Here is a 144,179-nt window from a genome sequence, read left to right on the forward strand (position 1 = left end):
GAAATTTGAATAGGATTTAGCAGATGAATGGGAGAAGTAAAAGCATTCCAATTGAAATAACAGCATGTGTGAATGCATGAAGGCTAAAATAATGGAACATGTTTTGGTAGCTAAAAAAAAGGTAAACAGATGTTACAAAGCAACACATAGAGGAATAAGTCTGTTAACAAAAGACCTTCACTTCTAAGCTAAGGTTTTTGACTTTTATCTTCAAAGAGAGGAAGTTCAAATATTTCTTGGCAAAATGAGAGTATCAGTTTAGTTTTACTAAAAAATTATTCTCTATTGGTGGAATAAAAATGGTTTAAAATATGAATTTGTATATGTATATATATATATATATATATATATATGACCAACATTTTAAGGTAATCACTTGTAGGATAAATATAAGACATAAAATTACCAAGTCACTATAGAACAAAAGACTAAAGAAAGTTTGAGTAATATAGTAAAAGCAGTGAACCTGGGGTAGAAGAATAGTGTGAAATCTTAAAAGCATAAAATATAAAGTAGAATAATACAAGTAAGCCCAACTGAAGATAAATGTGTTAATCTCACTGCTTAAAAACTCTAGATCACAAAACAAGCAACTAAAATATATGAGGGCCTAAAACTAAATAGCACAAACAAAATTAAAATAATGTGATATGAAAAAATTTAAAAGCAATAGTGGCAATATTAGTATTATTCAAATGATCAAGATAATCAACATCATTATAATCATCATAGCAGTTTTTATCTACTATGTTGTCAGACACTATGCAAAGATTAAAGGCATAATTATGCATGAACATTTAACCATCAAAAACATTTATGAGTCTAGAAATTCCCATCATGGCTCAGCAGTTAACAAATCCGACTAGTATCCATGAGGATGCGGGTTCAATCCCTTGCCTCACTCAGTGGGTTAAGGATCTGGCATTGCTGTGAGCTGTGATGTAGGTCATAGATGCAGCTCACATCCCATATTGCTGTGGCTGTGGTGTAGGGAGGCAGCTTCAGCTCTGATTCAACCCCTAGCCTGGGAAACTCCATATGCCACAGGTGCAGCCCTAAAAAAGAGACAAAAACAAAAAAACCCATTTATGAGTCACATAATATATCACTATTTTATGACCTAACATATGATCCATCCTAGAGATTATTTCATACACATTTGGGAAGAATGTTTGGTTTGCTCCTGTTGGATGGAATATTCTGTAAATGTCAATTAAGTCCATCTGGCCTAATATATATGTTAAGTACAATGAATAGTTATTTATTTTCTAATTGGATGATCTATTTATTGTTGAAAGTGGGATATTGAAGTCCCCTATTATTATCATCATAGTGCTGTATATTTTAACTTTAATTCTATTAATATTTGCTTTATATATTTAGGTCCGCCTCTGTTGGATTCATAGATATTTGTAAATGTTTTAACCTCCTATTGGATTGATCTCTTTACTATCATATGATGATCATCTTTTTCTTTGTCTTTTCTACAGTCTTCATCTTAAAATTTATTAAGTTTAGCTATCTGGGCTTTCTTCTGATTTCTATTTGCAAGGAATCTATTTTTCATCCCTTCATTTTTAGTCTTTGCATATCCCTATAGCTGAAGTGAGTCTCTTGTGAATAGAATATAAGTAGATCTTGTTTTTTATCCATTCAGCAACTCTATGTCTTTTGATTTGAGAATTTAGACCATTTACATTAAAGTTATTATTGATAGTTATAGCTTTCTGTTGCCATTTTGTTATTTTTTTTTTCTAGCTGTTTTGTAATTCATTTTTTCCTCTCTTTTCTTCATCTTTTCCTTTGTGATTTGATGATTTTTCTACAGTGGTATGCTTAGATTGCTTTCCCTTTATTCTTTTTTTTGTTGTTGTCTTTTTGCCATTTCTTGGGCCGCTCCCACGGCATATGGAGGTTCCCAGGCTAGGGGTCCAATCGGAGCTGTAGCTGCCAGCCTACGCCAGAGCCAGAGCAACACAGGATCTGAGCCACGTCTGCGACCTACACCACAGCTCACGACAACGCCAGATTGTTAACCCACTGAGCAAGGCCAGGGATCAAACCTGCAACCTCATGGTTCCTAGTCGGATTCGTTAACCACTGCGCCACGATGGGAACTCCCTTTCCCTTTTTTCTTTGTGTATCTGCTATAGGCTTTTGCTTTGTGATTTTCTTGAGTATTAAATAAAACACCTTATATTTTTAACAGTCCATTTTAAATTGACAACAATTTAAGACTGAGTACATTCTAAAACTTGATATTTTTCTCTTCCTGCCCATGTTTTATGTTTTTGATGTCACAATTTACACTTTTTATCTTTACATATTTTTTCTACAGTTTGCATTTTTTTAACCCTCTGTATCCATTAACAGACTATAATAGTTGTAATTATTTTTGTTACTTTTGTCTTTTAACCTTAATGCTATATTTATAAGTGTTTTACCCACCATCATTACAAAATTATTCTGAATTTAATGGCATAGTTACTTTTACCAGTGAGATTTTTACATTCTTGTGGTTTCTTCCTTTTTCATCCTTTCCTTTCAGCGTGAAGAAGTCCATTAATATTTCTTATATGGCCAGTCTAGTGGTGATGAACTCCTTCAACTTTGCTAAAATAAATAAACAGCTTTACCAAGTAGAGCATTCTTGGTTAGCATTTTCTTTCAACACTTTGAATATGTCATGCCACTCTCTTCCAACCTCCATAGTTTCTACTGAAAGATCTGCTGATGGGGGCTTCTCTTAACATAGCAAGCTGTTTCTCTCTTGTTTTTTGTTTGTTTGTCTGTCTTTGTTTCTTTAAAATGCTCTTGTTTAAATTTTGAGGATATAACCATAAAGTGTCTTGGTATGCTTCTTTTTAGATTCATCTTATTTAGAACTCTATGCGCTCCCTGCATCTGGATATCTCTTTCTTTTCCCCAGTTTAGAGACGTTTTCAGCCATTATTTATTCAAATAAACCTTATGTAACTTTCTTCCTCTCTTTTTTATAATGCCCTTATTATTCTCCTGTGAAGCCCCCTTTGACATTTTAAATTCATTTTAACCTTCTTACTATATGAATTCTAGGGTCTTGCCTCATGTCTGCTGATCCTTTCTACTGTATCATCTAGGCTGTTGCTGAAATATTGAATGAATTTTTCAGTTCAGTGATTGTATTCTTGAGCTCTGTAATTTCCATTTGATACTTTACTCTATTTTCTGTCAATGCATTGAAATTATGACTTTGTTCATCTTTGTTCTCCTGACCTCTGTTAACATCTTCATTTTGAACTCTTGACACTTATCTTCATTCGATTAGGTCTGTTTCTGGAGTTTCATCTTGTCCTTTAATTTGGAATATATTCAACTGTTTCTTCATTTTCCTTGACTCTCTTTGTGTTGACTTATGTTCCTTGGATAAAATAACCACCTTTCCCAGTCTTGAAGAAGTGGTTTTGTGTTGGAGATGAAATTGATTGTTTAGCAAGGTCCTAATTCTTGGTTGTATCTCAAAACTTTGTGAGTGTCCAAGTCTCATTCTTTGTTCTTAGTGGCACCCAGTATTTGAGAGTGTGCCAAGATCTGTCAGTAAACCATAGGGGAGGATATATGGTGGAAGGCTGACCCTCAGGCAGCAGCAACTTTTAAAGTATTATGTAAGTAGACCTCTTTGATTGAAATACTTGGAGTTGGACATTTCTACTTACTCTGCACTGAGATCTGGAGTGATATCCAGTTACAACCTGTTTCTTTGCTTGCTATTGTCCTTTGAGACCCAAACCCTGCTGACCACCAAAGGCAGAAGTTGGATCAGGCCACCCAAGATAGTGGTTCTCTTTCTCTCTGTATATCTTCTGTTCAACCAGTCCCTACTTCATTTACACCCTACCCATGTGACTGACCTTCCCTCTTTACCATAGAGCATAATCTTGAAATGCCTGAATACTTGCCCTTGGGCCCAGCCAGTGATTGTCCTAATATTTAGATTGGAACATCTCCACTATGAAATGACAGTTTAGAGTGGTAGCACATGCTTTCTGATGATTTCCCAAGTAATTAATCACCCAACCTGACATTATTTCCCTCTATAACTGGTAACCTCCCTCTCCCCAGGTAGCAGAGACTACCACCATGTTCTTCTCACCATCTTCTTCACGTGGTAGGGTATCTCTCTAAGACTTTGCTTCAGAGATATAAGATCCCCCATCCATTAAACCATTGATGTCTCTGTCACTGACTCTGGGCTCTATACACTCAAATCTATACACTCAAATTTATATGACATTATAAAAGGACCTGATGAAGACACAAATAGAAATATATTCCATGCTCAAGGATCAAAAGAATTAATTTTGTTAAGGTATTAGTACTATCCAAAGCAATCTATAGACCAATGTAATCCCTGTAAAAATTCTAACAGCATTTTTTCACTAAATAGAAAAATATCCTAAAATTTGTATGGAACTTAAAACACCCTGAATTTCCAAAGCAATCTGAAAAAACAAAAAATGAGGGTGGAGATATTACACTTTATGTTTTTGAACTATATTAGACAGCCTTAATAAACAAAACAGTATAATATTGGCATAAAACCAGATACATAGACCATCAGAACAGACTGAGAATGAAGAAACAAATCCTTGCATTTGTGGTAAATAATTTAAGGCAAAGGAGCATAGAGTATACAGTGGAAAGAAAGATAGTCTCTTCAATAAGCAGTGTTAGGAAAACTGGGCCAGCAACATGCAGAAGAATGAAACTGAACCCCTACCTTACATCAACTTTTATCTTATAAAAATCAACTCAAAATGGATTAAATACTTCATTCTAAGACAAGAAACCATAAAACTTCTAAAAAAAAAATTGGCATTAAACTCCTTGACATCAGCCTTGCCAATTTTATTTTTGTTCTTGTTTTTTGCACTTTTGATTTAACAGCAAAAACGCAAATAACAAAATCAAACATGAACAAGTGGGACTAATCAGACTAAAGATTTCTGCATAGCAAAGAAAACCATTAACAAACTGTAAAGGCAATCTATGTAATGGAAGAAAATATTTGCAAATTATGTATCTGATAAGTTGTTAATAATATATACATATATAGTAGTACTCAATAGCAAAAAGACAAAAAAAAAAAAATCGAGTAAAAAACAGATAGAGCAACTGAGTAGACATTTTTCCAAAGAAGACACCCATATGGCCAACAGGTACAGAAAATGTGCTTAATATCAGTAATTATCAGAAAAATGTAAATTGAAGCCACAATACTATATCAAAAGGATAATAAAAAACATTGTGCATTGCTGATGGGAATGTAAATTGGTATAACCACTATGGAAAACAGTATGGTAGTCCCTCAAAAATTAAAAATAGAACCACCATATGATACATCAATTGTTCTTCTTGATATGTAGCCAAAAAAACCAAAATCACTATCTCGGAGATATATCTACACTCTCATGTTCACTGAACCATTGTTTACACAGCAAAGACACAAGAACAGTTTGTATCTATTACCAGATGAATGGATTAAAAAGATATGGCATGTGTCTTCAACAGAGTATTTTTGAGCTATAAAATAAAGGAAATTCTCCCATTTATGACAATATAGATGGACTTTAAAGGAACTGTGTTAAGAGAAATAAGTTGTACAGAGAAAAATATTCTATGATCTCATTTATATGTAGAATTTTAAAAAAATAACAAAAAGCAAAAAAACAAAGTTTGAGAAATAGAGAATAGATTGGTGGTTGCCAGAAGCAGAAGACTAAAGTGGTGAGGGAAATGAGTAAAAGTGGTTAAATGTACAAACTTCCACTTATAAGATAAATAAGTTTTGGCATGTAATGTAAAGCATGATTACTCTAATTAAATAAAAATAAAACAAGTAATATATCACTCAATTATAATAAGCAAAAACATTCAAAACAAAAAAGATAAATGGAAGAATATAATTATTTTTAAACTTTCTTTATGATAATCTAATAATCCAAAGGCAAATAAGGAAATTGGGAAATTGAATAATATAATGAATACTGTAGCTCCTAGGCAGAAAGCATATACATTTTTAAAATATTCATAAGGCATTTATAAATATTGATCAAATCTTGAATCTTAAAAAATTCCCACAAGAAATAGAATAAACTATAGCAATTCTCTTTATCTTATTTCAGCAAAATAAAAATTAACTTTAATTACAAAAGCATTACTTAAGGAACCACATAGGAACGATAATAGTAACGGGCTACATTCTTTAGTCAAAGAGCATATTAACTTCTCAAGTCAAGTGTGCCAAAAAGTAGAGACACAGACAAATATGTACTCTGGAAAATTTATACCTGCAAAATAGAAAAAAAAAATTGCAAATGATTTAAAGTTTCTATTAGCAGAGATTTGTGAGACAAAATTCTGTGTGACCTTGTGGTATACACATGCCCTTTTCCAGTTATTCAGTTGAATAAATTTTAGATGCTACTGTGAAGGATTTTGAAGATGAAACTGCAGTCTCAAACCAATTGACTTTAATACAGGAAAATATCCTACATGCCTGGCCAAATCTCATAATATCTTTAAATATGATTTAGAGGGAGAGATGAGAGTTTAGGGGTTCAGAGCATGAGAAAGATTTAACACACTGTTGCAGCTCTGATGTTGGAAGACCACATGGCAGGGAATGTAGATGGTCTCTAGAAGTGGAAGCAGATGACAGCAAAAAGGACACAGGGACCTAAGTCCTATGACAACAAAACAATTAATTCTGTAGATAATGATGATAAACTTGTGAGCAGATTTCTCCTCAGAGCCTCCAGGAGACTTGACCTGACCAGCCTAGTGATTTCAGTCTCATGATTCCTTAAGCAGAGAACCCAATAATGTTTTGCCGGACTTCTGACCTGCAGTGAGCTAACAAATGAGTATTGTCTTATTTTAATATTTGTTGTCTTTTGCTTTGCAGTAATAAATACTAATGCAGAAATGATAAAAGAACACTAAAATAACCCCTAAGAATCAGTAGAAAAAAGGTTATAAAAATGACAACTGACTTAATAAATAAGGAAAGTTAGAAAAGAGAACATACCTAAAGGTCATTGTTTGAAAGCTAAAATCAAATAGATAAACCACTAAGAGATACTCATGAAAAAGTATATAAGAATAGTAATTCACAACTTTAGTCATGTGAAAAGAGATACTTCAAACACAGAAAAATTGTTTTTTAGATTAATTATGTACATGAAATCATGCTCATGAAATTTAAACACTCAATGAAATACTTATATATATATATATTTCTATGGCTGCATCCACAGCATATAGAAGTTCCCAGGCCAGGAACTGTATCCAAGCCACAGCTATGACCTACACTGCAGCTGTGGCAATATCGGATCTTTAACCCACTGTGCCAGGCTGGGGATCAAATCCACACCTCTGCAGAAACCTAAGCTACTGCAGTCAGATTCTTAATCCACTGGGCCACAATGGGAACTCTGTAAAATTTTGATATAAAATTAAATTGTTAGGCTTTCCTGTTGTGGCGCCGCGGCAACAAATCCGACTAGAAACGATGAGGTTGTGGGTTTGATCCTGCACCTTGCTCAGTGGGTTAAGGATCCGGCATTGCCGTGAGCTGTGGTGTGGGTCACGGAGGCAGCTCAGATCTGGTGTTGCTGTGGCTGTGGCGTAGGCCGGCAGCAACAGCTCCGAGTGGACCCCTAGCCTGGGAACCTCCATATGCCGTGGGTGCGGCCCTAAAAATACAAAAGGAAAAAAAAAATTAAATTGTTATATCGACTGAAGAAATTCCTCAAGTCATTTCCTGACCCAGACAGTTTCACAGATGAATTTGTACATATTTTTTAAAAGACAAAATTTAGATGCTTTTCAATCTCTTCCAAGAAGTGAGCAAAAAAGAAAATTCAAAAGATATAAACACCTACATTTTAAACACGAAGTAACTGATACATAGAAAATATTTCACCAAGAACAACAGAATATATATTTTTAAGAAACCATGTATAAAATTTAGCCATATGCTAGGCTGAAAAGTAAACCTCAACATAATCCAAATGTTGAAACTATCCAGTTATGGTTTTGATGAGAATGGAATTAACCTAGAAATCCATAATGAAAATAGAATCAGAAAAATCTCAGTGGCAGGATATGAAATAATACATTTCTAAATAATCCAAGGTGCAAACAGGACATGAAAGCAGAAATTAGAAAATAGTCTGAAGCAACTAATAATAAATATATTACATAAAAAAACATGCAATGCTTTCCATTTCCAGCCAAGATAGTACAATAGGACCAAATCTACACTCTCTCCAACAACACTGGAAACAGGAGAAAATATGAAACAAACATCATCAGACACTGAACAACAGTACAGAAATGTGAATCATGAGTCATGGATAGGACAGAAGGTGACCTGTACATTCAAAGGAACTAACTCCTGGAAGCACAGTCCAGCCCGCAGCACCAGATAGAGAGCCCAGACTTAAGGGCTTGCAGAATTAAGGTGCCAGAGAAGGAAGTTGGGAAGACCTTCTTAATTTATAGAGAAGATATATTTACCTACTACATTTTAACTGTTTGTTATGGTCTGTGATAAAATAAGAACAAATATAAAGATTAAAATTTAGAAATGTATTCATGCAATTTGCATGAAATAAGTAAAAAGCAAACTCATTTGTCACATTAAGAACTTTAAATATTGATTTGCATGGTGCTGCTTCAAAATGTGTAAAAATATATTTATAAGAATTTTTACACATAAATATTTATTTTAGTTACAGCTGAAGAAAGGAAAAATAATAAATACCATAGCGATTGTCTATAGTAATCATTCATATTAAGTGAACAATTTACAGAGATTTTGTAGTTACTTTTCTCTGTAGTATTTCTTGTGGTTATATTTATTGAAATTCCATTTATGTCAATTAATATAAAAATAAATAATTGGGGCCTGCATTTTGGATATCTATGACATTTTATTTTTGTGATTATTCATTTTTTAACAAAAATATATTTGCACCTGAGGTTCTGAGGGGACAAAAAACCAAATGAAAAGCTGGTTTTTCACCACAGATACTTTGAAATATATTGTTCTGGAGAGGGAATATATTTATCTTGTTCACACTTTCTTAGTATTATTTTATATATAAAAATTGTTCACTTTTGTATACATATGGTAATCAATATATATTTGTGGTTTGAGGCATTAGGGCAAACTTCCCAAATTAATTGAAGAAGAACATATGCCAGTGATGGTCTCAATATAACATCATTTAAACCAAAATTGCTTAATAAAAATTTTACCTAAAGTATTTAAAAAAAAAAAAACTCTCCCACTTGACTGGTAAAATAATTGATTGCTTTGAATTATGAACAGAGCCACTATTATGAAAAAGTAATTTTTGTATTTGATTTTCCAGATTTTCCAGGTGTTTAACTGAATTATTCCCCTCCCATGTTAGTGGGCATAAATGATGTATATTGAAAAGAATAAACATACAAAACTCTGTTAGAATACTGCTAGCATTGGAGTATCTGGTTCATATAACCAGAAAGTGAGGCTGCACTTCACCTTGGCTTTCCCTAAACTAGGTTAGTTCAGCCAATAATTCTCTTTATCAGAGCTGATCTGAGATACATCTCTGACATACAAAGGTCTTGAGAAATACAATAGACATGTTTTCCCTTTAGTTGTCCAGACACATAGAGCCGATTTTTGCCTGTTCACATATTCGTGTATTCACACAAAGTGGTGCTTCTATCTCCACAGCATAATGTTAGGGTCAGAGAGGCCAAAGCTTTGAAAAGAAATTTATAACACAGGTCTGGAGTTCATTAGTAAAATTAGGTTGTATTTCATCTATATCTTCATAAACAATTACCAAAAAAAATTACCAGTATGAAATGAGAATTTATCTCTCTTTCCCAAAAGGTCTTAGTGATATTTTATGTCTATATTTCAAAGAATATTCCTGGAATTCTTCTGCTCATATGAATGTTTTAAAATGTTTATAGATTGAAGGGATGCATGGTTAATATATATTCTGAAAACTTTCATGATAATAGGCTTATCTGTTCCTCAGGTAAACTATAGGTTCCTCATTGTTCTCATAGATCAGAATAAAGCAGTTCTGACAGTCTGACAAAAATTCATTTGTTTTGATTTTAGATTGTATGAGTTCATTGGTTGCTGTCTAAGTATAGATAATTCTTCATTCATTCACTCCTTTATTACCATTGTGTTTGTGCTGTGTTGAAGCAAACATGCCTTTTCCCCAGGAGAACTCACAGTATAGTGACATTAATATGAAAAAAAAACTATTGCAAAATACTATGATGATTTCCCTAAGAGAGATAGGGTAGTATAATGGTTTTGGAGGCCAGTTGTGCAGCCAGACTACCTAGGGTTGATTCTTGACTCTGCCATTTGCTTTGGCTAGGGATAATAATAATAAGTTACTGCAATAGAGTAGTTGTGGCCTGGCACACAGTAACTACGCAATAAATGTTAACTTTTGGGCCAAATTAAGATAAAGAAAGGGATGACTACATCTGTTTAACTGATGTATGTTGAAGGTGGGAGGTTGTTGGATGAGGTTTCATGGTATAAGAGACATTTGATTTACTTCTTCTTTTCATCCAGGAACTATAAACTGGGGACTTAATATGTGCCACATGCTTTCTTAAGCACTGGGGATAAAACAGCAGATAGATGAATAAAGTTGTTACACTCTGAGAATATATTTCAGTCCAGGAGATAGATTATAAAAAGTTTTAAAATTATATGAATAATATAATTTCAATAAGTAGTAAGTGCTATGAAGAAAATAAAGCAAGCTAAAGGAATGGACAGTGATGCGGTTGTTTACTGTTTTAGACAGAATTTTAAGGAAGACCTCTCAGAGAAAATGATATTAAGCAGGAATTTAACAATCTGATTAAAGCTTGTTCTACTAATTATTCCAAGAACTCTAGAGTTTGGCAGGTTCGAGGAATAGCAAGAAGGCAGATTTGAAAGGATAGTGAAGAGCTAGATTAAAGACCATTGTATGCTGGTGAAATGAAGACTATGGGTTTCATTCTAAGCATTAGGAGAAGCTCTGGGGGCAGGGAGGGATGCAGGGGTGGTGTGGGGATTTAAAAAATTACATGTGATCATTAAAAGATCCTTGTTGTTACTGTGTGGAAAAAGATGGTGAGAAAGAAAGAGCAGAAGCAGAGAAACCTCTGAGGTGGTACTGCAATAGCCCAGGACAGAGATGATGATTTGCACTCAAGTGTGAATATGGATTCTCAAGGTGTGAAATGAAAAAAAAAAAATCTTCCAGAATGGAAATAATAAGTACAAATGCAGGGACACTAGGAATGACAGAGTTATTTTGGAAAATTATAAGTTAAAACCTTACACAGTTTAAATAATTATCTTCTACATATTTTACAATATAGTCCCTAAAAGAAAATGAGGTTTGTTAGTGTTTTTAATGTATGGAGAAATGGTTAGAATTTTTCTTATAGCTCTCTATGTCCAGACCAAATCCATAGTCTCTTAATAGAAACACTGACCAGTTGTGAGATTTGCAAGGATTTTCTAATAATGCTCAACCGCAAGGTATAAAATTGGAGGGAATTTTCACTTGATTTAGGGAGGATAGGAAGGTTCTTCTCTTTGCCTTGCATAATATTTGTGTAAAAAGCATGCATCTTCTAAAAAGTTTGCCCAATAATTTCTTTCTAGGAATGGGAATATAGGAATTAGAAGTAGCCAGGAATAGGGTGTTTGTTATCAAAAAAGATACCTGATTGTAGCACAAAAGCACATTTTTGTAGGATTATTGGCTGTACATCAAAGACCGATGTTTTGGAATTTTTATTTTTCTAAGTTTTGAAGTTCTATTTTAAAATAAAACAGAAAAGTCATCAATATAGGCAACATTAGCAATAAAGATGTGCATTTTACATTAGTCTTTATGCAAATCAATTTAACACCTCCTTTGATATAAAACATAAATATTTTCCCAATGTGAAGAAAAATTAAATGTTTTTTTAAATATGTTACAATATGTGACCTTCTGATCATTAGCAGAACTGATTATTAGCAAGATCTCTTTCTACATTTATAAACGTTACCTGCTCTCATTAAATAATTTATATTTTTATGTTAAACCACCCCTAACAAGAATAACTCATTTCCTTTCATTGAATATCTACCTATACATATTCTCCGTTTAAAATACTTTATTTATAAAACATTCTTTCTTAAGAGAAATATTTTTGTGATGCCCTTTTCGAAAATAACATTTAGAAACTATGTGTTTTTTTTTTTCAAAAAATAAAAACCCTTGATCATTCTTAAGCAATTTGTTGAAAAAGGAACAACTTTTAATATTTGGTTTAAAAAATACCATTCTCACATTGATTACCTACATCTATGTAGATTAGTCTTGAGTAGAATGTAAGCCACTCACACATATTCTGAGGGTTGACTCCCATATTTAGACCCAGATGGGATAATTTAGATACTGACATAATAAGTACAGTTTATAAACAATGTCACATGATTTAAGAGAGTTTTAAGTTTTTCAACATACTAAGTCAATTATGGTAAAGTCAGTTCTTCAATTTCTTCTTGTTTTATAATAGAGACAAATTGATATAAATCAAATATGGAAAGATATTTAATTATTTAAAAAATTTTTTCAGGTTATATCCATTCAATTCAATCTAGTCTATCCTCTAAATTTATATCTATATTTCCCACAGTGAGTCTTGATTATCAAAGTGGCTAACTGTGAGGCATCATAATATTCTTAATCATCAGCAAAAAACTTACATATTCACCATTATTGTGCTTATAAAGGTAGAAAAGAATACTAAGACTTTTGCAAAATATATTTTGCAAAAATTACTGAAATCTACAGAAGTTTTTGGTTAACCATACTGTTCATTTTTTAGAATGTATATTACCTAAGGATCATAATTAATACAGAATTTTATTAACCTTTTCTGTAATGTACTTGAGAGAAAATATACTGTCAAAATTATAATTTATTTCTTACCTTTCATTTCTGATCTTGGAAGAGAATTCCCATGAGAATCCCTGCTAATATGACATTTTATCATCCCTTATTCTTTAACCTAAGAGATTGGCATCAGATTTTATATTTTTCTCCAAATGCTAAAGACTACAACATTTTGAAAGAAATTTGTGCCTTCCTACACTTCCCCTGGCAAAACATCTTGGCCTTTATTTTTAGTATTTAAACAACTTGGCAGGCACACCTGTTCATTAGGGTGTCATCATCACTGTTCTACAATATTAATTTATTCAACCAATACTCATCAAATTATTCTACCTGCTTGACACTTCAGTAGCTAACAGTGACAAGACAAGCTTAAACAGAAACATAGACAGTCTCTTCTCTTATGGAACATACATTCCACTAAGGAAAACAGACATCTATCAATGAATCATGCATAAACAATCATACAATTTTAAATTCTGACCGTATCTACAAAGGAGAGGTACTCAGTGGTACAAAACCACATTATAGTAGGATGTGACCTAGCCAAGGATTATGGAAAGACTTTCTAAAAATGTGGTATATAAGATGTAGCTGAGGAAAAAAAAATAAGAGGATACTATGAACAATCATATGTTAACAAATTTGGCAATCTAGAAGAAATGGACAACTTTCCAGAGACATAAAACCCACCAAAACTGAATCAAGAAGAAATAGATCAATTGAACAGACTGATCACTAGAAATGAAAGTGAATATGCAATAAAAACACTCCCTACAAACAAAAGTCCAGGACCAGGTGGCTTCACAGGCAAATTCTAACAAACATACAAAGAACTTATACCCATCCTTCTTAAATTTTTCCAAAATGTTGAAGAAGAAAGAACACTCCCAAAGACATTCCATGAAGCCACAATCACCCTAATACCAAAACCAGACAAAGATACTACCAAAAAAGAAAATTATAGGCCAATATCTTTGATGAACATAGACACAAAAATTTTCAACAAAAATTTAGCCAACTGAATCCAACAACACACAGAAAAAAGATCATATACCATGACCAAATGGGATACATCCTGAGTTCACAAGGATGATTTAACATACACATATCAATCAATATCATACACCACATTAACAGAAGAAAAGTCAAAAAGCACACAATTATCTCAATAGATGAAGATAAAGTATTTGACAAAAGCCAACATCCATTCATGATTAAAAAAAAAAAAGCCCTTATCAAAGTGGGTATAAATGGAACATAACATAATAAAACCCATTTATGACAAACCCAATAGCCAATATTACACTCAATGGAGAGAAGCTGAAAGCCTTCTGGCTAAAATCTGGAACAAGACAAGGATGCCCACTCCCACCACTTTTATTCGACATATTGTTAGAAGCAACTGGACAAACACAAGAAATAAAATGTACCCAAATGGGAAGAGAATAGATAAAATTGTCACTCTATGCAGATGACATGATACTATATATAGAAAACCCTAAGGACTCCACACAAAAACTACTCGAACTGATCAAGTTCAGCAAAGAAACAGGTTACAAGATTAACATTCAGAAATTGATTACATTTCTGTATATTAAAAATGAAATATTAGAAAAGGAATATAAAAATATCATACTTTAAAATTGCACCCCCAAAAATTAAATACCTGGGAATAAACCTGACCAAGGAGGTGAAAGACTTATGTATTGAGAACTATAAAGCATTAATCAAAGAAATTAAACAGCATTCAAAGAAATGGAAAGATATTCCATGCTACTGGATTGGAAGAATTAATATCATTAAATTGGCCATACTACCCAAAGAACTCTACAGATTTAGTGCAATCCCTTAAAATTACCCATGACATTTTTTAACAGAACTAGAATGAACAGTCCAAAAATTTATATGGAATCATAAAAGACCCAGAACTGCCAAAATAATCCTGAGGAAACCCCCCCCAAAAAAAAAAAATAAGCAGGAGGCAAAACTCTCTCAGACTTCAGACAACATTACAAATCTACAGTAATAAAGACAGTGTGGTACCAGTACCAAAACAGACATACAGACCAATGGAAGAGAATAGAGAATCCAGAAATAAACCCAGACACCTATGGTCAATTAATCTTTGACAAAGGAAGCAAGAATATAAAATGGGAAAAATTCTCTTCAGCAGGTGGTGCTGGGAAAACTGGACAGCTGAATGTAAATCAATCAAACTAGAACACACCCTCACACATGCACAAAAATAAATTCAAAATGATTCGCAGACTTAAAGATCTTAGAGATCATACACCATAAAACTCCTAGAAGAGAACATAGGCAAAACACTCTGATATCAACCATACAAATGTTTTCTTAGGTCATTCTCCCGAAGCAATAGAAATGAAAACAAAAATAAATCAATGGGACCTAATCGAATTTACAAGGTTTTGCACAACAAAGAAAACCATAAAAAAATTACAAAAAGAAAACCTATGGAATGGGAGAGAATGTTTTCAAATGATGCCCTGACAAGGGCTTAAGCTCCAAAATATACAAACATCTCATACAAGTCAACAACAAAAAAACCAAACAGCCTAACTGAAAAATGGGCAGAAAACCTCAACAGACATTTCTCCAATGCAGACAAACGGATGATCAACAGGCACATGCAAAAAAGGTTCAGCATCACTAATTATTAGAGAAATGCACATCAAAACTATAATGAGGTATCACATCACACCACTCAGAATGGCCATCATTAGTAAGTCTACAAATAACAAGTGCTGGAGAGGGGGTGGAGAAAAGAAAACCCTCCTACACTGTTGGTGGGAGTGTAGATTGATACAACCACTATGGAAAACAGTGTGGAGGTGCTTCAGAAAACTAAATATAGAACCACCACATGATATAGCAATCCTACTGCTGGGCACATATCTCAGACAAAACCTGCACTGAAAATGATACATGCACCCCTATGTTCATAGTAGCATTATTCACACTAGCCAAGACATGGAAACAACTTAAATGTCCATCAACAGATGAATGGATTAAGAAGATGTGGAAAATATATACAATGGTATACTAATCAGCCATAAATAGGACAAAATAATGCCATTTACAGCAACATGGATGGAACTAGAGACTCTCATACTAAGTGAAATAAGTCAGAAAGAGAAAGACAAATATCATATGATATCACTTATATGTAGAATCTAAAAAAAAAAAGATACAAATGAACTTATTTGTAGAACAGAAACAGATTCACAGACTCTGAAAAACTTATGTTTACCAAAGGGGACAGGTGGGTTCTGGGGTAGTGATGGACTGGGATTTGACATTTGAGATTGGCATGTGCACACTGAGGTATATGGAATGATTGTCCAACAAGGACCTACTGTATAGCACAGAGAACTTTACCTAATATTCTCCGATAATCTACATGGGAAAAGAATCTGAAAGAGAATGGATGTGTGTATATATACAACTGAATCACTTTGTTTACAGAAGAAATTATCGTAACTTTGTAAATCAATCATACTTCAACAAAATTTAAACATTTTTTTAAAAAGATTACAAAAAAAGAAAAAGATAAAGGGGTTCAATTTTAAGGTGATGGATAGTACCTAGATTTATTGTATTTAATAGTGTATACAAATATCAAACTATTGTGTCCTACATCTGAAGCTAACATAATATATATATTTTTTATAGTGTTCACTCTTATATTTAGGTCTTTAATCCATTTTAAGTTTATTTTTGTATCCGGTGTTAGAGAATGTTCTGATTTCATTCTTTTACATGTATCTGTCCAGTTTTCTCAGCACCACTTATTTATTTATTTATTATTTATTTATTTTGGGTCTTTTTGCCATTTCTTGGGCCACTCCCGTGGCATATGGGATGTTCCCAGGCTAGGGGTCCAATCGGAGCTGTAGCCGCTGGCCTACACCAGAGCCACAGCAACACGGGATCCGAGCCGCGTCTGCGACCTACACCACAGCTCACGACAACGCTGGATCGTTAACCCACTGAGCAAGGGCAGAGATCGAACCCGCAACCTCATGGTTCCTAGTCGGATTCGTTAACCACTGCGCCACGACGGGAACTCCCTAACATAATATTATATATCAATTTACCTCAATAATAAAAAAGGCCTTTCATATAAGATGTGTTCTATATGACTAGATAGTTATATATACTTATGCTATAATTTTCTAAGAAAAGCTTCTTTAGTATAGTAATACTTTAGTATCAGGTAATTATAACTGAAAAAAGAATTTGGCAACCAGAAACTCCATTATAATCTGCACTGCTTTTGAAATAATCAAATAGATAGTATTAAACCATTATTCTCACCTGACAATGTAATTCACTGAGTCTTTTGATATTAAATTAATATTGTCTTTCACATTTAATGAGTTCATTACAATTGTCATTAATGTAAAACTGAAATTCATAGTGAAATACAAATTGATTTAAATAAGATATCTAAATTGTACAATTAACCAATTATTAAGGTACATTCATACAGAAAGTGTCTGTTGTCATTTCTTCTGTTACAATCAGTAGTTCTCAGCTCTACTTAAATAAAAAAGCACATATCATTTCAAAGTTCAATCTATTTCTGCCACAGACTTCTTCTGTCCTAGCCCTATATTCTTATGCATTCAAATATCCATATCTTCTTTCTCCACAAATACCTTTCACTCTCATATTCATAGAGCATTCAGGTCTATATAATTTTATAGCTTTCACTACTCTCTAGCTGCTGGCCTGCACCCCAGCCACAGCAACACCAGATCCGACCTACACCAGAACTTTAACCCACTGAGAGAGGCCAGGAATTGAACCTGAAACCTCATGGTTCCTAGTCAGATTTGTTTCTGCTGTACCATGATGGGAACTCCCGTAGTTTTCACTACCAAATATGCCTTTTATCTTGCCTTTCACCATATCTAGGATTGGGATATATCGAACAGAATTTATTTGCTGTATGGTTATGTTTATGCTACATTGTTGTTCTTGAACTATAAACTCCTAGAGAGAAGGGAACATGAAACATGGAAGGTGTTTTCTGTGGCGTAAAATTAAAAGTTTAGAGACGATTTTTTTAAACAATCAAAAGATTTCAAATGATTTAATATGTGTAACCTCAAGAACGCCATTGCCTATATTTTCATTAGAAGGATATAATTATGTCACTATTATATATATCAACTTTACTATTTTCTTTTTGATTTATCATGTCTGTTCAGCCCTAGAGAAAATATTAACTTCTAGTTTGTGATGGACAACTTTATAGCTTGGATCAGTTGATATAGTTTAAACTATGTTGCAGCAAAAAGTAACTCCCAAATCTTGGTTCTTTTTCATGTTTAATGCTATTGCGTTAGAGGTCTTTGGTTCAAATAACCAGATTAATTAATATTAAAATGACTTAACTATTCCATCTCAATACCAGTCTTAGAGATTTGCCACAATGGGAGAAGAAGAGAATTGAATAATTGAGCACAAGCACCTAAATGCTTTATTCTGAGGGATACCACTCACATTGTATTCACCAGAACTAATCATGTGGTCTCATCTAACTTCAAGTGGGCAGGAAAGCACAAATATCTGTGTGCTAAGCAATGGAATGAAACAATTATTGGTCAATCACAATATCCTTAATTTATCATTTAGTATATTCTGATAATATCATTAGCTCAAAAGTTGGAATACAATAATTTCAATTTTTATTCTTTTTAAAAAATTTTTCACAGAAAAATATATGTTCAATTTTTAAAGCTAGAAATTCCTTCTCTATATAACCTCTAATCACTGTCCTTTCGAAGATTAACATGCTAATGTTTCACTTCAAACAATCATAGGGCGAAAGCTTTTATTTATTTATGTATTTATTTTTTGACTGCACCCATGGCATGTGGAGGTTCCTGGACCAGAGATTGAATCCACACCACACAGAAACCCAAATCCAAATCCTTAACCCACTGAGCCACTAGGGAACTCCAGGGGACAAGCTTTTAAAATAGTGACATTTTTTCATTCATATATTACAGTTGAGAACATTTACTTTTCAAAAAATTAATGAATTTGTAGGCTAAAAACTAAGGCTTACAGCTTAGACTTTGAACCCAAGCCTATTAAATGTTCAATTGGAAAATAATATATTTTCTCTAGTTTAAATTTTAACCCAGCTTCTAAAGTTTAGACCAAGTTTTATCTCCTCTTTAAGGCTTCCTGAACTTTTAATCCTCAATGATCAATCTTTTCCCTTGGCTTTTCAAATGCTTGTCTACATATACATTTTAATTTTGTTGATGTCGGCATTTTTGCACTAAATTTTATTAAATTGAATTCAACCCAATAATGGGGTGAATGTGTTAATTAAACTACTAGTAAATTAAATCTATGTCTATGGTTTGACGCTTAACTCCCTTCGCTAATTTATTGTGGGAAGGGCTGTCATTCTTTTTTTTTTCAATAAGTATACAATTCTTTTCATGATTCACTGCAGCAAAATCACTAGCCTGTGACTTTTATATATGATGCCATGTGTGTATGGGCACAAACATTAGGATACAGATATTAATCAATATAATTCTGTACCCTAAGAGCATCTGAGTTCCAAGCAAAATCTCAACATATGTACTGGGATAATGAAATCATAACACTGAGTTGAGCTGCTTAAGGACTCTCACATCAACTCCACTTTGGCCCGCAGCTACCCATGCATCTAACATGAGGAATTTTCCACTTCTGAATTCATAAATTTAGATATATTACTCTCTGAGTACAAGCTCCAACTGATCTGTATCTCTAGCAGTTAATCGCCACAGGTTTGCCCATGTAACTTATTAAGATTTCCAAATCTTGACCCCTGTCCTTTCCTCCTATCTAACACTATTTTCCTCCTTTCATTTCCCTCCTGTCTGGCTTGTATTCCATGTTTTACTATTTCAACCTTTATTAATTATATGTATATCTCATAAGAAATGTTAACTCACAGGTTCACAGCTGCAATCATCTTTATTACCATGATCCACTCTTCTTCCTATGAGCCAGTAAACGGCATTACTCTCTGTTCTGTTGTCCTGACCAGAAATCTATGTGCCACCCCTGAATATTCCCTCTCCCTCACTGCACACAGCTAGTCATTAACCCAGCTGATTTTATCCCCTACATATCTTTCAAATCTCCTATCTTTCCCTTCCTCCTGTTACTCCCCCAGCTGAGCCCTACGTGGATTGCTGCAACAACTTTCTAAGTGGTTTTCCTATTTTCAGTCTTGTCTCCCTCCAGGCAATTCCCCAGATTTCTGCAAGACTGACCTTTCAAAAACTCAAATCTGGTCATGTTAAATTCCTATGCAAAACCCTATGTGACTTCCCATTGCCCTTCCATAAATTTGAGATTCTTCAGCATGGCTTACCAGAACTTTCAAAATTTTGCAAAGCTTACTTCATAGGCTAATGTACTTCTAATCCAAACAACCCACTTAATTTTCAGACTTGAGTCCTACTAAACTTTCAATCTCTCTAAATTGCCATCATTAAAAAAAAAAAATCCAAGACCACACTATGTATATTTTTTTCTAAAATGAGAGCACTTCCTTTTTCCTTTTATTCTTCCTCCACTCTGCCCTTTCCAACTCCATGTCCCTAATTAGTTTGTCTCCTTAAAATCTTATCACAGTCATAGGTTTGTTTTCTCTTCTTTATATACTTAAGTTTGATTTAGATGCCCTTCTCATGTGTTTTAGTGAACACTAAATCTCCCTAAGGACTTTTCATGGAATTATATTTGCTGATTTTTCTAATCCCCTCCTCTACATTTCACCCTGGGAATGGTCCCAGCTGACTCTCTAGGTATGTATTCCAATACATTTCTATTAAACCATCTAAATAGATGACTACTTTAGTATTTCTAGATGAAATTCCTTGTGCCAAACCCATTTTCTGAAATAATATTTAAAAGGTACTTTAAATATTTTAGATCTCATAGGAAATATACTGCATAAATTTAGAAAGTATATATAAAGCTCATCTTTGAAGAATACTTCCCCTGCAAAAAATCCTCAAATGACAGAATCACAAAATAAGATACAATTCTCTATTTCTCCAATTAAAGATATCCAATCATGTTGTAAAATGAAAAGTGCTATGAAGGTACAAAACATACATTTTGATAAGAAGGGGTTAATGGGATATTTTTATACTAAGTTATAAAGTCACCTAGAAGGACAACATTTTAAGTATCTATTTTACTGTCAGTGACATTCATTTCAATTTTGCTTGGCTTACAAATTGAAACAAAAAGGAAAGGTTTTTTTTTTTTTTTCTAATTGCTCACATTGCAAAGTTTGGAATATGAAAAATCAAGCTGTGTTCTCTCTGGTTCAATATCACCTCAAGTAATAAAGTTTCTGCAATTAGCACTTTACTGACAGTTGAGTTGATGATGCATGAGGCAGAAGGGAAGCCAATTCACTCTTCCATAGCTGTAATATTGTGGCATAGCTAAGGGAAGTATAAATTTTGAAAGAAAAGCCAGTGGATATGTCTTGAAGACACCCAGGGAGCTAATATGCAGAATAAGAAGGTGACATTTTTTACATAGTTAACTTTTCTGAGTATAGCTAAACCACAACTGCAACTCATGTCTATCAACATTTTATTCTTAGCAAATGGAGCTTGAATCTTTTGGGTTCTTAAAACTGTGCCAATTTTTATAGTATATGCTTCATGATTTGTGGTTTGTATATGCTTCATAACTGTTTTCAAATTAACCTGGATAAATTTAACTAACATTAAAATATCTCTAAAAGTCTGTACCACTTCTATGAAACTGGGCAATTGTCAAATGAAACTTTTCCATGCCTTTATACAAACAAAGAAAATGATTCTATATTTACAAAATCAGTGCTGCAGAATATGTGCTTAAATGTAAGCTGAAAAGGTTTGTGAAATATTTGGAAAATTATTACTTTTGCTGATGCTTTCCTGACCTAATTTTAATTTGCATACATTATCATAAGTACTCTATGTAGGGAGTTCCCGTCATGTCTCAGTGGAAATGAATCTGACTAGCATCCATAAGTACTCTATGTAGAATTCACACCAAGACATATGACACAATCCCTTAAACTTTCCCGAATGTATTCTTACCCTAGATTAATTGTCCTTTATCTGTCTATCCATAGCATTTTATAATAATACTCACTTGACTGATATACCAAGGATCCTAGAATTTCATTTGACTTTCATATTAGCTTCTCTTGGTAGATGACATCTATAAAAGTGGCTTTTACAATCCAAAGAGGACCTTTGTGAATGCGGAGTCATGATAGATTGCAAATATCTCATGGAGGCATTGCTGGCTGATCAATGGCTTCCTTGGCTCTTTTTGACACTCATGGTAAAGCACAAGTCTTCACTGTTGTATAGTATTCCAGGGGCACATATAACATTAATACACTTTATTTATTTAAATGTCGCATAAAATTTTGAATAATACACCCACTAGGAAAAATGAATTCTCCAAAATTAAGCAGACTCTTTCAGAGAAGTGTGGAAATATTACACTCAAGAACGTAGTGCAGGAGTTCCTGTTGTGGCTCAGCAGAAATGAATCTGACTAGCATCTATGAGGACACAGGATCAAACCCTGGCCTTGTTCAGTGGGTTAAGGATCCAGCATTGATTGCTGTGAGCTGTGGTGTAGGTCACAGACATGGCTCGGATCTGGTGTTGCTGTGGCTGTGGTGTAGGCCAGCAGCTCCAGCTCCAATTCAAGCCCTTGCCTGGGAACCTCCATATGTTTCTGCATGGGCCTTAAAAAGACAAAAACAAAACAAAACAAAACAAAACAAAAACCCAGAAAGAAAAAGAACACAGTGCAGTGTGGAGCACACCAGAGTCACAAGAAACCTTTAAGCTTTAAGTTGGTTTGGCAAGATTTAGCACTTTGGTATTTTAAAGTCTTTCCAATACAAGTGCTGATATGTTTCTTCCTTTTAGCTAGAGAAATAAGTCAAGCTTAGAAAGCTGTGAAAAGTATTTGAAAATTGACTATTCTTACTCATTCCCTGCTGATCTATTTTTAATTTATATATATTATCATCAGAAATCTGTTTTATAATTCACTCCAAAATATTCACTCCAAGAATTCAGCTCACATCTCTCTCTTTGTCTAGTTATTTTCAATGTCTAAGAAAGCCTACTAATCCCACCTTTGGGCATATATCCGGACAAAACTCTACTTAAAAGAGACACATGCACCCGCATGTTCATTGCAGCACTATTCACAATAGCCAGGACATGGAAACAACCCAAATGTCCATCAACAGATGATTGGATTCGGAAGATGTGATATATATACGCAATGGAATACTACTCAGCCATAACAAAGAATGACATAATGCCATTTGCAGCAACATGGATGGAACTAGAGAATCTCATCCTGAGTGAAATGAGCCAGAAAGACAAAGACAAATACCATATGATATCACTTATAACTGGGATCTAATATCCAGCACAAATGAACATCTCCTCAGAAAAGAAAAGCATGGACTTGGAGAAAAGACTTGTGGCTGCCTGATGGGAGGGGGAGGGAGTGGGAGGGATTGGGAGCTTGGGCTTATCAGACACAACTTAGAATAGATTTACAAGGAGATCCTGCTGAATAGCATTGAGAACTTTGTCTAGATACTCATGTTGCAACAGAACCAAAGGTGGGGAAAAAAATGTAATTGTAATGTATACATGTAAGGATAACTTGATCCCCTTGCTGTACAGTGGGAAAATAAAAAAAAAAAGAAAGCCTGCTAAATCACTTACCAATATTATATCCTACTGTCCAACACATATATCATAATAGGAAAACACCTGAATCTTCTTTGTAAAATAAATGTGTTCTGCTTTATCAATTTTTGAAAGCTCAAATTGCAAATAATATCTTTGACTTAGAAGGAGCTTAGCTGTGTTTTTTTTTTTCTGTTCTCTAATAAATTTTTCATGTAGAGATCTCAGAAAGAATTATAAATAGAAGCCTAATTTTGATTAAATTTTCCAAGACTTAGGTTTGGCGATCTTTTTATATCATTTATTTATACAGGTATAATATGCTTTAATATAATATAATTTTTTGAAAAACTTTCATGTAAGCGAGGGAGGTTCTTTATAGCCATACCCAACATTCTGAAGAGTAAGGAAGCTAAGGTTTGGAGAAAGAGAGGTTTCCTATCTTTTATAGCTTTTATTTAAAAAGTATCCTGGAGTTCCCGTCTTGGTGCAGTGGAAATGAATCCGACTAGGAACCATGAGGTTGCGGGTTTGATACCTGGCCTCACTCAGTGGGTTAAGGATCGGGCGTTGCTGTGAGCTGTGGTTTAGGTCGCAGATGCAGCTTGGATCTGGCATTGCTGTGGTTGTGGTGTAGGCCGGCAGCAACAGCTCCCAATAGACCCCTAGCCTGGGAACCTTCATATGCCGCAGGTATGGCCCTATAAAGACAAAAGCCAAAAAAAAAAAAAAGTCCTTATAATACTTATATTTTTTAAGTTATTTAAAAATTGCTTTGTAGTGGTGTTGCATATTACCTGCGCTTCTTAAATTTTATATGTTTGTTGCAGTCCTCAATTACATTATGGAGGCTGGGTTATGCACAGATCTTTCTAATAGTTATATATAAAGCACTCAAAGCCTCTATTATTTTATAATAGGCAATACCTAGATGAATAATGAATTGGACTCATCTTTTTTATGTGACTTTAAAGGTCAAACCACACCACCTGAATATTTTTATCATCTATGAATATTTCCATTTAAGAGTTTATTTAAAAGAATTTTTAAATCTTCTCATTATGTCTTAACAGCATGATATCATACTCTATTTTTTGACTTCCCCATTTGATATGGAATAAAATTGCATCATACGGCCAAAGCACCTTCACTTAAAGTCTTCAATTTAGAAATTTTCCAGAATCAAACTGAGTCAGTCTACACTTTAAAAGTCTCCCACAAAAGAATCCTACACAAATTACTGTGTGTTTAAAGGTTTCTGATTTTAATCTAAAAACTGAAATATCAAAACTGCATTTTAATTCAGGCATTTCAGTATCACTAACAGGTGTTCTTATCAGATTTAGGAACCCTGCAGTAAGATTTATCAGTGTCAAAATGCTAAAATCCTAAATTTAGTGCCAGAATCCCTTTCAAATAGCATTTATAGTTCAATATCTTAACCTACTTTGAATCCCCTGAGCACCTTGTCTATTTTTATTAGTAGATTTTTCTGATTTTTTTTAACTTTTCAAAGCCTCTTTAAATTATCCTAAAGTCATATATTTACTGTAAGAAAGCAGGTGCCTTTTTAGAGTGTAGATGCTTAAGTTGTTCATAAAATTAATTTCCTCAGGTTGGAAGAAGGTTTTTAAACTCTAATTTGAAAACTTTAATCTGGCATTCTGGAAACACTGTATCAGCATTCAGATATCATAAAAATGGAAACATAACAGCATAATAAATTTAATTTGTTCTAGGATCGCACAAGACTGGCATTTTTGCATAATCAACCAGAGAGTTTTTAGAGTCAGGCATAGAACACTGGTGCCTTTGTTTGGGGGGACCCATGGTTCCAGTAATGCCTTAAGGAGGCCACCATGCCTTCATTCCTTGCTGTTACTAGCTCTGCATATTGTGGCCTGTGTTCTGGACAGAGGTACTTGACATTTAACGATTAAACTCAATGGATGCTTTTATTTATGTTAAATAAACAGCTTATAAAAGAAATAAATTTAAAATTAAGACTGTTTCAGAAACTGGAATGTATTTATTCTCTACTCATAGCATTTGTGGTTTCCTTATTTTTATGTAATTAGAATGCAATAACATATTGAACAATAAAATTATACTGTACAAAATGTAATATTTGGTGATTCAGAAGACACTTTAAGCTTCTAGAGTTTTCAAAGTCAACATTAGGTACTTTATAATTTTTTATTGCAATGGCAAAACCTGGAGATATTGATGAATAGGCATTTACAGCAGACACAATGTTGTATAAATTGATTTTATTAACTCTTTTTTTTAACATAAAAATGGTCAGAAAACAGAGACTTCTGTATATACACATATATACTAGATAATTTTGAGCTAAACAGATTTCAGTCCTCTTCTTAAATGTCCCCAAGGCCGAACTGACCACTCTGTCCTGAAATCTTCTCACAACTTCTTCATTTTGATCCCAGTTTTTATTTCCAAACACCTAGTCTTCAAATGTCAATCAGTACCACCCTTATCAATGTTTCTTTTTACATTCTCTGAATCCAAATGGTTCTCAAAACCCATGCCTGTTACATCTTAAAAGACATTTGAATCTATCTCCTTGATCACATTGCCCACTATCTCTCATCAGTTTACTTTGACTAGTAATAAGAAGAGTTAATTACTAGTCTACTACTTTCCAGAAATTCATTATTTTTTTAAATCTTTGAAGCAAACCTTGATTTTTGTTCTTATTCAAGCGCTATTTACCAAGGATTGGATAAGTTTGATAATTGGCCTGATTTCAGAGAGCTAGATATTGACAGAGCCAAATTGGAAGCTGCTTTTAAAGTCTACACTCTACCACCACAACAGCCAAAGTGCCCCTTCTCACTGGGGACAAAATCCTGACCTTCAGGATGGCCTCCAAACCCTTTCACACAAAACTTCCTTTCTCACATCAAGGCCCACCCTCCACTCCTTGCACTTGATACACCTGTGACAACTACCTTTACTCCAGATCTGGAAAATATCACCTCTTTACAGTGCTGTATTATTACAACAGGCTCTTCCTTACACTTCTTTTGTCAAAATTCTATTCATTTCTCAAACCTCAACAGAAGTCTCAGTTCCAACATCACATCCTCCCAGATGGTCACAGGTGCATCAGGTACACAGGGTGGAGGGTGGGAATGGAGGTGAGAAGGCGGCTTGTGTTAAAGGCTATGGAGGCCATGCTAAATATTAGGATTTTCTTCCCAGTGAGAGGGGGAGAGTTTGACTGTTGTACATTAGAGTGTAAACTTTAAATGCAGCTTCCAATTCTGGCTCTGTCAATATCTAGCTCTCTGAAATCAGGCAAGTTACCAAACCTATCTAATTCTTGCTTAACCTATCTTGGTCATGCAAGTGACAGAACAAGATATTGTGTTTGCAACATGTACAATAATGGTTTAATAACGACATTAAGTAAGGAGCTCCTGCAATTCAGTTAATTGAAGAGAAAACTAATAAAATAATGAGTAAAAAATAGTCAAACATGAATGACATGCAAATATCCAATAAACATTTAACGTACCTATTTAGACAACTTGTGATAATATATCCTCTTAAATGGGGGTAAATTTATAAAGATCAGTAGTCATTTTTGTTTCATAAAGATTGTAGAAGTACATATCAGGTACCCGGTCAGGTGTCCTTGTCAAAAACTACAGCTCCTCCACAATTTCAGCTGCATGTGTCTCTCACCACCATCTTTCTAGTTTATGTTCTCAAGAACATTTGCCTTGTTAATGACAGTGTAAACTGGAATATCATTGTAGGATATATAGAGTCTATTAAATCTTTTTGGAAATGAATGTATCTTTTGATACACCCACAAACTTTATACATTTGAATCAGGATCCTGGCTACTGCTCCAAACTCATGTAATTTCCTACTATTATCCCTTTTCCTTACTGTGCATTTTGCAGACTGCCCTTCTTGCTGTCACTCAAACATACCAGATGCTTTCATTTCTCTGGGTCTTAATATTTTCTATTCCTTTGCCTGGAATTCTCTCCCCACCCCCACCCCTACAGTTATTTGCAAAACTCACTTCGTTTCATTCGGGTGACTTATTCAACTATCACCTTCTTAAAGAGGTCTCCCCTAGAGATGTTACATAAAATAACATCCCTGTTACTCTTTATCCTCCTCCTTTGGTTCATTTTATTAATAAATGAAATTATTATTATCCCACTATTTCTCCTCTGTTTCCTGTATTGGAATGTCAATTTTATAAGATAAGAACAGTGCTTTGGTCAGAGCAGAATCATTAGAACCTATAACGACATGTGATATGTAGTAGGTGCTCATGAATATTTGTTAATCAAATAAGCAAATCCCTTGGCTTTTTTGCTTCCACTGACTGAGATAAAGAGAGCACCAGATACCTATCTTCCCTACTAATGCATGCTTATAGACCTGACACAATCATATGTCTGGAATCCACCCAAATTAATTTCTTTTTGTCTTTTATCCTGACCTAGTTTCCAAGGCATCTCTCACTTCCCAAAACTAATCCTCATAATGCTCAAACAAGCCTGCATTCATTCCCTTTTTCATACCTTCCCATCTTCCAACACTTCCATTGTGTTCTCTGGAATTCACAGTTGATCTTCAGAAAAATTCCTTACCTCTGCAACCTCTTTTCTATTGTTTAATTTTCACTCTTTATCTAATGAAAACTTGACTTTCTCCCAAAGGCTCTGGTCTCTCTGCAAGCCTGTCTGATGGAGGCTGTTTTTATTCCATCATTAGAATACCTTTCTATTATTGGACCTTGGTTGGAGTAGGTGACTTTTACTGTTTTTTCAATGCCACTTTTAAACCATTTTCTCTCTTGTCCTCCTTAAAATTGTCTACTTTTGAATCTCTTGTCATACAGATGTACCATCCAATATCTCATATTATTACTGTTATCCTTATATTCTCAGACCTATCCTGTTGGTTTATTGACTTTTAGGTCTTGGCTCCCTTTCTCACTGACACAAGTTTTGTTTTTATTCTAGGCAATTTCAATATTTTAAGCATATAATCCTTCTGACTCCCTAAATTCTATGATCCTTGAATTCCATCTTCAGTGATCTTATTCTCCACTTGCCTTAGTACCCTGTTATATGTCATCATCAAAAATGACAACGTTCCACAATTTTAGTTCTATGTAGCTCTCTCTGACCACCGTCTTTCTAATTTACTTTCTCTAGTTCCAAGCATCAAAAATTCTTTGATTCCATTGGGAAATGGATTCAACCAACTTTTCACTGTCCCTCACACCTTTGATGTTCTCATTTCTCTCCTTACCCAACTTACACTCCATGAATAATCTTTAAAACCACCTCCTATTATATACCCTTAACTGCTTATCTGACCTTTATTGTTTCTCCCTGTTTGGCAAGACCCACAACTTGGTTAAATCCAGATCACCATTCTCTATGCATACAATTCTGCAGCTGAAAATAAATACAGAAAAATACACAACAATCCCTACTCATAACAACAGACCTCATAATATCTCTTCATGCTTGTCAGGCAGTCATACTATTCCATTAATTCCTCTACTCTTCTATTTCAATTCTGTATCTTCTTCTCCTTATTTGTACTTGAAATATCTCCTCCCCTGTCCTTACTCTCAATCAATGGCTGTACATACAATTTCATGAAGAAAATTGAAATAATAAAAAGATAACATCATGGGTTCCCACAACTACATCTGCCCACTTACCAAGTATGGACCCACAGTCTCTGGTGTCTGGCCCTCTCATTGTCAGATATGAACTGCTTATACTACTAGCTAAAGCCTATCCCTCTACATGCGTTGAAATTCCAGAAGCTCTTATTTACACAGAAACAGTTGTCAGCAATTCCTCTTCCTCTCCTGCAACACCATTTCTCCCTATTCATACTGGTTTGTTTTCATCAGCATACAGACAAGCATACAGCTACTTTTTTTTTTTTCTTTTTTATCTTCACCACTCTCATCTGGGTTCTATCACCGTTTTCCTGGATTTCCATAATATCCTCCTAACTGATCATCCTGCATCAGCTTCTTGTTCCCCATACATTCTGTCCTATCAGAGCAATCAGAGAGAACTTTTTAAAACAGAAGTCAAGTCATAATGAATGCCTCCTCTTCTAAAATCTATATCGAATCCCCATGTCACTCAGAATAAACCCTTAAATCCTCACATGTCCTATAAGGTCTTATGTCATTTATCCCCCTCCCCACCCAACAGCCTCTCTGACCTTGCCTACGTTTCTCCTCATGGACCATGCTGCTCCAGCCACAATCGTCTATTGCTCTTTCCTCAATGTATTTCCCACACTTCCTCATGAGGGATTTTGTACTTTTTATTCTCACACCAAAAGTGATCTTCCACCAAGTTAACTCCACCATCTCGTTCAAGTCTTTGCCCAAGTGTCATTTTTTCAATAAGTCCTGCTTTAATCATCTTATTTAGAATTGTAGCCATACTCTTGCTCATTATACTCTGCACCCCTTATCTTAATCTCCTTTTTCTTTTTCCATAGGACTTGACACTTTATAACAGACTATATGGTTTGCTTTTAACTATTTATATTTTTGAATTCTTGTCTCCTGAAGGGTGTGTATCTTAGACTCTTTTGTTCACTTGTGAATCACAACAACAAAAAACACTTGTAAAACATTAGGTATATAGTTGCCATCAATTAAAAGCTGTCTATTGAATAAATGTATTTTTTGAAAGATATATGTATGAAGACATTTGGTGCATCCTTATTTTAATAGGAAAAAGCTAGAAGTCTTGTTCATTACGTAGCAATTATGCTATTAAAAATATAACATTGGGAGTTCCTATTGCAGCTCAGTGGGTAAAGACCTGACATTGATTCTGTAAGGATGTGGGTTCGATCCTTGGCCTTACTCAATGAGCTACAGATCTGTCACTGCTGCAAGCTGTGGCATAGGTGGCAGATGTGGCTCAGATCAGCTGCCATAGCTGTGGTATAGGCCACAGCTGCAACTCCCATTTGACCCATGGCCCATTAACTTCCATATGCTCCAGTGTAGCCATAAAAATAAAATAATGTAACATTAAATTAAATTTAATTTAAAAAATTTAGACGATAAATATATGACATGGAAAAATTCCCAGACTACAAATAAATTTAAAAATAAAATTAAATATAGAATGGGATTCCACTAACACATCAAAATTATATATGTATATTTCTCTCAATATATAAGTACATTCTAAAAAGAAACACGACAGTGATTTGTAACAGTGAATACAGTTAGATAGGAGTCGAGGATTGATGAGGTAAAGAGGGAAGGACAAAATGTGAAATTTTCAATTGATTTTAAATTGTTTGAATTCTTAAACTCACACTTTTCAACAGTAGTGTTTATTAATTTTAATGATAAGAAAATTGGGGCAAAGGAAAATAAGGAAAGCAAGAAGAAATCAAGAGTAACCCTGAATATGCATATAAAATTCTCTACACTTTAAAAATGTGGGTTATAAATTTTGCACTGATATTTTCAGCCAACAATGACCAGTTAAATCGTGCTATCAACATGATTAAAAACAAACTAATTATTCAGGAGATACATACCATTCCTGGCTGAGATCAGCACCCTAAGAAAATATTCTATCCTGAGTCTCTCTTGAGTGATATGTGAGCAGAAACTTTATCATTATTTTATAGTAACTTCACTGCATTTTATAGAGATTTTCCTTTTTAAATGTTTTATGGAGACTGCCAAAGTGTAGCTTGGCAATACCAATTTTTTAGGACTTGAGGGCTTGGGGAGGAGGCTGGCAATAGGCCACCAAACAATGTGATCACAAACTTGACTCTGCTATCATCTTGTTAATTTGAAGTGCCATATTTAGGTGGAAGTAAGGGGGAAATTATAAAATGTTGGTCAAAGTGTACAAAGTTTCAGTTACGCAAGGTAAAAAAAATTCTGGAAATTTAATGTACAGCATGGTGACTACAGTTAATGATAGGTATTATATACTTAAAATGTGGTAAGAAGATAGATCTTAGGTTTCCACCACAAACACACACACACACACACACACACACACACGAGAGAGCTATGTTTAGAGCACCTTGATCTATGATTTATAATTTTGTTTTCTACAAAATTAGATTCCTTGGTCAAATATTTAAGAAAAGTCTATACCAAACTAAGTTAAGTATTTATATAAAGGGACTTTTTAGAGGCTTCGATTTGCAAATAAGCTTTATGAATCTTTTTTTGGAGGGGGTCTTTTAGGGCCACACCCATGGCATATGGAGGTTCCCAGGCTAGGGGTCAACCCAGAGCTACAGCTGCCAGCCTACACCACAGCAACATGGGATCCAAGACGCATCTGCGACCTACACCCACTGAGCGAGGCCAGGCATCGAACTTGCATCCTCATGGATACTAGTCAGGTTTGCCAACTGCTGAGCCACAGTGGGAACTCTGCATTAAAAAATCTTTAAGAATGATGTAGGAGCAAAGTTAAGCCTAGGGCTCTGGCTTAGCTTTGCTTAACTAAAGAGCATCTGCTTAACTAAAAGAGCATATCCCAGGCCTTTTGTTCCATGCAGCACACTTTGGATCAGTGACACATATGGATGGGCCCTCCTAAGTGAATCTCTATAAAGAGTGTTTTGTTGTCATCGTTCTTTGTTTGTTTGTTGTCTTTCAGTAAGGCTACTGAGTGATACGCCTTCTCTTGAGCCTGTATTTGATTTATAACCATATTTTTATATTTTTGTTGAATATGGCTTTTCTTTGATAAATTCTCTGCCACTTTGGAAATTTATCCAGAACTGCTTATGTTATTCAGTACCTTAGTTATACAGTGCTTAGCATGTGTTTTAGAATATTTGTTGAAAGAAAAACCTAAAAATTGTGTTCACAAGAAGAACAAAATTTCATGAAACATTATTTGTAGTCCTAAGGTATTTTTTTCATATTCCAAAGCTTTCTATGTACAGAAAGTCAAATGACATTTTTTTTCTTGCTGAAATTATACCAACCCCATGTGTCATGTTGGTCAGAAACTCTGATTAGTAGCTATAAATTTTTTCAATTATGATTAGAAATAAACTAACAAATATAGATTGTTTACTAGACAAAACATTTTAAAATATGAGATCTTACAAAGAAAATTAAAATATTCTTGGTCAAAAAAAAAAGATGAAAAACTAATTTAACTCTCTTACTTTACAGAAGAGGAAACTAGGGCTCATGGGGTAAAGCGGATTTGTCCACCTTTGCGGGAAACTGTTAGAGCAGAGTAGGTATTAAAAGTCACATTTCCTGACTTCCATGAAGCAGGGCATTTCCCCCTTCTTTTCTAGATCATTCCATTTGCAAGTTTCATTGTAGCATTTCTTGTTCTCCGTGTCTTATCCTTTTTATTTCATTTACATAGCATGTGACAGTCTTTTGCATGTATCAAGGACTCTGTCACTTCAGAGCCATGAGGTCCCATGAGCTGGTAGTTGGAGAAGCTGCATTTCCACTCCTTTATTGATTGCAAGCATGGATTCTGACAGAGCTGATTCACAGTGATGGGGCAGACTGGCTGAAAACTGGTAGGAGGACTTTGCAACAGCTCTGGGGCCAAACAGAGGCCACAGGCCATATGTCTGGCTTCTCTGTCATAAATAGACGACCAAGTGTACACATTCCCAGGTGTAATGTCACTGGGATCTTATTTGCAAACATATAAACTAATGACATTCAATTATGTTCAGAGGCAATGTTGTCAAAGCCACCAAGGAAACAATTTACTGCTCTTACACAGTATGTGATTCAGAGTGCATTAGCAAGTTTTCATTGCCTCATTGTTCAGTATGCTTCTGAAGAGTGCTTTTGCAGTCTGTTGTATAGGCATAATCCTTACACTTATATCATGTGCACAGATATGATGAAGATGAGGGTTATCACAGAATCAGCTTGGGTAAACATATTTTATATACATTAAAATCAGCTCATTTCTTATTAGGTATTGGCCAATTAGAGGAAGGAAAAGGCAGGTTTCTCACACCAGTGGAGTGAAATTATCTGCTAACACCAATTGGTGGAATATTGATGAAAGACTTACAATATTGGCTCCATGAAATTCCATTCTTGCTAAATGGTATCACATTTTCCCATGTAGAGAAAGTGACTCTGTGATTTATGTAAATTGTGGGTATAGAACGAGCAATAATATTTAACTTTGTAAGCGGCCACATAATACCCTTGGAACAAAGGCTGTAGAAGCTAAAAGGGCACATTTCCAGGTTTCCTTATTGACATTATTACTAGTGTTAATAGGAAACACCCAGGAAGTTGAGTCAGGAAGGTAAACCATAACTTCACCCAATACATAACAACGATGGCAATATTCTTTCACATTGGAATTTTGATTTACAATGTGCATAAACTTAAATTATGACCGTTAATTTTTGTATATTAAAATAAATACGGAGGGGGAGGAATCAAAGAGCCAGCAGATCATTTTTATTATTGTTTCTATCATTCTCATTTCATAGATTTCAAAACTGAGACTCAGAGAATTTAACTTTTCCAAAGTCACATGCCAATAGTAAATACATATTAGAATCAAAAGTAGGTAGCGTATGAGTTTTCTAGTTTCTAAGATAAAGTGAGTTCTCACATACAATATTTCCCCAGAAGGTCTAGGTGTCAGAAAAGCTAAAGATCAGGGGAGGCAGGAGGTAGCTAAATCATAGAATTCTAGGATCCTGAAAGATGCATACTGTTCAGATGATAGAAGGAAATGAAGGGAATTCTCAGCAAAGCAACATCTTGTATAAAAGGTTGGAAAATAAACATTTATTGGTTGATTTAATAAATGTTAAGCCCTAATATGCACAAACTAGTATTCTAAGTACAAAACTATCACTGTTTGCAGATGACATGATAATGTACCTAGAAAATCCTAAAAACACTACCAGAAAACTGTTCAAGCTCATCAATAGTTTGGTAAAGTTGCAGAATACAAAATTAACACACAGAAATAGACTGCATTTATATATACTAACCATGAAAGATCAGAAAGAGAAGTTAGGAAAATGATACTATTTACCATCACATTGAAAAGAGTAAAATACCTAGGAATAAACCTACCTACATTAGCAAGGCCTGTACTCTGAAAACTTGAAGACACTGATGAAAGAAATAAAAATAATACAAATAGATTGAAAAATACACCATGCTCTTGGATTGGAAGAATCAATATTGTCAAAACAACTCTACTTCCTAAGGCAATCTACAGATTCAATGCAATCCATATTAAAATACCAGTGACATTCTTCACATAACTAGATAAAAATATTTTAAAATTTGTATGGAAACACATAAGACCCCAAATATCCAAAGCAATATTGAAAAGAAAAAACAGAACTGGAGGAATCAGTCTCCCTGACTTCAGACTACACTACAAAGCCACAATATCAAAACAGTAAGGTACTAGAACTAAAACAGAAATATAGATCAATAGAACAGAATAGAAAGCCCAGAAATAAATCCAAACACCTATGGTCAACTAATCTATGACAAAGGATGTAAGAACATATGATGGTAGAAATATAGTGTCTTCAGTAAGTGGTACTGGGAAAATTAGAATGAAAGTAGAACATTCTCTAACACAATACACAAAAATAAACTTGAAATGGATTAAAGACCTAAATGTAAACCCAGATACTTATAAAACTCCTGGAGGAAAACATAGGCAGAATGCTTGTTGACATAAATCCCAGCAACATCTTGTTTGATCCACCTCCTAGAATGGCAATAATGACAAAAATAAACCAGTGATACCTAATAGAATTAACTGCTTTTGCACATCAAAGGAAACCATTTAAAAAATGAAAAGACAACTCACAGAATGGGAGAAAGCCTGGCAAATGATGTGGTCAACAAAGGTTTAATGTCCAAAATATATAAACACATCATACAACTCAACAATAAAAAAACAAACAAACAAACAACCTAATTGAAAAATGGGCTGAGGACCTCAATAGACATTTCTCCAAAGCAAACACACAGATGTCCAACCAGCACATGAAAAAATGCTCAACATCACTATTAGAGAGGTGCCAATCAAAACTACAATGAAGTACCTCCTAACACCAGTAAGAGTAGCCATTGTTAACAAGTCAAGAAAAAACAAATGCTGGTGAGGATGTGGAGAAAAGGGAAGCTTCCTTCACTGTTAGTGGGAATGTAAACTGATACAACCACTATGGAAAACAGTATGGTGGTTCCTCAGACAACTAAATATAGAACTGTCATATGATCCAGCAATCCCACTTCTCAGCATATATCAGAACAAAACCTTCATTCAAAAAGATACATGAACCCCTTTGTTAACTGCAGCACTATTCACAATAGCCAAGACATGGAAACAACCCAAATGTCCAGTTGCAGATGAATGGATTAAGAAGATGTGGTACATATATAAAACGGAATTCTATTCAGCCATAAAATTACAAATAATGCCATTTGCAGCAACATAGATGGAACTAGGGACTCTCATACTAAGTGAAATAAGTAAAGTAAGTCAGAAAGAGAAAGTGAAATCAAACAGTATGATATCACTTATTTCTGGAATCTAAAATATGGCACAGAGGGATCTATCTACAAAACAGAAATAGATCATAGACATGGAGATTAGGCTAGCATATGCCAAGGGGGAGGGGAGAGAGGTGACAGATGGGGAGTTTGGGATTGGTAGATGAAAACTATTACATTTAGAATGAATGACTAACGGAGTCTGACTGTACGGCACAGGGAACTGTGCCCAGTCTCTTGTGTTAGGACATGATGGAAGATAGTATGGGAAAAAAAGTAAGAAAAATAAACATACAATTTTTCACAAGTGTGACAAGAAACTACTAAGTGGTTTTGATTTTCTTTATTTATTTTTATTGGAATATAGTTTATTTAAACGTTTATTAATTTCAGGTGTACAGCACAAGAACCAAAAACTGTATGTAATATTCAACATTTCTGCACAGAGACTTAAGGACTCTTGGCCACTAAAGATTATCAAAGATGCCTCTGGTTTGATGCCAATCCTGTTGCGTCACAGTGGGTTACAAACCTCGCTAGTATCCATGAGGATGTGCGTTTGATTCCTAGCCTTGTTCAGTGGGTTAAGGATCCACATTTCCATGAGATGTAGGTCGCAGACACAGCTGGGATCTTGTATTGCTGTGGCTGTGGCTGGCAGCTGCAGCTCTGATTCAACCACTAGCTTGGAAACTTCCATATCTTGCATATGTGGTCCTAAAACAAAAAATTCCTCTAGTTTGAGATGTGCGATTCTATACAATATCAAAATAAGCTCCAAATGATATATGACCATTGTGGTGTGGCAAAGAGCTCTGAGAGTGAAATTTGCCCTGATATGTGGACTGGTGAAGGCTCTCATCTTTCTACCTACAACATTAGGAACATTCAGTGTACTTGTCCATGGCTTAGTGGGAGGAAGAATCAAGAATCACACATAAATTTTTCACTACCTCTGATTGGAGGTGATACCCATCCCAGAATATACTGTTTAGCTAGGTCTAATCATCCAGAACCTGCCCCTCAACTACAAATGGGATAAAAACTAGAGGAGAGCATGTTTGGCAAACATTGTATTCTCTTTTATACATGCCTTCTCTTTAAGCAGATATTTTCATAACTCATGCAGAAATGTTTGGTTAATTAAATGTAGGCTTATCTAAATAATGGAATACTATGAAGCTGTCAAAATATTTGTAAAGATCTCAGAAGACAAAATTATATGGAAAAGCAAAGTACAGAGTAATGTGTATAGTATGCTGTCACTTGTGTAAGAAAGACCAAAATAGGAGCTCCCACTGTGGCAGAGTGGGTTAAAAATCCTACTGCAGCAGCTCAAGTCAATGAAGAAGCACGGGTTTGATCCCCAGCCCAGGGCAGTGGGTTAAGGATCCAGTTTTGCTGCAGCAGCAGGATGGATTCAATCCATGGCCTGGGAATTTACATATTCCATGGGTCCGAGCATGAAAAAGTAAAGAAAAAAAAGAAAAGAAAAAAGAAAAATATGTGGATTTATGTTTGTATCTGTTTGAATTTGGATAGAAAATCTATGAAGCATAAACTTAGGAAACCCATAGAAATAATTACCTGATTATGGTGATGGAGATCATAGATGGGAAAAACAGGAGAAAGAGTATAAATAAGACTTCTTACTGTGTATCTTTTTGTATTATTTTCATTTTTAAACTATATGAATATTTTGCCAACTTATTAAAAATTGATAAAAGAGGAGTTCCCATCATGGCTAGGTGGTTAATGAACCAGGCTAATGACCATGAGGTTGGGGTTTCAATCCCTGGCCTAGCTCAGTGGGTTAAGGATCCAGCGTTGCCCTGAGCTGTGGTGTAGGTCACATATGAGGCTCAAATCCCACATTGCTGTGGCTGAGGCACAGGCCGACAGCTACAGCTCTGATTCGACTCCTAGCCTGGGAATCTCCATATGCCATGGCTGCGGCCCTAAAAAGATAAAAGACCAAAAAAAAATTGATAAAAGAATGGGGAATAGAATATATGCTTTTAACCTAGTCTGATCCTCTTTATCCTCAGTGATGTAGGGTATGGAGACATCAGTGGCAAATTCCAGAGCTCCCGTCATTAACAGATTACAACACCCAATGGAGGAGGATGTCCACACATCACCAAACAGTACAAGATGGCTTCATTACAGCATAACATGTATCATGTCCTGTGCTATTTCTTACTTAATATACCTCACTTCATCACATGAATTAACCAAGATAAAGTATCTAAATACTGCCTCAGATTTCCTGTATATAGATAAGATTTCCATTTGTTAGAATGAAAGGTAAAAATAAGCAACAGATTGGTGGGTTTTCTGCTTGCCTTATTGCAATGTTAATAGAGAAACCTATAGGCATTTGGGGGTCAGAGTTTGATATGACTTTAATATTACAAAATTACTTACCTGCATGAACAAATTTTCCAAAGGAAAATAGTTTCTCCTGATAATTTAATTTTGTATACTATGCCAACTTGATATACATGAAACAATAGTGTGGTGATATTTTTATTATTAATAGTTTGTAGGTTTCAAAGTAAGAAAAGTATAAAATGAACTTAAAGAGTATAAGATGTTGAACCAGGTAGATACCAATTCAATTTCTACCTATGCTTGTTGTGATGTTATGGACTTTTCGCTTAATTTTCCAGAATTTTCATTTCTCCACCATTTTTTTAATGTAAAGTGTGAATAGCATTAACAATTGTATTCAGTTTTTTTGAGAACTGAGGTTGTGTATTTAAAGTACTTAGCCCAGCACCTGAAATAATAAAGCATGCTCTGTAAATGGTTGCTGTTATTACTATTACACATTGGCTACCTAATCATAATTTAGCTAAATTTATTTGGAGTTAATCCTACAAAAAAATTCAGAAATGAGTCAGATATTATTTCCCTTACCCAAGGTTTTAGTGAGTTTTCAAGTTCCTTTTACTCCTTATTATAATCTGTAAAATTAGAGGAACTCTCAATTTATGCAAGGACATGCTGAAGCAGCATGAGTACAATAAAAAGTATGGGCTGGAGAGTCAAGAAAAACCCTGACATCTGGAAAACATAGACAGTTGTTCAGATTAATTGAGAAATTATTTAGAAATAAACTTATCACTTTGTAAGCATGTGCTACCTAAGAATTTGCCTTAGCAATTTTATCATGAAAATGGGAAGAAAGATAACTTCTATCCATCTACTGGTTTGGCCCCTAAGTCAAACCACAATTCCAAAAACAAAAAAACAAACAAACAAAAAAACACTGTCATTTAGGAAATGGTTGGAAGTGAGTTTCCTTGAGGCACAGAAGGATAAGGATTGGCCATAGTCACTGCAGCAGCTTAGGTTGCTGCCGTGGGGCAGGTTTGATCCCTGGCCCAGGAACTTCCACACACCCCAGGCATGGCCTAAAAAAAAAGAAAAAAATGGTCCATATTTGGAGGAAGTAAGGAGTAAGATGTGAATAATATGCCATTATAGTTTAATTTTATTATATTAAACTTTAGTATTTTGTTTTCTAATATCTTTCCTCAAGGTTTTGAGCTCTATATTATTTTAAACATGTTTCTTCTTTATTTTTAGCTCAGTGTCTCTCAAGGGAAACTTAATTTATATGTTTCTGATTCCTTTATACTTATCTCATCCGAAAGTTATTTTGTAAGAATTCTTTGATGTCTAGAAAGCCTTATCTTTTTTCTTATAATATATTCAAGATCTTTTCCTTTGGAAAATGGAAATCATATCTTGTTTAAAGTAAATGAAAACACCCAATTATAGAAGAGAATGTTATGAAACCTCTTTCTGTCTGTCTCTCTTTTTCTCTCTCCTTATAAGATTTCTCTGTTAGTAACTTGGTTTCCAGCAATGATCATTCTAATTCACAAAGCAACTGGAGAATTTCACTTTCTTCAAGTTGGTTCAACTTAATGAACATTTTTGTTACCTCTGATGTGTGGAGAAATATGCAAATTTCTTTAGATTATAGAAATACAAAAGACACAGAAAAATAAAGTTCATTGCATACCCTCAAGAAGTCTATATTCTATTGGTAGAAATAGATATATATTTAAGTTGTTATAATATGTGCCTGAATAAGATATTCTGAAAGAGGTAAAAGCAGGTGTGTGTAAGTAGTACAAGAAGGATTGTGAACTAAATCTGAGTAACTGAGAAAGGATTTTCACATAATAGGTGCAATTCAAGCCCACCTTATTAGAATTTCAGTGATTCTTAGAATTTCAATGAATAAAGAAGTTGGGGAAGGTGCCCCTGTCTCCACAAAACCACTTGGACATAACATCCAAGTTGAAGCCAAAATGTAGAGCACTTTAAAGGCCAAGCTTAGAGTCTGGATTTTATTCTCTGGGTAACAGGGAAATAATTTGAATATCCTTGAGGAGAATAAGTAATACAAATGCACCTTGGGCTTTAGCAAGATAAAGCTGATGGAAGTGTGAAGGATAAGGAAGACATGAGGGAGGTGGAAGGTTCAGAGACCAAGTCTGTGGCTACTTGGGTAGTTCAGGCCAGGGTCAGTGAGGACATGAACTATGTATGGCAGAAGAAATGGAAAGGTGAGGAACAAAGAAGGATAAATTGATTATGATGCCTAGGTGAAAACTGAAAAGTTAAGCTGTGCTTTAGTTAGAACACTGACCAAACTGGATATAACAAAGAGAACTAAAACCAGAGAAGTTCAAACAAGAAGCAATTTGTTTTGTTCTCTATTCAGAGTTAGGGGCATGGTCCAATGTGGAGAAATGACTCGACTCTACAAGGTCAGGCTCAATGTTGTTGAAATTACATACATGAATGTTATTTATGAATGTTCCACAAAAATAGATTCACTCTTAAGATCATTTAAGGAATTACTCTAAACCAGATGAATCTTAAAATTAAATTGTAAAAGTGTTTAAAAGGATGTATCTTCCCCAAAGAAGAGCTAAGCAAGAAAAAAATATGGAAAGAACCAAAACTTGGGTGAAGTAAAAATGTAGTGATAGAACTTTTCTTCACTTTGAGCTTTAGAGACAATTTTTCCTGGGTAATTTTGTTTTGAGAGGGGTAACTTAAAAATTCAGGTCCTTATAAGTAGAGGTAAGAAAATGATCATCTTCAGAAGGTTCAGAAAATCCTAGAAGATTTCTTTCTGCTAGAGGAATAAATTATCAGCATTCTGATGACATTCATAGATGGTCCTAGAAGTAATAAAATATCATTAAGCTCAAGACAATACTATAATTAGTATAATTAGACTAAGTTGGATATGGGACTTTAAAAAATGGAGCAAGGGACTTTGTGTTAGAAAACGAATCTAACACAAACATAGAAAGAAGCCAACTTAAAAGAATTGTTGTCATTCATAAAGGATGTACTAACGTCCCAGGGACCCGGATCTAGTAAATGTCGGTGTAGAGATAAAAGTTTAAAATTATCTGACTACAAAATAGATACTTTTTACTCTACCCTAACACAAAATTTCTCACTTACCAAAGCAAAGACTTAAAGGAAAGAAGGAAAAATTTTGTGTTAGTCAGGCTCATAAAGTCTCCCTTCAGTTTAGATGAAAACATTATATTGTATATGAATATTCAATATCAGAATTCTGGTCAGCAGATTTATCCAGGGAATGCTACAGTATAGACTTGTCTTATTACCATTAAGGACTTGGGAATTTTATACTTCAAGTACAAAATATGTGTATGAATTGCATATACATATTTTAGCTTTTTAGTTATTCTATATTACCCTCATGATTATATCTTTAATCTTGCAAAGGAAGTGGTGGAAATTCTAGCATTCCCATTTGAAGACAAGATCACTGAAGAACAGCAAGATTAAAAGATTTGTCCAGTGTCATACAAAGTGTTAATACTGCTGAGAAGACTATCTCTTGGTCCCCCTTTGTATTATGTAGTTTATTACCTAGGGATTCAGAACTTTCAAGATCCGTGATTAAGGAAGAGATTAAAAATTAAAATTACAGATGATTAATTAGATATATTGTTATTACGGAGTTGATATAATTTTCTTTGTTACATTAACTTTTTATAAATAAGACCCCTTAAGCTGAGATTACTACTGTCAGACCCACCCTTATAGCAGAGAATGGACCATGATGCCTTCTTTATCCACATGTGTGAGAAAGATATCAGGGCAGAATGGATGGGTCCCTACAGCCACTCAGGGTTACTTACAAAGATCTTAACTGTTATCAAGGGTGATATTTTTTAGTACTTTTAATGTCTCTTAAACATCTGACAAAATACATGGACTCTGCTCCATGTATTTTATGATAAAACCAACAAAGCAAATCTGAAAGAATATCAGGGGACAAAAAGTTGAGACAGGAATAGATGGGACAGTTTATTTGCTCACTAGAGATTAAGAAACCCTGGTCTGGGACTGTGGGATTGAATCAATGTACCAGCTTTAGAACATAGTAAGAACTGAAAGACTAATAGATGACAAAGTGTTACAGATGAATTCACAATGAGTCACTAAGGAAAAGAAGACCAATGGCAGGCATGGAGAGGAACGTGGGTTGGAAATATGATATTCCTTCAGTAGCATGACTTAGACAACGATCTGCATTGCTCCCTTGGCTCTCTATTTCTTGTGGAGATTATATGTGGGATATTTCATTCACCTGAATATCTAAAATAAACATTCAAGGGAAAAGCAATAAAAATAAATAACACAGTATACCAATAAATGAAGAAATCTTAAAAGTACTGTATCTCTCCCCAAATGAAAAAGAAAAATGTCCACAGAGATCTCTAAACTCTAAGTAGAAGAAACATGTTTTTAGGAAGTTTAATGGAGTTATAACTAGAAATAAATAGAAGTTATATCTCTGTACACATTTTTGTGAAAATGAATATATGTGCTCATACTCACAATTGTGTATGTGTGCGAGAGTTTGTAATATATCTTTTGTCTTTCTTTCTAGCTCTTAATATAATTTCTTTGACAATCTCATTGCTGATAGACTCAGGTACAACCTCTCAAGGGAAGCAATAGAAAATATTACTCTTCAGGTGAAATAATATAAAAGACCAGGAGTTCCCGTCGTGGCGCAGTGGTTAACAAATCCGACTAGGAACCATGAGGTTGCGGGATAGGTCCCTGCCCTTGCTCAGTGGGTTAACGATCCGGCGTTGCCGTGAGCTGTGGTGTAGGTTGCAGAGGCGGCTCGGATCCCACGTTGCTGTGGCTCTGGTGTAGGCCAGTAGCTACAGCTCCGATTAGACCCCTAGCCTGGGAACCTCCATATGCCGCGGGAGCGGCCCAAAGAAATAGCAAAAAAAGACAAAAAAAAAAAAAAAAAAAAAAAAAAAAAAAAAAAAAAAAAAGACCAGGTATTCTGTGAGCAAACTGGTGTTCACTTTTTCCAAGTAACCAAGACAGAAATCTATGGAGAGTTAAAAAAAAAAAAAAAAGTTGCTAAAAAGGTCATAGTATTCTGGAAACATGTCTACCTCATGGAACATTTCTGTTTAATGAATTTCTATATATATGCCTAAAATAGTCATTAAATTAGAACTATAAAATAAAAGGCTAGTCATTTTAGAATTTCGCTATTATCTTAGTAACATGAAGCAAGTTCTACCCCATCATGAGATGAAGAACAAACTGCCTAGCAACCATTGAAACTAGTTTCCCCAAGGTTCTCAAGAGAAAAACAGGTGTTTGAAGGTGAAATGTTTTTGTTTTTGTTTTTATATCATAGTTTTGGGATTATTACTAACTAGTTTCTCTAGTTATTTTTCTTCCTGTTTTTATCATCTGAAAGAAATAATTTAACAAAGGAAGGAGGGAGGGAGGGGTGGAGGGAGAGAGACACATAAGGATCAACATGAGGTATTTTTTGTATTCACTCAAGAATTCAAATACAAAAATGCAAATCAAAGTCATGTGCTTCTGTTTATTATATGTGGGCATAAGCACTTTTTTGGAATGCTCACAAATCAAATTCAAAGTAATGACATTGGCTTGACAAACTATAAGTTCATCGAAATGGGTGGCAGGAAAGAATAGATGTTGGTAGCATTTCTTAACCCAGGATTCAAGGGCAAATTTGAAACTCTACATCTACATCTACTCTACATCTACTACATGAAGCCATCGTTCACCATAAAGAAAGTTGTCACAATTTCATCGTTCTCATAAAGAAAATATAGCAGGTCAGATCGTTTTCCTCCTTTTGGACTTCCTGGCTAAGTAGAAGCACACTCATGATACACAGCATATTTTCATAGGATGTCCTAATATGTAGGTCCCTGTCATGGAAGAAGAGAGAAAGTGTTTGATGATGATTCCATAAATAATCATCTTAAGGGTTTCCAGAGAGAGAGGGAGACATGATTTTGCCTATATGTTAGTCGTATAGCCTTTATGAATCTTTTAGGGAGGAACAAAGGATGAATTTCAGGATAGATTTCAGAGTTGATGTGTTAATGAGAATGTAGGGAACAAAACAAGTTAAAAAGGATAGGAGCTCAAAGCAGAAGAGGTGGTGGATCTGGAGTATGATGGGTAATTTGTATAAATGAGATGCTTAGGAACATAAATTATCTATATTCTTACTTTATGCAATTGTATAGTTTTTGACACCATTTTAAAATTCTATTGCCAGTCGTGTTTAGGTAAACATAGTTTTGCAAACCTGCAATACAAAGGTGTTTCAACAATAAAAATTGTTCTACAGAGTCATTGTGAGTAATATAGAAACAATATTCCTTCTAAAATATATTCTGAGGCCTGGATGTAATTGCAGCTTCATTACCAGCCCAAATGAAACATATAATGTATTTGCTATTTAATACTTTCTTGAAAAATGGAAGAGAAAGTGGTTGTGTTGCTTTAAATTACCTGAGAAATTGCCATAATTTGCCACCTAACAATGTAACGTTGGCTTTCCGAAGTTAGACGCTGACTTTAAATGCCAAGACATTGAAGTGTGGAATATACCACCCCCAAAATATGCCACTTTGGCATATTGGTCATTTTAATTAAAGTGACTTAAGAAATAGCTGGTACAAGACCACTCTGACCCTCTTTTGTCCCCCTGAAAGCAGAAAACAAATCTCACATTTGAAGTTACCCTCCTTAAACCGGGATGGTATAGGACATCCCTATCACCAGAGATAAGGAATTCAGGGGTGAGAAGGATCTGTACATACATCTTATCACTTCTTCACTAATTTGCTACCCAAGTCCAAATCCTTTCATTTCGTCAATTCATAAATATATTGCTTCCTTGTCTAAAAGGATAAAAGATGCCAGTTTTGGCTACTTTAAGGAGTCTCATATTTTTGGGAGGATCCCCTACCTACAAAATTACATTTGTTTTTCTCCTATTAATCTGTCTTAATGTCAGTTTAATTATTAGAACAGCTGAAGAACCCAGAAGCAAGGAAAGGAAAGGATTACTATCCTTATAATATAACATGAAGCTTTATTTGTTTAGATTATAAAATTAAGATTTACTTTGACATATTCTTCCATGTATTTCGGCATCTCATCTTCTACTAGGACATTATCAAAACAAAACCTTTCTTGAGGTAGGAATACTTTTTCATAGTTTTTATATTCTAGTTCCTTGTGTTTCCTGAAGGTAAATACTGCATGAGAATAACTGCAGTACGTTGACTAGCATTTTTCTTTAAATATTAAATATTATTTTTGAAAATGTTTGAACTGTGCATAGTGGTGCACAATAATTTTCCTATTGGAAATAAAGCCTGATGCTTATCCATTTCCCTTTGATGTCCTAACATACTAATATTAGGCAGAGTAGTTGACTACTGAATTCTTCGTAAAAGTTATGAAACTTACAATTTCATGAAAAAAATGATACAGATACTCTTTGAAGAAGTGATTTACATGTTCAGAAGAAGGTTATTATTATTATTATTATTGCTGTGGCTTTAGTTTCTTATTGATGTAGTTTTTACAACCAAGGATATGTTAGATTTTATTTTTTTATAAATGGCATGACAACCCTAAATTAATTCCACTAATGTAAAATTGAAATGGTTCTATGACTAATATCAAAGAGCTCTTTATTTAAATAAATGCTGTAAACCTTCCAAAACAGTTCATATTGCTTTCACCTAAGGTGGGTGTCTAATTTGAATCTAATGCTTTATTCATCCAGGTTTCCTACAAAGATTGAGGATTTTATAATGAAACAAAAAAATTTACAGTTTTTTACAAGTAAAATAAGTGCGATGACAGATGCTGTTGAAGTAAGATATGAGTTGCATGTCAAGAACGTTCAGGACCACCTTACAGTACCAAAATTCAGTATGGTTTCATAGTTGGTTCCACATCCCTAATTCCTTCTTAAATCCTTCAGCACAAGCTAGGCTTGTGGAAACCCTGGCTACTTCACTCCTCCCTGACTATTTTGTCCTAGATAGTGTTTTCTCTGCTTTTTAAGTGGAACCATACTGTGAAGACATGGGGACAGTTCAGTAGTCAGGCTCCTTGGTAATCCTTGCTCTGTTGGTGAGATGAACTAAGTTAGTTGGGCTAGCGTAAGTCAGAAAGCAACACTAAGAAGCAGTTTCAGTGTTTCAGTGTCCTGCTGGATACATGGTTGCTGTTTCTTCTACAGAACCATCAGAGCTCCATGACAAACCCTGATGATTTACACCTTCTCAAGTTGGACATTTTTAGAAAAGACAGGACTGGGAGTTCCAACTGCGGTTTAGCAGTAAGGAACCCAGCTAGTAACCATGAGGACCCAGGTTCCATTCCTGGCCTCACTCAGTGGGTTAAGGATCCAGCATTGCCATGGACTGTGATGTAGGTCATAGATACAGCTTGGATCCCACATTGCGCTGGCTATGGCGTAGGCCAGCAGCTGTAGCTCTGATTCAACCCCTAGCCCGGGAACTTCCATATGTGGCAGGTACAGCCGTAAAAAGCAAAAAAAGAAAGAAAAGACAGGACTTAAAGGTATTAAAATGAGGGAAAGGACAAGGGGTGAGGGATCAGGTCAGAATTTGGATATTTTAGTCATTTTTGTAAATGTCTCACACTAGTTTGGCTGGTGAGATCAAGAGACATGAGGATTTTATGTCACCAGTGTGAGAAAAGAGTTGTAACAGAGAGGGCACAGTATTGGGGGTGATGGTGCTGGGAACATAAAACAGAAAAATTTTGGAAGAAGTGGAAATTTGATGGGCCCCATTAAAATAAATAATTAACTGATCAAATGGATAAACATGGAAGGTGTGGAGGGAATGAAGAAAGGGCAATGTGGCCCAGAAGAAAGAGTGTAAATTTTGAAGCATTGAGATCTAAGCATGTTCAAGACATTGAATTTCATAAAACCACATATGTGGGTGAGAATAAAAAGTGGATAGTGTTGAGTTCCCATAGCCTAGTGGTTAGAGACTCAGCATTGTCATTGCTATGGCTCCATTTTGATCCTTGGTCTGGGAACTTCTGTATGCCACTGGCATGGCCAAATAAATAAAGAAAGAAAGGAAGACTCCTGAATCCAGGAACTTTTCCTAAAAAAAAAAAAAAGTGGAAGTGACAGGGGTGGCTGGAGATAGAATTAGGTGAGGCTGATAAGTTATTCAATATCAATCTTTAACTTTTTAATTAATAGACTTTATTTTTTAGATCAGGTTTAGGTTGGCATTAAAATTGCAAGGAAGCTACTGAAACTTCCCACAAGTGCTCCAATCCTACATAGGCAAAGCCTCCCCCATTATCAAGACTCCTCACCAGAGCGGGGCACTTATTCCAACTGAGGAACCTACAATAACCCATCACAGTCACATGGAGTCCCTGTTAAGTTCACTCTTGGTGTTGTACATAATGTAGGTTTAAACAAGTGTATAATGACATGTATCTGCCATGGTAGTACTAAAGAATATGCCACCCCCAAATAATTCCTCTTTGGCATAAGGGTTATTTTAAGCTAAAGACACTCAGAAGGGAGAAGATGCCAACAAGACATTCTAATGTTCCTATTCTTCTTGAAAACATGAGATAAAAATTCTCATGTAAAAGATGGTCTTTCCTGTACCAGGAGGAGAGAAACATTCTTCAATAGGGAGACAAAGCCAAGAGAATTCTATATAAACATCCCTTGTTATAATAATTCTTGGAAGTTACCTTGTTGCTCAGTGGGTTAAGGATCCAGAATTGCTGCAGCTGTGGTACAGTCTGCAACTGTGACATGGATTTGATCCCTGGCCCAGGAACTTCTGCATGCCATGGATGTGCACCCCAAAAAAAAAACCAACAATTTTTTTTTTTTTTTACTTTCCATTAGCCTTTCCAGTTTTATAAAGTTAATATGGTTTAGTTATTATTCCATAATTGCCTCTTATTTTTAACTCTATGTAAAAGCAAATAGGTTTCACCATTTCTTTAGGCCCTCATGCCTTATGAAGACTCTCCAGGCCATGTAAAACTTCAATAAATGTGTATGCTTTTCTCCTGTTGATCTGTCAGTTTAAGTTTCAGGTCCAGCCACAAAGCATAAGAGGGTGGAGGAAAAATTGTGCTCCCCTACAGTAAGTAGGTTTGCTGCCCTAAAAATCTTCTGTTCTCTGGCTATTTATCCCTCCCTCCTTTCAGCTCTTGGTAATCACTAGTGTCTTTGCTGTCTCTATAGATTAACCTTCTTTAGAATGTCATATAGTTGGAAATATATTTTTTTAAAGATCAATCAATATACTTACTCTTTCTTCCAAAAAGTACATATCATGCAAATACTTTTCTAACTAAAGACTGTTAATCTGGCTGCCACTAGCAAAGTAAAACCAATTTGGAAGAAAATAAAAATATTACAGAAATGACAAACAGTTCAGCTCCATTTGCATAAGACAAACTTGCTAAATGACTTCTAAGAATATCTTCTTCATTGTCTACAGGGCCCAGAGGAAGCAGAGGCAAAAAGTTAATTATGTTTTAGGCCTCAATAGGGCTTGCAAGCTGTCTCCATTACATACTTACCATTTTTTAAATTCCAAATCCATTGCAAAGATAGATATTGCTATTTTTCTTATTTTACACATGAAGAAATGGATGGTCATTGGATATAAGATGTTTGTGCAGCAGCTAAAACTACAACAGTGAATCCAAGCCAGGTCTGTTTCTAATTTGATAATATATTATCTTTTAGTTTATCCTCATCTCTCACATTCACTTAATCACCAACTCCTACGGATTCTAGACTGTAAATACTGTTATTGCTCTGACACAGAGAAAACACATAAAACTTTGTTTATCCTGCCCCTTTTTCCAGCAACTGCTTCCTTTTTCTGTTATCCTTTACAGAAAAACACCCCCTAATATTTGCTCTTTCTGCTTCCTCACCTCCCATTCTCTGGTTTTCAAAAAGATCAGATTTTTAGTAACATGTTTATTTCAGTATAATTAACAAAGAGTAAATTGCACATATAGTGTACATTTTGATAAGTTTTGAACTAGGTATATACCTACCAAACCATCACTACTACTGTGATAATAAACATATCTGTCACCCACAAAAATTATCTCATGGCTCTTTGTTATCATTCTCTCCACTCTTAATTATGGGTTATACATTTCTACCTCTTTGCATTTTGGGTAACTGTGGGGGAGGATGACAGATATTTAGACTTTTACATTGCTAGGTACTAGATATTTACAGATTTCCACAAATAGTTTTGAGCTTCCTTCTGGAATGCATTAAAGTTACATGAGTCTTGCTTTTAAACTTTGTTATGTGAGAACAGAACAGCATTTAACTTAGGGCTAATTTTATTTTATTTTATTTTATTTTGTCTTTTTGCTATTTCTTGGGCCGCTCCTGCAGCATATGGAGGTTCCCAGGCTAGGGGTCCAATCGGAGCTGTAGCCACCGGCCTACACCAGAGCCACAGCAACGCAGGATCCGAGCCGCGTCTGCAACCTACACCACAGCTCATGGCAACGCCGGATCGTTAACCCACTGAGCAAGGGCAGGGACCGAACCCGCAACCTCATGGTTCCTAGTCGGATTCGTTAACCACTGCGCCACGACGGGAACTCCCAGGGCTAATTTTATACTAAGTTATTAGGCAAAACTCCTCTGAGAAATCTATTTGATGCTACATAAGTCATAAGGTTTCCTATTCTGACTAGTGGGAGCAGCATTATTGCTCTTCCTCTCTGAGGGGAAGACTTTTCCCTCCTGTCCTTTTAGGTGGTTCTGTCCCAAACTCAAGTAGCTTCCTCACATGCACTGAGGAGTCTGCAGCCGAATGCCCATGGGGGTGTCTCTGAAGACCTCTGAGTTTTCTCTCTGTGCAGACCCCTCTGCTGTATAGAGCACAGTATAAACAGAGTGCTGTATAAAGACCAGCTGCCTTGGTCTCCCTGGGAGTCCATCTCCTTCTCCTCAATTCAGGGAGAATTTTGTGCTCTGCCTGAGTTTTCCCTCTGTGATATAATAAGAAACATCTATTTGGTCTTTATCCTCACTTTCTGGCACAGAGATCCTAAAATTCTTAGAACTTATTAAGTAATGGGATCACCTTTTATTATTTATAACAAACCCCTCTCAATCATACCTGAGTTTATGTGAATAAGATGACTCTTGCTGGACTCCTAGAAAAGTTCACAATGGGAGTTAATGACCAGAGGAATCAACTATATGATTAGAGGGTTGGGACTTTCAGCCCTTCTAACCCCATCTCCATGGAGAAGAGGGAGGCTGGAGATTGAGTTTAGTCACCAATGGTCAATGACATAATCAATATGTCTATGTAGTTGAATCTCCATAAAAATGTTGAAATGAGGAGGTTCACCAGACTGGTGAACACATAAGATGTTGTGATGGTGACACACTTGGATAGGGCATTGAAGCTCTACATCCTTCCCTTTGTATCTTGCTTTATGCATCTCTGCCGTTAGACCGTTCCTGAGCTGTATCCTTTATTATACATCAATAATTATAAGTAAAGCACTTTCTTGAGTTCTGTGAATTGTTCTCATAAATTATTGAACCTGAGGGAGATTGTAGGATCCTTCAAATTTGTAGTCAGTGGGCCACAAATGTGTATAACTTTGTCACCCATGTGCAGCTTAGGTACGAAGTAGGGACAGTTTTACGAGACTGAATTCTTTTTTTTTTTTTTTCTTTTTTTTTTTTTTTAAGAGCCGCACCTGCAGCATATGGAAGTTCCCAGGCTCAGGGTCGAATCAGTGCTACAGCTGCCAGCCTGAACCACAGCCATAGGAATGCCAGATCTGAGCCACATCTGCCACCTACACCACAGTTCATAGCAATGCCACATCCTTAACCCACTGAGCAAGGCCAGGGATCAAACCCACAGCCTCATGATTCCTAGTCAGATTTGTTTCTGCTGAGCCATGACGGAAACTCCTGAGACTGAATTCTTAAACCTATGGAGTCTGATGATAACTCTGGTAGTTAATGCAGGACTGATTTGAACTGCTGAATATACAGTTGTGTGGAAGAATCAAATAACTGGTTATTGATATTGAAAACTTTCGCAGGTCTTCCTTGCACTGTGACATGAACGTTCTCTCCAGGCAGTAAGTAAGTTGGAGCAATTTAAGATTTATCCTTTTCACTGTCCTTCATTGTTTGATGGCCAATACATTGAAAACTTCATTTAAAAATATTTTGCCTGCCTGACCTTCTCCCTCTCTCTATCCCTCTCTCACTACTTCCATCCTGATATCATTATAGCATAATTTTTTCTGTCTTTGAATTTTGAGCACATCAGGAATTAACAGTGTTCTGTCAATTCTGAATCCCCAGCAACTGGCCCTAGATCTTTTACTAGTGAGGACTTAAACAGTTGCTAATGAAGTGGGCAAATATTGTTATATTTAAAATATTTGTAAAATTGAATTTTTGTACCTTCTGCTGACTAAACCACTAGGGGGGCAATGCAATAATCCGTCCTCTTTAAAAAGTCATACCATCGTATTCCAAACACAACTTTATCTCTTTCTCAAAGTTCTACATACTAAGTTAAATGATCATACAAAAATAAATAAATATAATAAAACAAAATTAGATAAGTACACTACTGAAGCATAACCTATTTTCCTATCTGATATATTTTTTACATTCTCATATGTACTGAGGCAGGGAAAAAAGGAGGAATTTGTGTGATAACCTGTTTTCATTCCTATGCTGCAAGAAATTATGAATAATCATTTTAATATTATTTTTACCTTAATTTTAATATTTCAAATAAATGTTACCAATTTTCCACATATGGCATATGTATATTTCCAGGCCTGAAAACCTTAAATAACAGATCAATGTCTTTTTAATTCAGTCTCTTCTACTGTACCTTTCATGGATTTGGACTAGACACTGTTCTAGACTTTATATTAGGCAATAAGCTAGATAATAAAAAAATTAGAAACGTCTTTTCCATTTAGTGGGAATAGAGAAAGTCACAAAAGAACAATTTCCCAGGTAATTGAAGTGGATATATTTTTTATTGTGAAATCGTTTTTATTTTTATCATTGGAAAGAAAGCATTTCCTAATTGTATTATCCATAGTCTGGCCTCCTGGACCAGAGTTTAAGATAATTTGAGTTTCTAAAATACATATCAGTTATTGCACAGTGGTGTGATATAACTATGCCTTTAAAGCTTGTTACAGGGAATCTGTGCTTCAGATTCAGTGGTATGATTCCCTAGCAACTATGATTTTCTAGCTTATAAGTGCTTTGTAAGTTTATTTTTAAAAGTTGCTTTCTGCCTCTCAATAAACCATCCTCTGGCATTGTCCCCATCCCACACATACCTTTTTAGGCATTTAGATATATGTACCATGAAGAGTAAAGATGACTTTGACACTGAAATAAATTTAACACTGATTTTTATATTATTGCTAATTATAGTGAACATTTATTGAGCTCTTCTTATGAATCAAATCATAGTTCTAGTACACTGTATGTATCAACTCATTTATCCTCTCAAAGACCATGGACTATGGTAAAAATGGTAGAGGAAGATAACCTACTGGCAGATGTGCTGCTTCATATGAAAGAACCTCTCAGCTAGAGAGTTAGTGTAGTTAGGCACAGAAACAAGTCCAAAGGACTGGAATAAAAGTTGTCTGGGAAGAAAGGGTTTAAACAGGAATGAAAAAGTAGACAGGAGCTATATCTTTTAAATACCCTGGTCAAATATTACATTCCAGAAACATACTCGTTAAAAATTGCATTGTTTTAAAACAATGCACTGCTCTATTGTTGTACCATGGTCAGTTATTTCTCTAATTTTTCTTTAGTAGCTTGGAATTTCCTCAAGGATTGAATATCTTTATTTCTTTCTTGAAAAACTACTCTTTAATATCAGTTTCAGTCTTTCATGTGATCAATGTGCAATAAGCGTGGCTGAATTTATGTCCGCATTGCTAAGGTTCAATTTGCTGGAAGTATAGCCTTTAGTATAAAAGGACTTCCTTGTTTCCTTGTTTCATTTAAATGTGATTATCTTACCTTTTTCCTGCATACATATTAACTTCTCCCTTCACTTCATGCACCAGCCTCCCAACATCACATGTGAATATTCAATTACAGTTTTCACCAGAAATTCTTGCTGTTTCCTTCAGTATAATAAAATCTACTTATGAAAATTGGTCAGTCCAAGAATGCACTAACATTGGATGCTTCCCCCAAAATGTCTCTTCATTTTTTTTCCTTTGGACATTAATGTATAGTTTTACTTTAAAAAAACGGAACACCCTGCAATTCTCTTTGATTTGGTTTCATATTTGCAAAATTAAGTGTAAAGCAAATGTAGCTCCGTAAAAAATTACTTCTCCCTTAAAACAAGATAATGTGAGAGAGGAGGAAATGATATAACAATTAGAAGCAACCTGTCTTAGCAAGATGATGAATTTTTCATACAGTAGAAATGTATAATCATCAAAGAATTTTATCTCCGTCTGAACACTGCATCAGATAGACATGTGTAAATGCCAACAGGGTGCCAACATACCTGCCTGAACATTGAGAAAAACACAAAGACTCCATCATTCATTCTTATACTGGGCTTAGTCTTTACCCTGAGGTGCTGTAGGCACTCATGTAGCGCCACATATTTTAAGACTTTCAACACCTTGCATGACTATCCCTGCGCCAGAGCAGATTATTCAAAATAATAGCCTGGAGTGGTGCCTGTGTATCTCAGAGGGCTGCCTCACCCACTGTTTGTTTTGAAAGGAGAGGCAAGTCCCTGAGAAGAGATATTGCCAATCACATTTCAGTGTTGGACCAGATCCTCTAAGGAAACCATAAGATTGAGAGAAAGGTAAGCATTTTCCCGCTAGAACTGCATTAAGCGTTCTAACCTAGACTATGGAAAAACAACAATGAATAAACAATGATCAAATAGAGAAAAAGAAGAGAAAGAAAAATTTACTCCAAAAAGTACAATAGAAAATCTCTACAAGAAATTTCCTTCTTCACATTGAGTTTTGTTTCAACCAAAAGCTATTGTTTAATATTCATTGTGTAAATGTGTGATCTAGTTTAAAGAACATAGTACATTATCTTTTTTGATGGCATAAGAATCTGATAGTAATTATTCAATTGAACTTATGCATCTTAGAGGTTTGACCCTTCATATCTAAAATACAAATATATATATATATATGACTATAGTATAAATTTTAATATGACTATAAATCAGCATTATTTCTCCTCTCCTTCTGGAAATTACATGAAAACAATAAGGAAAATATGTAAAATTTATTTTTAGAGAACCTAAGAAGCATATCATCTACTGACTTCAAAATATATGTAGAGTTCCCAAAAGCAGCTACAGAACTAAATGTGTGTGGGGATGTGTGAAATGAAGAAGCACAGAAAATGGAAAAAGGCTAGGTGGTGTCAGGTCTCAGAAGGTATAAAACTCTGTTTCAGAGGTTAAGCGATCACTCTGAAGACTTAAACATATTAATCACGATTATTTTAAATTCTGTTTGATAGTTCCAATATCATTATTGTATATAAGTCTGATTTTGTTGATTAATTTTTCTCTAAAGAGCGCATTGTGTGTCTGTTTTTTCTTGCTTGTTTTATGTTTCTCCTAACTTTTTTTTTCTTTTTTCATTTTTCTTCTTTTCAGGGCTGCACCTGAAGCATATGGAAGCTCCCAGGCTAGGGATCAAATAATAGCTACATCTGCTGGCCTATACTGAAGCCACAGCAATGCCAGATCCCTGACCCACTGATCGAGGCCAGGGATCAAACTCCATCCTCATAGATACTAGTCAGATTCATTTCCACTGTACCACAATGGGAACTCCTCTCCTGACTTCTTATTGAGAACTAGAAGGGCAGTAGATACTGTGACACATAATTTTTTTTTTTTTTTTTTTTTTTTTTTTGTCTGAGAAGTAGAACCACCTCATTTTTTACTGTGACGTGAACACACCTTTTTTTGTTGTTGTGAATTAACCACAGTTTAAGGCATGTATGTATCATTGATATTAGTGACTTAGGTGTTCTCACTGAGCTTGCCTTGTCCCTGAAGGAGATTGCCAATGGTTTGGATTCACTTACAATGTCCCCTTGGCTAGACTTTTTTTTCCTTTTCATTATCCCTAGATGCAGTGGATCCTTTCTTGGGTTTGATAGCCTACCCTCAGCAAGTTATAATTTGTTCTACAGATAAGATAGGAAAATGTGATATTGGCAGTGTTCACACCTTTTCTGCTATAGCTGCTCTTGTTTTCCTTCCAGCCTAAAACCCAGTGGAAGCTTTCTTGTGTATCTTACTCTGCCTCAAATATTTCTCATGGGTCCAATCCCACTACCCCACCCCCACTCCCAGTGCTATCCCCAGGGACCATGAAGAAAGACCTGTTGGTTGAAAATTTCCCTAGGTGCAGGCCCTGAAACTTGATCCTTTTTCTTTTTATTTATTTATTTATTTATTTTTAGTTTTATTTATTTTATTTTATTTTTATATTTTATTTTTTTATTACTCAAATGAATTCATCACATCTATAGTTGTATAATGATCATCACAGTCCAATTTCACAGGATTTCCATCCCACAACCCAAGCACATCCCCCCACCCTGCAAACTGTCTCCTCCGGAGACAGAAAGTTTTTCAATGTCTGTGAGTCATTATCTGTTCTGTAAAGTTCAGTCTGTCCTTTTTTCAAATTCCACATGTCAGTGAAAGCATTTGATGTTGGTGTCTCATTGTATGGCTGACTTCACTTAGCATGATAATTTCTAGGTCCATTCATGTTGCAAAGAATGCTGGTATTTTGCTCATTTTAATGGCTGAGTAATATTCCATCATGTATATGTACCACATCTGCTTGATCCACTCCTCTGTCGATGGACATTTAGGTGGTTTCCATGTCTTGGCTATTGCAAATAGTGCTGCAATGAACATCAGAGTACATGTGTCTTTGCAAGTTGTGGTTTTCTCTGGGTGGATGCCCAGGAGTGGGATTGCTGGATCCAATGGTAGTTCTATTTTTAGTTTTCTGAGGCATCTCCATACTGTTTTCCACAGTGGCTGCATCAATTTACAATCCCACCAACAATGTAACAAGGTTCCTTTTTCTCCACACCCTCTCCAGCACTTATTGTCTGTAGACTTTTTGATGATGGCCATTCTGGCTGGTGTATGGTGGTACCTCATAGTGGTTTTGATCTGCATTTCTCTAATAATGAGTGATGTTGAACATCTTTTCATGTGTTTTTTGGCCATCCGTATGTCTTCATTGGAGAATTGTCAGTTTAGATCTTCTGCCCATTTTTTGATGGGGTTGTTTGGTTTTTTGTTATGGAGCTGCAGAAGGTGTTTATAAATTTTGGAGATTAATCCCTTGTCAGTTGATTCACTTGCAAAGATTTTCTCCCATTCTGTGGGTTGTCTTTTCGTTTTGTTGAGGGTTTCCTTTGCTGTGCAGAAACTTTGAAGTTTGATTAGGTCCCATTTGTTTATTTTTGTTTTTAATGTCATTACTCTAAGAGGTGGATCTGAGAAGATGTTGCTGTCTTTTATGTCAGAGAGTGTTTGGCCTATGTTTTCCTCTAAGAGTTTGATAGTGTCTGGTCTTATATCTAGGTCTTTAATCCATTTGGAGTTTATTTTTGTGTATGGTGTTAGGGAGTGTTCTAATTTCATTCTTTTACATGTGGCCATACAGTTTTCCCAGCACTACTTATTGAACAGGCTGTCCTTTCTCCATTGTATGTTCTTGGCTCCTTTGTCATAGATTAGTTGGCTGTAGGTGCGTGGGTTGAATTCTGGGCTTTCTATCCTGTTCCACTGATCTATATTTCTGTCTTTGTGCCAGTACCATATGGTTTTGAAGATTGTTGCTTTGTAGTATAGTCTGAAGTGAGGGAGCCTGATTCCTCCAGCTCCATTTTTCTTTTTGAGGATGTCTTTGGCTATTCTGGGTCTTTTGTGCTTCCAAACAAACTTTAAAATATTTTTTTAAAGTTCTGTGAAAAATGTACTTGTTACTTTGATGGGAATTGCCTTGAATCTGTAGATTGCCTTAGGTAGTATAGTCATTTTGATACTATTAACTCTTCCAATTCACGAGCATGGATGTCTTCCCACCTATTTGTGTCATCTTTGATTTCTTTCATCAGTGTCTTATAGTTTTCTGAGTACAGGTCTTTTGTCTCTTTAGGTAGGTTTACTCCTAGGTATTTTATTCTTTTGGATGTGATGGTAAACGGGATTGCTGCCCTAATTTCTCTTTCTGATTTTTCATTGTTAGTATATAGAAGTGCTCTCAATTTCTGTGTATCTATTTTGTATCCCGTGACTTTGCCAAATTCGTGGATGAGCTCTAACAGTTTTCTGGTAGTCTTTAGGGCTCTCTAGGTATAGTATCATGTTATTTGCAAAGAGTGATAGTTTTACTTTTTCCTTTCCAATTTGGATTCTTTTTATTTCTTTTACTTCTCTGATTGCTTTGGCTAGGACTTCCAAAACTATGTTGAAGAGTAGTGGTGCGAGGGGACATCTTTGTCTTGTTCCTGATCTCAGTGGGAATTCTTTCAGCTTTTCACCATTGAGAATGATGTTAGCTGTGGGTTTGTCATATATGGCCTTTATTATGTTGAGGTAGGTTCCCACTAATCCTTTTTTTTTTTTTTTTTTTTTTTTTTTTTTTTTTTTTTTTTTTTTTGTCTTTTGTCTTTTTCGTTGTTGTTGTTGTTGTTATTGTTGCTATTTCTTGGGCCGCTTCCGCGGCATATGGAGGTTCCCAGGCTAGGGGTTGAATCAGAGCTGTAGCCACCGGCCTACACCAGAGCCACAGCAATGCGGGATCCGAGCCGCGTCTGCAATCTACACCACAGCTCACGGCAACGCCGGATCCTTAACCCACTGAGCAAGGGCAGGGATTGAACCCGCAATCTCATGGTTCCTAGTCGGATTCGTTAACCACTGCGCCACGACGGGAACTCCACTAATCCTTTTTTATTAGCCTATTTTTACATTAGCTTTTAGGAATTCTTTTTCAGAATTTTAGCTGAATTCCTCTTCCAGGCATGTAATCCATCCAGTGTCTATTTCAGGAAAACAATTGTAGCATTTCTCCCTGAAGTTTCAGTTTTATTTTGTGTGTGTGTGTGTGTGTGTGTGTGTGTGGTATAGCCTGGTACATAATCAATACATTTCCATGAATATATGTAAAACAGGCAACATTCTGTTGCCACAATGCAGAAAAAAAAATTAAAAATTATTAACAAAATATGAAAACAAAAAACATGCTAAACATATAAATTTTAAAAGTATCTTTATAACAATTATTGAGTTCAAAATAAATTTAAAATAAAATTAGATAATTTATATGGAAATGTGAATGTATTACATATTAAAGTGTGTCTGATATTGCTCAAAGTGCTTGCAGAGCAAAAACTGTTAGCCATAAAAATGAACTTGCATGGGAAAATTTAAAAAAAGCTGAAAACTGGCAAATTGAACATTCAACTAAAATTTTGAAAAAAACAATAAATCCAAACAAAGAAAAGTCTAAGGAAGTAATAAAATCATGGCAGGCCGAATTTGAAAATGACTTCCCAAGATTCCCTGCCCTAAACAGACAATGAATATGACAAGTATCACACTGTGATTGTGTTATTTTCTATACTTACCAAAGGATTTTTTGAAAATGTATTTAGGACTCAAATCAGTTAACTTTGAGTTAATTGAAAAGCAGTTTAGCTGAGTGTATCTTTCCTAATCAAAAGATTTTTATAAGTACATCGTTTTCTCCATTTGATAGCAGAAAGGAAATGTAGAAACTCAAAGCATAAGAAGGATTCTATGTTCTTCTGCTACCTTGAAAGATGTAAGGAATCACCTCAAATAGGTTTTATTGTCTTCTGGAAGCTGAGAATGACCTCTTGCCAATAGAAAATAAGTAAATAAAGACCTCAGTCCAGAAACCCTCAGGAACTGAATTTTGCTAACTCTCTGAATGAGCTTGAAAGGTGATATTTTTCTGAAAGCCTCCAGCAAAGAGTCCAGCACTGCACAGCTCATCCCTTGACTTCAGCCTGTGAAGACCTTAAACAAAGAACCCAGTTGAGTCTATCTGGATTTCTAACCTACAGAACTATGAGATAATAATTTAGTTTTGCTTTAAGCCACTGTATTTGTTACAATTTACTACATGGCTATATAAAATTAATAGAAAGATATAATAAAATTTAATGAGTTAGAGAACAGAGAAACAGTAGAATAAATAAATAAATAAGCTGGTTCTTGAAAATTTTACAACATAGATATACATAAGCAAAGTGAGGAAAAAAGGGAAGAAAGAACAAGTACAAATTATTTTTGCTTAGGGAAAATAATAGCAAATATTGAGGAAAACAAAAGAAACAGAATATATTACTTTGAAGAAAAGAGAAAGGATAGCATATGTTTAAGGAAACTCTGAAAGAATACAGAAGAAACTATTAACTACTAACTAATAGCCCAAGATGGAGTGAAAATGGGGGCTGAAAAGAGTTAATGACAGTTGCAGACGGGAGTATACATTTTTACATATCTGTGTATTTTGTTCCTGAACGATGAGAATTTATTTTCTTTTCAAAAATTATTTTTTTTAATTAATGCAGAAAAAAGTCCTAAATCATTACTAGATTACTTTTTAGACCTATGCTATTGTTAGGGTGATTTTATTACCAATATTTCAGTTGGTCTTATTTTAAAACAAATGTAATTATTTGTACATTACTTTCATTACATTAAGTATATGACAGACAGGTGATTGTCAAAGCCTACATACCTTCAAACACCTAGAGAATTTTTTTGACAAGACTTTTTTTTTTTTTTTTTTAATTAAACAAGGCGTCCTTTGGAACAGCTAAGATTGAGACATTTAGAAGTCTTTTTCACTCCTTTGTGGTAAGTGTGGGAAATGCATAATGGACATAGGTAATTAAAATGAGAGTTTTTGAATTACCTAAGATGACATTCAACAATACCAAGAGGGCATCCTTGGGAACATGCAGAAAAATCAAAAGTCTTCTTAATAGGTATGGGAAACAGGGCAAGAAAAAAGAACGACTCTCTTTTATTTAGGCATAATGATAGTGGTATTCCCTATAGATTTTATTCTTTGGTAAGAAAGAAGAGATTCTTGTTATGCGGGGCAGAAAATTATTCCAATAAGATTAGTATGTCAGGCTGATAAAAATAAGACAGTGATGTGATTGTCATTGTTTTGTAAATTTTCTCTTAAAATATATGATGGGGAGAAGATAAAGAAGAATGTAACTGTGCTAGTAATGAATATATGCAGAGACCATATGGTAAAATTGTAGCTCCCAAATGGCATCAATTTCTAGATAGTACTGTAATTTGTAATATTACTGATAACCTAATTTTGGATATGTTTCAAGCCCATCATTGTATTTATCTCTGAAAGAAACAAGGGAATGCATTTTCAGAAAACAGAAAAGAAAACAAATTTTAGTCTGTTGGTTATTGAATGTATTTAAGAAAAATAAACAAGTGATATAAGTTACATGGTGTGTAATGATACATGACAGGATAAAGAAATGATAGATGAGCTAACATACTGATACATGTTATTTTTTAATTTCTTTTTAAATGAGAAATCCCTTTGGGAAAATTATTAGATCAAGGGATAATCATAAGTAGTTCTTGCAGAGTACACACACACACACACACACACACACACACACACACACAATAAGATTTTTTTTTTAATTTTTATCATAGCCAAAGATGGACACAGGTAATAAAAAGCCAGCTCATCTCTACTTACAATAAAGCTCGAAAATAAAGGACAAACCTTATTATAAGGACATGAAATTTCAAATGAAAGTATAATTGGCTTGCTGCATTTTAAGACTGTATTACTGAGCTACATTATTGTTGTAACTTTATTACATACATTTAAAATTGAGCTTATTGCAAAGCTGTTCAGATTCTCTTTCTCTTTCTGTCTGCTTCGTCAATCAGCCTGCCTATTCACCCCAATTCCTCCTTGGTGGACAACTCCCTCTCCCAGGCAATATGGGTCAGAGTTCATGCTCAGGTCCCCACAAATGGTGTCACATGATCTCTACGTAATTTTCAGTCATAATTGTTGCAATTTATCATATTTGGAACATCACAGATTTGGAACTTTTTTTTAACTGTGCAAGCATCAATTCTCAGCTAATAACGTAATGAAGATAACATTCCCATGTCATGATTTTTCAGAAACATGAACATGTTAAAAAGCATAGCTGTTTAAAAGTTTCTCAGCTTTGTTTTGAAATAATCAGGATTAGTCAGGAAAAACAAGTTTTACAAAACTATTTTTAAGTATTTTATTTATTTTTAATTAAAGTATAGTTGATTTGAAGTGTCGTGTCAGTTTCTGCTGTACAGCATAGTGATCCAGTCACACATACATACACATTATTTTTCTCATACTACCTTCCAACACATTTTGTCCCAAGAGATTGTGTATGGTTCCCTGTGCTGTACAGCAGGATCTCATTGCTTATCCATTCTAACTGTAATAGTTTTCATCTATCAACCCCAAACTCCTCACTCCAGAAGGGGAAAACAAACTATTTTTAATATGTAGAAACCTTACTGTAGGAGTCCCTGTTGTGGCATAGTGGGAATGAATCCAATTATATTCATAAGGATACAGGTTCAATCCCTGGCCTTGTTCAATGAGTCAGGAATCCCATGTTACTGTGGCTGTGGTGTAGGCTGGCAGCTATAACTCCTATTCAACCCTAGCCTGGGAACTTACATATGTCTCAGGTGAGGCCCTAAAAATAAACTTTCCTGTAAAAATTTGTCACAATCATAGAACAGTTAATCATTTTTATTTTAGTTCCATCCTGATAAAAGGTGACCAAAGTAAAATAGGACTGTTCTAGCTTAAGGTAGAAATGCTTTCTATTCCTTTTGTTTTGTTTTGTTTTTTGCCTTTTTAGGGCCACACCATGGCACATGGAAGTTCCCAGTCTAGGGGTCGGAGCTGCAGCTGCACAGGCTATGCCACAGCCACAGCAAAGCAAGGCCGGATCTGAGCCAAGTCTTTGATCTACACCATGGCTCAACGTCCACTGAGAGAGGCCAGGGATCAAACCCTCGTGCGTATGGATACTAGTCTATTTCTTTACCCTTGAGCCATAACAGGAACTGCAAATGTTTTCTATTCTAAGTGTAAAAACTCTCCTTGAACAAAACTCAAACTTGAAGCCAACACAATACTTAGGAATTAATAATGCATGATTCCCTGCTATCCAAGTTTAGGGTAATCCAGATTTTGTATTCACACTGCCTGGGCTCAAATTTTGATCTATCATTTACTCATTTACTCAGTTGTGTGACCTTCAGGAATTTCTAAACTGTAAAATGAATTTAAAAAGACAAAACAAAACACAGGGAGTTCCCTTCATGGATCAGCAGTTAACAAACCCAACTAGGATTCACAAGGATGCGGGTTTGATCCCTGGCCACGCTTGGTGGGTTAAGGATCCAGCACTGCCGTGAGCTGCGGTGTGGGTCCTGTACATGACTCAGATCCTATGTTGCTGTGGCTGTGGTTTAGGCCAGCAGCTGCAGCTCCAATTTAACCCCTAGCCTGGGAACGTTCACCTGTTCAGGGTGCAGCTCTAAAAAGCAAAACAAACGAAAAACAATGAAAAAAAAAACACTTCATAGGATGGTTATAAAGATTTAAGGAGGTAATACTTGAAAAGTGTTAACTGGCAAATTAATTAGCACTCACTTAATGCTAGTATTATTATTTTATAAACATAAGAGTCATTTAGGGGAGACTTGAATCAATGTGTTACCTTCAGGAACAAATTTTCTTCCATTTTTATGTGAAATGGGAAAGGCAAAGAGTGGAGATGAAAAGAAAAATATTTAAAACAAAGGAAATGACATGCACAAGAGCTCAGAGACAGGTTATATGTTATATATATTAATATTATGGTATACACAGTTATATATATATATGTATATATATATATATATATACACACATACATATCAATACATACTTATGCCATGAAAGCTTCTCAAATTAAGCCTACACAATTAAAGAAAAAATTCATCACTATCTCCCTCTCTTGCTACTGTCCTATGTAACTCCTACTCTTTGCAGCCATACTTCTTTAAATATTTGAAGCTGGATGCCACACTGATTTCCTCAGCACCTCTTCAATGTTCGACCAGTGAGAGTATGGTTATAATAGTCTCTTATGTGCCAGTTAATTCCTTGGATGTATTTCAGTACTTATTCTCCTTGATTCTACTTGTTACCAATCCATCTTTAGTTGACTTGAGGACTACCTCTTGTAACAGCATTAGACATCATAATCTACTCTCTCTTACTTGATTTCCATGACCTTACCTGACTTTTCTCCTTCCTCTCTGGGCTCTGTCTCCTTCCCAATCTCCTTTGCTCTTTCCTTAAATGAAGATGTTCTTTTAAGAAAAACAGAGCTGTGTCTACACCCTCTCTTTCTGCCCAATATCCAAGGGAAATTTCATCCTCTTCCATGTCTCCAAGATCCACGTTTTCTAATTGGACCTATGTCCTGAGCTCCTGATCGCTCCACTAGAAAGCCTTCTGAAATAGCTAGTTAAATGTCTCAAAAGCAGTGTTTTAAAAATGAATTATTCTACCATCTCTTGCCTTTTTTTTTTATTTTTGTCTTTTTGCCATTTCTTGGGCCACTCCCGCGGCACATGGGAGGTTCCCAGGTTAGGGGTCCAATCGGAGCTGTAGCTGCCAACCTACGCCAGAGCCACAGCAACGCAGGACCGAGCCGCATCTGCGACATACACCACAGCTCACAGCAACGCCGGATCGTCAACCCACTGAGCAAGGGCAGGGATCAAACCCTCAACCTCATTGTTCCTAGTCGGATTAGTTAACCACTGAGCCACGACGGGAACTCCCCATCCCTTGCTTTTTAAAGTTGCTCCTCTTCCAAAGGTCTCCAGCTCATTAAATGATCACCACTGTGTGGTTGCTCAGGCAAGAGGTTGAGGCAGCATCCACGACTTCTTCATCACTAAACCCTGTATTCTATATCTCCTGTGGCCTATGTCCACTTAGTTCCATTTCTATGAATGTCACTACATTCTAGCCACAAACATTCTCTTTGGATTACTGCAAAGCCACCCGACTGCTGTCCTCAGCTCTAGCCAGGCTTTTCCCATTCATTTTCCACCCTTACTCAAAGGTCACCCTTTAAAAGTCAAAATCTCATGAATGTCTTCCTATGACAGGTTTTTTTCTGCCTCTATGTAGCTTCTAGAATGAAGACCAAAATCATTTTGCAATTTGACTTTTGCTTAATTGTTCAAAGTTATTCTTTGATACTATTGCTCCAGCAAAATACCCAATGCCAATCTTAATATTTGCTTTGTGTTCTTTAGTTGTCCTTTCTATTGTTTCAAGGTTTTCCAAGTTGTTTGTTCTGTCTAAAACACTCAAACTCCTTCAGTCTTTAACTGTTGGGCACTATTGTCCTTGTCCTTGTCACTTCTTTAAAGTAAGACAGGGATTTTTCTCTCACTCAGGTGTCACATCCCCCTACCCAACCCACTTACTGGATGTCCCCATTACACTTTTGGGGCAGCGACTTTTTTTTTCCGCCTATATTCATTATTAGTGGATATAACTGTATTAGTAGAATTCAATATTTTAGCTACAAACACAGCAATCTAGTTGAAGACTGTATTCCCAATCTCCCATTCAACTCAGTGAGGTCATATAATTAAGTTCCTTCTAAGGGTTGTGAACAGAATGGAAGTATGCCACTTCTCAACTGTATCCCTAAAATGGAAAATGGACATATATTTCTGCCCCTTTCCATCCTTCCTTCTGCTGTGAAGATAATGAGAACTAGTGCAGCACCACAGACCTAGCAATGGAAGCCACATATTATTCCACCAACTCCAGATAACTTATTTTCAGATATCGTATGTAGTTTATATCACTGCATTTTCGAGACTCTCAAAGCAGCTCAGTCTGCACTTAATGAAGACTCTATTTCTCTTATTGTAAACCTACATTACTCTGTATCACAATTTCTTTTTTAATATCTGTTTAATCTGTCACACTCCATATTTTAATCACCATTGTGTTCTTAGCACCTAAGGTAGAATCTGAATGAAAGAGAATGAATGAATGAATGAATGAAAGTCTACAAGGTAAAGTTGAGGAGCGGTCTCCTACTCTTTGCCCACATCTCTTTGCATTCCATGGCATCATTTACTGCAAATAAGTGCCCCGGCTCTAGCTTGAACTCATTACATCATTAATCCCACCACCAATACTGATACCTAAGCACCTTGTACTGAGTGAAACTCCCCAGTATTCCCCTATAGAGACTGGATGATCTGAGCGGTAGAGCCCCTTAAATCAAGGTTTGGAATGGACCGTTTCTTGCTGACATGCTACATTTCCTTTTTGCTTTAAGTGAGACTATGCAGCACACTGAAATGATACCTTTAGTACTGAATGATTTGGCATTCAAGAAAATTAAAAAAGCCTTTCCTTTATGGTTAAAAGTAAATTACAAAAAAGGGATACTGGCAGGCAATTACTCTACAATCTATACGAATGAAAGGGATTTCACAATGTGAGTAGTTTAGATTTATAAAATGGGAAGAGCTGTTGGCAAGTGGAAAATCACTCAGCAATCTAAAGCTGTGAACGCAATCTCTCTCTCTCTCACACAAACACACACACACACACACACACACACATACACTCACACCCCATAAATACACTAAATATAGTTGTTCCAGGTAAAGATGAAAAGCTTTAGCTTAAAGTGTATTACATTTTATTAAAGAAAAATAGCTGGAAATTTGCATATTTTGGATATTTCATATAAGAAAATACATATTGTAGAGCTAGAGTTAAAATAAGGTCATGTAGAATTAGTAAATGTAGTGACTTTGAAAATACCCTGTTAGATGGAATTGTGCCCCCTCAAAATTTATCTCTTGAAGTGTTAATCCCCACTATTTCAGTATATAACCTGATTTTGAAATAGGTTCTTTGCAGACAATCAAGTTAAGGGGAGGTCATTAGGGTGTCCTTTAATCCAACATGACTGATATCTTTATAAAAAGGGGGGATTTGGATACAGACAAGCACACATGGAGAACACTCTGTGAAGATGAAACTAGAAATCTGGGTGATGCATCTATAAGACAAAAAGATTGCCAGCAAACCATGAGAAGACAAGAGAGAAACATGGAATATAAGCTTCCTCACAGCCCTGGGAAAATAACCTTGCTGGGACCTTGATCTCAGGCTTCTACCCTCCAGAATGTGAGATGATGATTTCTGTTGTTTAAGCAAATCGGTTTGTGGTACTTTAACACAGTAGCCCTGGTAAGCTAGTTTACAAACTCTGATGACCTTATAATTGTTCAAAACATTATATTGATGTAACCTTTTAATGTCTGAAACAGTCACAGTCAGTTCAGCAGAGACCTTGAACACCATGTCCAGCATTAGTAGCCAGGAGAGAGTATCAAGGCAAGATTTTTTTTTCTTTTTCTTTTTTTTCTCTTTGCTTTCTTTTTTAATTTATTTATTATTTATTTATTTATTTTTGCTTTTTAGGACTGCACCTGTGGCATATGGAAGTTTCCAGGCCAGGGGTAAAATTGGAGCTGCAGCTGCTGGCCTATGCCACAGCCACAGCAATGCAGGATCTGAGCTCCATCTGCAACCTACACCACAGCTCATGGCAATGCCTGATCCTTAACCCACTGAGCAAGGCCAGGGATCAAAGCTGCATCCTCAAGGATACTAGTCTGGTTCATTACCACTGAGCCACAACAAGAACTTTCAAAAAGAGCTCAATTTCTAAACCCTTTGCTAGAGGAGGTAGGGTCTTACTTGGCAACAGAGAATTATTCTCCAAGATTTTTATGTATTGTTGTACACAGTGAGCAATGAACAGCCCTAGAAGTCACCATTTATATTATAGACATTCTAGAGACTTTTTACTATTGCAGACACCAAAATAATTTTCTGACATATGGTGCCAACATCTCATATCCTAATAAAATCAATATGGTATAATTTTCTAACATATGGAAATAAAATACCTCAAGAAAAGGGTATCTTTTTGTAATATACACAAAGATTATAAGCAATTGATCTGGTATGTCTGACCAAAACTATTGCTTTCAAATCCTGTTAATGACATCTGAAGTTATCACACTTTTATTCCTGTAAATTATAGAATATGTTACTAACGATCAGCTTAAGAGCCATATTTGGCTTGCAGATAGATACTCGTTTTATTTTGTATACTTTGTGTTTTAAACATTTAAGCCAAAGTGTAAAAATTAACAAGTCAACAAATAACGAATGCTGGAAAGGGTGTGGAGGAAAATGTACCGTCCTCCACTGTTGGTGGGAATGTAAATTGTTACAACCACTATGGAAAACAGTAAGGATGTACCTCAGGAAACTAAATGTAGAGCTACCATATGATCTAGCAATTCCACTTCTGGGCATATATCTGGACAAACCTTTCACTGAAAAAATACATTCACCGCTTTGTTCATAGTAGCACTATTCACAATAGCCATGACTTGGAAACAACCTAAATGTCCATCAACAGATGAATGGATTAAGAAGTTGTTGTACATATACACAATGGAATACTACTCGGCCATGAAAAAGAACAAAATAATGCCATTTACAGCAACATGGATAGAGGTAGAGACTCTCATACTAAGTGAAGTAAGTCAGAAAGAGAAAGACAAATACCATATGATTTCACTTATATCTGGAATATAATATATGGCACAAATGAACCTTTCCACAGAAAAGTAAATCATGACATGGAGAACTGACTTGTGTTTGCCAAAGCAGAGGGGGAGGGAGTGGGAAGGACTGGGAATTTGCAGTTAATAGATGCAAACTATTATCTTTGGAATGGATAAGCAATGGAATCCTGCTGTAGAGCGCTGGGAACTATATCTGGTCACTTGCGATGGAGCATGATAATGTGAGAAAAAAGAATGTATACAAGTAAGTGTGACTGGGTCACCTTGTTGTGCAGTAGAAAATTGACAGAACACTATAAATCAGCTATAATGGAAAAATAAAAATCATTATTACAAAAAACAATCACAAGTTTAAAAATGCACAATAACAAAAAGAAGATGTGGTACATATATACAATGGAATACTACTCAACCATAAAAAGAAAAACTAATGCCTTTGCAGCAATGTGGATGGATCTAGAGACTCTCATACTAAGTGAAGTAAGCCAGAAAGAAAAAGACAAATACCATATGATATCACTTATTTGTGGAATCTAAAATATGAATCCCATCTAAAAATAATGAACAAACAAACAAAAAACAAAAACAGACCATGGTCAAGAAGAGCAGACTTGGGGTTCCCAAGGAGGAAAGGGGAAGGAGTGGGATGGATGGGCATTTTTTTTTTTTTTTGATGAAAACTGTTATATTTAGAATGTATGGACCCTCCTGTACAGCACAGGGAAATGTGTATGATTGGGTCACTTTGTTGCATAACAGAACACGAAACACTGTAAATCAACTATACTTTAATAATAATAATAATTTAAAAAGTTAGTGGATAGAAACTATTACATTTAGAATGGTTAAGCAATGTGGTCCTGCTGTATAGCACAGGGAACTATATCCAATCACTTGTGATAGAACATGATGGAAGATAATATGAGAAAAAGAATGTGTGCATATAGACACACACATGTATGTATATATACATATATATTATGTATGTGTGTATATATATACATATATGACTGGGTTGTATATGTGTGTGTGTGTGTGTATATATATATATACACATGACTGGTGACTTTGCTGTACAGCAGAAATTGATACAACATTGTAAATCAATTTTAATAAATTTTTTAAAAACTGGGTAATTTACCTGAAAACCTAGGTGATTTAGCTTCTTTTGGAAAACAATGAGAAAATTTTGCTACCTAGACATGCATTTCAGCTTAGCAAGGATAAACTGTTGGTGAGTTGCAGTAGATTTGGTGTGATCTCATATTAGCCTCACCACTGTCCTAGAAGGCTAGTATCAGGTGAGAAATCATCAAATTATACTCTTGCTTATCTTATGGTCAAACATAGATATTTCTATGGGCACACATCTTAAAGGAAAAAATAAAATAGAGAGACTGACATTTCAAGAGAAGTGAGAGAACAGCACATATGCATATCACTCTTGTTCGTGGTGGCTCACAGGATCCTAAAGTACTTTAGTTTGAGACTCCAGTTTAAGGCATCACATTCTGTTGAAGTTCAGAAGCACCTGGGAGGGGCCATTTAGCCTTGCAGTCTTTATCACCTTCCCGGGAATGTGATTTTCAGATGCACTGTGATGACTCAGGCAGGTGCTGAGAGGAGGGAAAAGGAGAGAAGGGAAGAAAAAGTATCCAGAACAAGATGAGTAGCTGGGGAGAACCATCCTGGGTGGTATCCAGATCACAAAGCCTGTTCTCTCGGACATTCTTTTTTTTTTTTTTTTTTTTTTTTTTTAAGTGAACATTGCTTCTTATTTCGGTTTATTTTATTTTTTATTTTTTATTTTTATTTTTTTGTCTTTTTGCTATTTCTTGGGCTGCTCCCATAGCATATGGAGGGTCCCAGGTTAGGGGTCGAATCAGAGCTGTAGCCGCCAGCCTATTCCAGAGCCACAGCAACGCGGGATCCAAGCCGCGTCTGCAACCTACACCACAGCTCACGGCAACGCCGGATCGTTAACCCACTGAGCAATGCCAGGGATCGAACCCGCAACCTCATGGTTCCTAGTTGGATTCGTTAACCACTGCGCCACGACAGGAACTCCTCTCTGACATTCTTGTAATGACTTTGTCTTAAAATTGGAATTCTCTTCTTCTCAGAATATCAAAAAATAAATGTTAATATATTTACTGGTCTCCTATACCTCCTAATCTTCCACCTTTACCTAGCACTCATAAATAAACATTAGAATTGAATCAGTGTATAATAATCTTTATATCTAAAATGTAACTTTTGTTTATAACTTTAAGGTTATTCCTGTCCAGTAGCAATTAATATATTTGGTACAATGTCGTACATGCATTGGAACAAATATGTTTAGGAAATCATAAAGATATATATTATTAACATGCAAGCATCCACGTTATTAGTATATTGACCCAAACATGGAAGAGAAGGTAAACTAGACCCAAAGTAAAATGATCTAATATATAATATATGACTAGTGTGAGTTTGGCGAAGTTGTTTTAACTTCTCCAAGCCTCAGTTTATCCCTTTGTTAAATTCCTTTGTTAAATCTCTTCCCATCTTCCAGTCTGGAGACAAACATCAATAAAAGAATGGATAGGGAGATGTTGCAAAAATAGTGAAGTAGGGTTGTATAAATACAAAGCTTGATTACTGCATAAATTTTATTTTGTGTAGACACTTTCCATGCGGATAGCATTCGTGTGTGTGTGTGTGTGTGTGAGAGAGAGAGATAGAGAGATAGCTCAACATTCCAAGGTAGGTTTTAATCACCTATGTTTATGGTTAGAAAACTTTAAGCTGAAAGCAAAGAAATCTGTTCAAAGTTACATAGTCAATAAGAAAAGTCTCAAACTGCAATTCTAACTCTAAATGAATTATGGCACAAAAAAACTAAATTAAACCAAACTTTGATTCTCATTTTCACAATAATATTTATAAAGGCTAAATAATGAAAGGCATCAGAAAATATTTGTCTCCTCAAAATACATTACTTTGGGAGTTCTCATTGTGGCTCAGCAGGATAAGAACCTGACTAGTATCCACAAGGATGCAGGTTTGATCCCTGGCCTTTCTCATTGGGTTAAAGGATCCGGTGTTGCTGTGAGCTGTGGTATAGGTCACAGATGTGGCTCAGATCCTGCATTGCTGTGGCTGTCGCATAGGCTGGCAGCTGCAGCTCTGATTTGACTCCTCTCCTGGGAACTTCCATATACTGCAAGTGCGGGCCTAGGAAAAAAAAAGTTACTTTGGTATATTATTTTTGAACTGAAGGAAACTGAGCATTAACAGACAGAGAAAGAAGCCTTCTTGGAGCTCCCCTTCCCTGTTTAAAAGCAGAAACCTCTGAGAAATAAATATTTCCCTATATATCGTCTCTCCAGGGGAGTTTTATGGCCATAAAAAAGATAGTAAGTCTGTACCCACGATGAGTTTTCTCAGACAGAGCTTACTAAAATAACCCTTATCTTTTTCATGTATTTATCTTCCCACAATTCACCACCCCAGAAGCCTCACCCCCTTTCCTTTGTCTAGCCGTTTCTCCCTAATTTATCACTGACCATTTAAATAGTATATAAGCTCTCAAGTCTAATTGCTTCTTTGTCTTTTCACTTCTCTTTTGTGTTGACCTGTGTATGTAAAATTAAAATCATCAGTGAAATTTGTATGGCTTTTTCTGCTATTATTCTGTCTTTTGCTATTTTATTTTATTTTATTTTATTTTATTTTTCATTTTTTGTCTTTTCTAGGGCCTCACCTGTGGCATAATGAAGGTTCCCAGGCTAGGGGTTTAATCGGAGCTGTAGCTGCTGGCCTACACCAGAGCCACAGCAATGCGGGATCCAAACCATGTCTGCACCAGATCACTAGCCCACTGATAGAAGCCAGGGATCGAACCCGCAAGCTCATGGTCCCTAGTGGGATTCGTTAACCACTGCGCCACAACGGGAACTCCCCTTTTGCTATTTTAATATACAGTCTTCAATTAATGAACCTAAGAGAGTAGAGAAAAAGTTTTTTCCTCCTGTACAATGACATTCCTTATCATTTAATATAGCTATATTTTTGTTTTTTGTTTTTTTTTTTTTGGCTTTTTTCTATTTCTTTGGGCCACTCCCGCGGCATATGGAGGTTCCCAGGCTAGGGGTCGAATTGGAGCTGTAGTCACCGGCCTACGCCAGAGCCACAGCAACGCAGGATCCGAGCCGCGTCTGCAACCTACACCACAGCGCACGGCAACACCGGATCATTAACCCACTGAGCAAGGGCAGGGACCGAACCCTCAACCTCATGGTTCCTAGTCGGATTCGTTAACCACTGCGCCACGACGGGAACTCCTGATATAGCTATGTTTTAAGAAAACCATTATGTCCCTTTTTTTAATGAAAAAAAAAACAATGAAATTTCCATTTTCTTGATTTTAACTCTGAATTTGATATTTATATATTCTTTTGAGAACACTGTATCAAAAATGGACTATAAATAACAAATGTAGAAAATATTTAAACTCAGTATAAGTCAAGGGAATAAAAACTAAGCCACATGAAATATTTTTAAGGCATCAGAGTGACAAAAATACAAGAATATTTGAATCCCACAATGATGTAGGAAAACAAGATTAAACATATTTTTATTGAGGATTAAATAGAAATTGTCTTAAGTATCCACCAGTGTTAACTACAATTTTAAAAACATCTCCTAATCCTTACTCAGTAGTTTCACTTTGGACATTCAGTTCTACAGAAATAATAGCACAATTAAACTCATATGTATGTAAGGAATTGTGTACAAGGGTATAAATTGTAGAGTTGTTTGTTAAGGAGAAACCAACAAGCTGAAAGACCCTAAATATCCACCAACTGGAAAATAGTTGAAATATTATAATCTATTGATCTGTGTAAAATATATTGCCTTGGAGGATATCTGAAACATTAATTGAAAAGGCAAAATAAAAAATAATATGTTTGGGGGTAAGTTCCCTTGTGGAACAGTGGGTTAAGGACCCGGCATTATTACTGCAGTGGCTCAGGTCACTTCTGCGGAACAGGTTTTATCCCTGGCCCAGGAACTTCCACATACCACAGACCTGCTTGAAAAATAATAATAATATGTCTTTCATAATCCCTTTTTTATGATAAAATAAAAACAAAATCTTTCTACCTTTCTCTCAGCTTACATATGCATATATAAACAGAGAAATAAACGAGTAAGAAATTAATTATGTATTTATAAACTAAGGCAAGGCATCAAAGAGAAGATAGAGATTTTTTTCCACAAAAATCCATTTTTTAACATAATAAAACATTTTATTTTGTGCTTTATACTAAAGCTTAATAACATTTTGGAAAACAAACAAACAAACAAACAAAAAAACACTCCAAGAGTCCCCTTCAGTGAATTGCGATTTTCAAGGTAAATTACAGCCAAGTAAATGAGCCACTTAGAAATTAAAGGAGTTTCCGTTGTGGCTCAGCAGTAATGAGCCCAGCAATTAACCATGAGGATGCAAGTTTGATCCCTGGCCTCGCTCTGTGGGTTAAGGATCTGGCATTGCCATGAGCTGTGGTGTAGGTTGCAGATGTGGTCTGGATCCAGCGTTGCTGTGGATGTGGTTTAGGCCCTCAGCTGCAGCTCTGATTCAACCCCTAGCCCAGGAACTTCCATATGCCAGCAGGTGCAGTCCTCCCAAAAAAGCAAAACCAAAAAATACAGAAATCAAAGATATTTCTACAAATATGCTCTTGGGTAAGGGAGGCAACATGGCTACAGTAATACCACTGTATTTAATTTAAAATGGTGTTCTTCTCATTATCTGCGATAGTTTTATGTGTCAGTTGGGCTAGGTCAATAGGGCTCACTTATTTAATCAAACACTAATCTAGATGCTGTAAAGTATGATTAACATCAGCGATGACTTAAACTTTAAGTAAGTGGGAAAATGTGGGTGAGCCCCATCAAATTAGTTGAAGACCTTAAGAGCAAAACCTGAAGTTTTCTGTAAAAGAAATCCTGTTTCAAGTTTGCAGCATTAACTCCTTCCTGAATTTCAAGCCTGCTAGCCTACCTTACAAATCTTGGATTTGCCATTCTCCATAATCATGTGGAGCAATTCATTAACATTTGTACAACACACTTCATACTATGTATTATACACTCTATACTGTAGTTTCTGTTTCTCTGAAGACTCCTGACTGGTACATTAAAAGTAACCTGCTTTTTACAAAATCACTAAGTGAAGAAGATTATTAAGCTTTCATTTAAATTATGTTTTAGTGGTCAATGTCTAAGTCAGTATACATGGACCAAAAGTGCTGATTTCATTCTGCTGTTTTAATGGAAAGTCCTATGTTGGTTATAGACACCGAAAGCTAATGATTTTTATAGCCCTGATATTGTCAAACTCCCTTCAAACCATTGCCTGGGTATGCAAAAAGATGATACATATGTTACCAGAAACTTTCCAGAGCTCCACAAGATGTCAAATTATATTTTCATAAGGGCAATGCTTTCTTATGGAGAATTCCAAAGTGTTCATAAGTAAACAATGACAAAAGTGAAGATAAACAAACAAAAACAGGTCAGCGTATCCATTTCTGAAGGATTAAGACGGTGTTAAAAAAACAGGTAATAGAGTAAGTAGTTAAATGCAGAACCAATACTCTGATACTTCTATGTAATTACGCTAATTTTATCTTTTAAGACATTAGTAAATATTACAATTGTGAGTCAGCTTTTCATCAAGCACAGGAGCTCCTCTAAGTGAAGAATGGACTAAACATATACGATTTCACATTCTTGCAATCTCAGTGAAGATTGCAATTTTTTTCATCTACTCAAAACGGCCTTAAGCACATAGACCATTAAAAATAGTGAATCAGAAAAATTGTTTGACATAGGGTTATCTCCTTTTCATTTATCTCCCTAGACCCATTTCCTCATGCTAGTGCCCTCTGGCCTTATTTCCATTGGTAATAATCTGTAATTTCTGCTATTTTCTCTTTTCAATACCACTAAGAGTCAGATTTTCCTTAGGACATATTACCTATTTATAGCCATTTAGAACATTTTATACCCATCGGCACTTTGGAGCTGTATCTGGCTGTATAACTAGCATTTACAGGGTTTCTGTAGACTTTTATTATATGGTATGACATTAGATTGATGGACTGTCTCAATCTTATTCTCTGTCAATTGTACACTGATCTGTGACAGCATAATGGATATGTGACAGTGTTTGGAAGAGTGAGAATGACTACAATAACATTTGGGAAGGATGGATATCAGAGTTCCTTTTAATATTCTTCTTAATTTTCCACACATATTAAAAATTGTAAAAAGCTGCCAACATTGGATACACCAATTTTCTTCATCAGAGAAAAAAAAATGGTACCCATTTTAGACAATTGGTATTAAGTATGATGACAAAATAACTGTCGATCATGCTGAACAGGCCTTTTAGGCCTTCTCAATAGCAAGGAGACTTCCAAGGACCCACTCAGAAGGGGAACACTCTTGTGCTCCTGCCTGGGTCAAAGACTATTATCTCAGAGGATACTCTCTGTTGAGGGAGGGGGAGAAGAAAGGTTTACCACTCTCCCAGGAGGGAATTTCTCCAGACTTGCCTGAGGAGATAGTTGAACTTGCCCCCAAGTGTGCCTGTGCCACTAGCTTCTGCGACTAGCTAGAGAGCCTTTCAACACTCAAATTCAAGTTTATTTACTGTTTCAAAGGTTCTACCAGTGTCCTCTCTTGGGGAGCAGGGGAAAGGGAGGAAAAACATTTTGTAGTTCTTTTCCCCTTTCTGAAACATCATAAATGCTACCCTTAAGCCTGTGCCTTTGGTTTTTGGTGTCAGAGGTACCAGGAAGCTTCAGGAAAGTGGCAGATAGAGGACCAAGATATTGGGGAATTAGGAATAAAGTGACAGGCACTGAAGGGGAAGAGCTGTGACCCACACTTGGCTTTGTTTCAGCAGGGAAAGGAATCAAGGTTAACAGAGTGTACTCAGGCAGGATGGCAGCCTGAAATATATGACATGATAATGGATACAAGATATTGACCCAGGGAGAGGCCATGGACTCAGCAACAAAGAACCAGTCAGGGGTGCACAGGCTCTATTCTTTGTCCAAATGGAAAAGTTCTATGGAAGGTTTAGAAGCTGTGTGAAACAGTTTGTTTATTTAAACTTTACTATGTGATGTTTTATTTTTAAGGAGAATGAGTATTCTGAAAACTTTATGCATGGGAAATGGGTAATTTAAATCTCTTTCATTGCTGTCGGTCAATGCTAAACACACACACACACACACACACACACACACCTGCCCAAGTTTCTTTCAGTCTTAAAAGAAGTGAGAACAAAATCAAAAAAGGTAAGAAAGGCCTGAACGTGCCAGTGGATTGGGATAGAGAACATTAAAGGTCAGAACTTAAAATCCTTGTCAACACAGGCAGAGGATGCCGTAAGTGTCAACCCCAGCCATCTAAAATGGAGAGTGCAGGAGTTCCCTTGTGGTGCAGAGGGTTAAGAATCTGGCATTGTCACTCCTGTGGTTTGGGTCACTGCTGTGGCATGGGTTCAATCCCTGGCCCAGGAATTTTCACATACTGTAGGATGAGGCCAAGAAAAATAAAAGGAGAGAGCAGCCCTCGGCAGAAGACAATTTCAATCATGATCATGATTGTGCCATCTCACTGCTCACTGAGATTTTTCGCTGAGTCACATGCATTACTTGACCCTCATCCATGTAAGTGTGATTCTCTGTGATTCAAAATTCAATGGAAATGACTAGAACAACTGATTCAGGTAGAACATATAGGCTTAAGATAATAGAGCACCAGGCAAAAAATGCCTTAAGCAGTTAATAATTGGCTTTTGTGATCCAAGAGTTCAGAGGAAATGCTGGCTTCTGGGAGGCTACACTAACAACGTGACTAGATCCTATCTTGCTCTACTCCTCCAGGATTTCTCTTCAGGATGGTGGCCTGTGGCTGACTGGAGCTCAGGCTTCCCCCATCACATGCTATGGGAAGGGATAGATGCTTTAAAAAATATTCCTGTCCAGAAGAGAAAAGAGACATATATACTGAGTTACAGTAAATAGCAAATGTCAACTGGGTCATTGTGCTTCCTACAATTTTATCTTTGGAGTTTCATCTTCCTCCATAATTGTCATTCATTGACCCAATTAGTCAATCAGTCTGCAAGCAGTCATTGATTGAGAACCTGCTTTATGATCTGTCTTATATACTAGTGCTACAATGAATTCCCACTCTTTAGGAACTCTCAGTGTAGTGGGAAGAAGAAAATAAATTTTAATTAAAATATTATGTAAAGTTCCAGTTATGGGGATAAATACAAGACACTGTGGCAACATGTCTGTGCAGAATGTCAGGGAAAGTTTCACAGAAGCTGGATCTGGCCTTTGAGACCAAGAGGAGTGCCTCAAGCTGGAGAACAAGTGTAGGCAGAAGGAATAGCAGGTGCAAACAAAGGAAGGGGTAAGAATTATAGACCCAGTTTTTGAGGAACAATGAGTGGTATGCAGTAGCTGGAAGAGAGATTATAAAGATAGGAGTCACAGAATTTGAACCTGGAGAAATGGACAGAGGCCTATGATTTCCAGCCATGCCCAACAGCTCTGGGTCTCTACACACACCAGTCAGTCTAGTTTTATGCAGTCAGAAGGACTGTTGTCTGATGGCAATCTAGAATGCAGCCAACCTGATCTGGGATTTGTTCAACAAATATTCGTCGAGTATTTGTTATGTTGCAAAGCACTGGACAACTGCAAATTTAGGCTGTCTGTCCTCAAATAGAGCCTTTTCACTGACCGGAAGTGTCCTGAACCATCTCCCTAAAACATGTCTTCTCTAGGCCTCTTTCTTCTTCCTTTGCTCATTTTCTTTTAAGATGATCTTTCCCTTTCAAATGACTGAATATAGTCATCGCATATGCCAGACACTTGTGTATTCACCCACTCTTAGTCTTCAAGATGTGTCTACTTTTACATTTTTTTTCAAAGCCTAAAATCTGGACTTCCTGTCATGGTTCAGTGGTTAACAAACCCAACTAGGATCCATGAGGATGCAGGTTCGATCTCTGGCCTTGCTCAGTAGGTTAAGGATCTGGCGTTGTCGTGAGCTGTGGTGCAGGTCACAGATGCAGCTCTGATTCTGCATTGCTAGCTCTGATTCCACCCCTAGCCTGGGAACCTCCTATGCCACAGGTGTGGCCCTTAAAAAAAGCAAACAAACAAACATAAAAACCTAAAATACATTTTCTGCTGGAATTTTTCTTCTCGTGTTCTCTGGTTCTCATCTGTCAAGACCCCACAAAGAAGGCTTAGTCCTTCCTGATGGATGGCGCTTGGACAGTCTACTCTGTGGTGATTTCAGTGTTAAATATGCTCAGGTTTCTGCCTGAAGGTGTCCAATGTGGCCAGAACCTCTGACTGTTATTGCCTCCCTGGTGCTTGGCTCTGTCATTTATTACTTCCCTCTCTTATTATCTCCCTTGCCACTGACTCCTTCCCAGTGACATTCAAAATTGCTCAGATGATTCATCCCCCCCAAAGAAAAGCTAAAAAAATACACGTTGATTCTAGTCTTCTATGTCCTTCTTTACATGAAAGTAGTTTATTCTTGCCTTTCTTCTATATCTCAACTATCCACACACTATTTCTACAATTGAAATGAAGTTTTTGTATGAAGTTGCCTACATGATTTGCAGAGCCCAGAACAAGAGGAAATTATGCCCTTTGTTACAAAGTCAGAGAAGAATTTCTTCTTTTCTATTTCAGTGTATTGCTCTTAACCTGTCATAGAGTTTTTTTATTTGCCATTTAAAGTCACAATCCCTTAGCCTCAGGGATACTCAAGGGGGGAGTTCAGACCCGAGGCTTCACTCTGCATCTCAGTACACAGGGCATATCATCAACCTCAATCTTTTCTATGTGCATACCCAGGGCCACACAGGCAAATGGGTAGCAAAGATCCAGGCAGAAATCCTGATAAAAGATGTCAACTCTTCCCTGATTACTGTAATAGCTTTTTACTCATCTCTCTGTACTGCCTCCCGCAAGTATTACCAACAAAACAGAGCCACATTTTAAAAATGTCAAGTCATGCCATTTCTCTGCACAGGACCCTCCAGTGACTGACTTCCCTCACACTTGGGGTAAAGGCCAAATTCCTCAGAAAAACCTCAAACACCCTGCATGATCTGGCCCTGTGGAATTGCTCTGTACTCCTCGCCTGCCCTTCTCCTTGCCTCTCCACCCACTGGCCTTTGCTATTCCTCAGCCATTCAAACATGTTCTTATTTCATGGACTTTGCATTTGTTATTTATGCAAGACAGGAACTTCTTGAAAAGTTCAGGGTTAAATCGAACATCAGGTGAGGTTCAATCTAGGTATCAAGCAACAGAGTGAGAAATCTAGCTCTCAGTGTCCTCAGCAACAGCCCTGTTCTCACCAGTGGCAAGGTACCCTAAGCTTATCAATTTAGGAATATCAACAGATAAAATGCCTCTTTCCAATGATTCCAGAAAAAATTTTTGAGAGTGTAACCAAGCAGGACCCCATGGGGCTACTGGGCACAAGGCTTTTTGTGTGTCCCATTTCTTATTTTTTGGGAAATAGGACTCATTTAGCCTCCCCAACTTTCCCTGTGTTACAAAGGGCAGGTTCAAACAGTTGCTAATCAGGGAAGGGAGGGGATTCAAAGGTAAGGGAGGAGCAGCCTAGGAACAACAGTGCAGCCTTGGGTCAGGATCCTGGTTCCTTCTCAAGAGATATACATAGTATTTTTGCATTCTGCAGAACAATGAAATGAAACAACAACAGATGAAAACCAGAGAGAAGGACCACCAGAACCAGTTCTGGGGTCATGAAACTCCAACTCTGAAGAAGAATGACAGCTTGCCTGATCTACCCAGATCCTTATCTGCCTCTCTATTTTCCACTCCTGAACTATTAAACTACCTCCTATTCTCTCAAAAAGGAGGGCACAGTCTTTAGGCATTAGCCTGCTGTGTCCTCCTTTGCCTGGCAAACAATAAAGCTACTTTTTCTCCTTCACCCCAAACTCTGTCTCCTCATTTTTATTGGGCACTTGTGGACAAAGGGTGAGTTTCTGCAACAAGAGTTCACAGGAAAACATTTGGGATTACATGCATATCTTAAAGAAAGAAAGAGAGAAAGAAAGAAAGAAGGAAAGAAAAAAAGATGAAAGAAAAAGAAAGAGAGAGAAAGAGAGAAAGAAAGAAAGAAAAAAAAGAAAAAGAAAGAAAGAAAGAAGAAAGAAAGAGAGAGAGAGAGAGAAAGAAAGAAAGAAAGAAAGAAAGAAAGAAAGAAAGAAAGAAAGAAAGAAAGAAAGAAAGAAAGAAAGAAAAAGAAAACCTAAACTATTTGGTACTTTGACCAGATCTGAGTTACATGCTCACATCTGAAGTCTATGGAAAAGGAAAGAGAATGAGAAACAAGTGCTTCCAGAAAGGAAAAGGTCTTATTTCTTAACACAAAATGCATATGAAATGTGGCTATTTAATGGAACATTGTGTTACTATTAAGATCAATTTTTTGAAGAATATTATATTTAATGACATAAACAGCTTATGGCATGTTACATTTAAAAGTGGCATATTAAATGAGCAAGAGTGAGTGAGAGAGAGAATGAACATTCTGGAATAGAATAAATGAGATACTAAGAGAATAATCCTTGAATGAAGGGATTATGCAAGGATTTCATTCATTTCTTAATTTTATGTTACTGTTTATTTCCTACCATTATCATGTGTTTCACAAAACCATAAATACTCTTAGCTAGTTGGAGAAATAGAAGAAGATAAGAATAAAAAGTAGTAAGGCAGATGTTCCTGAGCCTTGTTTTGCAGCCTTGACTTTCTGGGTTCTGACCCTGGATTTGTAACAGAGCAGGACCCTGTGAGGCCTTCCCAGAGTGGACCCCCACACATGTCCTCTGCCTGCCTTTTTGTCTATGGAAAAACTTTAGTCGAAGAATAAATTTAATCAGAGAAGTGAGAAAATACAGAGGAAAAAAAAAAAAAGAAAATAGTTGAACAAGTTAGAATAATAATAATTTAGCCATTCCACAAAGTTAAGGAGCTTTAGTTCTTCCTCAAGGCCTATAAATAATACTCTGATCCATGTCCTTGGAGCTGTTTTGCAAGTGTTAAGCCCCCACCTGGTGGAAGAAGTTAACTCTATGTTGCCCACAAGCACATAGACCCCAGACCAGTTGGAACCAGAGGGTTGATGACACCAACACCCAACTACCTCGCCGCACACCAATCAGAAAGGTGTCCATGAGCCGATCAATCCTGCTCCTCGAACTGTACTTAAAGTTACTATAAGACTCCTCACTCTTCCAGGGAGGGCACAGTCCTTGAGGCACTAGCCTGCTGTGTTCCCTCTCTGCCTGGCAATTAAATCTACTTTTTGTTTCCTCTGACTCTGTCTCTACACTTCTATTTGGCATCGGTGTAGAAAGTTAGCCAATATTTCAGCAACAGATTCACCAATTACTATATGTATAGACTTGTGCAGGTCACTTCTCATACCTCAGTTTCTTTATCTGCAAGGTACAAATGATAGTGCCTACTCCATAGCATTGTGACAAGGAATAGAGGGTCTCTATTAAGGGCTACTCTGGCCCCAACAGTAAAGACTTAAAAATGTTATCCACACTAAGGGTTTGACCTGGGTGCAGGTGAACAAAAAAGCAGAGACCTGCTTCAACATTTTATGTAAAATGATCCTTTCTTATAGGACGATCGATCATTTTGTAAGTTTTTAATGTTATTTGGAGGTTGGCTTCTATAACCTGTGACTGTCTGGGGTTGAAAGGGCCAGGGCAATAAGAGCCTCACAGGAGGAAAAGAAAACCCCAGGGCTTAATCTGACTTGCCTGCTGAGAATTAACTAGGATCCTTGTTCAACACTAGGACTCTCAGATTGCTATCAGCCTACCAGTCATCGGGGAATGAAGAAAGAGATAATGCAGATGATTTAAACCAGGGCTGGGGGCCTCTTTAGGTAATTCTGCAGAACTCTTTATTCCAGAGACACTCATTTTTTTTCCTTTGCTTCACAGTGAAATCTTTGTGGCCCTTGTGTAAACTGCCTCAACCACTGAGAAGGTGCCAAATTTTTTAGTGAAAGTAAATTTTAGCGTGTGCCTATCAGAAGAGAAAACAAGAGGAAAATGTCACTGACTGCTGCCTATCAAATAATTGGAACCCTCATGAAGAGGCCCTAGATGACACAGCAGCCTTAAATAAAAGATAAAATGGAAACAAGACTCTTTGAATAATACTGCCTGAAAGCAATTTCCTTCTTGAACTAGGGCACTGCTGATCTGAAAGCCACAAATTTTAGAGAATCATGCAGGGCCTGAGACTTTGATTGTATAGTTAATAAAGGATTAAAAAAAAAAATCTTCATCTCATACAGTTGATGACATGCAAAACAAATTCAAGATGTTCAGTGACAGAGTTATAAGGATTCTAAATAAAAAATGAAACCTGAGCTAAGGCTGTTCTTCAAACCGTTCACAAACTTACACGTACAGAGTCAGATAAATTTTTTTAAAAAATCACTGCCTTGAAGTTTTGGGGACAGAAACTTATGCCAAATATTAATTCTCAAGATATCTGTGTCATCTCTGTATTGCCAGAAATTTGACAACAAAAATGCCTAAGGACTTTTTATGTGTATATATTAAAAAAATTTCCAGTTGGAAGTGTGTTTTAGGAAAACCTCTTCTTCCCTCTGATAGGGATGGAGTAGGATAGTTACACAGGGAGTTGAAGTCCCAACTGGGGACCATAGATAGAGATGGAGAGCTAGGGAAATTTGGGAGACCACTGTAAGCTAAAAATCAATTGCTCAAAAAAGCCGTTAGAACTACATGGAACAGAGCAGCCTTGCTTAAGTATAAAACCATAATAAAAACAGGATATATGTCTCAGGTTATTAAATGAAAGATGAAATGAGGCCTGCATTCAAGTTCAGCAAGATAATGATCCTTAGGACAAAGGACAGGATTTGAAGGGAAAGATGACATTCCAAAGTAGGAGACCCTTGGAGTTTCTGTTGTGGCTCAGCAGAAACAAATCTGACTAGCATCCATGAGGACAAAGGTTTGATTCCTGGCTTTGCTCAGTGGGTTCAGGATCCAGTGTTACCATGAGCTGTGGTTTAGGTTGAAGATGTAGGTTGGATCTAGCATTGCTGTGGCTGTGGTGTAGGCCAGTAGCTATAGCTCTGATTTGACGTCTAGCCTGGGAACCTCCATATGCTATGGGTAAGGCCCTAAAAAAGGGAAAAAAAAAAAAAAAAAAAAAAGACAACGTAGGAGACCCTCATTATACGGAAATCTGATATGATTCAACAATACAACATTTTTAGCCTATGTTACCACCCTTCTGCTGATTTGAGTAAGCGCCAAGATAGTCGTAGTTTGACCTCATAGGGTCAAATACTCTCTTACCGAACATGAAGGAGGAGCTAATGATGTAAGCCTAACGTCTTCTCAAAGAACAGGAAGGAAGGTGGTCTTTTCCCCTTTTCCACTTTCCTTGGATTATAAAAATGTAAACCACCTAATACTCAGGGCAGTGCTTCTTTGCCTGTCCATTTATATCTCTCACAAGTGTCCTATCTTAGTAAGTCTATTTCTTGCCTATCACTTTGTCTCTCACTGAATTCCTTCTGTGCTGAGACACAAAGAACCTGGACACCAGGTGAGAGATTCTAATTAAAAATATGTGGATTCAAGCCGTAGTCTCAGTTCTGGTTGGGTTAAAGTCATAAGCTTTGTCAGTTTCACCTTGTTTCCCGTCTTTCCTCTGCAGTCATTGCCTCTGGGTGAAGAAAGCCAGTATATTTGACTTTTAGCGCAATCCATGAGCTCAAAGTCCCTAATAGCTTGTGTTCTTTCCCAAAATTGTGAAGTTTGAACTTGGGAAAAAAATAAATATATTTTACATTTTTAAATGTAGTTGTTCTGTTAAAAGCATATTCTTCTGCCAGTATCGATGATATTAAAAAGTTAATGGAAAAAATATAAGGAATGAGCCAGCCACTAAGGCTCCAGGCAGAAGAAGGATTGTCTGGCCAGATGATATAATTCCAAAGAGATAAAAGGGGTTAAGACTCCATTTAGTCAAGTACAGCAACAGGATAACAAAGTCCTGGAAATTAGGTTTGATGGATGTAAGAAAGAGAGGAACACACCACCATTTTTAAGAAATGAAAGAGGACATTTCAGAAATGGGACACAGAGATGACCTTTGGGATGAAGTTTGCCTTGGAGGCAAGATCTATGGTCCTTCCTGCCAGATTGTGTCTGTAATTGCTGTCGTCTTTGTAAAAAGAAATCTTGAAAGCATTCTCTTAATGTATATATTTTTGCTTCTTTTTGCTAAATTCTGGGAATATCCTTAGAGGTGGTGAGGGTCACTGAACTTTTTTATTTCTATTTAATGAAACTCTTTTTTTAAATGCTAAATTCCTGTCAGTGTGAACATTATTTCATGCTTTTAGCAATCACAGACTGTTTATGTTCTGCTTATTACATCTTCTTAATGAAGAGAACTTTGCTCCCATGTTGACCTTTTTTTCCCCCTAGATTATTTTCAACCTGGGTCGGTCAATGGGTACTTGAATTGCTTCTCCTTCAGTGCTTGTTCAAATCTGTAATGGGGGCAGGGGTTGGGTGTAGGGAAGGGGATCTTAGAAGCTTGTGCTGTGATGCATGGTGAATGAGTTTAAAGGTGGAGTCCTCCAAAACTCTTTTAATCTCATCAAGTTATTGTTCCTTCCCCCACACCTTAGGAACTATTTATGGGCAGAAATTGAGGTTTTATTCTACTAACTCAATCAGGACTTTCAGGGACAGGAATGCAATGTTTTTGGCCTTTGGGCAATGATCTTCTTTGAGATATTATCACCTGATATGCCCTCTGGAGGGAGAAATCTAAAATCTGTTTGCCTAATTTTTCTTTGAAGAGAAATATGGCAAACGTTCTACCAGAAGATATGAATTAATTATTTCCATGGGGGAAGGTGGTGGCTGGTCAACTTTTGTTTCGTTTTACAAGTATTTAGGTTTAATCATAATTAGGGCTTCAGGTATACATCTGGTGATTTTACACATGCATGCATATAAATATTACAGTATGCTTTTATGAATTTATTTTCATTTAAATATATATGTATTTTGTATTTTAATATACATAAATTAAATCAATCTTTTCATTTAATAATTCTAATTGTTTTCCAAAGTTTTATAAAGAATCAATTTTATATGACAATGTGGGACTCTAGTTTTTTTGACAATTTCATATATGAAAACCCTTTGAATTTGTGTATAATTTGTAAATATGAAAGAATTTCCTCCCATAATTGTAAGAATGACTTTAAAAGGATCCATTAGAGGGAGAGTTCCCGTCGTGGTGTAGCAGAAATGAACCCGACTAGGAAACTTGAGGTTTCAGGTTTTATCCCTGGCCTTGCTCAGTGGGTTAAGGATCTGGCGTTGCCATGAGCTCTGGTGTAGGCCGCATATGCAGCTCGGATCTGGCATTGCTGTGCCTCTGGCATAGGCCAGCGGTTACAGCTCCGATTAGACCCCTAGCCTGGGAAACTCCATATGCCATGGGTACAGACCTAAAAGAAGACAAAAGACAAAAAAAAAAAAAAAAAAAAAAAAAAAAAAGATGCAGTAGTGGACTGTCAAACAGAGTACCATGCCCGGGTTTATCAATCCCAGGGGAGGACTCTTGCACACTTTCAGCCACATAATCTCACTATTGTAGTCACCAAAGAAAAGATAACTCAGTCAAGCACTGGGTGAAATAACATTTTACTCACAAAGAGAAGAGACAGAGCTAGATCAGATTCATTATTGAGCATTGGTCCCCCATGGCCAGCAGGTCTTTCCCTGCATCCCATGCAGGGCAAATAGCTTCTGTGCACCCCTTTTGTGCAACAGTGAAGGATGCTCTCCCTTCCCCTATGAGGACAGGTACAGTAGAGTTGGCGTTGGTCAGATGCCATATGATGCACGTGCCTAAGCACAACAAAAGAGCATACATTCAGCATGAAATTGGGAGAGATATTCCCACACAATGTGATAAACCCAGCAAAGGATTTGTGGGCTCTTTATTCCTGGTAAGGAAGTGTTCCAGGTCCAAGACCCATTCCTAAGCAGCTGAGCAGGGGCTGGAAGACTGAACATGAGACTGCCTTTCCCAATAGGGATGAACATAGATCTTGGTCCATTAGGTATATAGTTTCAAAGATAATGGTCTCACATGGTTGGGAAGCTTTAGTTAGAATTGTAAGGAAATTGAGCCCTTCAAAAGAGATGTGTTAATATAACCTCTAAATGGTTAGGGCCATGCATTAATTATGTTGTAGAGTCTAATTGAGTGATAAAATCACTTTTTCATTAAATATCAGGGCACTTTTCTTATCCCGGGATAGATTTATTGCTTTTTATCCATGAACACCAAGATGTCTTTGGAAGTTTCTGGCTTGAAGGAAAGCTTAGTTAAATGCAGCAAATATAGCCCAAATCCATTCCACTCAGAATCACAGGTCAGGAATAGGATAGATGATGAAATACAGGGAAAAGTTTAGCAGCAGATTATTTAGGGCTTTCTGAAGAACATTTTATCTTCCAAACAAATTCAGGATTTAAGCCACCAAGCCGTCATGAGAAAAGCAATCTACAGGAAACTTTGGTAGATGATAGCCATTGGGGAGTTACAAGAGAGAAACTAAGATTTCATAAGAAGCAGTTGGAATTTAGGAGTAAAACATTTATACCTTTTTTTTTTTTTAAGCTACATAATTAGGATTTCTTCTTAAGAAAACAAATCAAAAGCTGAATCACCAAGGAATTAGAACATTTAAGACCTGAGTAGAAATAGATATAAAGCTGATCATGCATAGTCATTGATTTAGTCTCTTAAATCATCCTATCTTCAGGCCAGGATTGATTCTATGGCTTGAAATAAAGACATCTAGAGAACATATCTAAAGACAAGAGTGACAAAACTGGGCATGCCAAAACTGTCAAGCAAAGCTAATGTATGAATGTTAATTGTTATGAAAATCACCATCTTTACCAAGTCTTATTAGCTTAGATGAGTTATATGGATAGGTCCCACACTTTTTATTTTCTTTTAATACTGGTGCTGGGATTTAGAAAAGAGGAAATCAAAGTTAGCAATTCTCCCATGGCATCCTTAAACCTAAATGATCTGTCCTTAATTTAGAGAGTTAGTTATCCATTGTCTAACTCATTTATTGAGGAATTCTATAAGCAAATAATGGTCTCCACCTGGAGTTCAAATCATCAGAATTCCCTTTCTTCTCTGAAGCTGGAGCAATAGTCCTAGCAAAGATCTTACCACAGGTCACAGGTTGAGTTCTCTGTGAAGGAAACTGTGCTGGACTCAGATGAATCAACACCCAGAGAAGACAGAAAAGGCCAGTAGGATCTGGCAGAAGAAGCAGTTGAATTGATGGCCTCATGACAATCTTCACCAATAACCAACCCCACGGAGAAATTCTGGAGCTAAAACAACCTCTTCATGTTGTTCAGCACTGGGTGAGCTGAAATGAACTGACAGTTATATAAACCCTTTATCAGTCATTTGATGTGGGCTGCTCTCATAAGGACATGGCTTAGGACAAGGAGTTTCTCCTTAGCTGAAGTTACCACTGAAGGTGCTACCAACTGAAGCTTGCCTACAACAGTAGCCCTAGCAGCTGGGGTAACAAGTCTTCCTTGAAGGGAGGTTTGAGCAACAAGTACAACCTTAAAGGAGGATCTGGATCTCACCCAGGACATCTTCCCTTTCTGTTGTAATAAGGTTGTGTTGGGAAGAATAAAAGGTGCCTGTAAGGGTTGCGTACAAGAATTCACTAAGAAGGAGTTCTCGTTGTGGCTCAGCAGATTAAGAAACCACCTTATTGTCCATGAGGATACAGATTTAATCCCTGGCCTTGCTCGGTGGGTTGAGGAGCCAGCATTGCCATGAGCTGTGGTGTAGGTGACAGATGCAGCTCAAATCAGGCATTGCTGTGGCTATGGTGTAAACCTGAAGCTGTAGCTCCAATTTGACCCCTAGTTCAGGAACTTCCATATGCTGCAGATGTGGTCATAAGAAGCAAAAAAGAAAAAATAGAATCCGCTAAGTAAAATTTAGCACCATTTCCATGGGTACCTTATATTTAATGTTATTTCCTACACAAATTTTCTTCTTTGTAAAAGAAGGCTCCCCAGGCATTTATTCCACAAATTGTGGTAGCAAAATGCCTTGATCATAGATTATATCAATTAATGGTTATGGACCTGTTTTTTTTCAAATCTGGGAATTGTCAGGTGAGAAAATTTCCAATCAAGAGTGTCTCAGGGCAGTTTCAAGTGTAGATGCACAGTACTGCAGCAAACTTCAGGATTCAACATCCACTTAAGGTCTTATCAGTTTTAAGGAAAACAGTTTCATGATCCAGAATCTTAGAGGAAAGTATTCCTAATATTCTATAATTATAACCTGTCTAGTATAACTTCTACTCCTAAAAGACCATTTCATTTAAAGAAAATTTTATAACATATTTTATCTTCTTTTTTTTAACTTTAATGCGATGCTTTGAAACCTAAGATCAAAGCTGTCCTAACAATATTTCCCAAGTAAAATACCATCTAGTACTGATACTATATGGAATCTCTGAGTGTTCTTGAGAAGTGGTCTACATCACGTTGTACACCTTAATATGTACATTATGTATGTATACTTATATTTTTAAAAAGAGCATTCATTTTAGATAGAGGTTTCTGAGCATTTTTCTGCTCAGTGGCCCCCAAGGATCCTAGTTGGAGGACAGCTCTGCAGACACACTCTTTAAGTGAAAAAAATACACTGTCGTCCTGACTGGTGGCATCACATGTGTCTAAGTGTAGAGATGCAGGTGAAGAGTATCTCTTTAGAGGCCTTTCCATCCCCACCCAGGCTGAGCTCCATCACAGGGTTCTCCTGCACTCTTGGAGACCAGAGGTGAATCTGTGCTGCCTAATCTTAGGATCAACATCTGAGAGAACAGACCAAGTTGATCTCATCCAGGACAACCCACTCTCCCCTTTATTAAGTCCTTATTTTGTTGGACTATAAATATTATTCAACATTTGCTTATGAACTGCCAGAGCTCATGCTGTTCAACAGATGAGGCTGGTGTGTTTTACTTTTATGCATGCTTGGTTTAGTTTCCTTTCTGCACTCCACATTTTCCTAAGTTCCAGTTTTTGGAAAGAATTTGTTCCGTAAAATCCAAGGCACAGATTGTCTTAATGCTTTTTTCTATGGGGGGGGGGACTATTTGAGGGCATGTGTGAGAACAGAAGGATTATGGGGGTGGAATGGGTTATGACACATTTTCATTTGCAGCTGCTATGACTCCCTTGCCTTAATCCAGCCCAGATCTCAGCAGGAAACCTAACACCATTCTGGTGACCCTAGAATTGCACCAGCACCTCAAATCACCAAATAAGGGAAGTTGTTTATTACCTGAGCCATAAATATTTACATCCACTAGTGACAAATGGATAAAGAGTGTGGGGTGACTGTGTAATTTCAGCTGCTCTCCTCAAGCCTGTCAATAGTTTGTTACCTCTTGAAAACCCTAATGATGGGTGTGTGCTAGTCGAATAAGGATGTACTCTCCAGCATGTTACCCTCCTCTAATTGTTCATCACGACCACATTAGTCACCTTGGAAGTTTTTATTTTCCTTTGAAATTTAAGTCCTGTTACACAAAATTGTTGGGAATGGCAAACATTCATCACCCCCTGGCCTCCCTCATTCCTTCACATGTTCTATTCCTGTTGTTGTCAAGAACTCAAGAGATCAGCACTATTTCTTTTTCTTCTTCACTTTACTAACATAATAGCAACAGAAAAAATCCATTTTTTTCTTTTTTTCCTGTATATGGATGACTTTGGAGGTAAAGTCTTAAGAATGTGTGTAAATGATGCTTCAGCAGAGGATGATGCTTTTGATTCTAACAGGTGACCACACCACAGATAGTCATGATATAAAAGTATTTTCAAGCAAGCACAGTGAAAAATCTTTCACATATTAAACTGAACTGAAACTGGGCATGTTAAGAGCAAAAGAGTCTTGTATTATTCTTTTTTCAAGAGCTGTACCAGTAAGAAAAATGGAAAAGCAGCAACATCCTGCTGTTGGTCTTTTTCACTAAGTCATTATGCAGTTTGTATTTTTATATAATCACTAGATAAAGACCTCCAAAGACCCTGGTGATTGAAGTATATTTAATGAATTTGAAAGATGATAGCTAGCAATATCCCAAAGATGATAGCTAGCAATATCCCAAAATTTGGATAATTCAACTTTAAAAGACTTGACAAATGTAGGATGTGTAAAAGGATGTGTTGATTCTGTGCTAAATGCACATACACTTTCATCATAGGTATAACCTTTGAGAGAATGGTTGAAGATTTTCCTAAAATATTATAGTGGCTTGATGGTTAAACTCTTTGGCTAAGTGATAGTTAAGATTTTTCTGAAGAAAGAACTTGGATTTAGCAAAAATATTAACAGATCCTCAGAAATAACTGAGTTGGTACCTTGCAGGAATTTGAATCATACCCCAAAAGAAGACTCAACCACAGGTCCTACGAAAAGTTTCCTAACACTCCAGGCTAAATTAAGTGCTCCTCTTTTCCTGCTCCCATACTATCCTGTCTATACCTTTGGTACAGTGCCACCCGGGACTTTGAATTCCTTGAATGCATGGGTCTAATTATTCGTTTCAAAATCTCTAAATTTCAGCACAACACTCCATAGATAATTTGAACTTAGAAAATATTATTTAAATGAATAAATTAGATGGGAAGTTGAGAAAGACAAAATGGAAAACATCTTAAGAGAGAAGGAGTTAGATCTTCTAAAATCTTGACTAGAATAAGTAGGTATGAGGAACTTCGTGTGTGTGTGTGTGTGTGTGTGTGTGTGTGTGTATATGTGTGTGTACGTGTGGTGGTGGTTGTAGTAGTAGTAGTGGTAGTAGTGACTGATGAGGATAACACTGGTTTTCATGAGCCAGTGCCTTATAAAAGATTAAGCTAAAATGAATTGCAGAGACTGAGCTGACTTTGGGAGAATTGTATCTGTAGCCTTAAAAATGATTTGGAATTCAGTTATGAATTAACAGCCATGTGCACTTTCAGTGACATATTGGTTGCTATCTAGGCTCAGGGGCATAACTTGCCTCTAGTATACAACTGCCTTTTCACCTCCTGCTCTGCCTTCCACCTTCTAATTTTTCAGTGCCCTCTTAATGGTTCCTAACTGCCCAAAGTTTTCCCCTTCCCACCAGGGCTTTCTAGCTTCCATGCTCTAAAATGATCTCTTCTTTCCTGACCAGCCCTATTTCCTGAATTACTTCTTTTCAGCTTGATATTCATATGATTATTAAAATAATTGTCACTATGACTTACAGATTTGATCTCCCTGGGATATTTGCTTTTAAAAAGAAGAGTTTGCTAATCCAAATTAATTTCTAATTGTTCAAATATTTATATAAAAAAAGATGAAGATATTTTAATTAGAAGGCCTTCTAGTGTCTCTTGCCTACTCAGCCATCTCCCGGCTAGGCACTCACTCCCACACTTACTCAAGAACTCCATCAAATGGTACAGTATACAAATCAACACTATTCAGTTTCATATGGTCACACTATGCATTCTGCTGTGTTCTTTGGTAAGTGTCTTCTCACCCAAAAATTCTCAGTGAATGGAGAATTACAATTAGACAAATGAAATAAGTTTCAAAAGAGCTATGATTCAAAATAGGAATCACAATGGATAAGAGTGTCTGGTATTCAAGATAGCACTTCTTGGAGGCAGACCACCTACACTAAGATATATGACCTGGGGAACTTCATTTGGCCTTTTATCCACCATTTCCTTACCTATAAAATGGGAATAAATGTTGTTACTGTGTGGCTCTAGGGAGTAATTTATGTGGAAGTGCTGAGTAAAATAAGCATCGTATAGATACAAAACATTGTTAATATCAACCAGTGGAGAATTTAAGTAGAATACATACAGTACAATTATTCTTGAGCCAACATTTTCTCCTTTGAAGAATGACTCCTTTGAAAGTATGATGAGTATTTTATTATTTTAATGAATTTTTGATCCTTAGAACACAATCCAGAATAAATACACTTTGTATTAAAATACTAATGGCATTTTTGTTTGTTTGTTTTTTAGGGCCACACCTGTCACACCTGTGCCATATGGAAGTTCCCAGGCTAGGAACTGAATCAGAGCTACAGCTTCTGGCCTATACCACAGCCAAAGCAATGCCAGATCTGAGCTATATCTGCAACCTATACTGCAGCTCAGATCCTTAGCCTACTGAGTGGGGCCAGGGATTGAACGTGCATTTTCGTGGATACAAGTTGGGTTCATTTCCACTGAGCCACAATGGGAACTCCTAATGGCATTTTTCACAGAATGAAAACATTTTCAAAATTTGTATAGAACTGCAAAAGGCCCTGAGTAGCCAAAACAAAGCTGAGAATGAAAAATGGAGTTGAAGGAATTGGACTCCCTGACTTCAGACTATACCACAAAGCTACAGTCATCAAAAGAGTATGGTATTGTCACAAAAACGAACATATAGATCAATGGAGTAGCATAGAGGACACAGAAATAAGCCCATATACTTATGATCAATTAACCTATGAAAAAGGAATCAAAATATATAATGGAGAAAAGAGAGTTTCTTCAATGAGTGGTTCTGGGAAGACAAATGTTACATGTAAAAATAATGAAATTAAAATGTTTTTTGACACCATCTGGATAAATAAACTCAAGTGTACTAAAGACCTAAAACTAAGACTGGAAGCCAAAAAAACCCTAGAAGAAAACTTAAGCAGAACATTCCTTGGCATAAATCATATATTTTTTTTATTCTGATTCAAGGCAAAAGATATAAAAGCAAAAATAAACAAATGGGATCTAATTAAAATTGAAAGCTTTTTTTGAACAGCAAAGGAAATCATCAACAAAACAAAAAGACAACATAATGTATGGAAGAAAATATTTGCAAATGATGTGACCAATAAGTGGTTAATATTCAAAATATATAAATAGCTCATACAACTCAATACTAAAATCCCCACAAAGAATACAATTAAAAAATGGGCAGAAGACCTAAATAGATATTTTTCCAAAGAATATAGACAGACTCACAAATAATTAAGACAAACTAGTGGTTACCTAGCATGAGGAGAGGAAAGAAGAGAGAGGCAAGATAGGGGTAGGGGATTAAGACTTAAAAACTACTATGCATAAAATAAATAAGCTACAAGAGTATATTGCACAGCACAAGAAATATAGCCAATGTTTTCTAATAACTATGAACTGAGTATAATCTATAAAAGTTTAATCACTATGTTGTAACCTGAAACTAATATAATAAGTCTACTACACCTCAAAAAATTATCAGAAAAATGCAATGCAGTGTGGAGATTTCAAGTTAAAGAAGCAAATAATTTTTTTCCATCTTTATTCTGCTTCTTAGGCTTTTTTTGTTTTGTTTTTAAGTTTGATAATGAATATTATGAGGTTGTATGTGTAGTATGGGGGAAGAGCCAATAAATGGGTTGGAGCACAGATCTCATGAAGTAATTGAAGCCCTCTGAACCAATCTTAATGACAATTTTCCACAACAGTACATCTTGGGAATGTCAGTGAATTTCACTGAGCCTGGATTTTGCTATTAAAAAAAGAAAAAAAATTAAGACCCTTCCTTAGTTAGCATCGGTGATGTAAATATAAATTAAATGCTACCCTTGCTGTTGAGAGTTCACCTGCTCTGTCCACCTCAGAAGAATTTTGTGAGGATAAAACTAGATGCACAAGGATATGACTTGGCAAGTGCAAAATTGTCTATAAATGGATAAAATTAAGTCTTTGTCATGCAGATGACTACTTTTAAGAACAATGAACAGTGATGTTTAACCTCTAGCAAACATATAACCAAAGGCAAAGTTATTGCTAAAAACCCCCTAGTAGGGCTTAGCAAGAAGGTCTATGGAGGATCATCTTATTTTTTAATCAATGAAAGAATTAAATGCCAAAAAAATTGACCAGATGTACAACCAAACTCCTTTTCCCTTTGTCTGGTCCCATGAAAGGCAAACGTCAGGAAGAGTAGCTAGAGATTATATGGGAATAATAGTGCTACACTGGTCTTTGTTTTAGTTGAGTGTGCTCTAAAGAGTCATCATAACCTGCAACTTAGATTCAAGTTAACTTCTTTGGAACTTTTAAGTCCTGAGCTGGGCAGGCACAATGACAAATTCCTCTTTCAAAAATTTGATTTAAATGATGATTCAGTAGTAAACTAGGTTAGAATTTATGATGTATTTTGAGAGCCTCAAATTTAAAATTGAGGACTGCTCAGAGAAAACTTGACAGTCGGGTATGTAGATGAGCAAGACACACCCTCAATGCGTTTTGACCTGAGTCACATGTTTAGTGACTAAATTAAACATGTGGGATTGGTTGAGAAGAGTTATATGTTGCCCCATTTTGAAGGAAGCTGATTTTTATTTTCAGCTAATGTTTCTCCTGTCACTATTGCCTTCAAAATGACTAAGAAGTTCTAGGTACATGTGTACAGAGGAATGTTTCTACTTTGAATTAACTTATTATAGTGTCCCATTCTTTTTTTCAGACAAAATTTCTACCTGCTTTGGTACAATGGAAATGTGTTCTCCATGATGTGAAAAATAATGTTTAAAAAAGAACTGTGAATCAGAGTGTCATGAAGAAAACATATTGCAGATCCTGAAACACCTAATCAGATTGCAGCTAGAAGAGTTCTCAAAAATATTAGTGATACAAGAAATGTCTTTGGGCATATCTTCATTATATACATATATACACATATATATATTTTTTTTTCTGAAGTGCTTCATTATTCATATATTATGAACTGTTCATAGGACTTGGCGTAGATTCTCTCCTTCAGGCACTTTGGTCTCCAGTGACCTGTTAAAATGGTCTTAGCACATTCATAAGGCTTTTCATTGCAGTCTAGGCTGTTTGTAAAAATGATCCATCAATATCATATTCATATGACAGTCTATGTACAACCTGCCTTTGCTTAACCAGCCTGTCTAATGCTGAGAGCATAGAATTCTACCCAGGAATGACATCTTGAATAGGTTTGGGTTGGAGCACATTGCATTCTTCTTCAAGACTTTTTTTTTCTTCTTTTCAGACATTTCCTTGCTTTTACAAGGCTATAAAAATAGGAACACATTTTTCTTTCCTTTGAAATGATGTTGGCCCCAGTTTTTCTCTTCTCTGGGGTGCAAGATAATTAAATCGGCCTGCAAAGAAGGAAATGTTTACAAAACCATGATTTTGATGTCAGATGCTGTGTTCAACCCCAATATTTATGACAGCCCCTCTAACCTCTGCTTGTTGACGTCAGCTGAATTTTCTGGGCTGATGTTTATAGAGGCTATCACTTGTAGGACCTTATGATTGTCTTCCAAATAATATGCAAAGAAATTCTCCAAAAGGTAGTCTCACATTTGTTACCCACACTCTGGCTGATTCCTGTTCTTGAAGGAGAAGGCATGACTAATTAGACTGAATTAAAAATAGCCCAGAAAGCTGTCAGTGACGGATACGCAGGGCATGCACTAGTCCTAGTCCAGATGCTAGAGATCCAGCATAAGCTTCTCCCTTTAGCAGCCCTTAATTGAGCTTCAAGTTGATTTTATGTATTTTTGAAAAGTTTTAATGGTTCCAAGGGAAAAAAAAACCTCAATTTTTATTCTTTATAACATTACTCTTCCATTTGTAGTAATCTTTTCCTCTCCCAGGGTGAGCTGGCTGACACACAGCATGTGGCTCTCCCATGCATGCTATGCTGTTGAAAAGGGTCCCCATCACTTCCTTTCCCCCTTCAGCACTACTACATGCAGTCTACTGCATTCCCTAAGTCAGCTTACATTCTTAATAGCAAAAGTACAAACAGACTAAAGAAGGTATGAGTTCATATGCTGTGGAATTGAGGGGAGGAGATCCAAAAAGAATTTAAATTAGTCTTTGCCACAGATCTCCCTAGTTCACAGTAATCTCAATTTTTATTTTAGAGAGTAGAAGGATGAAAACATCTTAGTAATTTGTTGTACTTAGAAGTGATGCCATACTTAGATCTTTTTTTGTAGATTGCCTGAGTGCAAAACTCACCATTATTACTAATTTCTGTGAACCCAAATGCCAAGGCTTGCATTATATACATTAAGAATGTCATTGAAGTGTTGATTTTTTCAGCTTCTCTAGGAGGAATGTACTTTTTTTTTTTCTTTTGTCTTTTTAGGGCTGTCACCCTTGGCATATGGAGGTTCCCAGGCTAGGGGTCAAATTGGAGCTGGAGCGGCCAGCCTACACCACAGCCACAGCAACTTGGGATCTGAGAGGTGTCTGCAACCTACACCACAGCTCAGGGCAACACTGGATCCTTAACCCACTGAGCAAGACCAGGGATCGAACCCGCATCCTCATTGTTACTAGTCAGGTTTGTTAACCTGTGAGGCTCAACTGGAATTCCTGAGGAATGTACTATTATCACTAGTCTACAATCATTGTAACTGAGGCTTAATGAGATTAAATATTTTTTTCATAAGAAAGTTAAAACATGAAAGAAAGAAGACTAGACCAGTTATGTTCGCCCCCAAAGGCCCATGATCCTAAATGTTTTATTTTGCTGCATCTTTAGAATTACAAGGTAGGAAGGAACTATTTTAACACTGGAGTTTTATAAATGATGAAATAAGATCTGATGAGGTGGTTCTAGTTCTTTATTATTTGGTGGCAGAATTGGAACTCCAATGTGTAAGGCTCTAAGCTCTCTGTCCACATTTTGAGCAATAAGCCTTCTAGTGATAATAGCAGATCCTTGACAAAATAAGTCTGTTAAAATACACTATCCAGATTCAGTTTATGTTTTACATCTGTCTACCATTTTATACCTAACAACTCAGAGGTATAAATCAGAGGTACAACTCATCATTGCCCACATATTAAGACACACAATGGTAAAATTCAAGACAATAAAGTCATGGCCCCACTTCACCTTGAAGCTTGTATCCTGCCACATCTCTATCCAAATGCTCATCTCCTGTCAAACTGCTTTATTCTTATCTCTCTGAATGAGCCATGTTCTTTTGGCATTGTATTATTAACTCCGTTTGAAATGTTCCCCTACTTCCTCTTCCCAATCTCATGAACTATTATTATCATCATGCTTGAAGGGAGGAAACTGAGGTTCATAGAAAAAGAGTGTGTTGCTGGAACTATTTCGATTGTAATTTCCTTAAGAGAAGGCAGTGTGTTGCTGCTTGTGAGATCAAGAGTTTTGAGCCTAAGGGAGACCTAATATCCGGTCTCCATTCTGAAATGCGTGAGTCATGCAAATTTAATTTCCTTCACTTTTCTAATCCAGGTTCCTCATTTGAAAATGTGGGGTAATACCCAACTCATCAATTCATTGAATTGCAAGTCTTTTTGCGCCCTCAGTATACAGTAAGCTCTCAAAAATGTGCAGTTCTCTTCCCCTGTCTGCTGCATACAAACTCAAGAAACATTTGTTAGCCACAACAATTATTATTATTATTATTGTTATTATTTTGCTTTTTAGGGCTGTACTACTGGCATGTGGAAGTTCCCAGGCTAGTAGTCAAATCAGAGCTGCAGCTGCTGCCTAAGCCACAGCCACAGCCACAGCCAAAGTGACACAGGATCTGAGCCACATCTGCAACCTATACCACAGCTCATGGCAACACCAGATCCTTAACCCACTGAGCGAGGCCAGGGATTGAGCCTGTATCTTCATGGATACTTGTCAGATTTGTTACCATGGTGCCACAATGGGAACTTCTGCCACAACATTTTTGATTCAAGGATTTACTAAGATAGATAATAGCGTGAGTAAACTACTTTTTTCCCCAACACTTACAAGTGTTGATTATCCAGTTGGGGATATATGTTCAAAATGGAAGGAAGAAGTTTAGCAGAAAGATCTCTGTTTACAATTGCTCCCAGAATTTTTGAGATAGTAGTTCCCTTTCCCACATTTCCCTATTTACTCATAAAATAATATATATATAGAAGGTAGGTTGGTCAAAACAGAAGAAGATAAGGAAGCTACCTAATGAAAAGATAAATCTCTGTGTGGCTAATGACCATAGGAAATCTGGGTTTTTTGATTGGGGTTCAGGCCCAAATGCCTTTTTTAAGCATTAGCCATAGACAGAGCTCCCTCAAACATATTATTTCTTCAGATGATAATGAGAATTGGATTTGGATTATACAGAACTGTTTGTACTCACCTTCAATTTTTGACAACCATATAAGCTAAAATTTCAAAATTTCAGTGAATAGTATTTGACAGAAAGATAGGAGAAAAAATAAAACAAATTATTAAGCATTAAATGCCCATATTTTATTTATTTTATTTATTATTATTACTTTTTTATCTTTTGTTGGGCTGCACCCGTGGCATATAGAGGTTCCCAGGCTAGGGTTCTAGTTGGAGCTATAGCCGCCAGCCTACACCAGAGCCACAGCAACGTCAGATCCGAGCCATGTCTGCAACCTACACCACAGCTCATGGCAACATCAAATCCTTAACCCACTGAGAGAGGCCAGGGATCGAACCCGCAATCTCATGGTTCCTAGTCGGATTCCTTTCTGCTGTGCCATGATGGGAACTCCATAAACTCCCATATTTTAAAGCTTTGACTTTAAGGTATATTTCCATACACCTGCCTCTCAGCCAACAACAATAAAAACGGCAATAAACTCTTACAGGGAGTACATTACCCCTTTTGTAGAAGGAGAAGCTGAGATTGAAAGGGTGAACTCTCATGGCCTCAGTGAATAGACTGAATTGTGCCAAATACTAGAAAACATATTTTCTTTTCTGAATCAAAGCATTGTTCTGACACTAATATATGATGATAATTTTTTTTTTTTTTTTTTTTTTTTTTAGGGCAGCACCTGTGCCATGTGGAACTTCCCAGACTAGGGGTCAAATTGGAGCTGCAGCTGCTGGCTGATGTCACAGCCACAGCAATGCAAGATCTAAATCACATCTATGACCTACACCACAGCTCACATCAATGCTGGATCCCCAACCCACTGAGCAAGGCCAGGGATCAAAACTGCACTCTCATGGATACTAGTCGGATTTGTTTATGCTGCACTGCACTCCTGATGATAATATTTGCAAACTTTGCTCATCAGTCTTGGCAAGACTACAGACAAAAGTTATAACTGAAATTTTTTTTAAATTTTTGACATGAAATCAGTTGAAGTCTCCACTTAAAAATTCTCGTATAAATTTTATTAAGTAAACTTCCTCCATGTAGGACACATAGAAGTAGTCAGAAATCATCTTCTATAGAATTCTCAGAGTTCCCTTGAAGTGCAGCAGTTTGAGGATCTGGCATTGTCATTGTAGCAGCTCAGGTTGCTGCTGTGTCATTGGTCTGATTCCTGGCCCAGGCACTTCTGCATGCCACATGCAAGTTCCCCCACCCCCACCAAAAAAAGAATTTTTTCACCAGTAATTTGTAGAAGCTTATGGATTCTACAACTGTACTCAGAACATTGCTATAAGTTGTATAGTTTTTAAAAATGAAATTAGGAGTTCCCGTCATGGCGCAGTGGTTAACGAATCCAACTAGGAACCATGAGGTTGCGGGTTCAGTCCCTGCCCTTGCTCAGTGGGTTAAGGATCCAGTGTTGCCATGAGCTGTGGTGTAGGTTGCATATGCGGCTCAGATCCCACGTTTCTGTGGCTCTAGCGTAGGCCGGTGGCTACAGCTCCGATTAGACCCCTAGCCTGGGAACCTCCATATGCCGCGGGAGCAGCCCAAGAAATGGCAAAAAAAAAAAAAGACCAAAAAAATGAAATTAATAAGGTGGAGAATCACTCCCTATTCAGCTTCAGTTGTTTAGGCCATCAGCTGCATAGTTTTTCCAGGGAAAGGGATTTTTTTCACAGCTTTATGGTATACATTGAGCTTTGAAGATGACTGGGAAACTTAGTGAAATCTAACCTGGCTTCTGTCTGCTTCCTCCTCTCTTCTCTGCCATCCTATGTGTGGTTGAATTAATTCCTCACCGTGTCTTCTCACAAGACTTTCAGGATCAAATGATTCCTGGCTAAGAAGCAAAAGCAGATTTATCCCATCCCTCAATGGATTAGAATGAAAAGTGGTAATAAAATCAGGTACAACTCAAAGAGAAGATATTGGCGAAGAACCAAGCTGGGTCTATAAGAAGCCTCTGCACATGAGGTGGCACACATATTTGTGCTGTGTGGTGGTCACTTCCTTGCATCTTACCATATCACACTGAAAACAGCACAAACAGTTGGATATATCAGGAAATGGGTTCTCTTTATGTTGGTGTTTCTGTGTAGAGCTTTGCCTCAGTAATAAATATGTGAAGGCCAAAAAAAAAAGAAAAAAGAAAAAAAAGAGATCTAACCTGACTTTTCTCAGATAGAGGATAGTTTGCACATCCATTAGAATAAGCTAGGTTTTGCTGTGATAACAAACAATTCCAAAAACTCAGTGTTCTGACAATCATGCATAGATTTTTCCACTCAGGTTACAGCAGCCAATCAGGTCAGCAGGAGGGCTCAGCTCACCATAGCAAGACCCCAGCTCACAGATGCTCCACCTCAAGATGTTCTGCCTCAGCCTCCGTGGTAAGTGAAATGGCACATCGCACATTAGCCACTGAAGCTTCCACCTGGGGAAGACATACATCACTTCTGCTCACATTTCATTGTCCAAAGCAAGTCCATACCATGCCCCATTTCAAAGGGAGTGAAGTGTAATCCTACCTTCACCTGAAGGAGGTCTGGATTATATATTGTATATGCCCTAGTGCCTCCCAGCGCAGGTATTCCTCATTTGACTGATGGTCTGGTGTCAGTTGTCCTGGAAACACTCTGATAAGAGGTCAAGACATCTACCTCAGAAGAAGCTAAAGTAGTTTTTGCCAGCCCACAGGTAGTTGACTTTCAAGTTTTAGCAAGAGGCCATGCTTAGTTTGCCATGTCTAGGATGGGAAATATTTTCACTGCTTTGGTCAAACCCACTGTGAGTGAAAGCTTTTAAATTGTATTTGTTAGGAGAGAGATTTTAAGTCAAATTTTTCAAAAGATACTTGGGTAAATGTCAGTCTCTTGGCCTTATGAATTTCCCCTTCTTCAATCCACTGCACTTCATTTTTACTGGTTTGCAAGTAGTGGGAAAAACATGAAGACTAGAGTTGTTTCTGTATTTGCAGACTGCAATTTTATTAACTTTTTAGCATACACTCTCTTCCCTTTCATGGAAAAGATGAAGGTAAAACCTGGTAATAATCATTTTAGCTCTGGAACTGTTACTAGAAGAATTCTTTAAATTTAAATATAGCTAATAATGGTCTTTTTTATGTAAAAAAAAAAATCCTAATGTTAAAGCACAGGAAACTTGACCCAATATTTTTCAACCTAGATTAAAGAGAACTACATTCTTTAAACTGTGTGGTAACAACACACACACACCAAGAGGTAATTGATTATAAATAAAAAGATTTGAGTGTGTAATTATACCAAAAGAAATATCAGTATAAATGTTAGCATAAAATATTTGTAAATTTTTACTAATTTTACTTATTCTTTTTAAAAAGGGAAATAAATATAATCTATACACCAGGAAAACTGTATTTATTTTTGTTCAGATTTTATATATTAGATTACATTGTCTTCTGGTTCCAAGGCATTCTCAGAAACCAGAAAATAAGGACTTCTAAGGGCAATATGAACACCTAAGGTAATGAAGTGAGGGATAATGACAAAATAACCAACATCCCCATGAGAAGCTTCTATTTCTGTTGCTCCCAACATGATAATATTGAATGTTCTGCAATAGTTTTACCCTTACTCTTTAACATATGTGATTATGTGACAATGACATATTCTTATGTCTAAGATAGCTTACCTATTTTTGGATACATTCCAAGATGGGTTTGTGATATTTTAACTTATATTCTATTTTTTTTTCTTTTGGTACAGCTTTTAGGAAGGAATTAAAAGATTGATATTGAAGGACCTGGGACACTCAGTACTCCCAGAGTCATCATCTTTGCACCACAAAGGGAAATTCATTCACCAAATGACAAACATAACAAAGACAATACTTATGAACAACTATTACTCCTATGGATCTAAATATCAACATAGAATTCCATGTGGTAGATATACATATGTGTGGATATGTTTTTTCCTAGGTGAGGATCATTCTAGAACAGGAAGCCAAGCAGGCACCAGTGTTATCTTGTTTCCTTTCCCCACTACACACTAATAATGGGAGGAAAATATATTAAAATGTGTATCTCTGATGCAGGTAGCCCTTTGGAAGTTGTGGGGGACAGAAAGGTCAGAAAGAGCAGTCTTAGGGCTTGCTTCACTTCACTGTTTTGACATCCCAAAAGAAGAAATTAACTAAAATATATGCTTATTGTTCCATCTCTTTGGTTATCTTTTAGTATGGAGTAGGATTAACCAGTTATAAAAATGATATAGATGAACTGTGGATACAGAATGAATATTGCGTTTTTCTGTATTTCTTAAAACTGTTGCACAATAAACCTTTATTTATAGGGACTAGAAAGAAATGGTTATGAATTCAAGCATATGACCAACAGTGCCTTGTACATGATACACATCTAGAAAATTTGTCTTGATTTATTTAAATCAAAGATAATATTTACAGAATAATTTGTCTGAAAATCTGTCTTTCCAGACTCAAGAGTATACAAAATCTTTGCAGAAACTAATCACCACACTCTGGTTACTGATTGCAATACTGAATTGGTCTTTTAATTATTGCATAAAACCATATTTGTCAAAGTTGCATGGAAATATCCTTTGAAACATTTTGTCCATCCTGCTAGTAGCAGTGTTAATTTTAGCACACTAAATGAACATCTGCTATCTTTCAATATCTATATTTATTGATCCCAGTAGAGTTACCTTTTGGGACAGGTCCAGTATTTAGGTATGTTTTAGGACAAAGTATAGTAGAAACACTTAAGAGTGGTTAAGATATCCAAAAGCACATCATCCAATTTAGAAGACTCATTATAGAGGACCTTGAAAAATGTACAATAATTGCCAATTATTTAGTACTATTTATATATAAGGGACTGAAATTAATTCTTTAAATATATTATATTTCTAATGCTTGAAACAGCCTGATTAATTACATAAATTTATCAGTATTGTAGAGTGAGGCTCTTGAAGTTGAAAAATTAATTCAACTTCAATGCTGCAAGATGACCTGAGATTAGGATCCAAATCTATTTGAATCTAAAACCAGAAAAGTTATGTAATAACCTCAAGCCACTTTCTTATTATAAAAGGTAAATAACCATGTATCCCACACACATTAAAAACTTGTGATCCTAAGCAAATCATAACTTCATTCTCTCCAGTCTTCTCATCAGTAAAATGGGCATAATAATAATAATATTTTTTCCATAAGTTTTGTGTGTGTGTGTGTGTGTGTGTGTGTGTGTGTGTGTATGTGTGTGAAATGAGATGTTACCTGCTTAGAATAGGACCTAGAACACAGTAAGGGTGTAATTAAATATTTGTTAAATATTTACAAATTAAAGATTGTCCGCTATCACTTGATCTAATATTAATCATAGCTAATAAGAGATAAAGACAAACTTGCTTAGGATTCCGCAGATTTCAAATTCTTATTAAAAATTTGAATACTATTCATTTTTTTTTTAATCTTTACGGCTTCAGGCATGGCATATAGAAGTTCCAAGGCTAGGGGTCCAATCAGAGCTGCAGCTGCCAGCCTACACCACAGCCATAGCAATGCCAGACCCATGCTGATACCTACACCACAACTTGCAGCAATGCTGAATTGTTTAACCACTGAGTGAGGTTAGGGTTCAAACAGGCATCCTCATTGGTATTGGTCAAATTCTTAACCCGCTGAGACACAGCAGGTACTCCTATTACTCCTTATTTTTATTTCTTCGTTTTGGTTTGGCTGATTTTTATCCGTAGGTTTTTAAAAATGTGCTACCCTTCCTGATGTAATTTCCTATACATCAATCAGTGTATCATTGGATAATGTGCTGAAGAGTATAGTAACAGCATCTTAAGAGACAGGGCAAACTCTTAAGTGCTCACAGGGGATCTCATTTTGTCATGCTCTTTAAAAATAATCTCTCTGCTTAATTCCTTGCTGCCATCCTTTCTATCAGTTCAAGTTGCAAGTGACACTAGGTGACGAAAATTTTTTTAAGTTCTGGCATTTTTATATTCTGATTTCCAAAAGCAAATATACATTTGATAAAACTTATGTGTTAGCCTGACTTATATAAGCCAGGCGGTCCAACATGGGGGTTTCACAAAGATGTTAAAATACGAGGTTTAATAAATTCTTTAACTGCATTTTTGCATATCATTAAATTACACTTGGAAGTGCCTGCTGATTAGCCACTTCACAGAGAAAGTAAAGTGAAAGTTATTAAAATATCTTCAGTGCCTTGGAGGAAGTCTGTTATTTAGAGAAATAACAAAAACAGAATTGCTTATAATTTTGCTCATTGAATGAGCTCCCCACCTCCTCCCACAATATAACTGTAAGTACAAAGAATCTGGGTATTTGGGAGGTTTTCGTTTCTTATTCTTGAATATTTTTAGAAATGCTAATAGCCCACATGTAAATGTAATTTCAAGGGTTCTGAGAATGTGTATTTAAATTAATTTCAAAATATAACATAGAGCATATCTCTATTCTTTGGCATGTTTAGAAACGAGAAGTATCATATACACACCAATGTGTAGTATCAATTTTCAAAAAGTTAGAAAAAAATTAAAGCTTTGGACTTTACATAGTACAAGCTATTTTTAATGATTCAGAAGTCATGTAAAGACTAGAGTGTCATGTGGTCAATATTGTGAAGATTATTTATCTATGGAACACATCTTTACTACAAATGTTTAGAGGTGCCAAATGAATAGCATACTCCAGTTTATAAACTATTATATTCTTCCCCTTAGGAATTCTAATTTAAGCAGTAGTTCTCAAAGTGTGGTCTCTAGACCAGCAACATCAGCATCATCTAAGAGCTTTGGGCCTTTACTCAGACTTACTGAATCAGAAATTCTGAGGATAGGACTCATCCATCTGTTTATCAAGTCCTCTGGGTGATTCAGAGCAGTGAAATTCAAATTCATTCTAAATCTGAGAACCACTAAATGAGAGATTTACCATGGAGTAACAAAAACATGTGCTTATGACTTTGATTCTCTGTGTTAACTGACTGTAGGAAATAATGCCAGGCATTGGGCAGCTCATTTAAAATAAAGTGTGGATCCTAAGCAGCAATAAATTCTGGAAGTTTAAAATTTCCAGCATAATTCGTGAATCATTTTTAAAAGTAAGGAGAATTTTATAAGAATACCTGCCCTTTGTACAGTATTACAGCAGACAATGCCCTTCTATAGACACACTATCTAGATTCTCACCATTTTGATTTGGGTGGTTTGCTATAATAGAATATGTTACATGAATCATTTTTACCAGTAAGTAAAATGAGGTGGATAAAAGCTAAGAGACTTTCCTAAGAGCATACTGTAGGAGAACTAATCTTAATATATATCTGGTAAAAAGTGTACTTATTCTGAGATTAGCACTTCTGCATGCCTACATCTTTGGGTCCTCTTAGACACCCTGTGTGAAAAGAGAAGCAGATTATATTTTACCCCTTTTATAAATAAATAAGTGTAGAACCAGAAAAATAAGTTGCCCAAGATTATAATCATCACATAATACATGACTTAAGTAAAGCACTCTTATCAGCCAGGCCATAAACAGAACCCTCCTGAAGTACAAATGATCAATTCTTTTTTTTTTACTCAACTTTGGTAAGTGTAGAAATGGTTTTACTTTCAGAAATTATAAACCAAGATTTTCTTGAATGTCTCTTTTTCCCTGTTAATAGAAAATCACAACGTGTTCCAAAAGTTAGGAAGAAATAAAATATTGTTTAAGCCCTTAATAACCAATTCTCTCTGTGACAGCACTGAATCAGATAACAAAGGGGCTAAAATTACCCTTCAATGAGTTACTGCGTGGTGTGGTGGGTTAAGAATCTGACTGCAGTGGTTCGATCCCCAGCATAGCAGAGTGGATTAAAGGATCCAACATTGTTGCATCTGTGGCATAGGTCGCAGCTGTGGCTTGGATTCAGTTCCTGGCCTGGGAACTGTCATAGGTAATGGCTGTGGCCTTAAATTTTTTTTAATTAAAAATATTAAAATTACCCTTTAAAAAAGGCCCATAGAGTCATGAGGTCAGGAGAATTAAGACTGTATCAAAAGTCCATTTGCGTTCTTGCTTCTGCTTAAGATGTGGAAAGCCAGAGAAAATACTGTTGCCACCTTCACAATAAGAAAGATCTCCAAAATATACAAATACCTCCTGTAGCTCAATAGCAAGAAAACAACCCAATTAAAAAAAAAGTGGGCAGAAGATCTAAATAAACATGTCTCCAAAGAAGACATGTGGATGTCCAAAAAACACATGAAAAGATGCTCATGTCACTAATAATTCGAGAGATGCAAATCAAAACTACCATGAGGTGCCATCTTACACCAGCCTGAATAGTCATCATCAAAAAACCTACAAATAATAAATGCTGGAGAGGGTGTAGATAAAAAGGAACGCTCTTACACTGTTGGTAGGAATATAAATTGGTACAATTACTATGGAAAACAGTACAGAGCTTCCTCAAAAAACTAAAAATAGAACTACCATATGGTCCATCAATTCCACTCCTGGGCATCTATCCAGAGAAAAACATAATTCAAAAAAAAAAAAAAAAAAAAACACCTGAACTGCAATGTTTATTGCAGCACTAGCCAAGACATAGAACCTAAATGTCCATCAACAGAAGAATGGATAAGGAAGATGTGGTACATATATAGAATGGAATATTGCTCAGCCATAAAAAAGAATGAAATGATACCATTTGCAGCAACATGGATGGACCCAGAAACTATCATGCTAAGTGATATTAACCAGACAGTGAAAGACAAACACCATATGATATCACATATATGTGGAATCTTTAAAAAGGATACAAATGAAATTATTTGCAGAAAAGAAACAGACTTACAGACTTTGAAAAACTTATATTTACCAAAGGGGACAGGTGGCTGGGGTGGGAGGGATGTACTTGGGACTGGCAAATGTGCACTGAGGTATACGGAATAATTGGCCAAAGGGGACCTGCTGTATAGCACAGAGAACTCTACCCAGTATTCTATGATAATCTGTATGAGAAAAGAATCTGAAAGAGAATGGATATGTGTATAGGTATAACTGAATCACTTTGCTATACACCAGAAATTATCACAACCTTATAAATCAGCTCTATTTCAATTAAACTTAAAAAAAGACAATGCATCAATATGACCAGATCTTATATGACTCAGATGTTGAAATTATCAAACAGGGAATTTAAATATATATTAAAAGTAACCTTGAAAATGTAGTCCAGAGCAAAGGACAGTCATCTCTCTGCTTGTAAGATACATTAAAAAAAAAAATGGACACTAGTGAAGAATTGTTTCCCCAAAATTTCTTCGCTTCTAGTGAAGTTTCTCTTGAGTATGCAATTCTATTGGCCACTCTAGTAATCTTCTGAGAAAAGGTAGGACCAACTTCATTCAACTTGTGTCTTATAGTATATATTTAGGTTATTATCTGTAGGACTCTGAGCAGCAGGTTGAAGCCAAGAGTGGTATTAAACACAAGTATGACCCTTGGCTCCTGGAACAAATCAGCTGGTCTTAGAAATCTAGTTTAGTCTTAAGTTTCTGTATTTGTTTTCTCCCTTGGCCTGAGGAATTAATTCAGGTTCAGCAGGATAAATTAATGATTGCACTAGCTCCGTATTGGTCCATAAGGAGAAAAATCTAGAGCAATTCTATATCCATACCAAACCTGAACAATAAATTGAGACTGAACTAAATACCTTTCAGGAATAAGGTGGTGTCTTTGATTATTTCCTTCAGCTAAAGTCAGGGATAATCTCATTCCAACCTTTTCTAATTGGATGATACTGTCATAGAGTTAAATACCTAATTATCATAAATTATGAGTTGTGCATCCTTCCAGGAAGCTCTCCTAGGTAACAAATGGTAGTCTCATTTTGGAGAGATTTTTGCACTCATCTGCTGTGTATGAAATCTACTGGCTTTGTTTCCTTAAATGTTTCAAGGTCTCTTCTGACAATCCCTGAAGTACACGTCATCATACTTTTGGAAGAAAAGTAAGTTAATGCCTGGCTTTCATACAAGAAATAGAGTCCCATGGATGTACATAGTGCTGCTGTGATAAAGTGCTGTTTACAATTGTTGGACACTTCAGATAGGACTTTCCTCAGCAGAGAAGCATATGTTGACATTGCCTCCACGTTATACTCCTGACCAGCAAGCTGGTAAACTTAGGATTCCCAGTTCAACTTAAATTTGCAGCCAGTCTTTATTTTTGAGAGGACTATCTGAGAGAAATAAATTCATCCTCTTACGTTTGCTTATATCACCAGCTGATTGGCATTCATTCACCGTACAGAATGACTGAGTGATGGAGACAGTAATGAAGGTGGGGAATACAGGAGTCTTGATATATGTTTTGTGATAGAAATGTAAGAACTGGGGCCAATTCTTAGTTTCCTATACTCAGTAAGGTAAAAGGGGGGTAGTGGTAAAACTGTATCAGAACTGTTTGGCAGGGTTGGCAAACCCATCTATCCATCATCAGTCATCCTTTGGTATCCACAGGTGATTAGTTCTAGGACACCCTTGGATACCCAAATCCACAGAATGAAGTCCTTTACAGTTGGCCCTCCACAGCCACAGATGCGGAACTCAGGGCTGTGAAAGTTTAACTATATAGTTAAGATTCTCAAAACAGCTTGGGGGAAGCCTCATCAAGAAGTTTTCCTTCACAATCACCTCATTAGGGGTGATTCTGAAAGAAAAAAATAGTACTGCCCCTTCCCCCCCATAGCTCCTGATGTCTGAGGTGTTCTCTCCCCAGGTGCCAAGGTTTTGTTTTCCCTCGTTTACTGCAAAATTTGTGTTTCATATTCCATAAATCATAACTTTATCTTTTTTTGCAATCATTCACTAGTCTCACCTGGATTTTTCTTTCCAGAAGGACAAGGTGCAGGCAGAACAGGATAAAGCTGATGGACTTGTATTCTCGTATCATCCACAGTTATGTGATGAGTTTTGTCATTGAAAGACCCTCTTCAAAAATGAACTTTTATAAAAATGACAAAGTTCCATTTTGTCCCCCACTTTGGTACCTGTGGACTTGGAAATAAATGTCATCAACAATATGATCACTATCTTTGTGAGAGAGAGTCATGCCAATGCAATCAGAGAATCTAGGAAGCTGATGCAAGATTAAGTTTGAATCACCTAGACCCTCTTTTGGCCAGGTTTCCATCCAGAAAGTGTACCAAACTGGTCTGTGTAACACTGTCATCAAGGAAAAGGAAGAAGACTCATGCCCAGGATGGTCAGAGCAAAATATCAAAGTATCACAATAGGTATATATAGTCCCCACCCTTTTCATCCTGGTCATTACCCAGAAAGTGGCCTAAGCAGATTATTCCTTTCTGGAGAGAGCCACTTTCAGTGACTAAACTGTCTTATTACAGAAAAGGTAAAGAAGTAAAGTCAAAAATATTTCTAAATTACTATTTTTCTATAAATTTAATTTTTCTTTTATATTGGAGTATAGTTGACTTACAATGTTGTGTTAGTTTCAGATGTACAGCAAAGTGATTCTGTCATACATATACATATAACAATTCATTTTCAAATTCCTATCCTGTATAGGTTAATATAGAATATTGAGTAGAGTTCCTTGTGCTATACAGTAGGTGCTTGTTGATTATCTATTCTATGTATAGTAGTGTGTATATGTTAATCCCAAATTCTTACTTTATCCCTCCTCTCAATGTTTCCCCTTGGTAGCAATAAGTTGTTTTTTTTTTTTTTTGGTAGGTTATGAATCTGTTTGTATTTTGTAAATAAATTCATTTTTATACATATTTTTAGATTCCACATATAAGTGATATCATATATCATCTTTCTCTGTTTGACTTACTTCACTTAGGATGATAATCTCTAGGCCCATCCATGTTACTACAAACTAAATTGGTTTTTGAGGAGGGTCTTTCAATGCCCAAACTCACCAGATAACTGTGGATGATACAGAGAATACAGGTCCATTGCCTTTGTTGAATGGATCCTCTGATTGCATCTGATTTGGAAATCTGCAAACATGACAGAGATTAGGATCAAGGGCCAAAACAGTGTGACTGATGGGATTGGAAAAGCAACACAGTGACCTAAAAAAGTGATGAGAGCAATGAGGCACCACCAAGAGCCCATAAAAGGGGTGAAAGGTCCAATTTAGTCAATTTGCCAGGAATGAGTGGAGGCAATGTCCCATGTGATGTGGCCTCCCTCACCATGAGGAAACAGGTCAACTTTGTCAGACACTACAATATCCGACATGCACTGGTAAGTCCCATATCAGAAACATGCAATCCTTCATCTTGTTTCCAGTCCATAATGATGAATATGTCTCCAGGTCTGATAGAATGATGGCCCCAGGCAATGATTGTGGAACTTCAGGGTCTTCAGACTTGATAGCAATTTAATTCTGTTCAGCCTCACCAGAGAATAGGATGTTTCCATGGACATAATTGCCCCATACAGTTCGACCTGCCGCTATGATTTATTTATTGCATTTATTAACTATCATTCACAATTTCCAAAAAAAAAAGGGGGTTGTTTATCAGTTTGCAGTTTTCTAGGCTGTTAGCAACAAGTGAGTGAAAATATAGCAAAGGGCATTGAAGGAAATAGTCACCAGAGCTCAGAGAATGACATTGAATTCTGTCCGCTAAGCAACCACCTCCATCATTGCATAGCTAACCCTGAAGTTGAGTGGTTACAATAGCCCAAGAGACAACATCAGGTTTTGGCACAGCTGAACCATCCATGAGCCCTGCCCAAGTTTTTAGGGAGCCTCTGTGACTTGAGAGCCCCTTGAGTCAGTGGATTTCTTCACATGGAGGAGTGGTGGGTAAAGTTTCTTACAAAAGAATAGCTGTCACTTTTTCTTAAAACACCCAAATGTCTCTGAGGCCAAATGTGTTCTTAATATACCATTTACAGCATAAGGCTGGTGGGGGCCTTCTCACCTTGTTAGTTACTGAGTCTGAGTTGATATATACTCAAATGGAAATATTAGGCAGAGGTGTTGTTGTAGAGCCTCTGTGGGTCAGGAGTTCAGCTTTGACCAGAGCCTAGTAGCAAGCTCACAGTTGCTTTTCAGAAAGGGTGGTAGCTGTATCAGAGGTGTTAAGTCCAAACTTTAAAAGGGCTCCCCTGAGTGGGGGTTGCCTTGCACTGACAGAGGCTCTAATGGGCAAAGTCGTTAGTCACAGAGACTTGCAACTCAAAGTGTTCATTAGACAGGGCCCCCAAGGTAGAGAGCAGCCACAGCTTCCTGGACCACTTCCAACATAGTCTTTTGGTTTGGGCTTCTCTCAAACCAGGCTGACTTGTGACTTAGCCCATATAAAGGACCAACTTGAGTGCCTAGGGCAGAGACGTACTCTCTCTAGTTCCCAAGCAGTCAGGTAAGGGATTGGGCCTCATTTTGGTGATGGGAGGCTGAAGTAACATATTTCCTTGACTGCTGAGGGATTTACTTTTATCTGCCTATATAGTGTCAAAACATTTTACTTGGGACTCATATAATGCCTTCTTCTCCTTGTTCCAGTGGGAAACACTCAATCTTCCAAGGCTGCTTGCACTACAAACATCCTTGAAAATAGCCCAGAAGAAAGGGCAGTCAACACTTCTGTTTGCAAGAAATGCAGAAATGTGAGAACCCATGAGAATTGGCTCTCAGTACTGTACACTAAAAAGGGTGAATTTTATTTCATATAAACGTACCTAGTTCTTTAAAAAGCTTTCATTCAAGAAATCATGAGAATGGGAGTATGATGTAATATGAAAATTTTTTCTCCTTTTCTGTCCTCAAGAGGTTTATTGCCTATGTGAGGATTTTCACTTTTTTTTTTAACATTTAATTGGATTGGAAACAAGACAAAAAACAAACAAAACCATGCATGTTCTCAAGTGAAAGGACCTAATAAATTACTAAGCATTGGAATGCCATTAAAGCTAATTCATTAAATTGAGTTCAGTCAGTTCTATGTATCTTGAAAAATCTGAGATGAGTAAATACATATCCCTTAATTATTCTCAGGAAAGATTAAATGTATAATGACATAATGGCATCATGGATTTTATATAATGAGAAAAAATAAGTTTTGAATAATGCCTTAAGAAGAATTGAGGTTGCTATAATTTATTATTCTAAAATTCAATATTTTAGTAATATAAAACTAAATCATTCTAGATTACTCTATAGACAAATGGTTTCTGGGTCTTTGGCCCATACCAATGGTTCTCTACTCTGGTTGCATATGAGAATTACCTGGACAGTTTACAAATAATGATGCCCACAGATTCTGATACAAGTGGTCTAGGGTGGGGATTGTGCCTTGGTGTTTTTTTTAAAATTCCCTCAAGTTTTTGTTCCTCAGAATTACTTTGGCAATTCTGGGTCTTTTGTGGACCCAGAATTTTTGGATTGTTTGTTCTAGTTCTGTGAAAAAATGTCATGGGTAATTTGATAGGGATTGCATTGAATCTGTAGATTGCTTTGGGTAGTATGGCCATTTTTACAATATTAATTTTTCCAACCCAGGAGCATAGAATATCTTTCCGTTTCTTTACATCATCTTTAATTTCCTTGATTAATGTTTTATAGTTCTCAGCATATAAACCGTTTACCTCCACAGTCAGGTGTATTCCCAGGTACTTGATTTTTGGGGTGCAATTTTAAAAGGTATTGTATTTTTTATTCATTTTCTAATATTTCATTGTTAGTATACAGAAATGTGACTGACTTCTGAATGTTAATGTTACATCCTGCTACTTTGCTGAATTTGTTGATCAGTTCAAGCAGTTTTTGGGTTGAGTTCTTGGGGTTTTCTATATATAGTATCATGTCATCTGCATACAGTGACAGTTTTACCTCTTCTCTTCCTATTTGGATGCCTTTTATTTATTTTGTCTGATTGCTGTGGCTAGGACTTTCAATACTCTGTTGAATAACTGTGGTGAGAGTGGGCACAAGCAGGAAGCATAACTCTCCCAGACTTCAGGCAATATTATGAAGCCACAGTAATCAAGGCAGTATGGTACTGGTACCGAAACAGACATATCAAACTCAAAATGTCTTGAAGACTTAAATATAAGACAAGACACCATCAAATTCCTGGAAGAAAACATAGGCAAAACATTCTCTGACATCAATCTTATAAATGTTTTCTCAGGTCAGTCTCCAAAAGCAACAGAAATAAAAGCAAAAATAAACCAATGGGACCTAATCGAACTGACAAGTTTTGCACAGCAAAGGAAACCAAAAAGAAAACAAAAAGACAATTTACAGAATGGGAGAAAATAGTGTCAAATGATGCAACTGACAAGGGCTTAATCTCTAGAATATATAAGCAGCATATACAACACAACAGCAAAAAAGCCAACAACCCAATTGAAAAATGGGCAAAAGACTTGGATAGATATTTCTCTGAGAAAGATATGCAGATGGCCAACAAGCACTTGAAAAAGTGCTAAGCATCACTGATTATTAGAAAAATGCAAATCAAAACTACCATGACTGAGTAGTATTCCATTGTGTATATATACCACATCTTCCGAATCCAATCATCTGTTGATGGACCTTGGAGGGGGAGGGAGGGGGAGGGTGTGGGAGGGATCGGGAGCTTGGGCTTATCAGACACAACTTAGAATAGATTTACAAGGAGATCCTGCTGAATAGCATTGAGAACTTTGTCTAGATACTCATGTTGCAACAGAAGAAAGGGTGGGGGAAAAATGTAATTGTAATGTATACATGTAAGGATAACCTGACCCCCTTGCTGTACGGTGGGAAAATAAAAAAAATTATAAAAAAAAAAAAACTACCATGAGATACCACCTCACGCCAGCCAGAATGATCATCATTAATAAGTCCATAAATAACAAATGCTGGAGGGAGTGTGGAGAAAAGGGAACCCTTCTGCACTGTTGGTAGGAATGTAAGCTGGTACAACCACTATGGAGAACAGTGTGGAAGTACCTTAGAAAACTATTCATAGAACTACCATATGACCCAGAAATCCCACTCTTGGGCATATATCCAGACAAAACTTTCCTTAAAAAAGACACATGCACCTGCATGTTCATTGTAGCTCTATTCACAACAGCCAAGACATGGAAACAACCCAAATGTCCATTGACAGATGATTGGATTAGGAAGATGTGTGTGTATATATACACAGTGGAATACTACTCAGCCATTAAAAAAGAACAAAATATGCCATTTGCAGCAACATGGATGGAACTAGAGACTCTCATACTGAGTGAAGTAAGTCAGAAAGAGAAAGACAAATACCGTATGATATCATTTATGTCTGGAATCTAATGTATGGCACAAATGAACCTTTCCTCAGAAAAGAAAATTATGGACTTGGAGGAGGGGGAGGGAGTGGGATGGATTGGGAGCCTGGGGTTAATAGATGCAGACTCTTGCCTTTGGAATGGATTAGCAATGAGATCCTTCTGTGTAGCACTGGGAACTATGTCTAGTCACTTATGATGGAGCATGATAATGTGAGAAAAACGAATGTATACATGTAAGTGTAACTGGGTCACCATGCTGTACAGTAGGAAAAAAATTAATGTATTTGGGAAATAGAAAGAAATAAGAAAAAATTTTAAAAATTAAGAAAATAAATAAAAAAATAAAATTCCCCCAAGTTATTCCAGGATTGTAGTGAGAATTGAGAACTACTAGTCTATGTAATAGAATATGCTGCAATGTAGTTCTCTTTAGCTGCTTGATCTGTGAGAAAATTTCTAACACAGTATGCTTAGTATTATTTAACTATATGATAAATAAAAGTACGCAGATAAATTTAAGAATTTTACAGTATTGACTTCAAAATTGAAAATGAAAGGTAAGACTCAAAATATGTCATTAATTTCTTTCGACAGTTTTTAATTTGAGGGGTTGAGGTGGCAAAACAGAACCATCTGGGTCAATTTTTCAAATTAAAATAGCCACGTTCCCTGAAGAAAATTCTAATATTTGGAAAGGGGTGTCAGTGGAAGAGAGAGAAAAGTCTAGTTTCTAAGAGCTCTCTATATGATTCTGATACCCACCCCTCTCCCCACCGCCATGGCTACTACCACTCCATCTTTTGTGAAAAACAACCGGTTTTTCTCTTTTGATTCTGACTTGCCAAATAAGTTAAGTTTATGTCCCAGTGATCAGTGGTCAGCTCCAATCCTCCACCCTCTCGTTATGTGATCAGATGAATTATTTGGGAAGCTTCAAAATACAAATCTGAGAAGAGGAATACTGTTAGTTGAGAAACACACCACAATGAGAGCAATTTAGGTTGAGAAATAGCCAAAAAGCTTTGCTATTCTAAAATAATTTATTCCAGGAACAATTACAAACTTGTATTTATCTTTGGAAATATAAAATCAGTACAATGGAAAGAAATGATCGTAGTAGTGAATTCAAAGTTTTGGAACCCAACTTTCTCAATAAAGTTTTTAACTAACCCAGATAAAGCCACAAAAATATTCTATTACTTTGAAACAAAAAAAAATGAGTTTCTAATCTTCCTTTCAATGGATACAATATCCTTTCACCTTACCCAGATAGATTAAGTAGGAAGTTACTTCTGTAGAGTCTTTTAACCCTTTGCTATTCAAAATGTGGTTCGTGGACCAGCAGCATCCGATCACCTTGGAACTTGATGAAAATTCAGAATCTCAGGCTCCACCCCAGGCCACCTAAATCAGAATCTGCATTTTTAACAATATCTGTCAGTGAACATTAAAATTTAAGAAGCACTGTTCTAGCCCACTGTTTTTAAGACCATCATCTAAAAGATCCATAAACGTGCAAAAATGCCTAAAAATGTCTTGTAAGACCAATAGCACAAAAATAATCCATTTAAGCAGAATTCTTTAAAAAGGCAAAAATAAGAGCTTTAAAAAATCTTGTTCTTTCTTTAAACCATTGAACAAGATTCTTATAATAGAATGTGGTGGGATTTTCATCTTTCTCTTTGAATACAGTCAATAGATGACGGAGCTGAAGGGAGCTTTCTGGTGATGTTAGCAGCAGTGGTATTATGTATTTTGTTGCTATTCTTTTTATCTCAGTTTTCCATTTCTATTTCAGAAAGTGAACACAACAGTCTGCAATTTGCTAACAAGCAGAAGTGCAAACTGCTTTGGGGGGAAAAAAAGGAACAAAACATAACCATAGTTTCCACTTGTTCTTATTTCAAATCAAGGGTAGATAATGCTGTTTGTCCAGGCATCGAAAATCAAAGAGTAGGGGGTTAAAGCAAAAATTCCAAGCTTAAATTGCATCACCTTGAATAAATTAATGGCCTTTTATCCTCCAGAATGGCAATCAATTCAAGCTAATTTCTAAAAGCAGTAATAATAAAACAATAGCACTAATAACAAAAAAAATAGAAAACTTTTATTCTTTCCTACTGGCATGTCTGAACATTCCATCATATGAGCTTTCCAAATTTTATTAGTATCCCCCATATTCCCTTCAGTCTGTACTGTGACCTCCAGGTCAGAGTGCTTTCATATGATTTTTCTCAGCAAGGGAAGTGATGAATATCATTGTGAGGGCAACCCTCTAGACTTTGTGCTAAGATCTCCACAGTAAGTAGTTTGAACTGAAGAGCATTAGATCATGTGCATAATATTTTCACAAGCAGTCAGCAAGATTTTTTTTTCTTTTCATAACGCATAAAACACTGAACTTCACATTTTCCAATTTATATAATTTGGGTTTGTGTGGATAATTATGTCACTAATACACACCATGCCTGAGACATGTAGAATATGCATTTAGTAAAACCTTTGGAGACTTGTGCCAATATGCAGACCATGTATGATGTAAAGGGCCAAGCCCTAATAAAGACCATGCCTTATGAAGAATGCACTGTGGGTTGGCCTGAGAAGCATAGGAACAGTCTGTGCTCCCAAAGTAACACCTTGTGCCAAAATTCATAATATGAAATGTTTGGCTCAATGCCACTGTAGTAGGTTGTACCTATAGACATTGTATTTTGCCTATGGCTCTAGGCCAATCTCCTAATCTCTATTAAAAAAAAAAGAAGAAGATTGAAAATTGCAATCTATGAAAAGAGAAATTAGAATAACACATTTAACCAAATCACTACTTTATTTTGTTTGTTTGCTTGGTTTTTTTCCTCCCCATGATCACCTCCCTTTTTTTGTTTTGTTTCGCCTTGTTTTGTTTTAAAGGGGTTCCTTTGTGTTACAAGTTTAAAAGAGAAACAACAGCCTGATTTTCATTAGGCTTTAATTTAATGATTCTATTTTCCTTCCTCTGTTCTTGTCTGATTGTGATTTCATGCCTATATCAATGGCAGGATAGCAGAAGCTTATGAAATGCTATTCTCTCGGGAAAGGGTAGGAGGATAAGAAGATTGCTTTCATTGTGAAAGGAAATTTAAATAGGAATGGAATGTAGAAAGTCATTGGTCTGGAGTTTTATGGTATAACTCAAAATTAGACTATTCAAAAAAAAAAAAGATTGGTTCAAATTATAAGGTTTAGGTTGCAATTTAAAAAATCGGAAAACAAATGAAAATATTTCCAAGAGTGCCTAACACAGCCTGTAACATCTATTATTTATGGATCAAATGAATGAATAAGAATTACAGTGTTCCATCTTTTTGCACTGGTTGAAGAGAACCAGTTTCCTAGGAAAAAATATATATGTTAATTTATAACATATTCCAATGGTGCTGGCTAATGGAAATAAACTGCAATCTGATGGGAATATCTTTGTTTTATTTTTTGCTACTTTTTAATAACTTTTGACACAGCTGACTACATCTTTCCTCCAATATCCTCCTCTTTTAGAATCCATGATTCCTTGGTTTCTTAATTTTTTACCTTACTGAGAATTCTCAATGTTTTTGGCAAGCATCTACTCTTCTCTGTGTCACTAAATGGTGGAGGCCTTCCGAATAAACTTCAAATTTATATCTTTAGTGCATAGCTTTCTTCTGAACTTCAGTCTTATAGAGTCAAAAGCTGAACTGGCTTACTAAGTTGGAGTAAAATTCACATAATTAGAAGGACAATAAAAATTTTATCTTCTGGTCTTTTCCATCTCGCAAAATTGGAGCCATCATGTACTCAGCTCAGTTCTTCCAGCTAAAAACCTAGGATATATGTATGCTTGATTTCTGTCTTTTACATACCCCCCTCCCCAATATATGATTCATCAACAATTGTTATTACTCATAGCTTCATAATATGTCTTAAATCTGTTCAGTTTTCATCATTGCTACCTTCAATTCTAAGCTCTCATCATTCGGCTGGCTGCTGGGTTCCTGCAAATACCCCTCTGTGTCCATTTGTCTCCTCTTTTCCATTTCTAACCCATTCTATCCACAGCAACCAGAATAGTTAGAATTATCACTAACTTGCTTACAGCAATTCCATGGTTTCCCATTAAATAGCAAAAATAAACTCAACTCCTCGGCCCCTAAGACCTTGCATAGACTTCCTCCTTCCTACCTCTCCAGGGCCTGTCTCATGTTCCTCTCATCCATGTTCTCCAGGCCACAGCCACTCTGGCCTCCTTTCAGGCCACATGCACCAAAAATATTTCTTTCTATCTACAAGGACTCACTTTTTTTTTTTTTTTTTTTTTTTTGGTGATGTTCCTCTCTCCACTCTTGCACTCTTGCCCTCAGCTTGAATAACTCCTTCCTGTACTTCAACTCCCAAATTACCTCCTTGCCTTTTCTGACCACTCTGTCAGTAGTGCACCCATGGCTTTTCACTAGTCATGGTTACTCACTGTCACATTTTCTGCTGATTTGCTTCATGATATCTATTATAATCTGTATCTCCCCCATCCCTCCTTTCTCTCTTCCTTTTTATTTTCATTACTTAAATGAAAGCTCCAAGAGCACAAAAACCTTGTCTGGTTTATTTGCTGTCTTATACCCTTTCCATTACAAATATTCAATAAATATTTTTTCATGAATAAATGAGCCTATTGAAGAGTAATTCTCAATAGTATATTATTCAAATTTCTCAGCCAAATAGCAATAAAATTATTTCTCAACATCTCAAAAGGTAACAGAATTGACAGGTTTCTTTTTCTATTGTGCCATGTCCAAAAATCATATAATGTGTAAACTTTTAAGGAACTTCTACTGTGTAATTTCTAAGAAACTTATATTGTATAAACTTGTCCTCATTAGGATAAATGGTTGTAGTGATGGTTGAGAATGTGTACTTTAATCATACAGTTCATATTGTTTAAGTACAGGAGGATTAAATAAAAATATTTACTGCAGATGTGCCCCTAATTTTTAGATTCAAGTTGACTATACCTCGAAGACCAATTATATGGTTAAAACTTATTGCTGTCACCATTATTATTATTTGCCATTTGTTGCATTCAAGTTGAGAGGTTAGCTCTGTAGAGAACTATTTAGAAAAACATAGGACTTGCTGCAAAAAGTTATAGATGATTCAGAGTCTGCATTTCTACCCCTCCCATAGCTCCATTTTTTCTTCATTTCCTTTCCTTTTCTTCACATATTTGCAAGAGTATGATATTCTGAGCATTCTCTGTGCTCTCTTCAGCAGATGTTAGCATGCATATGCTAATTCAACACACTTCCTTCCTACTTATTCCTAAATTCTCAACATCTTCAGTGTTTTCTAAACAAAAACTCAAACTACTCAGATAAAAAATACTGATATACATGTGTATATATATATACACATATGTATATATATATATGTACATATATATATATATACACATACATATTTGGCAAAATTTAGCTGCAGGGACCTGCAATTTTTTTTATCCTGAAAAGTCTTGAATTTCCTCTAAAATTGCTGAAGGTCTAATTTTCAGTTTTATCAGTTTTCACCCTCAGCGTGGGTGTCAGGAAAGGAAAGAATTTATATCTGATAAGAAAACAAAACAATATTTGTTTTTATAAAATTATATAAAACTATTTATTCATGTGGAGAAGATTTTAATTAGATAAATAATATATTCAAGTAAATGAATAAAATAGGAGTTCCCTTTGAGGTTCAGCAGAAATGAATCTGACTAGTTAGTATCCATGTGGATGCGGGTTCAATCCTAGGCCTCTCTCATTGGAGTAAGGATCTGGAGTTGCTGTGGCTGTGGCGTAGGTTAGCTCTGTAGAGAATTATTCAGAAAAACATAGGACTTGCTGCAAAAAAGCTATAGATGACCTTGCTCAGTGGGGTAGGGATCCAGCATTGCTGTGAGCTGTGTTGTAGGTCACAGACGCAACTCAAATCCTGCATTGCTGTGACTGATGTAGGCCAGCAACAGTAGCTCTGATTCAGCCCCTAGCCTGAGAAATTCCACATGCCAAGGGCAAAGCCCTTAAAAGCCAAAATAAAATAAAATAAAATAAAAAGAATAAAACAATAAGAAACCGCCCTTGAAAAATATCCTTAAAACACCTCAAAATTACCCATTTTTTTTAAGGAGGTATTATTACCATATCACTTTCTGGGACTTGAATTTACATATTTGTTTATTCATTTATTTATTAATTCATTGAGAATCCATTTTGTACAATAAATCATATATGTTGTGAAGTACAAAGACCTAGGGTCTCTCCTCAAGGAGCTTAGAGTGTAGGTGAATAGACCATGCACATGCCTGACTATAATTCAAAGTAAAACAATGAAGGCCATTAAGAGGTGTAGATATAAAATGATTTCAATTGCTTCTTAAGGAATGAACAAGGTCTGATGGGTATCTGGCATCGAAACTCAGAAGGAATGGCATGTGTAAAGTCAACAAGAAAATAGCAAAAAAAATTGTGCTCAGAAATAAATGGAATAGTTTGCCTGGATATAAAATACAGAAAAGGATATGAATAGAAATATATATTGAGGCCAACTTAAGGAAGACCATGAATGCCAGGATAACATATATACTTTATCCTATAGGAAATGAAGAAATGTTGATTGCTTAGTTAGGGAAAATGTTTATGTGTTTTTATAGAATTAAACTATAGAAAACTAATTTGGAAATAAAGAGATCAAATAAGTTATAAAGTATAACAGACAATTGCAATGGTAATTAGGAAGTCAACTATTAAATAGTGAATAAAAGAGAATAGATGTGATAAATATTATATATGGGAGATGTTTTTAGAAATGAATTAGACATGGATGCCTATGGTGATGAGCTCCTATAAATGATATTTGACAAGTGAAAGGAGATGCAAGCATGAGGATAAAGATAATAAAATAAAATCATTCAAGGCATGCTATGTATGTAAATATATCCAGTTGACAGATGGTAGTTTTGAACTCAAACTGGGATAGTAATTGAGGAATAGAAGGCTAGAAAAAGAATTCTGTTAGTTTCTCTGAGCTCACTATAGTTTTAGGAAGTGCTTTCTAGTGATTTAGTGATTTAACTTCTACAAAGCCTTTTTTTTTTTTTAATCTGCTTTTTAAGGCCAGGCTAGAGGTTGAATTGGAGCTGCAACCACCAGCCTACATACACCACAGCCACAGCAATGTTAGATCCGAGCCTCATCTGCAACCTACACCACAGCTCACGGCAATGCTGGATCCCTGACCCACTGAGGGAGGCCAGGAATCCAACCCACATCCTCATGGATACTAGCAGGTTTCATTTCCCCTGTGCTACAATGGGAACTCCTCTACAGAGCTTTTTGATGTTCAGAGGGTTTGCCATGTACTAGTAAAGTGTGTCACTTTTTTTTTTCTTTTCTTCTTTTTTTTTTTTTTTTTTTTTTTGCACTGTCTTAGCCAATAGGACATATTTATATGTCATAATTACTATAGAAACTCGTGAGGTAAGTATAATTATTATTATAATTTTATAACTGAGGGGATCAAGTCATTGAGTAACAAACTTGCTCATGATTATGCAGCTAATAAAAGGCAGATCTAGAATTCTTAATCAAGATCTTCAGCCTATATTTATATTCCATCATAAGTCTTAGGTCTTCCCTAGCCAAAGTTTGCAGGAATCCTTCATAACCTGAAATGAGTCTCATGGCTCTCAACTTGTTATTAGTTGCCTGAAGGGTGGGTCACTTGGTTTTCAAATGTTCACTGAAGTTTGTAATTCACCATTAGCCCTGTATTTAGTTTACTGAGTGAGGTTCAATTTGCCTTGCTGGTTTTGATTCTTTGTTGGAATCCCACTTATCCTGGTGTACATCTTGCTGGTTCTTTCCACCAACAGGTTGGATCTTGGTCTACATAATTCCATCCAACAGTCTGGGATTTCTTTCATTCCAGTTTAATGGAATTAGAAGTATAGTACAGAAGTTCCCATCGTGGCTTAGTGGAAATGAATCTGACTAGGATCTATGAGGACACATGTTCAATGCATGGCCTTGCTCAGTGGATCTAGCATCTGACAACTTCATTTGGAAAGGAAACAACTTTTTTTTTTTTTTTTTTTTTTTTTTACAATTTCTTGGGCTGCTCCCACGGCACATGGAGGTTCCCAGGCTAGGTGTTGAATCAAAGCTGTAGCCACCAGCCTACGCCCAAGCCACAGCAACGCAGGATCCAAGCCGAGTCTGCAACCTACACCACAGCTCATGGCAATGCCGGATCCCCAACCCACTTAGCGAGGCCAGGGATCAAACCCACAGCCCCATGGTTCCTAGTTGGATTTGTTAGCCACTGAGCCATGACAGGAACTCCAGAAAGGAAATAACCTTAAACATAGATAATAATCATTACACTTAAAGTTCACTTGAGTAATTCTAAAAGGAGAAGTGCAGGAAAATATTTTAAAAATCAAAAAATGGACATACTAGCGTAGAAAATATTTTTTCATTATTAACATGTGACACAGTGAAGAATTCCTGTATAACCTGAATAATGAAAGGCTGAGTGAAATCTATCCTGTAATAGCAAATTAAAAAAAAAAACCTACAAACTCTTTAGTGAGGAGAATTAGAACTTAATAGCAGAAACTTACTATACTATACTATATTTTAATTGGTATGGTTATGTTTTAGATACTTTCATCATTTAGCTATAAACACTTTTCATTCTCTATTGTGGATTTCTTTCTTTATTAATTTCCATGACTTTCTTTATGAACTGAATTGGTTTTTATAAAGTGTGGACCATTTAAGCTGCTCATTCAAGATTTTCATGCTCTGACTGAACAACCTAGATGACTGTACCATTATAGAGTGGGGATGCTGTTGTTAAACTGTTAATCAGTTGAGTCTTTTGGAAAACACTATATAGCATCCATAACCCTGAGTCACCAGTTGCTGTTTTACAAAAGAGTGATGAGTCCTCTTTTAATTTGTAAAAAAAGATATCAGCAAGTATAGGGTACAATAGCTTGCAATAACAGCAAATCCCAAATTGTATTGAATTACAACAACAAGAGTGAGTTTATGCTTGCCCACATTACAAGTCACTGGATAAGCAACAATAACTCTGCTGCATATCATTTTCTCTCCAAGATTCTACTTAATATTACCCATCATCATAATAGGAGAAAAAGGGGATTTTGGTTAACCATGCATTGGTCCTTACATCTTCTCAGATCCTAACATGCCAAAACAAGTCCTGTGGCCTACCTAACATCAGTGAGAATGAGATGTCTACTACAATCTGTCACAGAAGTCTTATTAGCTTTTTTCTGCGGAGGTATATATTTTTTAATTATTTTTCCTGTTTATAGTCTCCTACTTCCTCATATTCCTATAAATATGTGACATTTTAATACTTTTTTCTTTTAGGTATATAGTTGACAATCACAACCTAGAGTAAACATTATTTTTTGTATTAAACATGTTATTCCTATCACTATTACGTTACATTTTAGGAAGCCTAGAAGCACAGGAGTTAAAGAACAATGTCTAATTAATACTAGGTTTTCTATGCATCACAAGTCATATGTGATCCATTTATGGGTCAGATTTTTATTATTTTTTAAAACGTGATAATTTTACCACATATCTTCAAAAGGGTAGCTGTCATAACTCACTAGAAGACAGCACTAATTTCAAGAAAGTAAAACACAGATGGCATTTCTGAGTCATATTTTTAATAAAGTCACTTAATAGAATGCACACACACAAGAAATTTAACAATAGAATTCAACAGTAAAGTAACAGAAGATGTTTACTTTTTGAAACTTAAATATTTTCCTATACAACTAGACCCTTTGATTTAGTTAGGTCAACTCTATGACATGTCTCCTGGGCCTTAGGTGGAAGCTTCTCATTCTAAGACAGACATTCCTAGAGGCAAAACCAAGAGACAAAGAGGTAAAATATGAGAAAATATGTCAGTAAGGAATTACATAAAAATGGGCTTCCAAGTATTCCTGTCTGCAGGACATCTTGCCTTTAGAATGAAATCTTGGTTTGGAGGGGGCATCTGTATGGACAGGGAAAACTATAATGGAGTAAGGAATTTGTGGGCCCACACTGTAAGCTCCTCCTTTTTCTCTACTCATTGATGCCAAATAACTGACTCTTGCTCATCCAGATAAACAAGTCCAAAATCAATGTGAATTGATTAAAGAACAAATGCATTACCCAGGTCACACATACACGCGTGTGCACACACACACACACACACACACACACACACACAGCACTGTTAAGAAAGATAGCATAGACCAGTGCTCTTCAAACTATTCCTGCATGCCCAATCTGGTTTTCTTTAAGTTTTAGTATGGCTACCAAACTAAGAATGTTTTTTATATTTTTAATGGTTATTAAATAAGTTAAAAGAAGAAGTTTTTTCATGAAATGTGAAAATCATATAAAATTCAACTTTGATGCCCATAAACAAAGTTTTACTGCCACCAGCACACATCCTTCTTTCTGCACTGTCCATGGGTCCATTCACAGATACTAGAAAGCCCATGAAGCTTAATATATTTACTTTGTGGCCCTTTGCAGAGAAAAGGTTGCTGCCTTCTGTTTTAGATTATTCCTAAATTAAAATTGCTAAAAACCATACTCTGATAATCAAGGTATAAGTCCTACAATAGAGAAATATTTTTGGTAGGGAAGTTCCCTTCCTGGTGCAGCAGAAATGACTCTAACTGGGAACCATGAAGATGCTGGTTCAATTCCTGGCCTCACTCAGTGGGTTAAGGATCTTGCATTGCCATGAGCTGTGGTGTAGGTTGCAGACACGGCTTGGATCCTGCACTGCTGTGGCTGTGGCTTAGGCTGGAAGCTACAGCTCTGATTCAGCCTCTAGTCTGGGAACCTCCATATGCCATGGGTGTGGCCCAAAAAAGACAAAAAATAAAGAAATATTTTTGGTAAACAAATTTTGCTTTCATGCATTCGTGCATATGCATGAGTGTGTAAGTATATATGTGCTTGTGTCTGTGTTTTAGATAGTGTATATAATACAGATGGAGCAAAATCTTTTATGTGATTAAATCATCTCTAGTACAGGCTCATTAGACAGTATAACTTCTTTGCCTGAAGAATATGAAAACTACAGCTTTTCTTTCTTGCTTACATACTATAATTTTTTGGCCTGAAAGTTGTTCCCTGATAGAGGTTGATTTTGATGCCTTAAGATTATTTTATTATCAGTGTGGTTTCACAACTTTGCTTTTACGATTCTATTTCATTTGTAAAATAAAATCACCTTGTAGTGTTTTCCTTTACTTTAATGAAAGACCTCATGATTTTAATATTCTACTACTTTTAGAACTAATTTGAGAAGAGTGTCCTCATTTTAAACATTGGGAAACAAATGGTATTCTTTAACATTTCACTTTTAAAAAATACAATGTTACATAATCCTTACTGATATTTTTCCTTCCATTTATATTTGCACAAAACATGAAATAGTGGTAATATCTAGTATGCTTTTTTTTAAAACCTATCCCCAATAGTATTCTTCTAAATTTTTTTAAACATTTTATTGAAGTATAGTTGATTTATAAGTTTGTGATAATTTCTGATGTACAACAAAGTGATTCAGTTATACATATATACAAATCCATTTTCTAAGGTAATTTTCCCACATAGATTATCACAGAATATTGGGTATAGTTCTCTGTGCTGTAGAGCAGAAGCACTCATTTTTTTAAAGAAAAATCAAGTAATTGACTCATTATGTCCTCTACCACTAAGTGGGAATGTTACTTAACAGAGTATGTTAATGGTTAGGTTAGAAACTTTGGAACACAAGCAGTTTCAATGTGTTTTCTTATATGAAGGCAGATTCCTTGTAACATTTATTTTGGAAAATTTCCCATTATTTTCTGAAATTCACCAATTTTAGGTATCATTTCCTTCAGATAGTCAATTTTTATATAGCATTTTTGTTGTCTTTTCCTAATAGTTTCTCTTTCTTTTAAGCAGCATCCTTCCACATGAACATCAAAATGCCATAATTTTATGAAGAAATTTCATAAGTTCCTTCTTGAATCTTGTATACTAAAATGTCAAGTTCCATGAATCTAAGTAAAATTAGTATAGCACAATTGGGAAAAGATAAAGCTAGATGATCAAATATATATGTATTTAAGAGTTTTGCCTGCATTCAAGCATGCCATAGGACTTCGGAGGAGGATGCCATGTCAATATTCTAGGCATATATCCTTTTTGAGTATATACATTGTACATATCTGAAAAGCTGCCTGTAATATATGTGCAATAAGAGGTATATATTTGATCTCTGCCCCTGGTTCCTGACACAGAGCTACCACATTCCTTGTAATTTTCTGGATAATAGGGACATCTTTCATTCTGATGTGGGAACTCTCAGGGGGCTCCTGGATAACTTCAGCACAGGGGCTGGTCACCAGAAAGATCAAGCTGTAGTTAAAAGCGTGGACCTTTGCATTGCACTCTGTCTTCCAGGGAAGGTAGAAGGGTTGACTGAATGATTAATAACACCTATGCAATGCGTCCTCCATAATTTTTTTTTAAATTATGGGATTCAGAGAGTTTCCAGTTTGATGAACACATGTAGGTGCTGAGAGGATGGTGTGCCTAGAGGGGGCAATGGTAATGTATAACAGAGTTTCCCCAATTCTCCCTTCCCATCCTTTTATGACATCCTGTTTTTTCACTTAGACATATGCTACAATCACTCAATATATTGTTACTATTGTTCATATAAAGTTATCTTTTTTTTTTTTTTTTTTTTTTTAAGGCTGAACTGGGGGCATATGGAAGTTCCCAGGCTAGGGGTTGAATCAGAGCTGCAGTTGCCAGCCTATACCACAACCATAGCAAAGCAGGATCCAAGCCACATCTGCAACCTACACTATAGCTCAGGGCAATGGTAGATCCTTAACCCACTGAGAGAGGCCAGAGATCAAAACCACATCCTCATGGATCCTAGTCTGGTTCCTTACCACTAAGCCACAGTGGGAACTCCTACACAGTTATTTTTTAAAATAGATTAAAAATAATCAAAACAAATTATTTTACTTTACCTCTATGTATTCCTTCTCTGAAGCTCTTTCTTCTTTAGGTAAATTAGTATGTGTGAATAATTTCTATCACTTTTTACATTGTGAATCTGCTGCATTGAATTGTCTCAGTTTGGGTTTGTTAAAGATATTTTTTATCTCCTTTTTATTTTAAATGAATAATTTTGCTAAGTATAGAATTCTAGCTTGTTTTTCCTTTCACAGTTTTAAGTATTTAATTCTAGTGTCAGCTTGCTGGCACTGTTTCTTATGATAAGTCATCGTCATTCGTATCCTCATTTCTCCTTGAGAGTATTCTTTTCCCCTTGGCTCCTTCTCTGTATTTTCTTTGTTTCTGGTTTTTCTGTTGTTTGAATACGATACATTAAGGTGTAGATAGATTTTTTTTGACATTGCTCACTTTTTGTTCTTTGAGCTTCCTTGATGTATCCCCATATGCTATTAATTTGGATTTTTCAGCCATTATTGTTTAAAACACTTTTTCAATTCTCTTATTTTTTTCTCCTCGAAGTATACTAATTATACATGTTACATCTTTTGAAATTGTTCCAAAACTCTTAAATGTTTTCTTCTATTTTATGGTTTGATTTGTATTAAAATTATTATTCTTTTTTCTCTTTTTCATCTGGGGAAGTTGGGAAGTTTCTATTGACATAACTTGAAGCATACTGATTCTTTGCTAGGCCATTTCTGATCTACCTATAAGCCTATTAAAGACATTCTTCATTTGTGTTACAGTGCTTTTGATATCAAACATTTTTAAAATTATTTCTTAGATTTTCCTGTTTCTCTGCTTATATTATGTTTTCTTGCAGCTTGTACCTTTAAAAAATTAGAGCCCTTAATTAATAATAATTAATAAGTTAATTTAATAGTATCTTCTCTATTAATTCCAAACTCTATGCCAAATCTGAGGCTGCTTCTATGCTTCTTTTGTATTTTTAGTTTTTTTTTCTCCTGACTTTTGAAATCCCTTGTAATTTTATTGCTGTTATTGAAAGCCAGATATGTATTAAATATGTCTGATATGAGGATCTGAGGTTAATAAGTATTGCTACGGGGATTCATATTAATCAAGCCAGGAGCAAACATGAATGTTTTCTATAGTTATAGGTTCCAGAGGCTTCAGATTCCTCTAGTGTTTTTATCTCTCTTGTTTTTGGTCTTTCCAAATAGCCCTTCATAGACAGAATCTGCATCTTGCCATTTTAACTCTAGTCATAATACATTGTATTATACTGGAACAGTCTTGGTGTGAGGGACAGGTGTGTGTGGGTTTGATTATATTTCAGTCTTTTAAAGGTTCTGTGTCTCTAGACTGTGACTCTTACAAGTATTTCTTCAGCTGAATAGATTTTTCCTTAGTAAGTGAAATAGGAAGTCTAAAATGGGATAGAATGTGTGGAAAACTTTCCCTTATTTGGGATAAGTCTCTGGTAAAGTCTTTTTTCATTGAGAATAGACTTGATAGGAAGTATACTATAGACATATTTGTAAAGGATTAGTCTTCCCCCACCAGAGGCAAGATGATGTCATTCTTGAATCTTCTATGTGAGAATTTTGAGGTAGTTTCCCAGCACACTCCGCAATAGTGTACCTCACTCATACTGTAGCCTCTAATAGTTTCTTGTTCTCAGCTAGTCCACACTTAGACTCCAGTAAATTGTCTTATCATTTCAACGCTTCATAATAATGTATGGTTCTAGCAGCTCTGTTCCTGTTTTCAAATCTCAATTGTTATTCTCTTAAGTCTTTCAAGATTTTGGTGTCAGTTTGCCTTGTAATCCTAGCTCTCTGATGGGTCCAAGAAAAGTTGATTTTCAGTTTGTTCATCTTTTCTAGTTGTTGTTTCATACAGCAAAGAGTATAACTTCCATGACCTTTACACATCAAAAATGAAAAAAAAAAGTACCCCTACTATTCCATTTTTTTGGGGGGGGGCATGGATAGACCTTTCTTTCACAGAATTTATATTTAAATATTACCTACTTAAATTTATCTTTTAATACAAAATAGACATCTAAAATTACTCTACAGCATATCACTTTATATAACATTAAAAACTTTTTAATTTGTAGGTTTAGTATAATTGGTAAGAGCAATCTGATCCCCAAGATGGTGTTTAAAATAACAAAGATTTTGAAAACCATTACCAGAATTGGAACAAGCTACAAACATGTTTCAAAAAAGACAACTTCTGTATGCTTAAACGCATATGGTTTATGCTTCTCAGAAGCACCAACCAGCTTTTAAGAGAACAGATTGAAATACAATTCAAATACATGATTTATAGCATATATTTTTGACTTAAATAGCTGTCAGAATATAATGGGTTTCTACATAAAGAAGAAAACCAAGCACTCAATGGTTTTGTTCGAGGGATGACAGGAGAAAAAGAGACTATACGACTATACTTTAGAAAAATTCAGTTAGCCTGGAGTGTACATGAGGGTAGATGTCCAAAGTACAGAAGAGAAAAGGCAAGAAAGGATTTGTCTGAACATGACTGACCATTACCAACACTCTATGGGATCTATGTGGCTTTGATTTCTATAGTCCTAAATGGTAAATGAAAAGATTTTTTTTTAAGTAGAAACGTGTTTGTAGGTAGGATGCATAATCAAAGGTTAGCCATATACTCTACTCCTACCCCCAAAAAAATTACAGAAGTGATCAAAGATTAATATATCCTTCATGAAAAATGGAGATGGAAAGAACATGTTGGTATAAATCTTGTGTATAAACCAACAGGAGTTCAACAATCTTAAAAAGCAATTTGAAATAAAACATTTCACAGCTTTGATTCACATTATATAGGCAATGTAACTATAAACTTGGCAGTGCTTTTATTACAAATGTAAGTACCATGGTCGATTGAAAGATTTTCCTACTTCTAAACCTGAACCTCTTCTTAAAAATAAATTAACATCTTGGTTTGCAATATTGTCTTTTAGATCTTTTACTTTAGAAGCACTATAATCTTTCGTTACTCCTCAAATACTAGAGACAGTTAAATTTATGTTTATTATATTTCATTTAATCATTAATATAAGCTGCAGCAGCCAAGAACCTCAATTTGGATTATCGGCAATTACCTGAAACACCATAGATGGGATAACAGAAAAAAAGCTTTCCCTTTGAGACCCTTTTAAAATCAAAGCACCAGTGCTCTCAGTCTGATTTGCCAATTCAAAAGACAGCATAGAAAATTACACTAAAATTTCCCAAGTGCTATGTTTTTTCACCACCTCTTTTGGAAAAAATTTTGATGACAAATATGGCACAGAGGTTAGGACACATGGATTTCAGTGTCAAACAGAACTGGAGCTGAATCCCTGATGTTGCTACTTCCTAAGTGATCTTAAACAAGCATTTTACCTTCAGTTTCTTTTTCTCAAATATAAAGATAATAATAGTACTTACCTCACTGGAATATGCTGAAAAAGATTCTGCTATCGATGTGTTAGTATTGAGACTAGAACAGAGTAAGCATTCAAAAAATGTTACATTTATTAAGAATATTGTTTTAGTTAGGAGCTCTAAAATTTGTGATTTTCTTGTACTCTGGCGTCATAGCAAAACAAAATTGGATTGATTAAATTATTCAGGAAAATGTTACCTAGTAAGTTGATTGTTTAAATTTATTCTGACATTTTATTGTCCAATTGGTATGTGTATGTGTGTATGTGTGTACATGGGTTTACTTTTCTGGGAGGGAGTAATGATGTTGGTGTAAATTAAATTTATGGTTATATTACCTTACCAACTGGTGGAGTTTTTATTCCTCAAGGGGAAAAAATACAATTTCTTTAATTTGGCATTTAAGTTCCCATATTCTGAGCTTCAATTCCCACAATAAGAGGGTTACTGGCAATAGCTTTTACAGTCCCCATTGCCACAGTTGGTCTCAGAGCAGTAATAGGTGTTTCTCAACTCCTCTCTCTACTAAACATTCTGGATCTCCCTCACCCTTGCCCTCTACTTTTACTGATCTAGGGTTGCTTTTCTCATAGACTTTGAAGTGATTAACTTCCTACCAAGTGACTGGCTGGTCTTATTAAGGGACAGTACCCTATTAAGTAGTCAATATTGGTCTCTGATACTCTTCTGGTTTAGCAGAAGGAGATGCAAGCAGTTGGGTCTATGTATAACCTGCATTCCTGTCACTGTAGATACTGTTCATGGCCCCCTTGTGCAAGTACCACTATGGCCAAGGACAGAAGCTGTCTGACATCTACTAAGTACATCATTTTTCCAGTGGTTTTCCAACATCTCTTCTGCAGTGGGCACTGTCTAGTGGCCATTGATGAATGACACAAAGACAAAAGACACAGAGATGTAAGACACTTAGTTCCAATTCTTATAGGTCCCCACCTCTAAACCTACCCCTTCCTCTATACTCTGCCAATGCGATTCTGTCCCTACTTTGACAATGTGATTCTATCTATGCTCTGTCTATGTGATTCTGGCATGTTGAACTTGCTTACTGCAGACTATCTTTGTCTCTAAGCTTCAAGGGCTTACTATAGGTCCTTGGGGAATACTGAATTCTGAATCACAGGATTGCCCTATTTTTAATAAATCTCCCCTGTCTTGCCTTATATTTGGTGCCACTCTCAGTAGAACACTCCAGAAACATTCTCATATATACCCTGCCATTACATATTATAAAGTTTCTTCGGATTTTTGGCGAATGAATGATACCAGGGACAGACTTTCCCCATTTATGCAAGGACAAGACTTGCAGTTATTGAACCTAGAATCACTGGGGCAGGAAAGGGGAGCAAGTTCAGAACTTGAGGAGAGCAAACATCCTCTGTCAGGCATTTACCCCACATGAAGCCTTGGAATAGTGTCCAGGCATGGGGGGCAATATTTTCCTCTGGCAACAATGAAGGGTGATGTAGGGGCTGAAAAATTCTCAGGTACGTTTACCATTAAGTGGTTCATCTGAGACCTTGATGTCTCATTCTTCCCTATCATAGCCCTGACTTTGACATAGAAGATTTTCCGGGCCTGTGAATTTATATTTGTAATTACACTTCTTTTATAATCAAATGATGGGTCTAATTGTCAGCACATTTTGCACATCAGCTGCAGAAGAGGGTCTTAAACACTGCCACAAAGGCTTTCTGCTTTTACAGCCCTGAGTCAATAGTTGGCTAACCTAAGGCTGTCAGTCTCTTTCTTCAAGGCTTTTATTTCTGTTATAAAAAGCCAATCTGCTCCACAGTTCTTATATTTATCCTCATATCTTTCAAGTTCTAGAACACTGGCTCTTAAACTTTACACTACTTTAAAATCACTTGTAAAGCTTTATAAAACATAGATCTTCGGACCCGAAATCCCAAATTTCTGATTCACAATAGTTGGCATTTCCAGCAAGTTTCCACGATGTTAATGCTGGTGGTCCAGAGACTACTCTTTGGGAACCAGTGTGGTAGAGCTATTGAAAACCAGAGCCTTCTCCTCTATTTCACATCTCAGTCCACCACAGATGAAGATCAATGTAATCGTGGTGCTGCATCATGCCTGAGTTACGAAATTCCAGTTTTAGTTTGGATTCATTCAAAAGCAGATTCTGCACTAAGATTTATGTGCAAGTGCTTTATTTGGAAGATGTATAGGTCTGGGTCGAGTTAGGAAACAGGACTCTTACAGAAATTTAAACATGGAAGCCTTCACAAAAAGAAGAATTAACTATAAAATGAGATTAAAATAACAGAGATGGGGTAGTCAGGAGTAAAGAGAATTCTAAAAAATGTAAAAGAATATTGAAATAGCAGATATAAGGAGTAGCCACTATTCCACATGTTGAGATGTAGTGCCAAAATTAAGTCCTTTAGTACTTAATTCCACCAGACACACACACATATACAAACACAGGTCCATTCTCAGGGCTAAGATCTGGACCTGTGGATGCACCTCCGGCTCGATAAGTTTACTGAGGAGTGAAAATGCCTCAGAAGTTCCCAGGGGAGCCACCTGCAAGGAAGATGCTGTGTCAATGCCACTTCACTTTAAAGCTGCTCTCTAGGGACTGCCATGAAAGATCATTCATGGGATGTGTTGAGCTGGAGGCACTTTGATACCAAACAACCTGCAGGGTGTGTCAGGAGAAGCAGTTCATGGAGTGATAACGGCCAGGCAGGTGCTGTGGAAACGTCATGTGCTCAGGTAGTTTATCTAAAGCAGCACACTGAAATCAAGAGCGGAAACTCCTTTCCTCTCCAAGGTGTTTCTCCAGCACCCTCTACTGAAAACCATAATGTTGTGCCAAGTGGCAGAGGAAAAATTCTTTTTTTTTTTTTTTTTGTCTTTTCTAGGGCCGCTACCGCGGCACATGGAGGTTCCCAGGCTAGGGGTCTAATCAGAGCTGTAGCCACCGGCCTACACCAGAGCCACAGCAACGCAGGATCCAAACTGCGTCTGCAACCAACACCACAGCTCACGGCAACACCGGGTCCTTAACCCACTGAGCAAGGCCAGAGACCGAACCCGCAACCTCATGGTTCCTAGTTGGATTCATTAACCACTGCACCACAACGGGAACTCCCAGAGGAAAAATTCTATAGGGCTTATCTCTATTATCATAGAGTAGGAAACAAAGGGTAGATTTGGAGCAAATAAATTGATAACCGGCATAGGAAACAAAATGTAGGAGTGAGGAAGTTAGTAAAAAGAGAAGGTTCAAAACCTTTATTCATGAGAAGGTTACTCTTCTGGAAAACTGAAGTTCCTACATGCTGGGGATCATCTGATAGAATTTCTGGAACATAACTCAGAGTTGCCCCATAAAAGGAGGAGAAGCTGGGGTTCTCACCAGTTCCCCTTTTCATAAGGTGGGGCCACTCTGAGGGTGCCCTTTTGGTCCAGTTGTGCAAGCCAAGGTCAGACCTGTAGCCTGAGAATGATCTCAGGCAGAGAAAATCAGGAAGTAGTAGGCTTAGGTGGAAACTTGTAAGATCACTACTTGGATAGGCCATCAGACATGGGTGGGCAGAGCATCAACAGCATTCACTGTACCATCATAAAATCCTAAGTAACCAGGATCTAATTCATATAAAACTAAGGGGGGAAATAAAAGAAGCAAATACTAAGAATTCATATCAAAAATTATTGTCTAGACATTTCAAATGGTCTGATCAATTCTACCATTTCTGTCCAGGTTCTAAGGCCTTCTGATAATGATCATGGTCACTGTTTTCCAGGCATGGTTCCAACCAATTAGCTTACTTCATCTCTTGTTCACAGTAAACGAAAAAGTTAGATACTATTATTATTATCAAGTTGTAGCTAAGGAAATCTTTGTTTAGAATCTTTATGACTGGAGTTCTCCTTATAGCTCAGTAGTAATGAACCCAACCAGTATCCATGAGGACACAGGTTCTATCCCTGGCCTCACTCAGTGGGTTAAGGATCGGCATTGCCATAAGCTGTGGTGTACGTTGCCGATGTGGCTCGGATCCTGTGTTGCTGTGGATGTGGTGTAGGCCAGAAGCTACAGCTCTGATTTTACCTCTAGCCTGCAAACTTCCATATGCTGTGGGTGCAGCCCTAAGAAAATAAAATAAAAACAAACAACAAAAAAAGAATGTTTAAGATTTAGAAGTTGTCTATGTCTCCAAATAAAGAAATTAGTAAAGCTTTCTTATCTCTGGTCCTTAGAGTCATAACTCCACACTCCTAACCCTGGGCCGTGCTTGCATTTGTGTTTGCTTTGTACATTGTACTTGCTCAGATAATGTCAATCAATGATGATGGACTTCAAAATGAGAACTTAGGAATTCAATCATTTGAGACATGTTAAGTGACATTTTCAGGTAGTATAAAAACTGCCAGATTTCTCTCCTTGTTTTCCATCTCTTCCAATTCAAACCATTCTGTACACTCTCAGATTCTTAACATTTCCTAAATACTTGATTCTTTATATCATCGCTCTAATGCAAATCAATGCATTCTGACTAAATCCTCTTAATCTATTCTAATTCAAAATATTTCTTTCATTTCCAAATCCCTATAGCACTCTTTTATTTCTAGCCAGTTATATACTTCTTCATATTATTGTTTTTAGTTAATAGTTTAATATTAATGTTATATTTTATGTTGCCTTTCATATACAAGATAATAAACTCAGTGAAGCCTGGGATTACATATCATGAATCATTCATATTTGCTATGGTACCTACCATTGTTGAGTCCATATTAATTTGGTAAGGAATTATTAAAAGTAGGAATAGCAACAACAAGAAAAGATTTTTTTTTCTTTCTTAAAGAGAATTAATGAGAAGATCTCATTATCTAAATTCAGAGTGTTCCATTTAATCAAGGTTCTACTGTACCATCCTCCTCTTTCTGAGTAATTAAAGCCCTCCCAAGCAGATTAAATATGCAGAGATAGGGCTTTCCTTAATTTTATTGCCCCTCTTAAATTCAACCAGCATTAAGAGATGCTCTGATGTCCCAATCAGAATTAGTTTCTTCCCCCTCAAAAAAACTCGTAGAGCCTTTAAGTTTATAACAGCTTAGTGAGCACCACAGAGTGTATGTTATCTTGAAGAAGTGTCATGTATGCACTTACGCATGTCACTCACTGGACTGTGAGGTCCTGAAGTTCAGGAACCCTGTGATTTTAATTTTGCTTTACAAGTGTACCTAGCAGAGGGAATTGTATATAGAGACACTCAATGACTTATATGATGGGTCCAATTTGATGTACTGATATCCGGAAGTGTATCTAACAAGATAATAGTAACTGTATATGGCAAACAAAACTGTAGATAGTTTCCCATACTTTCCTATTCTTAACTTCTCATCAACATAGAAGTTTAAAATTGGCATTTTACAAATAGGGATACAGTCTTATGGAGGGTTTAGGTGTGAGTAATAATATTTTGAAAGCTCCAACTACACATCATATCTTTTATCATATGTTTTATATAACTGTTCATTTTTTTTTAGGACTGTACCTGCAGTATATAATGTTCACAAGCTAGAGATCAAATTGGAGCTGTAGCTGCCAGACTACACCATATCCACAGCAATGCCAGATCTGAGGTATAGCTATGACCTATACCACAGCTCATAGAAATGACAGATCCCCAAACACCTGAGCGAGGCCAGGGATCTAACCTGCGTCCTCATGGATACCAGTTGGGTTCAGTATCACTGAGCCATGAAGGGAACTCCATTTTTTTTTTTTTTTGCATTTTTCACTTGTTAACCAGGGCACCAAAGGTTCACAGCCTTCTTGTAACTATATTCCTATATGATGAATAAAATGAGGCTTGGGGGGGGGTTAAGGAATTTATCCAAGGTGAGAAATTGAAGATAGAGCTGAAAGTATTTTTGATTTTCAGGACCACATTCATTGCATGGTTACACACTGCTGTGTTTAAGACACAAAGAAATAAAAGGCAAGATTCCTGACCTCAGGAAGTTTACAATTGTATTTGTGAACTGATTCTGAAGGCCAGTGGATTTAGAAAGAGGCAGTCTAGGTGATTGTTTTTTCTTTCTATAAAACAGTCTCATCCCAAACATCATAATGACTTTCAAGTAAAAGTCTCAGGTTTTAGTATGCAGGGTGATTACCCAACGAGCTGACTAAGATAATAAATTCCCTAGCTGCCTCCCCCTGGTTTCCACACCTGCTGATAGCGATGCAGGTTGCCACTTCAGGATCTCATGGTGGCTCTTTCAAAGAAATTTGAAATGACCAGCATTGATCTCTGAACCAAAAGCACAGCCAGAACAAAGAGCAATGAGTGGATGAGTTGCCTCCCATCTCCCCAGACTCAAATAAGAAGCAGAACGAAGAGAGCTCTTGGGAAAAACAAACAAAAATAAATAAACAAAAATAATAAAGATGGAAGCACACTTACTTCCCTTATACAAAGTCATATTTTTCTTTACCAAGTCAGTGGAGGTTTGATTTTGCAGCTCCTAGCAGGAAATTCTGAGAGCACTGTGCTGTGGAACACTTTGTGAACACTGAGATAACAGCCTTAATTAAAGGAAAACAAGAAGAAAGGCTGGGAGAGAAGCAGAGAGGTAGAGAAGGAGGGATACACTCAGGACTAAAGGAAGAAGAAAGAAAAGAGAAAGGGCAAAGAAGAAAATGAGATGGCAAGAGTGTAAGAAAGGGCAGTAACAGAAAAACAAGAATAGATTTGGAGAAAAAGGGAACAATACCATGCTCCACTATTACAATCTGCAGAGCCAGAGAGGGCAATTCTACTGCATGCTTTATTAAACTGCCTTCTCCATTTCTCCCCAGGCTGGACTGCACAGAGGAAATTCATTAGATCCATTTAAATGCACACCCCAGAGCCCACCTTCAGTTTCCAGCAGAGCACAACACATTTCACATTGGATAAACCACTATAACTCTAGAGAATGAATTTTTTTTTAAATGTGAATCAACCTTCATGGAACAGTTTTTATTCTTATGATTTTATTTCATTATAAGTGAAGAACTATAGACAAAGACTGGGAAAAGTCGTTATACTAAATAATTCATAGTAGAGAATTTTGTTGTAATGAGATCAACAAGGCACTAATGCTCTAGGCCATTGGCCTGGGCATAGAAATAATTTTATTATCGCAAACTTTTTTCCAATATTGGTTCTTGTTAAAATATAATTTAACTGTGCAAATAAGCTTACATCCATTTACAACTCACCAATGAATACCAGTAATCCATACTCAAAATTTTAGAATCATTTAAACTGCTCATATGTTACCCTCACATCCAATAAACTACTGTCTTTTCTCTACTGTTTTCTCTTGTCCTCTCAGAATATAAATACCTGACTGCCTCTTAAATGTTGACACTTCTTCGTTTTGAGATCTTCTCTTACTATAGACTTCAGAGGTTAAATTCTCTATCCTCACGGCTTTAATTACCATTTTGATCTTGATATCTTCTCAATTATATTTTTGGACCACACTACTCTCCTAAGGTTTAACTGTATATTAGCAACTGTCTTCACGTTATTGTATATGGATGTAACACAAACCAGTGTCCATAAGTGAAATTTTGATACAATCCTCAAGGCAAACTTTCATCATCTCCTGTAATCCTTAACTAAGAGAATGGCATCACAATCACCTAATTTGCCAGGGCAAATGCCCCTAATTCTGTCATCCCTCATTCAAATTACCACCATCAGAGACATTTTGTTAAAACAGGAAAATGATGCCTCCCCAACCCTGGGACCCTAATCCAGCCAGAGAGGTGATAGCAGCAGTAATCACTGACTTATCAAAGTGATCTTCTAATCCCATCATCAGCAAAGGTGGAAGGTATAGACATTGGAAGGATTCCTGTATGAAAGACATGAAAAATCTATTCTTGACCTTTTTTAAAAAAGTTGGAATTTTCAGACAAAGTCTGTAGAGATACTTTGGGAAGAACAATACCTAGCAAGTCAATCTGTAGGGGCTTACACCATCATTTATAAGTTATTTTATCATTCTGGAGCAAAAACTGTATAAATAGATGATGTTATCACAATTAACACATATATTTGATTCTAGGATCAAAGAAACCTAAGCTGTGGAAATAAGAAGTGCCATAAATGAGCGTAAACATGACTCATGTACCTGTTTAAATGGCAGTTCATTTAATTTTGAGGGGAACTGTGTTATATTGGAGAAGTCTGAATATAAACTAAACAATTATTTTAATTTTTTATTATAGTTGATTTACAATGTTCTGTCAATTTCTGCTGTACAGCAAAGTGACCCATACATATACACACATTCTTTTTCTAACATTATCCTCCATCATATTCCATCACAAGTGATTGACAAAAGTTCCCTGTGCTTTGTAGGACGATATCATTGCTTTTCCACTCCAAATACAAATGTTTGCATCTTCTAACCCCAAACTAGACAGTGACGAGTTAAAATAATCAAATTTAATAAAGTAGGATGTTTTTCAATGTAGATATGCTTTCAAAAATGGGTGATGGTATTGCCTTGCTAGTTTCCCAGTAACATTCTGAGAATAAAGAAAGGACTGAATCTAAGCAATGGAGAGCTGCTGGAGAGCCAGCAGGAATGAGAGGAAACTGTGGTGATACTTGGCTTCTAGGAACAGGTCAACTATTTAGAAATAAAGCACAGCCCTGGGAAATAGGGCATTCATGATCCAGTCAGTAAGTTGGCTTTCTAATTAGCTGGCTGACATCCAGAATATCCCTCACCATCATACATCCTTCCCCATATGACTAGAATCCTAGACAAGGGCCCCAAATACCCAGATGCTCTGAAGAGCACTGTGGAAAAGAGTTGCTTATACCAGGTATTCAGAGGAGATGCTATCCATTACTGTCTCTGCATCAGGAAGGGTTTTAACACTTAAAAAAAGAAACATCAACCATTAGTTTTGACACTGTAGACTCTATTAAGTTGAAAAATCTTTGAGATAAAGCTATACTGGTTCTAACTGGGAGTAGGCAGCTTAAGCAGGATGAACTGCATGGACTCCATAATGATCAGAATACCACCTTTCAGTAGATGTGCTTCAAATGGAATAGAATTTCTTTAAGGCACGCAAAATTTGCAAGCTATGTGAAGATTTATATTAGCGGTCCTGTGTGTGTGTGTTTCCTTCTAATAAAGTATGTAAATCATTTTCCTGAACCAATCAAAGCAGTCCACATCACCATTGATGTCAGAGTCTGAGACCCTAATATGAATAATTTATTTCAGCCTGTTACCTGTCAAAAAGTGATCTTTCATTGGTTCTCCACAGGGGATCAGAAGAATTCAACCTCCCTGAGAGTCTTTTCAACAAGAATTCATCTTACAGCCATAATTTATGAAATAACAAAGAAATTTTTTACTTATGTACTTTCTTTTTGTTGTTGTTATAATTTCTGACTCCATAAAGGATTTCCACAGTCATCACTTTCAGGTCCTTGCCACTGTCTTTATTTTAAAGACTTTTCTCCATCTAGCAGACTTACAAAGTCTAACAGATATGGGAAAGTGTTCTGTCCAAAGGTCTTTCTTTTCTTTTTTCCATTACACAATCATCAGCTAGCAAACTTTGTGAAATACCCAATATACTTTTTACCTTTACATCTTTAGATTTTTTTCAGACTAGAAAATTGTTTCTACGATTTTGGCCCTGGAGACCAGAGAGCTGGCAGTGTTGCAGATGACAGAATTTCTTGGCTGTGACATCCACCTCTGACTGCCTGTATTTCTTCTTTTCCTAAACTTAATGGGAACCTTGAAGCCATAGTCAAAACACAATAAATGCTGGTCTTCACCTTCTCTTCTGCCCCATTGATACTTTTCCTGAATATAATATATTTGTTTCTATTTCTTCTTTTATCTGGTTTCCTTTTTTCTTTTGTGATTACCTTGAGAATTATTTCTCCCAGTTCTAGGGTAGCAGCTGCTGCTATAAAAGTCCATTGAATTTTATCCCTGTGACAAGGACACTTATGTTGTCATAAAGATACCTTTGGCATCCTCAGGTACAATGGAAAGGAATGCACTAGGGAGCACAGAGTTGCAAAGAGACTGAGAATTGCCAAATATCAGAGAGCCTCGGTCTGGCAACTGGTCAGACCGGCATGACATCCTGCCATGGAATGCTAGGAGACCTTGAGGGGATTTCAAGCTTATTAAGGACTCCAGCCAATGTATTTTCTGCAGTTAAATTAAAATATTGGTGTCTAGTTGACATCAACGTTATATTTCAGGGTTTATTTTCTTTCATAGAGCTTTTTGAAAGTCCACCAATCACACAGCAATTTAGCAACTGGTAAGCAATATTGCAGGTCACCTGGGAATTATGTGTTTACATAAATTAACACAGAAGCAAAATAAATCATCTGTATAATGTTTCCAAACCAGCGCTTCACTTTGTCAAAGTGCATTTGATGTAACTTACCATAGCATTTATTAAACTGCCAATAATTGTCTTCTGAATCCTGTGTTAAAGTCTTCACCATCACTACTTGTGATTGGCGTCAGTCTGGGAAACAGCAGGTGCAACAACATCCTCAAGTCCCTGAGTAAAATGTTGCACATGGCAGGAGATGCTATGTACCTCCAGAGTAAGACCCATGCTCAGAATCAAGTTGCTTTTACTGAGCCTGGACTCAGTGGCCCAACTCTGATAATGGGTTCTGATTCCCCAGTGCCAATCTATTCTGTGTTCCCTATTTTTACAAAAGAGCTTCATTCTCTTGTGAGTTCTGTTAAATGACCTAATAATCATGTTTTCTTGTTTGTCAGTGCTATGGATTTTTTATTATTATTATTTGATGATAGCTGATTTACAATGTTCTGTCAATTTCTGCTGTACACCAAAGTGTACTTATACATATATGTATATATATACATATATACACACATATATACATATACACACACACACATACATATATATATACACACACACATTCTTTTTTTTTCATATTATCCTCCATCATGTTCCATCACAAGTGATCAGATATAGTTCCTTGGGCTATACAGCAGAATTTCTTATTACTACGGATTTGTTTTCACCATCTGAAATCTCATATACTTATGGAAACTGCCATCTTGATGTACGTCTTGATGAAAGATAGGTCCTTGATGGACAGCCAAGGTGGGGGTGGGGAATGATATTTTCTATTTCAAAAACAGAAAATCAACTAATGGGAGTTCATATATGATTAAAGCTTGCCCCATTTGACTCCTTCTGCCAGGATATTGAAGTAAATAACCAAAGAAGCAGGAATGATTCAGAATTTATTTGAGCATCAGAAGTACAGCATTTTTGGAGTGATAGTGGCAGTAACAAACTGCTCCCTTGCTCCCACCCATTTTCTGAGCACAGTGCTCCAGGCTTAGTTGATTTCAATTGATTGCAACCAAGAAACAAGAAACAAACCAAGACACCAAACCAAAGAAGGACTTTGCTTTTGCAACCCTGAAATCTAGCCAGCAAGCCCAGTTTTGCTGCCCTCAGTTGCACAGCCAACTAAACAGCCAGCTAAACTGAGTATCATCCAGGCTAGGAGTCTCCCCGCCTGCCCAAACCTGCAGCTACTTCATTTTGGACTCCCAATTCATGTTATTCAGATGTAATGCAACTTGTGTTTCATTTAACTTATGTGCCTTGTGCCTATGTTTGATTTAACCTATGAATCCCTGGATTCATCCTTCCCTGGAAGCACCCGCAACTACATCAGCTCTTCCGGGACTGGCGTTACCAATTTGGTCTAGCAGTAATGAACACAGTTAGTATCCATGAGGACACCAGTCGGTCTCTGGTCTCTCTCAGTGGGTTAAGACTCTGGCATTGCCATGAGCTGTGGTGTAGGTCACAGGTGCAGCTTGAATCTGGCATTGCTGTGGTCTGGCGTAGACTCAAAGCTGCAGCTCTGATTCGACCCCTAGCTTGGGGAACATCCATATGCCTCAGGTTTGGCCCTAAAGAGACAAAAAACAAAAAAAAACAAACAAACAAACAAAAAACACCTCTTTAAGGACTGGGAAAAAGGACATATTATCTTCAGAG

The 144,179-nt window shown here is 36.2% G+C and overlaps 1 pseudogene; it reads left to right on the forward strand.

Annotated features, from left to right (window-relative positions):
* Nucleotides 1-46,630: 46,630 nt before the first annotated feature.
* LOC100739852 (large ribosomal subunit protein eL39 pseudogene) lies at nt 46,631-101,137 on the forward strand (annotated as a pseudogene).
* The last annotated feature ends 43,042 nt before the right edge of the window (nt 101,138-144,179 follow it).

Source organism: Sus scrofa, chromosome 6, assembly GCF_054392235.1.
Source record: "Sus scrofa isolate SSC_HxYL_T2T_F1_AM1 chromosome 6, Sscrofa_HxYL_maternal_Yorkshire_Landrace_v2.0, whole genome shotgun sequence".
NCBI classification, from domain to species: domain Eukaryota; kingdom Metazoa; phylum Chordata; class Mammalia; order Artiodactyla; family Suidae; genus Sus; species Sus scrofa.